Genomic DNA, 130,032 nt, shown 5'->3' on the forward strand with positions numbered 1-130,032 from the left:
GAAAGTTGGCAGCCAGCAGAGAGGGGAGTGGAAAGAATGAGCTCAAACCCAGAAAAATGCAGCCGCGCTGGAGGGCGGGAGGAGAGGCCAAGGGGGGCCACGGCGAGGTGCTGGGAAACGAAGGAAGGAAGGAGGAGGAGGCGCTGGCGGGGGGCCGCCCTGGGGCCATCGTCCCCAGTGCCATCTCCCCCAGTCCCACCTGCTCCCCAGTGCCATCCCACCGGTGCCATCGGTCCCGGCGTGCGCCGCTCTGCCCGCCGCCTCCCCGGGATGCGGGACCTTGCGTGCCGGCCCTGCTCGAAGGGGCTGCGGAGACATGACTGGTTTTTGCTCGATTTCCTCGGTCCACGTACCAGGACATCCCACAGACCAGGACATCCCACGCACTGCGGCAAAACCCACTCCCACCCGGCGGACAGCACCGCACGGAGCCCCGAGCACCGCTGCAGAGCCAGATCCTGGCCCCGGGGCAACGCTGGCGGGTGCCACGGCCGGACCCGGGTACGCGGAGATGGTCGGTGGTCCGACCGCTGCCCTCTCCTCCTCCAGCCCCCTCACCCGTCTCCCACGCGTTCCCGGTCCCCTCGTCTGCTGCCAGCCCCGAGGGCGCAGCGCCTGCAGCCCACGGGGCCGGAGCAGCCGCCCCGGCGCACGGGGCTTCGTCTTCTCGTGGAGACGGGGCTGGTTTGGGTTCTGGTTCAACTGAAAGGCAAGGAGCGGCTCAGCCCCCGCCGGCCTTCGCTCGGGACGATGCTCCCGCCCCGGTTAACCCAGGTTCGGTGCAAAAAGAGCGGACTCGGACGCTTCGGCTCCCTGCCTTGCCGCGACGGCGCCTGGGGCCCCGCTGCCGCCGCCTGCCCGCCGCAGCAGCGTCGGTACGGGGGGCTCACGCGTTCCGGCTTCTTGGGGGCACGGAGGAAAGCAAGCGGAGCCGCTGGCCTGGCTCCTTGGGCAGAAACCAAAGCCAGAGGAGAAGCTTCGGGGGCTCCTGGGGAGGCAGCCCCCGCCCGAGGGGCCTTTGTGGGGGGTCGGTAGCTGTGCCGGGCCGTGCCGGGCCGGACCGTGGCAGGCAGCAGGGCGGGAAGCAGCGGGGCGCGCGTGGGCACGCTGCCTGCTGCTGCCTGCTGCTGCCCTCGGTGCCCGTCCTTCTCCTTTGTGGGAGAATCGGTGGCAGGGAGAGGGCGGCGTCCCGGGCAGGCGGCCAGCCCCGCGGAGGGGCTCCCGGGGGGCCTCTGCATCTGCCCTCCGCCTGAGACACCAAGCTATGAATCACCCCCGCTCCTGAAATAGATCCCTTTTTGTTGTTTGGCTTTTTTTTTTTTTTTTAAAAAAAAAAAAAAAAAACAGGAAAACATTTTAAAAAATTAAAAACTTGCTTTTTAATCCCTGCTGCGCTCCCTTCCCCTGCCCGTGGCTCAGATCGGACCCGGGGGCAGCACCATTTAACCGCCCAGTCTTTATCTTCGCCGGTGTCTTCGCTTCGCAGCCGGCCGCGGCGAGGGGACGCGCGGGAGGAGGATGGTGGCCCAGCGGGGGTCCAGCGGCCGGGGAGGGGAAGGAATATTTGGGAGGAAAGCGCACATTTCGGCCAGTTTCCCAGCAGAGCCCTGGCCCCGGTCCAGCGGCGGGGAGAGTTCGCCGCCGTTGGCGAGGCGCCGGTGCGGAGCGGGGCTCGGCGGCGCAGGAGGGGTCCTCGGGGAGGGCAGAGCCCGGGGCCGGGCGGAGGAGAGGCCCGGGAGCCCCCGGCCCAGGGCCTTCGGGCTGACGGGCGCTGAAGCCGCCGCCGTCCCGCCCGTGGCCGGGGGCCGGGCCCCCCCCGCCCGCAGGAGCCCCCCGCTCTCCCGCCTGCCACTGGCGTCCGCGACCCCGCTGCCCACGCCTAGCACGGCCGGGATAAACGGCCGTGAAGCGGGATACTCGCGGGCCGAGGCGGGCCATCAGCGGGACCGGCGGCGCTGCTCCCTCCCGGCGGCCCGCGGCTGCCCTCACGGCTCCCGGTCCGCCCCGGGGAGGAGCCTCGGGGGTTCCCAGCTGCCGGGGGAAGGCGGCCCGGAGACCGGACCGGACCGGGGCCGGGGGGCGGGGGGGGAACCGGGGCCCGGCCGGGATCGGGCCCCGCTGCCGGTCTCCTAGCAACGCGGCGCGGGCTTGGCGGGGAGGGGGCGTGGTTAACGCCGGCGGCGTCGCCGCGTGACGCACTTCCGGTCGGTAAGAGGACGTGTCCCTGGGCGCGCGCGGGCCGGAAGCGGACCGCGGTGGGAGCAGCCGCCATGGAGGAGGCCGCGGCGCACAACGGCAGCGCCGCCGGGGCCGGGAGCGGGGCCGGGAGCGGGGCCCCCGCGGCCGCCCGCCCGCCCGCCACCCCCGAGGGCATGGCGCTGGCCTACGGCAGCCTCGTCCTCATGGCGCTGCTGCCCATCTTCTTCGGGGCGCTGCGCTCCGTCAGCTGCGCCAAGAGCAAGGTACCGCCGCGGCTCCGGGGCAGCCCGGCCTCCCCCCGCCCCCCCGCCCCTGCCCCGGGACGGCCGCCCCCTCCGGGCCTCCCGCGGCCGGCAGCGGGGGCCGCCCCCCGCCCCTCCCGGGAGACCCTGCGGGGGCTCCAGGCCTCGTCCCCCCGGGTGCCCCGGCCCGGCAGCGGCGTGGCCCCGCCGCCCCGCGCTGCCCGGCCCCGCCATGGAAGGGCGGAGAGCCCCGCGCCCCGGTGGAGGCAGCGGAGAGACCTGGCTTCCCCGGGGGTCTTCTCCAGCCCCGTCCCCGCTGTCACGATAAATTCTAGGGCCGCAGCATCGTGGCCCCCACAAGCGAGGCTGTGTCGGGGGGACTCGGGGTGGCTTTGCCTCTCCGCCCCGCAGCACCGGGGCTGCTCCCCGGGGGGCTGCCCGCACTCTCCTGCCTGCACGCCTCTGCCCGCATGCCCCGTGCTGTCCCTGCAGCCCGTCGTGCTGCTCTGTGCATCTCGGGTAGCAGCCGGGGCTTAAATCCCAACGCCTTGGCTCCTGAAGCGCAGGGGAAGGGACTGTTTTACGCAGTCTGAGTTACTACTGTTTTTTAAAGCTCCTTGTCCGCCCTTAAGTCTTACATCAGGGGTTTCAGCTGATTTTAGTGGCAGCCCAGGCAGCCGAGGTCTGCGAGCAGGGCCTGGCCGTGGTTCTGGGGGGAGCCGCAGGGAGCCAGCGGCTCTTTGGGCACTCGCTTCTGTGCCGCCGAGCTCTGCGGGGCAGCTGCCGTGCCCGGGATAAGCTGCTGTTCCTTCGCAGGGTTGCTTTTCGTAAGGGCTTCCGCTGGCATGCACTCTGTCCGGCGCTGGCCGCAGGTGTTTGCCTGTGCGAGATTAGGTGTCTGGGCAGGCAGCAGGCAGGGCAGCAGGCAGCTCTGCCTCTCCTCTGAAAGCTGAAGGTCTCTCATGGGAAATGGCTTGAAAGGGGGCTGGTTCAGCTGGTGCAAAGGTGCCTGAGAAGGCGAAAGGGGTTTATAAATCTGGGGCTTTTGAGCACAAGGAGTGTCCCCGGAGCGAGGTGAGGGATAAAAAGGTGATTGGAGAGCAGCGTCATTCCGAGGGCGATCGACATATGGTGCGCACAGATGGGGAGGCTGACGGGGCGTGAGCGGCGAGGGAGCTCGGCTTCCCTCTGGGCAGGGGGAGAAAGGAACAACGCCAGCGCAGTGGGCAGCGGTTTTTTTTTTCCCTTCTCCAAGAGGAAAAAAAGCAGTAAATTGTGGCAGCCTTTGGAAGGACGAGTGCAAGGTTTGTTTTTTCCATCTCAGGCTCTGCCTGTGACACAGCCCCACCTCCGGGAACCACGAGGGGCCAGCGGGTGCCCTGCCCCTCTCAAAGCCGGCACGGAGTCCTGCTCGTTGCGTCTGTTCACCTCCTGCTCAGGTAGGATGCCAGAGCGTGGCCTGATCCGCTCCTGTCCTCTCCTTCCCTCCCCAGAACTCCTCAGAGATGCCGGAGACCATTACCAGCCGAGATGCTGCTCGTTTTCCCATTGTTGCCAGTTGCACCCTTCTGGGGCTCTACCTCTTCTTTAAAGTAAGTGAACAGCGGTGGCAGGGGCTGGAGCCGGTGCCTGCCGTCCTCCCCGCCTGGTCAGGAGCTCCCGAAGCGGGACTGATGCGATTTTTGGCTTACCCTAGCTGGGAGCCCTTAGTGTTGGGACAGAAAGCGTGGAAGGCTGCAGGGCTCGAGCTCTTCCGTGTTGCCACGCAGGAGGACGTCAGTTTTCACCTGAATTGGAACAGCTTGGGGGAAATCAGAGCCTGTTTGTGCACGGGGTGGTTCTGGAGAGCTGCCGAGGGGCGAGTTCACCCCCTGAGCTCCGCCTGCCTCCGTGGGCTGACCTGAGGGTGCACGGTCTGAAACCGGAGGGTGCCAGGGACTGCTGATGTGCAAATGCTGCTGTCTCTGTGTTGTGCTCCGTGCTGCGCTTCCAGAGCCGTCTCGGCTGCAGGCCCAGGGGATCGCTAGCTCATGGGTGAGCCCCTCTGTGTTCAGGTGAAGTCTTTTAGACGCGCAGAGCCAACAAGCAGAGTAAGATGACCATTCCTGAGTCACAGATAGGTCCCAGCAGCAGGTGCTTTCGGCTGTGCGGAGAAGGGGTCTTGGCTTAGAGCAGCTTTGGCTGCCCGCGCACGTCTGGTGTGCGGCTGAGCTCCTGACGAGCCACGGGGCCGCCAGCGCAGAGCGGTCCTGTCGGCACAGCGGCTTCCAGCCCTGCTGTCCTGGACTGCCTGCGAGGCAGAAGGGTGCTCCTGGCTGCCCAGCTGAGGTTTAATGTGCAAAATTGGGAATATTTCAGTTTACAGTCCCTTCTCCACCCATCGCAGTTACACGCAGCAGCCGACTGATGCTGCGGGCTCCTACCCTGGGTCGAGCGGCCACGTGGGCCTGGGCATCGGCCTGTGCTGCGGCTGCACCGGGAAGGCAAGTGCGTGCCACAGCCTGTGCAGCCACAGAGGTCAGCTCCACAGCAGCGGACGGGATCAGGCCTCCCTAGCAACATGCCCTGCTGTCCCGGCGGCGAGGTTTGGCCTGTGCGCTCACCGGGGCTGCAGCTCCCCTTGCAGGTCACCGGCAGTAAAGCCCAGCATCTGCTGAGCCTCTCCTGATGGTGGGGCATGGAGCGGCCACCAGACCCTGCCACCGGGCCCCTCTGGCCGCTGAAAGGACCCCCTGCAGCCCACCCCTTCCCTGTGGCCCACGTCTCGGGGTGCTCCTCCACCTCCTCAGCTGCCTTTTCTGCCTCTTGCTCCTGGCTGGGATGGAGGCGCCAGGAAAAGAAGTCCTGAATGCGCAGCGTGACCCCGCTGAAGTCGCTGCGTGATCGGTGGCTCTTCCTTTTAGTATCTGCAACCTGCCGTGAGCTCTCGTATTCCAGCATCCCCCTTCCAGGGAGCACGGAGGACCCCAGGGTCCCCCTGCGCTGGGCCGTACGGGTGTGATTCGGCAGTAAGGCAGCGTGTGCGTTGGAGCGCAGGAGTTCTAATAATACCCCAGTTAATTAGGGCAGGACGCGCTCGACCCGCTGCATTAGCGAGGCGGGGGTGCTGCTGCTCCCCTCTGCCGGGGCAGCCCCCGGGAGCAGCGCGGTGCCTCGCTCCCTGCTCCGGCTCGCTCTGCAGGGACGCGCAGGGGAAGCTCTGTCCTCCTTTCTGCAGTGCAGGAGTTATTTTTTTTTGACCTGAGCGCTTTGTAGATGCGCGGCAACTCGCAGACCCATTGTGCTTGTTCTGCAAGCATGCGGCTATTCCCAACGTATTTCACATCAGCAGTGCAAGAATTTGGGTTATTCCGGCTGTTCTTCTCGTCTCCCCGGAGCACTGACACAGCAGCTGCCAATCGCAACGTGAAGCGCTCAGCTGTAGATGGGGAGGACGCTGCGGTAACTGACCCCTCTCTGGATTTGTCTTGCAGATATTCTCTCAAGAGTACATCAATCTTCTGCTTTCCATGTATTTCTTTGTGCTGGGGATCTTAGCCCTGTCCCACACCATCAGGTACAGCAGAGGGAAGGGTGCGACTGGGGTGGGGGTGCCCGAGGCTGCCCGCTCTGCAAGGCAGCGGGGCGTCGAGGTTATTGGGGGATTTCTGGGGCACCATTGCCATGCTGAGAGCCAAGTCCCAGCTCGCAGGGTGTTTTCCCTCAGCGGTGTGAAGGGCTCTCCGGGGAGGCAGGCCCAGAGCGTGCTGTGAACTCTTCCTCACGGGGCAGCCAAGGGCAGAACCAAAGTCTTGGGGTCCCGGCGGTCTGGTACCCCATGCAGCATCGCTGGGAGAGCCTGTGAGGTGGGGGTGGCCGCTGTCATAGGAGCCGCTGGGGACCGGCACAGTCCTCGCTGCCCTGTGGAGCGGAGAGCTCCTCAGCACCCGTCTTCCTCTTGTTGGGACGGCTGAAACAGGCAGCTGGAGCTCACAGTAACGGCCCCAGCCTCTCGTGGCGATGCTCGGTGCGAGGTGTTGAAAGCTCAGGCTGTTCAGTAACTGAAAAAGTAAAACTGATTTCCTGTTTCCTGAGCTCTAGGGCATTGGGGACCAGATGCTTTCCCTAGACTGGCACTGTGGCAAGGGCTTCGCCCCCGCTCCCGGCTCTGCAGGAGGGCCGTTCGGTGGTGGCACAGCCGGTTCTGGGTGACCAGGCCCGTACGGTGCCGGGGGGCTGCTGGGGGGCACAGGGAACCCGCTGGGGTCTGGGGTGGGTCCTGACTTCTTGCGGGTGATGCTCTGTGCCTGTTGGCGTAGAGCATTTTGGGGGCTGTCACCCAGGGGCAGTTCAGACCTCTGGGGAGAACGAGGTCCCATGTCTGCGGCTTGGTGACTGAAGCCGGGGCTCCTGCCGGTCCCTGACGTGGGGAAACCCGGCGTTTCCCTGTCTCCGGAGGGGGTGTGGGCCGATGTCCATGCTGCGACGCCGTCACGCAGAGGTGCTGGGCAGTGCGTCCTGCGGGGTGTCTGTCGAACTGCCCCTCTCTGCGCCTCTCGTTTCAGCCCCACGATGAACAGATTCTTCCCTGCAAATTTCCCCAACAAACAGTACCAGCTCCTCTTCACCCAGGGCTCTGGGGAGAGCAAGGAGGGTATGTCGGCTCGCCGGTCTCTCTGGGGGCCTGAATGTTTTTTGCCTTTACCGTTCTGTTTCTTGCTCACTTGGTGTTTTGACTTTCAGCCCACTGAAACAACCTTCTCAAAGACTTGCAAGAGGCAAGTCTGTGCTTCCGTAGCCAGCGTGAGCCCCGTGTGTCCCTGCAGAGCTGGGGCTGCTGCATGCATCTTCTTGCACCACTGGCGCTCTCCCTCCGTGCCGCCTCTGGCTGGCAGCGAAACCCCAGAAACAGATCCCAGAGCGCTACAGGAATCGAGCTCTGGCTGCTGTGAAATGCACTGCCTTTATTTAAGCTCCTTGGGTAGCACAGTGTTGACTTTTTTGTGCTGTCTTAACTGATCTGATCCAAATCTTTGTACTGGTAGAAGATGCTTTGATAAGTATCTTGCCCTTACTGGTACGGGAATACTTTTAGTGATACCACCAGGAATGAACTGGTGCGGGAAGAGGGAGATTTACCTCTCCCCGCCTTAGACAGTGCCTGAATCCAATTTCCTTATTGACAGAAGGATCGCAGATGCTGTCCATGTGGCAGAGTCTGGCTGAAGGAGAAGGTCCGGGCTTGCCGGGGCCGGCTGCTCGCTCGCATGCAGTTTGCACGTGTTTGCCCTGGGCACGGCCGTTTCTGTGGGTACAGTCCCCTCGTTTGGGATGTGAGCGCTGTGGTCTGTGTCACTCCCCAGCTGTAAAGTCACTCATCTCTGCCCTGCGCGGCAAGGGGAGCTGCCTGGGCTGCCCAAAATCTGACTTCTCTGTTTTATTGCAGAAATAGTGAATTACGAGTTTGACACCAAGGATCTCGTATGCCTGGCCCTGAGCAGTGTTGTGGGGGTCTGGTACCTGCTGAGAAAGGTAAGTGAGCCGCAGCCCTGTTGCGGGGAGGCCAGGGACCAGGCTGGATCGGACCCGGGCCCCTTTCCACGCAAGGCCCCGGCAGGCTGAGGCCGTGGCTCGGCACGTCCAGTGGGACCCAAATCTCCTTCTCCTGTCGTTCTCAGCACTGGATTGCCAACAATCTCTTTGGGCTGGCGTTCTCCCTCAACGGGGTGGAGCTGCTGCACTTGAACAACGTCAGCACCGGCTGCATCTTGCTTGGGGGCCTCTTCATCTACGACGTCTTCTGGGTAAACGGGAGCGTTCCCCGGGGTGGACGCGAGTTGCAGCCGTTGGCGGAAGGCATGTGCGTGGCGTTATGCCTCTTTGGAGGCAGCACGCTGGCTGGACACGCGTTTGCAGTCAGGATTTCCACTTTCTCAGCCCAGAGGGGTGTGGCGGGGATGATGACAGGATCAGAGTGGCAGAACGTGGCTCAGCAAATGCATTTTCTTCTAATCGCTGGCTTAGAGAGCCCAGGGCTGGCAGGGATCTCATCGGGGCTGTTGTGGGGTACCTGGGTGTGTGGCATATCCAGTTCTGGTGGCCAGTATTCCCAACTAAGGTCTTCCCAATGCCTGATAGAGCTGCTGGGTGGGCTGGAGGACGAGGCTGCTCTGGGGTATGCTGATCCTGCTTGTATGGGCTGTGCCTCAGCTCTGGCATCTGCTGGCTTCGTTAGCGTCCTTCTGCCCTCTTGCACAGAGGACCAGATACCAGAATGCCTCCAGTCTCTCTCCCTCAGCCAGTGCAGTGCCCTAACATCTTCATTTTGAGGTTTTCCTCATCTCTGCAATGGGCCTGGACCCCTTTTTCTCCTCGTAGTGTCCGTATTCCCCAGTCCTTCCTGCTGCCTCCACCCTCTGAATTACTGGGTTTCCAAATGGCTGAGAGCCTTGTGTACCTTGAGGTCTGTCCAGCAGCTCTGCAGCTGCCTGAGGAACCCTTCCCTATTTAAGCCTGGCTACTGTGTGCTATTTTGTGCTTGGCTGATGTGCCCCTGTTTCATAGGCTCGTTAACAGTCTCAGCTCTGTGGTTTGTTAGCCTGTGTGCCACTTCCTCCACTGCTCTCAGCTGGAGAGGATCCAGCCTCCTGGCTCAGCACACCCGGTGCCTCGCGCCCTGCTCGGGGTGCGCGTGTCTTCCCGGTGCTTCGGAGACAGCGAGAGTGCAGCCGTCGCTGGTCTCCGCTTGCCGCCTGTCTCCTGCCTCGGCTTCCCCGGCAGCTCGGTGTATTGCCGGAGCCTCATGGAAGCCATCCTGAAGTGGGGGCGCTCCTACTGTGCCCCTCTGCAGGGACTGGTTGCTTGGATCTTAGTGTGGATTTAATCACAGTGAGACCCAAGGAGGGTTTCAAGGAGGAAGGAGAAGGGCTGAGTGGATCGATGATCTGGCCCCCTGCGTAGGCTTGGGGTGAATTTGCATGTGACGCTTTTCCCCGGTCCCAGCGTGAAGTCCTGTCGCTCCGTGGTGATGCCCAGAGCTTGCTGCGCCTTATGGGAGTTACCTGATGCCCAGTCCTTGCTTTAAGGTTTCTCTTTAATCCCTGGCTCTAGGATCTTGCTCCCGCGGTGCTACTCAGCACCTGGTTTATGTGCCTGCTGCTGGTATAGCCAGGACGGGAGGCTTGGAGATAAAAAGGAACAGAAATAAGGCTGTTTGACCTATGTGTTTACAGTCCCTCTCCCAAACGATGCTGGTACTTAAAGCTGATAGTGCAGTACAAATAAATGACCTCAGAGCAAACGCAGCTGATCTGACAATTGCTCCAGTCCCCGCTGGAAGCTCACGGCCAGCGGCCTGGCGCTGACTGGGACTCTCACTGGGAGCTCCTGCCCTCAGAGAACATCCCGCGCGGTGGTCGGGCTTCCCACTGAGCTGACTAATTCGAGCTGAACCGACGCGCAGGGGTAGGTGCTGGGGAAGGCCGGGCGGCGGGCAGCACCGCAGCTCTGCGATGTCAGTGGTCTCCCCGGCGCTGCTCTGAAAGCAGGATGGCCGTGACGTGCTCACCCCTCGAGCGCTGTCCTGTGCTTCTCCCCTGGGTGCTGGGCTCACCTGCAGGACTCCTCTGCCCGCGGTTTGGCGGCTCTTTGGCTGTTTTCTGCCACTGAGGCCACTCCGGGCCCTGAGGTGAGGCTGTAGCTGAGCACGCGCATGTCCCGGTGCAGCCATGGTCACCCCAGACTCCTCTGTTTGCCCCTAGGTCTTTGGCACCAACGTGATGGTGACAGTTGCCAAATCATTTGAGGCCCCAATAAAACGTGAGTAGATCTTCCCCGTGTGCTGGAGGAGGGGCTGTCTGTTCTGCGCCCGCTGCCCCGTGCACCCTCTGCCTTCTGGGGGTGGCTCAGAAGGTGGGATCCGTGCAGGAGGGTTTCCCGCTAGTGACCCTGTAGACGGCTGAGTGGTGCCACCGAGCTGCAGGGAGCCGGGCCGGGTCTCTGGAGAGGGATGGTTTGCAGAGCCCTGAGCTGGCTGGGTTAGTCTGCACCCCCAGAGCGGGCAATTTCACCTGCTTATAAAAAAAAGAAAAACCCCCAAATCAAAACCTCCAAAAAACCAGCAGGAGGGGTGAATTTCTGCTCTTGTGGAGCACGTGGTGGTTTGGGTCCTAGGAGCTGGGGCTGACACCTGCACACGGGGCTGGCCCCAAACCCCTCCGTGTCCCGTCCCAGAGTTGTCCCAGGAAGGAGAAGGGGGGAGCTGGAGGAGAGGAGGGGCCCGAGGGCAGGAGCAGGGGTCTTGCCCTGCCCTAGTCCCTTTTTGCCAGGCACAGCGGTGCTGAGGTCTGCTCAGCACAGACAGTTCCCCCTCACCGTTCCTCTCTCTACTCCTCGCAGTGGTTTTCCCTCAGGACCTGCTGGAGAAGGGGCTGGAGGCCGACAACTTTGCCATGCTGGGTCTGGGAGACATCGTCATTCCAGGTGAGGACAGAAGAGGGGGTACGTGACCGGGATCGCCTGTCCGAAGGGGCTGCGGGGGGCTGAGTGGGTGCCTGCCTCTGCCTTTGGCCATGCCGGAGCCCTGCGGGCCTCCTGCCGGGGCTGGGGGCTGCGTGGGCTGGGGGCTGCGTGGGCTGGGGGTCTCCCACCAGGTCCAGGTGCCGTCCCGGTGCCTTGTGCCGCGAGAGGGCACTGTCAGCCCAGGCACGGCACCCGGAGCCGCCGCGGGTCCTGCCCTGCCTCCCTCAGTCTTCCCTGCCACCTCCGTCCCCTCACTGTCCCCTTCTTCCCGCAGGGATCTTCATTGCCTTGCTGCTGCGGTTTGACATCAGGTGAGTGGGCGGCAGGGAAGGCTCTCTGGCAGGTTGGATCTTGCAGCATATTTGAGCTGCTTTCATGGAGGAAAAAGGGGAAGGGGAAGCCAGGAGCGCAGTCGTGCGCTCCCCTCCAGGGCTTGGCCTGGGGACCCGGGAGAGCGGCTGGGACGGGGGGGGATGAGGGGAAGCTCTTGGAAGAGCAGACCTGAGCAGGGCTGGCTTTGTGGGTAAGTCCTGAGCGCCGGGGGTGAGTTGTTTGAGCTCATGGGCATTGCTGTACATGCGGCAGGGCGGGCAGGGCAGGCAGCACAGGGGAAGGGGCCAGGGCAGCAGCACGTAATGGCCCCCCAGAGCCTCAGCAGCTCCCTGGCACCGAGGAGAGGGCAGTGCTGCGGCAGCAAGGGGAAGCGGCGATGGCATGGGAAAGAGCCGGGGGTGCTGGCACCTGGGAAGTGCTTGCGTGGACGCAAATTGGTGCCCGGCAGTGCTGGCTGCCTCTGGGTTGCCGCTGACGTTTGGGGAAGCAGCTCCTTCCCACGCAGGGAGGCTGCACCTACCGCCGGGGTGTAGCTTTCAGCAGTTGCTCCACGCCGAAAGTCTCTGGCTGGGGAGCTGCCAGGCATGGGCCGCTTCGTGCGACTGCGGTGGTGTGGTCCTGCTCCCGCTGCTGTTGCAGATCCTTTGGTCTCTGCCAGCTCTTCCAGGTGTTTCCACCCACGTCCTGCCTGCACCTGCTGGGAATCCCAGTTCCCGCAGCCTGCCCTGCAATAAAACAGTGTGTGCTGAGAGCGGGGTGCCAGGGGCCGGCCGTGCCTCCCCCGAGAAGGTGGGACCCTCTCCCTGGGTCCCAGCACCGATTCCTCCCCTCCCAGCAGTCGTCCAGCAGCAGGATCGCGTGCCTCCTTCCCTTCCCCAGCCCCTCGCCTGGGCGTCACCCCGTCCGGTCCCTGCACCGCTCCCACGGGGCCCGGGGCTGTGCTGGTGGCAGTCTCTGCGCTGGCCCGAGAGCACAGGCCGGGCACGGCTCCCCGCGCTGGGGGGGAGATGGCTGAGAAGGTTGGGCCAGCTCCGTTTCGGCCACTGGCACCCCAGACCCGTGGTCACTGGGCTCTGCTCCCTTTCCCTACAGCTTGAAGAAGAACACGCACACGTATTTCTACACCAGCTTTGTGGCCTACATCTTCGGGCTGGGCCTGACCATATTCATCATGCACATCTTCAAGCACGCCCAGGTGAGCTGTGCCGTGCTGCTTCCCGCAGATGCACGTCCCAAGCGGGACACGCCAGCTTGGCCACGAGGCTCCTGCGTCGTGCCAGGAAAAAGCAGATGTATTCCTTCTCTTGGCTTTGCTTTTCCAGTGCCTGCCTGTACTTTTCCCTGCCCAAAGCTTGTGTGCCTGGCTGGAGCAGAGATCTCTTTGGGGCAAGGCTGGTTCAGGCACCTGCGTTTCCAACAAAAGCACCTCAGCCGGGCTGCCCTGTGGTTTTGTGGCTCTTTGCAACCACGCTGCCCCTGAAGACCCACCTGCTGCGCTGCAGAGGGGCCCTGGGAGCCCACGTGCCGTGGGTGCTGTCTGTGGTCTGCACAGGAGCCCTTAGTATGCTCGTGGCCCGCTGGGACCTCACGGCGAGGGTTTTGCGCTGCTGCAGCTGTAACCTGGCTCTCGAAGCCGCTTTCTGTGGCGTTAACCCTCAGCGCAGCGCTGTGACGGACGCCGTGAGTGCAGAGGGGACAGGGCCAGCTCACCTCGTGCTCCTCCCGAGGGGTGATTTGTGGTTTGGTTTAACAGTTGTTTTTCTTCCCAACAGCCTGCTCTTCTGTACCTGGTCCCCGCGTGCATCGGATTCCCGCTTCTTGTGGCCTTGGCAAAGGGAGAAGTAACTGAAATGTTCAGGTGAGCGTCAGCTGGGGACGGAGCTGTTTCGCCCGCGGCGCTGGAGTGCACGAAGCGTGCAGATGTTCCCACGCCTGGGCACAGCTGGAGGGACGGGTTCATCTGGGCACGCTCTGGGTGTGCGTGTGCACGTGCGTGGGTGGAGGGAGCGGGTCTGTGTTCGTACACGCTGGCCCTGGCTCCAGCCACCTCCTCGTAGCTGGGTGGGAGCTTTGGTGCGGTACCAACAGGCAGGCAGCATCTGGTCCTGCTTTATGCCCCGGTGACAAACTCTTCCCGTGCGCTGGCAGGCAGGGGAGGGTGGGACCGCACACCTGGTGCCGAGATACTTGGTCATTGTGTCCCAGGGCCGGTGGGTGGGGAGGAACGGAGCCGGATCCGGCTGCGAGGGCTGGTTTGAGCACATCCCAGCCTCCCCGCTTGGGCGAAGTATCCTGGTTTGCAGCAGTCTCCCTGCCCCGGGGACGGTAGGTGCAGAGGAAGGGGGCTGTGCTGTGCCGTTGTGTTCCGGCCCCGCTCTCGGCCTGCCACGCTCCAGGCATTTGCCTGTTCACTGGCAGCGGGCAGCTTTGGTCTCCTGCCCGGACTGTCCCCTCCGAGCCGCACGGAGCTGTTCTCCGCTGTGCTTGTCCAGTTGTGCTCAAGGCTCAGTGGTGCCCAGTGCAGTTGCTGGTTTGAGGACGGCTGAAGCAGAGGAGGGAAGGGAACACCCATCCCGAAGCAGGGCCGTGCACCCCGCAGCCTCCCCGCTCCGGGGGTGCCCCTGCCCATGGGGGCCTGCCTGAGCCCCACGCCTGCTCAGAGGGAAACCAGCACCCGACTGGGGCGCAGCGGGGAGCCGGCTGCCCTCGCCTCCTTCCCCTCCCCTGGGAGACGCAGGTATGCGTGTTCCCACCGGGCTGTCAGCCGGGCCGGCTCCCCAGCCCTGCCGGCTCCCCAGCCCTGCCGCACCTGCCTGTCCTTTGATGTTTGCTTCTGACGATCGCTGCTGCAGGCGCTGAGTGTCCTGGGATCGTCCTTCCTGTGCACCTGGGATCCGGCAGCCGCTCTCCCCGCTGCCGTGACTCACCAGCTGACAGCAGCATCGCCTCCCGCGCCAAGAAACCGGGGAGAGACGAGCTGCGAGTCCGGCCTGCCTGGCAGCGAGGCGCCCGGGGAGCCTGGCAGCTGGGCACCGGGGGCTAGTGCCCCACAGAGCATTAGCCCAAGCTGCTCCAGCAGCAAAACGCTGCCTGCTGTTGTTTGCCGAGCGCTGCCAGGGCAAGCGCAGGAGGCCAGGGGGTTGCAACTGTGACAGGCCCTGGGGTCGGACCCCCCTGAAGTCGCTCTAGTTGCAGGCAGGGGAAGTAGGACGCGGCGGGACTCGTGCCTGGAGGGCAGCGGCTCCCACCGCAGGAATCCCACCAGGTGCAGCTCCCCTGCGCGGCTTTGGTGCGTCCTGCTCCTCCCGGCGCTGACGGCAGCCCGGAGCTGGCAGCTCCCCGGTGGTCTCTGGTGGCCAGCTGCCTGCACGCAGCGAGCTGCCTGCACATGGGAGAGGGCAGCGAGGGTCTGATGCAGCGGCGAGCACAGGCAGCGCTGCAGGCAGGGTGGGAGCGAGCAGATCTGTGCTGCAGGCCTGGGGAAGGGGCGCCAATGGAGCAGAGGTGGGCGATGCCAGGATCAGTTTTGCGGCTCCCAGCCTTGCCGAGCCTCCGTAGGCAGGCAGTAACCTTCGCTCTGCCTCCATCAGCTGTCGGCAGCGGGAAGCCCGTCCCGCTGCTCACACCAGCTGCAGACGCGCTGGCCTCGAGTGGCAGGAAAGGGTCTGCTGTGTCGGTCTGCTGCCTGCACAGCCCCTGCGCCGCTCTGCTGCTGCCTTCCCAGTGCCCAGGCTTGCTCTCCCGTGGGCTCCGGCCGCTTGACTCTACCCGTGCCAGCGGGAGCTGCCTTCTCGCTGGGTCCCAGCCCTCGCTCTTCCATGTTGCAGCCCTGCCCTGGGGCCTGCAGGCAAGGGGAGCGCGGGCAGGAGGCTGCCAGCACGGCCCCAGGACCTCCCCAGCCTGGGCTAGTGGGTGCTGGCAGCCGGAGGGGACAGCGGGCTGCCTGCGCAGGGCGGTGGGTTTGCAGCAGTCTCGCTCCAAAACTCTTCTGCTTTTTCTCTCTCTCCTCCCCTCTCCTTTCTGTCCTCGTCTTCCCCCTGTCCCCTCCTGCTTCCTCTCTCTCCTGCAGCTACGAATCCTCTGCTGAAATCTTGCCACACACACCAAGACTTACCCACTTCCCCACCGTGTCCGGCTCGCCGGCCAGCCTTGCTGATTCCATGCAGCAGAAACTGTCCTGTCCCCGCCGACGCCGGCAGCAAAGCCCTAGTGCCATGTAGCAATCGCACGCGGTGCCCTTTCTCTGTCTGTCGTTCTGGCCAGGTAGGGGCTGGTCCCGGCTCCCCCCTTTTCCCGGGCAGAGGCGGTAGCTGTCGCCTCGCTGCTGCGGGCCGGCTTCTCTCCCCGTCTTTGAGGAGAGACTGCGAAGGGGGAGAGGATTTGACATCTCTGCCGTCGTGCGTCCTGCTGGAAGGCAGCGCTCCCAGGTTTCCTTTGCCAGGGCCCCGGGGACGGTGCCGGCGGGGTCTGCAGCCGGAGGAGCGCGTCCCTGGGGGAGTCACCGCTGTCGGTCTTGCTGCAGGTCCCCCCGCTCACCGGCCTCGCTGGCACCAGCGCTCGGCACGGCAGCGTGGGGGGAAGCGTGGTGCGATCCGGGATATCCGAGGGTGCTCGCGGGTGCTGACAGGCGGATGGACCCACGGGCACGGAGCTGGCCTGAGGGCTTGGCGGGGGAAGCCCCCGCCCCTGGCTGGGTGCACCCCATCCCTGGAGGTGTCCGGGGGCGTCGCAGCGCTGGTATCCCCGCCTGGGCTCTGCCCCGTTGGGTTTTCTACGGTGGGGGGCTGATGGCTGGAGCCCACCCCCTTCTCGGCACGGCCTGGCCGCTGCAGCGGGGCAGACCCCACGCCTGCGGCCCCGGGCTGGGCCGTCGCTGCCTGGCACAGGTCTCTGTCCCCAGAGAAGGTCTGGCCCCACTCACTCCTCCCTCTTGTCCCTCTCGTCCCCAGCTACGAGGAGAGCTCTACCCCCAAGGAGGTGCCGGGGGCCTCCAAGGAAGAGACGACAGAAGCCGCCAAGAAGGAGAAGTGACCTTGCCCGCGGGCGGTGCCCGGTGCCGCTGGGCTGGGGCCCTTCCAGACCCTCTGCAAGTGACAGACGACGAACCAATTGTGCAAGAGCATCGTGTTGTGTGTGTGGGAGCAGCCACCCAGGTGGGGTATCGATGTACGCCGCATAGCCACCCCCCGCCGGCCCCCGGGGCCGCGCCGCCTCCCCCCCGCCTCTTTATCTCCTACGGGGGTACAGGGCGGGCGGGGGGCAAACCACAGGCCGGTTTTTAAATTTTGTATTGTGCATTTGCTTTCTCTCATATTAAACCATGTCGAAGGAAGGAGTGCTGGTCTGGCAGCGCCGGGGCCGTGCCGGCAGCCCTTGTCTTAGCTGCTGCTCCGGTTGTAGCCCCTGCTCAGCCGCCGGGCCGGCACCGGGATCAGTGTCCCGGCTCTCCGGCAGCCTTGTTCTCCCTGTGGGGCCCGTGGCCGTTGTCTGGCTGTTTCCAAGTGACCGTCCCCTTCCCCCTCCTGCTCCTCCGGTGCTCGGCCTTCTCTCGGCCGGCCTCAGCCTGCAACACCCAGATGTAGGGCCGCGGCTGCTGACCCCCAGCCTGTCCCCAGGCGGGTTTGAGCTGGGGTCTGGCCCTGGATCAGGGTGCGGGAACGCGACGGGACGGGGATGTGCTCTGCCTCGGCTGCTGGGGCGCTCAGCGAGCTGGGGCTGAGCCCCTGCGGCCTGGGGGAGCGGGCACGGGAGGGAAAGAGCTGGGTGACCCCAAACGCAGCCCCAGAGCGGGGTGCAGAGAGCGCGGGCTGTCCCCTCTCTTTGCAGGGGGCCAGGCGCCAGCCCGCACCCCCTGGGGCTGGGATGGGCAGCGGGGCTGGGGCGGCTGCAGGCAGGGGCCAGCTGCCGCATGTCCCGCAGCACCGCGGTGTCCTCCCTGCCCGCCCCCGGGGCAGGCGTGCGGAGGATCCTGCATCCCTCCGGCCATGCCCACTGCCAGAATAAATAGAAAGTGTTTGCCGGCTTGGCAGCCCCTCCACAAAAGCCGTATTGAACCATTATTCCCCGCGTCGGCTGCGAGCACTAAAAGTGGCGCCTCGCGTTCTGCCATCTAATGACCCTTCACAGTCTCCTACAGATGTTTTCTATGACTTACAGCTCCTTTTCCAACAGCCCTGTCCGCAAAAACAAGAGGGGCCACTTTAATTCCAATTAAATACCTCCAGCTAAGCAAACAGTGTGCAGCAGGGCCCGGGCACAGCACTGCCGCCAGGCCCGGCCCACGGAGTCACCGAGTCTAGACTCCAGATGTGATTTCACCAGCCTCCAGTGTCCCGTGGAAAACGATGCTGGCTCTGCCGCAGGGCGCAGCACCCTGCTCCGAGCCGGGGCCTCGCTCGCCGCCGCGGCGTGACGGCGCATGCCCCCAGCGCAGGTCTGGCACCGCGTCCTGCCAGGCGCTGCATCCTCCCCGGCTTCGGGCGGCGGGAGCCTGATGCCGCTGTGGCTTTGCACCCGTCCCCATGCCGCCTCCGGAGCCCCCCGAGCGTGCGGGAACGGGCTGGGGGTTGCACATGGTACCCCCAGCCCTGGCATCGCCCTCCTGCTCCCTGCTGCCCCGCGGAGCTGGGCGATGCTCGTGCCAGCCGTACGTGCGGCGGGAGCGCGGCAGCGAGCCAGGCGCTTTCCCAGGGCTGCGGGGAGCGGAAGGCCTGGGGAGAGGAGAGCGGGGTCGCCCCTCGCCCTGCCCGGCCGATAAGCCGGGGCCGGCCGGGAGGAAGGAAGCACACCAGGCCCTGCAAGGAGCCGCCAGCGGAGCCGGCGCCTCGGCGGCCCCGGGCTCGCTCGCCCGCTGCACCTGGTCCCCGCGGCACCTCCGCTCCCGGCGCTGCCATGGCCGCGTGGCTCCGCTCTGTCTGGGCTGCTGCTGGGCCACCTTCCCCTCGCCGCGGGGTCCCTCCGGCTCGGGGGGGGGCTGCGGAAACACGAACGCACCGGCTCCGTCAGGAAACCTTCATCCATAGAGCTGCGCCCAGCCGGAGCAGGGGCCGGAGCTGGCGTCAGCCTGCCCCGCTGCTGGCAGCCGCGGTGTTTGGGGCGATCCCCCCACCCATGGCCCCTCGGGGCAGGCGCCCGCTGGTGGGGGAGGCCCTGGGTGCCCTCTCCTCATGCCAGGCTGCTGCCAGGGATTGCAGCGGGGCAGGATGGGCTGAGCTGGGGGTGCACCGGGGGCACCCCTGGGTGCGAATGCCAGGCAGTGGGATGGTGGTTTCATGGGTGGGGAGTGCTGGTGCCTGCGATGGGGTTGGTCACACCAGGGCCGCTTGTCCCCAAGGCTCCGCAGAGCCTCCCCACCGCGGCCAGGAGTGCGGTTGGTGGGATGGGTGCTGAGTGCTGCGGTCCTCCCGGTGCAGCCCCTGCTGTGCAGGGCCGGGGATGCCCAGCCGCAGCGGGGGTGCCAGCGGTGAGAACCGGGGTCCTGCGGGGTGGCGGGTGCCGGCAGTGAGAACCGGGGTCCTGCGGGGTGGCGGGTGCCGGCGGTGAGAACCGGGGTCCTGCGGGGTGGTGGGTGCCGGCGGTGGCGCCCGGCCGGCGGCCGTGAGCAGGGGGAGGAAGCAGCCGAGAGCAGCCCCAGCCCCGGCCGGCGAGGAGGGGCAGGAAGCTGGAATAAATCCCAGGAAGGGCCGCCTGGCTCCAGCTGGTCTGGGCTGCAGCGGATGGAGCCGGGGACGGGAAGGGAGAAGGCGGGAGGGGAACGCGCAGGGGCTTTCTCAGGCCTCGGCCCCGCTCCAGCTGTGCAGCGGGTGCCGGCGGCCCCGGCTCAGCACCATCCCGCGGGCACGGGGGGCTGGAGGCTCCGCGCAGCCCCAGGGCCCACCCGTGGATGGGGACCTGGAGGGAGCCCGGCCCGCAGCCAGGGCAGGAGCAGCCCGGGTTTGGGGGTCCCATTCTCTGGGGGGCCCCCGCCTGACCCGTGGTGTGACCGGGTGCTGCCAGGGCTTGGGTGCCGGCTGCCCCCGTCCCCATCGGCACCGCGGCACAGGCAGCCCTCGGCGGCCCCTCGCCGGCCTGGCGTGGCCGTGCCCTGTGTGGTCCCGGCGGGGCGGGGGGCGGCCAGGGGGCTTTGATGTGCTCGGCTGCTGGGCAACCCCTGCTCCGCGCGAAGCAGCCGCCCCCCCGGCCGGGCCGAGCCCCGCCAGCACCATATGGCCGAGGCCGCTGTTACCGCGCCGCGCGCCCCGTTCCCAGAATTGACATGGAAATGAAGCTATCTGTCTTGCCGGACAACACCGGCCGCGCTGGCCGGCATGCCACGCCAGGACCCCGCGCCCAGCTGCGGCCAGGGCAGCGTCCCCGTGCCGCGCTGGCAGCCCCAACCCCAGCACCCAGCCCCAGCCCCAGCACCCTGACACGTCGAGGGCATCCTGCAGCTGGGGGCATCCCAGGAACCGGGGCTGCCAGCAGCTGGGGCAGCCACGCCATGCGTGCCACGACACCCACCATGGCGATGGCAGTGAAGCCCGTCCCGGTCCCCACGCCGCCCGGGGTGGCCGGTGCTCGGGGCTGCGGGCAGGGCGCCCGCCGGGGTGCGGGGGCCGGTTCGTCCCGGCCGTGGCGCATTGTTGGCGGCGCAGCTGGCGTCGCTGGGCCGGCCGGCGGCACTGAAAGGCATTCCTGCGCACAATGTCCCCGGCCTCCCCGCCGCGGCCCGGCCACCGCCGCCAGATGGGGGCTAATTAGCAGCTTTGAGAGCCGCGGTGGGAACCGGGCAGCACCAGGCCCTCCGCCGAGCCCTGAATGGAGGGGGCGACCCCGGCGCCGTGCCCACCCTGGGAACCACCGCCGCACCGGGATGGGGGACACAGGGAGGAGGGACAGAGGGAGGGACGGAGGGACGGAGGGACAGAGGGATGCAGCTCCCCCCAGCCAGGCTGGCAGGGTTAAAGTCCATCCATGCTCTCCACGACGGCCGCCTCCCCAGAGGAGGAAGAGGAGGGGAGGCCTTCGCCTCCCCACACGCCTGGGGCTGCTGTGGTGGCTCTGAGCACGGCCGGGTCTGGCCCCAGCCCACCCCCCCAAACCGCAGGGCACCGCGGCCCTCTGTGCCCACACCGGGGCTGGCTGGGAAGGGCACGAGGTGTCCGGGCTGTCCCCACGGCTGTGCCACCGTGACCTGCTGTCGCAGCAGTGCCACCGCAGCGGTGCGGCCCCGGCCCCTGGCGAGTGGGGGGCAGCCGAGCACGGCGTGAGGTCGGGGTGCCCCGGTCCTGCGCCGGCTTTGCTCGCGGCGGAGCCCGGTGCAGCTTCGTGCCGCCGCCAACACTGCGGCGGCGCAGCCAGGCCCCGCGGCGAGGCGGGGGCTGCTCCGCACCCGGGCACACGCGTCGGTGTGCAAGGCGGGGTGTGCGCGTGCCTGCCCCGGTGTGCACACGTGTGTGCATCCGTACGTGCGTTCATCCACACGTGCCTCTGCGGGCACGCGTGTACCCATGGGCGCGCTTGCACGCGCGCGTGCATCCACGGGTCTGCGTGCCCCTTCCCATGCACGCGTGTTCGTGTGCGCCCGTGCATCTGTGTGCGCGCCTCTGCGTGTGCACACACGCGCTCGCGGCCATGTGTCCATGTGTCTGTGTGTCCGTGTGTCCGTACGCGCGTGCGGCGAGGCCAAAGGCCGCGGCTCTGCCCGCTGCTGCCCTGCGGGGCCGGGGTCCTGCTCGGGGCCCCCCCGGGCTCCCGGCCCCGCCGCTGCCGCCGGGACCCCCCGGGTGCGGGGCGAGGAGCGGCAGCGCTGATCCCTGCAGCCCCCTCCCGCGCCCCCCCCCCCGGTGGGCCCAAACCCGGGGACCCCCCGCCCCGCCGCCGCCGCGGAGGTTTCAGCCCCGGGCCGGGGGCCGAGCGGGGAGGCCCCGGGCGGGGGAGGCCGCCCCGGGGCTGCCCGCGGTGGGGATACCGGTACCCCCGTCTCCCCGCGGGGGTCCCTGTGCCCCCCGCCCCGCCCCCGTCGCCATGGGCACCGCCCGCGAGGCGCCGCGCTGACAGCGCGCGGGGTTTTATGAATGGGTGACGTCACGGCCCTGGCGTCTAACGGTCTGAGCCGCCGGGGAGGCGGGGGGGCGGCGGGGGGCCCGGGGCGGGCAGCGGGGCTGGGCGCCTGGAGGGGCAGCGGGAGGCCGGGGGGGGCTGCGGGGAGCCCGGTACCGGGAGCCCGCGGGGCGGTTGCCCACGTTGATGGCGGGGAAGGGGGCGGGGCGAGGCGGACCCCGCACCCCGGTACCCCCCGCACCCCCCGGTGACCCCCGCGCCGCAGCCCGAGCCCCCGCCGCGCCCTCCCCGCCGCTGCCCCTTTAAGGCGCTGCCCTTCGGGGGCGTATGAATGGAGTGGGCGGGGCCGTCCCCGCCCCCGCTGCGCCTCCATTGGCCGCGGCTCTCCCCGCGGCCCCGCCCTCCAAGCGGCGGCGCTCTATAATTGGCGCGGCGGGGCGCGCGCTGCGCTGTCCGCCCGCAGGGTCCCGCCGCCGCCGGTCGCCCCCCGCCTTCCCCTCGTCGCCCCTCGCCATGAAGGTCGCCGCCGCCGCCCCCTCGCCGCTGCCCGCCGGCGCCGGTGGCTCAATGAAGGCGATGCGGCCCGGGGAGGCCGCTCGCTGCGGGCCGGGCCCGGGGGTGTCCCCGGGGGCGGCGGAGCAGGCGGCCGCCGCGCTGCTGTACGACATGAAGGGCTGCTACTCGCGGCTGCGGGCGCTGGTGCCCACCCTGCCGCGGCACCGGCGGGTCTCCAAGGTGGAGCTGCTGCAGCACGTTATCGACTACATCTGGGACCTGCAGCTGGCGCTGCAGCGCGGGCCCCCCCGCCCCGCCGCCGCCGGGGACCCCCCCGAGGTGAGTGCGGACCCCGCCGGGCCCCGCGGCACCGGCCCGGGCCCGCTCTCCCGCCGGGCTGCACCGGCCCCGCCGGGTTCCCCGGGGCTGCTCCTTCCTCCCGCCCCCTTCCATCCCCGGGACCCCCCCGGACCAGCACTGACCGGCTGCTTCGCCCCCCTTTTCCCGCAGGCTCCGTGCATCCCCGCTGCCGACCGGATCCTGTGCCGCTGAGACCGCGCCGGACCCGCGCCGCACCCCGGGGGTCCCCCCCCGGCTCGCCCGCACCCCGGGCCCCCGGGGGTCCCCCGCGGCCTGGGCAGGGGGAGCTGCCCGGCGGTGGGACGTATCCTTCTCAGATTGCTGAGAGCATTCCCCGTATTGTATATTACAATGATGCTGGAGAATATTGTTCTACAATAGCTGGAGTTTTGTTATTAAACAAGCCCTGATGAGCAGGCACGCCTCTGCCTCCTGCCCCCGCCGGGGTCCCGGGGGACTGGGGGGAGCCCCTCTGGACCAGTACGGGCTGGGTGGGTGTGCTGTGGGGTACTGGGGCTGGGTCCCTATGGTGGTGCTGGGGGGGGGGGACACGACTCCCATGGGCTGGTCCCACTTTCCTCCCAGTGTGCTGCTGTGGTGGGCCCAGGTGTGCTGGGGTCGGCGGGTGGCCTGTCCCCCGTCCCGGCACTGTCCCCCGTCCCGGCACTGTCCCCCCCCAGACGCAGCGGCTCCCGTGGGGCCCGTGTCCCGCTCCCTCCTCTCCCTCCCCGGGCTCAGGCATGGGGTGTCGGGGCAGGCATGTGAGGGAAGATGGTTTGCACCCCAATTTCTGCGGTGGGGAGATGCAGCAGCACTGGGAGGTGTCCACCCTGGGCAGGCGCCTTGATGGGACAATGATGGGGAGGAGATGGTGCTGGGAGCCGGCTGCGGGGCTCCGTGCCTGGTGGGGGAGCGTGGGGTCCCGCTCTCCCTGGGCAGCCGGGAGTTTGCAGCGGGGCCCTGCCCTTGCCCCCTTCCTAGCAGGGCCGCCGGCACCCCGCAGCCTTCCTGTGACTCCCGCAGCGTCGGAGCTGGGGCCGGGGTGCAGGCGGCTGCGGGGTGCGAGGCCGTGGGAGGGGGATGCTGTGGGGACGGTCCCATCGCGCTGCCCCAGGAGGGAGCGGGTGCGAGCCCTGGGGTGCCGCTCGCTGCGGTCCTGTCCCTGCGGTTCCAGCTCGCCCTGGTGCAGCTCCCGTGAGCGGGGGCGAGCCCTGCGGTGCTGTCCCTGCGGTGCTGTCCCTGCAGTCCTCTCCCCGCGGTTCCGGCTCACCCTGGTGCAGCTCCCGTGAGCGGGGGCGAGCCCTGCGGTGCTGTCCCTGCGGTGCTGTCCCTGCAGTCCTCTCCCCGCGGTTCCGGCTCGCCCTGGTGCAGCTCCCGTGAGCGGGGCTGAGGCCATATGGGCTTTTGGGAGAAGGAAATTGCATCAGGGGTTGTGCAAGCCCGCGGGCCGGGGGTGCCCCGGGCAGCGGCGCTGACCTGACCTGAGCTGGGCCCTGACTCACCAAGGCCTCGGGGGACCCGCTGCCTCCTGCCGCAGCTGGGTGCGGACCTGGCGGGGGCAAATTGGGGGCCCTGGGGGGGCTGCTGCTGCCCCAGCCGCCCCCGGGGCAGGCAGCCAGGCCGGGGCTGCCCTGGCAGGGCCCCTCCTGCAGCCGGGGGTCTCTGGGGCTGCCAGGGCTTGACCGGCCCTGGCTGCAGGCGCGTGCACGCGTGCGCCTTTGCACGAGCGTTCACGTGTGTTTGTGTTCGCAGGCACGGGCGCAGCCCCGTGGGTGCACAGCCGCGGTCCCCCAGCCCGGCAGCTCCCCTGGCAGGGGGTGAGGGGGCGGGTGGCTTGGGGAGCCTTGTCCTGGCTGGGACACGGCAGCAGGGGCCACCCCGGGGGGCCCTGTGGATGAACCCGTCCATCAGCGTCCCCTCTGTCACTAGACGTGTCCCTTCCATCGCTTCCCCGGGTCCCCTCCGTCACCCCCCAGGTCGCCTCCATCGTCCCCACCGGTGCCCCCCCCATCACTCCCTGGGACCCCTCCATCGCCGCGGCAGCCGCCGGCTCCCGGTCCCGGAGCGCTGGGTCCCTCTCCCGGTGCCCGCCCGCACTGCACGGCCCGGGCGAGGAGCCCGGAGGGTCCCGGGGCCGGGAGAGCCGGGGCAGCCGGGGCCGGGGGGCTCTGCCGGGGTCGGTGGGCTCTGCCAGGGCCGGGGCGGTGCGGGGGTGCCGGGGCTCATCCCCACGCCACGGGACGGCGGCCGCATCCCTGCCGCGCTCCCCGGTGCCGTCCCTGACCGTTCGCTGCCGGCAGACGTGGAAGCTCCGGCTTGAGCCGTGGGGAGAGGGGCTGCGTGCGTGCCGATGTGTCCCCACATCTCTGCCCCCGCTCCCTGCCCAAGCCCCGTGTGCCCCACGGCCGAGCCCTCGCGATGCAGCCCTGGCCATCGTCCCCGCCTCGGGGCATGGGGACGCAGCGTGGCACTGCCACAGGGCTGCCACGACCGGGGGGCCTGGCACCCCCGGGACAGCCGGGGAGCAGGGGAAGGGGCTGCGCGGAGCTGGCCCAGGCTCGGAGCGGGGCTGGCAGCGCTGAGCCGCCTGCCATGTGCCGGGATGCCGAGTGCGGCCACGCCAGGATACGCTGGAGAGCCCCAGGGAGGGCCCAGCCCTGCGGGCACCTGCGCCCCAACCGATCCCTCACTGTTTTCATGGGACCTGATTCATCCCGGAAGGGATTAGGGACCGGGGAACCGGGTGACGTTCTGGTCCGACCAGCCCAGCCGCCCCGGGATGGACATCGGCGTCAGAGCCGGTCCCTGCTGCTCGCTGCCACGTACGGCCCCGGGGACATGGCGGAGCTGGGAGCCACGGCCCCCGCGGTGCGGGGCACCACGACCGCCTGCCACGGTGAGGCTTGGTGCAGGGCAGGGGCACCCGGGGATAGAGGGGCCGGGGTGGGCGCGGGGCCGGGGGCCAGGGGCATCATTGGCCTTTGGGACACTGCTGGGGGCTATGGCCATCGCTGCGGCTGTGGTTGGTGGCACTGGGGGGCCCGGGCCAGCGGGCAGCTGCTCTCGAGGGGTGCGTAAGGTGCACTGCACAGGGCTGCGGTCCCTCTGGTGAGGTCGGCTGGGGGCCCTACGTCCCCCCATGGTGCTGGGATGGGGCCCCGGCCCCTCCGGAGGGATCCCTGGGACCCTGGTGCTGGCCCCAGGCTGGGCCCAGGCAGGCAGCTGGGCTCCTGGCAGCCATAGCCCATGGCACTGTCCAGCCGGAGGGGCTCACCCCGGCTCGGGGACGGTCCCGCCGCCGGCGGGTTTGGGAGTGCGGACAGCTTCTTCCCTGTGGCCGGGGCTTTTTGGAGGGGATTGCACAGTTCTGCTCTCGCTCTGACTGTCCTGACCTTCCCGTCACACTGCGGCCCTGCAGGCTGTCGCTGCACCCTGGCCACCCTGACCCCCACTGAGGCTCGGGTGTCCCCACGCAGGGTCCCCAGAGCCCTTCCCAAAGCAGGAACAGCCGCCGCTCCCTGGCACAAGCGGGCTGAGCCCCGTCCCCCGGTGCAGCCCCCCTGCCCCAGGACCAACTCACTGGGTCCCCCTGCTCCTCCATCGCCCTGGGCTGGGCACAGCTGAAGCCCCTTGGGACCCTGGCTCAGCCGGGTCCCTGCGTGTCCCCACATGCCGGCCACGTGCCCCCCATGGGGAGCCCTGGCCGGTGCCCCCAGCTCCCATGCGCCCCCAGGGCGGGGGGCCGGCAGCGGTGTGGCGTGGGACCCTGCCTTCCTCCGCTCCCACGACAGGCACGAGTGGGGAACCACGGGGGAACCGGCTTCCCCTCTGAGTCACGCGTTGGGCAAGGCCGGGCTTTCGGTGGCCGGAGTGCGGCGGTGGCCCCTGCGTCTGTGCAGGAGGCTGATGTCACCCCAGGCTCTCTGTCCCCAGTATAAGTCCTGGCCGGGCTGGTGCACGGGGACGGGGTCTCCGCAGCCGTTGGGTGTCCCACAGCCATGTCCTCTGCTCCAGCCTCCAGGTCCCGGCACCATCCCCAGGGCACACCAGGGCCGGCGTGGCTCTGTCTCCTGCTCCTGCTGACTGCCTGCGTGCCCGCGGCCGGCACCAGCCCCGGCATCAAGGCCTGGCTGACCCGGAGGGCACTGGAATTCGGTGAGTCTCGCGCCCCTGGCCACTCATGGGGGAACTGGGCAGGGGGTGGAGGGGGACCATGCCCAGACCGCCTGGGATGGGGGGTGGAGGGGTGTCCTGGACCCGGCTGCTTGCCCCACCGGCACCCCAGCCCCTTCCCCGGCGCCCTCCCCCAAATCCCTGCTCTGCCCCAGGCCGGCAGCTTGGGCTGGAGCTGCTCCAGTCGCGGCTGCAGAAGGAGCATGAGCTGAACCTGAACGGCTCCTACCACAGCCCGCTGCTGGGGACACTCACCTACGCCGTGCCCCGGTAAGAGCCGCCCGCAGGGTCCCCGTCCCTGTCCCCATCCCTGTCCCCGTCCCCATCCTGGGGACAGCCGCGAGCCCAGGCTGCCCTTGTCGCGCAGGATCCATATCCACGAGCTGCAGATAAACGACTCTGCCGTGGACTTCGCCGAGGACGTGGGGGTGAGGCTGACGGTGCAGCGCGCCCGCATCCGGCTCAGCGCCGAGTGGGAAGCCCAGCTGGGCGCCATGTGAGTGCTCACCTGCCCGGGGATGCGGACGGGGTCCTGGGCGGCTCAGGGCGGCTCGGGGCCACCGCTGTCCCCATGCTCACCCGCTCTGTCCCCAGCAAGGACAGGGGCTTCATCGAGCTCCGTATGAACGACCTGGCCGTGGCGGCGGTGCTGGGGGTGAGCGTGGATGGCAGTGGCCGCCCCGTGGTGTGGAGCGCCAGCTGCGACGCCCGCGGCACCGACCTGCACATGGAGTTTCACCGCGGACACAGGTGATGCCAGGGCCCCTGTTCCCCTCCCGGCCCCGGCACACGGGGACTCCCCGGTGCCCCCGGCTGGGGCGTTGGGCTGGGGGAGACTGGGGCGCCCCGGGGTGATCTGAGGACCCCGCTCTGCCCCACAGCTGGCTCTACAACCTGCTGGCACCGCTGGCCCAGAGAGTCCTGCGGCAGGAGCTGAACAAGCAGGTGGGTGCCCAGCCCCTGCGCCGCGGGGAGCTGGGGTCCCTGTCCCCCCAAGCGAGCAGCCTGGGGACCCCGTCCCTGGGCTCCCTGATGCCTTTTTCTGCTTCCAGCTCTGCCTCGAGCTCCGCAGGGGCGTCTACAGGCTGGAGGCTGCCCTGAAGCACACGAGAGGTGGGTGAGGGGACCCCGGGGACCGGGCAGGGCGGCCCAGGTGATGCTGGGGGGGGGCTGGTGCCCAGTGGGGTCTGTGGGACTGGGGGCTGCAGGAGGGGGTGGCTGGGTCGGCCCCCCCCAACCGCCCCCGTGTCCCCGCAGTCTCCACCCAGCTGGACTCCTTCGCTGCCATCGACCACTCCCTGCTGGGGCCACCGGCCATCACGGCGGAGCACGGGGACGTCACCCTCAAGGTAACATCATCCGGGGTGTCCCTGGGCTGGCTCCGGGAACGGGGCGCGGGGGGAGCTGGGCTGAGCCTTGCATCCATCTGTCCGTCTGTCTGCGCAGGGGGAGTTCTTCAGGGTGGGCAAGTGCCAGCAGAGACCCTGTCCGGCGCTGCCCGTGGCGCTGCCCGTGGCATTGCCTGCAGCTCTGCCCACGGCACTGCCTGCGGCACACGAGCCCATGCTGCTGCTGGCCGTCACCGAGTTCGTTGCCAACTCGGCTGCCTTCACCTACTTCACGGCCGGGGCCCTGCGCAGGAACATCTCCAGCAACATGGTAGGGACGGCTCCGGCCGTGGCTGCGGGGCAGGGCTGCCACCTCGGGGTCCCACCGGGGTGTCCCCACGCCCGCCCGTGCCTTGTGGCACCGGCGTCCTGACCCCTCTGCCGCCTTCCAGCTCCCGCGGCGGTTCCCGCTCCAGCTGAGGACCAAGAGCCTGGGGGTCTTCTCCCCTCAGGTGGGCGCAGGGCGGGGAGCGGTCCCCAGCACTGGGCAGGGTGGGATGGGACAGGGGAGAATGGGACACAGGTGGGATAGACCACGGGATGGGACAGGGTGCGGGCGGAACGGGAGATGGGCTGGGATGCAGGAGGGGTGGGATGCAGGAGGGATGGGATGCAGGAGGGATGGGACATGGGATGGGATGGAAGTGGGATGGGATATGGTATGGGATGCAGGAAGGATGGGATGCAGTCGGGATGGGACACAGGCAGGACGGGACAGGACGCGTTGCCCACCCTGCCTGCACTGAGCCCAGGGCAGGGCGGTGATGGGGCCCACTGGCCGTGGGTGGTGGTGGGGGCCAGCTGGGAGCCTGGGCTGGTGCCCGCGGTGCCAGTGGTGCCCACGTAGCTCCGTGCCAGCCCGGCCCTCGTCCCCCGCAGCTGCAGGAGCGCTACCCAGACCAGCCCATGGAGCTGCACCTCTCGGCCCGCCGGCAGCCCCTGCTCTCCTGCCGCCCCGACGCCCTGCACGGGGCCCTCTTCAGCTCCGCCGAGGCCTTCGTGGTGCTGCCCAATGCCACCCGCGTCCCCGCTTTTCTGCTGAACATCGTGAGTGGCTGGTGCTGCCATGGTACAGGGTCTGCTGCCTGTGCTCCAGGCTGGGGCAATGCAGGGCGATGCTGGGGCGATGCTGGGGCGATGCTGGGGCGATGCTGGGGCGATGCTGGGGTGATGCTGGGGTGATGCTGGGGTGATGCAGGGTTGCAGGCACTGCCCTCATCTTTCTGACATCTCTTCTTGCTGCAGGATGCCAACGTGACGGGGAAGCCGACCATCACGGGGAACAGGCTCGGGGGCACCGTGAGCCTGACGGGGTGAGTCCCCAGCCTCGTGCTGGGTCCGGCCTCCCCATGGATGTCCCCGGGGAGCTCCCCCCATTTGCCACCTCTGGCCTTTTGCCTTCCCGGGTCCCCTATCGCCTGCTCGCACCCCATCCTGCCCCCGGCCCTTGGCCATGCCTGCTGCCCTGGCACTCGTACCCTGGCTAGGTCCTCAGCTGGGCCCGCTCTGCCAGGCTCCCAGCCCTGCCGTGGGGCTCAGCCCGTCCCTGCCCTGGGAGGGGACAGTCCCCGTCCCCGTCCCCGTGCCTGGCTCTCACCCTGCTCTCGCCCTCCAGGCTCAGCGTGGCGCAGGTGACGTCGCATGTGGGCCCCGTGGAGGTAAGCGGCCATGCCGGGGCACGACGGGGCAGCCAAGGGGAGCCTCGGGCTCCGCACCCGCCTGGGAGCAGGGCTGGGGGCCTGGGGGGGTTCGGGGGTGCTGTGGCAGGGGAGCTGAGCCCTGCCTGCGCCGCGGCCCCCTCTGCCTGCCCCGTGCCGGGCTCAGGGCGCTGCCTGTCCCGCAGGTGAAGAGGCTGGAGACCCTGCTGAAGTTCGGGCTGTGGCTTTTCGGGGTGCCCTGGGCAAACAGTGAGTGCTGTCCCCATCCTGTCCCTGTCCCTGTCCCCCCCCGGCTGCCCCAGGGCCCCCCCTCACGTCTCTGCTCTCCCCGCAGAGCGGCTCCGGGCCGGCGTCCCCCTGCCCACCCCGCACGGCCTCAGCCTGCTCAGCCCCCGGCTCTCGCTGCAGGAGGTGGGTGCCGCCGCTGTCCCCTCGCCCCCGCGCCCCCCGCGCCCCCCGCGTCCCCCCTCTCACCCTGACTCCCCGCAGGGCTTCGTGCTCATCGCCACGGACCTGCAGTACCAGTCCTGAGACCAGCCGCTGCCCGGGACCCTACGGGCCCCCCGCGAGCCGTGTCCCCGTCACCGTCACCGCTGGCGGCCAGCGGGGAGCCAGTGCCATCGTGGCCCCGTGGCCAGCAGGGCCACCCCGCTGTCGGACCCGCTGACCCCCCACTTGCCGGGGGCTCCTCGGCAGGGATTAAAGCCGGGAGCGTGGCTCAGCCTGGCGTCGTGCTGTGGTGTTTTGGGGAGCCCCCGCCGCCGCGTCCCCCCGGCAGGGTCCCACTCCCGCGGGGGGCATGGCCGCGTCCCGTGGGGGGCGTGGGGGTCTCAGAGGGGCCGGGGCCGGGGCTGGTGGCTCTCGGGGACCGGGGGGGGGTCACCCACGACCCTCACGCCCGTGCTGGCCCTGCGGTCGCCCGTCGCCCCCAGCTCGCCGGCAGCTTCCCCCGTTGCCCACGGGATGGAGCTCGTGTCCGTGGCCTCCCACGGCGGCGGCGGCTCCGGCCAGGGCCCCCCCGGCTCCGGCCAGGACCCCCCGGCCCCGGCCAGGACCCCCCGGCTCCGGCCGGCCCCTGCGCACCCCGAAGGGGACGGGGGCGGGCGTGGGGCAGGATCAGCCCCAAGCAGGCAGCGCCCGGGTGCCCCCCGCGTTTGGGGCATCCCGAAGGAGCCCCAGTGTTTGTGGGATCGGGCCCACAGGCGTGGGGTTCAAACCGTGCCGAGATGAGCCCCCCCCAAAGGGGAGGTGGTGCTGGAGGGGGGGGTTCCCCTTCGTGGCAGAGCCGGGGTGAGGGGGGGCTGTGGGCCCCAGCAGGGCACCCACTGGGACGCGGGGCTGCGAGGCCCCTGCCCAAGGGGGCTGCGGGCGCTCCCTCTGCCCGGCTCCCCGCCGGTGCTGAGCCCACAGCCCCCCCTAAATCAGCCCCCCAGCCCAGCCAAGAGCCTGGACTGGGCTCTCCCACCCAACCGACGAGGACACAGGTCCCGGTGAGACGTGGCAGGGGTCTCCGCGACGGAGACGGGCAGCACCTTGCCACGCCACCCCCCCCTCCCAGAGCACCCCAACCCTCCCCAGGCAGGGCGAGGACCCGTTCCCCTCCCTCCATCCCACCCAAAGTTGCCCAAATTCCCCCCCCCACCATCGTGCTCACAAAAACCACAGCACCATCAGCAGCTCCAATGACAAGAGTTTATTAGTGGCCTCACCTCCACCTGCAAAACGAAGCATTCGACGGGCTAACGCTAATCCTCGCGCTCGCCGCGTAGGAGCCGCTCACGGCGCCATAGGCGCCGTGAGCGGCTCCTACGCGGCGAGCGCGAGTCCGTGCTCGGTGGCCAGTTGGGAGCCTCCGGTTGCCCCCCCCCAAACCTCCATCCCACCTTGGCCTCTGCAGGGAGCACGGCCCCACACATAAATACAGACAGACAAGATAACAAAAATAGCATTAAGAGTATTCACAAATGAATTAAAAACTACTCGGATATGTACAGCAGAGCACGGGCGGTATGTACACAGGCAAGCCCGCGAGTGTCGGTGGTGGGCTCCGAAGGACGAGGGGTTCTTTGTGAAGCTTAAGTTCAGCTCCGGGCCCGGAGGTTGGGTGCCCCAGCGGCAGCAGGAGCAGCGCGGTGGGGGGAGCCGGGCACCTCTGCCACTGCACGCACCCGTCACAGCCACGCCACGGGGACAGGGATCTGCATGCGCTACGGGGACCGGGAGCAACCGGGGCAGCACGGGAGAGGCCAGCGGCTCCCGCTGTCCCCAAAGAGGCTTCCCGGCGGTGGGGACGGCCCTCAGCCGGTGCCAGCCCTCGCCCTCACCTCCCCTGGGCTCGCATCCCCATGGATCAGCCACGCTGGGGCTGCTCCCAGGGCTCTGCCTTCCCCTGCGGCCACCCCCGGGCAGGAGCATCGCTCCCCCTGCCCCTTCCAGCCCCGGCTCTGTGTTCCTGCGCTTGCTGGGGGCCGCGGCCCCGGCTCTCCGGAGAGCCCCTTGTGCCAGGGCCAAGCGCTCTCCCTCCTCGCCTGCCTCCCTCCTTTGCCACCCAGGGGAGCGGGCGTGGGGAGGGACGCTGCCCCACAGCAATCTACATTCAGAGGGAGGGGGAGGAAGAGGAGGAGGATCCCTTCAAAGCGGGCACGGCCCTGAGCCTGACACACCACCCTCGCCCCAGACCGGCCTCGGCTCCCAGCAGCTGACGGCCCGGGAGAAAGGGGCTCAGGGGCTGACCCGAGGGCAGAGCTCGTAGCCCCCGGCCTCTGCCTCTTCCTCCCGGCTCCCCTCCACCACGGGGACGAGCTCTGCCCCGAGGAAGCCGGGACGGGACAGGGATGCTGCAGGGAAGCTCCGTCCCGTCCGGCAGCCTGCCTCTCCCCGGGGCCTGAGCATGCCGGAGACGGGGGCACGGAGCCTCGACCCTTGCTCTGGCTGGGGAACCTTACATTAGTGACACATCTACACACACGCACGCACTCACACATGCAAAAATAAGTCTGTTTATTCTCTTCAAAGTGATCTAGAGGACCCTGCAGGGCTGGGACACCTTCTAGCCAGTACTCCCCCCGGCTGCCTGGATCTCCCCAGCACTGGGAGCTGTTGGCTGAAGTGCTGCATTGGTCTCAGCGCCTTTAAAACACAACGGCACGGTAAATAAGAGGGACTACGATAAAAGGAGCTGGCGGCACGAGGGAGAAAGCTCCGCGGAGCGGGGCGCTCGCCCGGGAGGCGGAGGGGCTGCCCCCCCGCGCCGGTGACAGTGCTCGGGAGCGGAGTGTAGTGGATGTGGCGGTGAAGGCGCAGCCGTCCTGGCGACGGGGGGACTCGGCGGCGGCGGGTCACTTGCGGCTCAGCAGGGATCCCAGCAGAAGCACTCCTGCCACCGTCGCCCCGGTCAGGAGCCATTTGTTGAAGGTCTCCTGGCCCTTCCTCACCTCGGCAGCAGCATTGTTCCCGTAGAGGTCCACAAACCGCTCCTGTGGGAAGAGAGGGGCAGTGAGCAGAGGGGCGGGAGCGGAGCAGAGACCCTCTCTGCCGCTTTCTGGGGCTCCTTCCTCCTCCGGAGCCGTCCGGAGGGGAGGACGCAGCGGGAAGGGGCAGGAAGGCTGCCGGGCCCCCGCTGGCAGGAAAGCGGTGGTGGGGAGCGGGCGGATGACAGGCGCCTTGTGCTTCCTCGCTCTGAATCACGCACAGAGGGCGATGGGGGAAGCACAGGACCAGTCATGAGAGAAGTGGATGCCAGAAAGGATTTGCAAGGAGAATACCATGCGGGCAGGGCAGGAGATGCATCACGTGCTCTAGGCTCTCTAAAATTAGCATCGAAGTGTGATAGAAATCATTGCAGCAGGAAAACGCTGGGCTTTATTCCAGGGCCGAGGCCTGGGGGAGCAGCAGCAGGGGTGGTGCCCACGGTTGCGGCAGAAGCCCGCACCGTGCGTCCCCCTGCCGCTTTTGCATCCGAAGCAGAGCCTCCCTCCTCCCTCTCCCCACTGCCGCACCCCGGCGAGACAAGCACTCCCGCGTCCTGGCCCTCGCAGGTTGCTCTGCAGCACGATCTGGATTTTGCGAATCCCTGCGGTGAAGGCAGACGCTCTGGGTCGCAAAACTCCTGCCTTCCCCCGGGGTTCGGGAGAACGGGCCAAGCAGGAGGCCTGGCCAGGAATGCAGTCACTCCGGCCCGGCTCGTCCGAGCCGGCTGCCTCCAGTCCTTCGTCTCCAGCATCAGCAAGAGCCGGGCAGATTTCAACAGAGCCCCAGCACAGCAAACGGCCACGGCCCCTCTCCGAGGGAGGAGTGTGATGGGGCTGGGGACAGATGGCCATGGCCTGGCCTGGGGGAGATGGAGGGCAGAGAGAGAAGACCACCAGAGCTGAACTGCTCCCAAAACCAGGCTCTCAGAGACCACCTCTGCCCCCTGCGCCCATGCAGCACCCCCATGGCACGATGCCACCCCTCCTGGGCACCCAGGGACCCCCGACCACCGTGAGGATAGCTGCGCGGGTCCCCAGGCCAAGGTGCTGCAGGGAAGGAGGGGTCCACGGGTAGGCTGCGTGAAGCAGGGAACTTTGCACCCCAGCAGCTCCCAGGTTTATCGGGGCCAAGCAGGAGCACCAGGGCTTGAGGGAGCGGGAGCTGCGAGCTCCTGGCTCAGGGATCGCCGGCAGCTCGGAGCACCGGGGAGCTCAGCGTCAGCAGGGGCTCGATGCTGTTGCACCTCGAGCCCATCTTCCCGGTAAGGTCCCCTGTTCCCTGATAAGTGAATGCAGTTCCAGTAACCCGGCTGCTCTGGGAAAGCAGAGATAAGCCCAGCTGACGCTGTCCTTGTGTCACGCCTTACCACGGCCTCCCCGGAGGCAGGGGCAGCATCCCTGCCTGCCAGGGTCTGGCAGCTCTGCCTGCAAGCTGCCTCCCACGCCTGCCCACAGCCTGTGATGAGCTGCAACCGCTGCCACAGGACCTGCGGGGGGTTTGGTGCCCAGACCACGGCTGGGATCAAGAGGCTTTTTAGGCAGGTGCCTCCTCACCGCTCATGGAAACATGGTGCCAGTCCCCTGGCTCCCCCAGAACAGCCCCAGCACGGTCACAGCTTGTGGGGTGTCTCCTCACCTGGCCACACGCACACGATCAAGCTCACGCACTGCTTTCCACAGCCAGGCGTGCAGCAGGCATGCAGGCTCGCTCCCACGGAGCCTGCGTCCCTCTCCTCGGCCACAGGCCTCCCCCCACGGGGGATCAGGTACTTGAACAACCGCCCAGGTGAGCTGCGCACCTCAGCACCCGCCTCCGCCCCACCAAAGCTCTTCTCTGCCCTCCACTGAACACCATCTCCAGCACCTCGTGACTCCCTCCGCTGCCTTTCACACCCCCTCGACCACGAGGAGGTATCAGGGACAACAGGGGCTTTGCTAACTCACCCCAGAACCAGTCACTGCTGCTGCCTCACGCAGAGTCCTCTTCAGGGACGGGACAACCGTCCCCATGGCTCCCGCCACCTACGCAGAGCGGCAGAAGGCAGCTCGCTTCCCACCGGGCCTGCCAGCTGGCGCGGGCTCCGCGGAGGTGTTGTGTTGCATCCCGGCCCCGCAGGGACGGGCAGGACGGCGGCTCACACGCAGGTGCCATCCAGGGAGAAAGGTGAGGGCTGCTGCTCGCCGCCAGCCCCTCTGCCCGGCCGCTCGCCCAGGAGAAAGGGCACAGAAACAGCCAGTGAAGTGCTGCAGGAGAGGGACGGGAGGAGAGCCCAAACCCAAGGAGGGGATATTTCTAATTACGGCACAGGAAATCCCTCTGCTGATAGGTGGTGACGAGCAGCGGAGCGGTGACAGAGCATGGCAAGCGGCAGCAAACCCGAGAGCAGGCTGGCGGGGACCGAGGGCACAGGGGAACCGGGGCAGAAGGCACGGGCTTGTCCAAAAACACCGGCTGTGGAGTGCCTCCATCGCCCCTACAACATCCCTCTGTACCAGGGCCCTCGCCCCCCGGGAAGGTCCTTTCCTCAGACACACATCCCTGCTGCACACGCACAGCACCCGATGCTGCAGGAGCACCCAGGGGGAGGAAGGGGGCTGCTTCCCTCGTGAGGTATTCCCCAGAAAAAGCCACTTTGCTCGGGGATTCAGTAAGGCCTGCTCCACCGAGCCCCACGCGTCCCCACAGGCTCCTCCTGACCCACGGGAGGGGACGTCCCCACCGTCCCCAGGAGGGCTGCGGAGTGGAAGGGGCCGCGCAGTCAGCCAGCCCCTCCGCAGGGCCGGGAGCGGGGCAGGCACCAGGAGAGGGCCCTGACAGCCAGGGCAGGCAGCCGGGGAGGGCTGGCGGCCGGGGAGGGCTGGCGGCCGAGCCTCCGCGCTGCCTTCTCGATGGTATGTGCCACCGAGCTTGGGGAAAGGCAGTTCCAAGAAGCGTGTTTTGAAGCCCTTACTTCTAAGAAAAGGAAGTGTTTGCTGAACAAGAGATAAATGGCATACGGTGAACCGAGAGCTATCGGGTGCTACAGACGGAGAAGAGCACGACAAGAGCCCCGCGCGGCAGGGAGGGGACGTGAGCCCCTCTCCTTGCCCCGGGAACGGAGCAGCAACTGCTGGAGACGCAGCTGGGGGCCACAGGGGACTCGGGAGCAGAGCGCCTTGCCCTTCCTCGGGGAAACCGTCCCCAGGAGCTGCGAGAGCTCAGCCCCTGCACAACTGCGATCCCAGATGTGTCCCCTGGGGGAGTGGGAGAACAGGCAGGACCGTCCTCCCTCCCTGTCCTGGGGTCGGGCTGAAGGTTAGGGAAAGGCAGCTTGTTCAGTTCCCACACTGCCCTGGGCCTCGGCCGCTCTGCACCTGAAGCCCAGCACTCCCAGTACCGATTCTGACCTCTCTGGCCTGGTGTTTGGGATCTCAGGCTTGTCCGGACACGTCCAGATATTTCTGGCCTCCCCCAGTCACCTTTATCTGAGAGGAAATATTTGGAATTCCTGAGTCACTCACAAGAACTATGGTAGCAACAGCACGTCAGCGCCTCAACTGCCTTTTCCACGTGCCCGTGGGCCTCTTCCACCCCAGAGAGGACAGGCTGTTCCACAGCTGAACACCCATCACATCCCCTTCCCCACCCCGGGTGACGGACGTGTCCGAGAGGAGGATGCTCTGGGGCAGGCAATGAGGAAGCAGCGAGAGGTCATGCCTACGCAACAGGCAATCCCCCGGCTTTGCCTCTCTTCCCCCAGCGCTGGGGAAGGACACAATGTCTTCTTGCTGGAGCCTAAACCAGCACTTGCTGGGGGGAGGCTTCCCTCCGGCTGCACATGCTGCTTGCAGGAGACAGAGGACCTGGAGATCCAGACTGCACCGGTGCCCACCACCCCGCAGAGCCGGGGCAGGGAGGTTCTGCAGTGCCAAAGGCTCTCGAGACACCTGCAGTGCCCCAAACCACAACCCACCGTCAGGGGGGGCGCAGCAGCCACTTAAACACTGCTCAGTGAGGATACACGACACTGTGGCAGAGAGAAAAGAGGAGCAGGTCTGACCTAAAGTGGTCTGTCTCGGGCAGGAGAGCAGGTTAATGAGGCATGAGGTCTGACTGAGACAGCGTTCACATCCTGGCCTGGAAACGGGAAGGGGAAGACCCGAAGTTTCAGCCTTTGCTGGTGTCCAGCCGCAGAGGTTCATTCAGCTGGTTTCATTCACCAGCACTGCCCGAAGCAGCTCCCCCGGCCGAGCGGGAGGGAGAACGGTTGCTGGATCCCATTCAGGGTGAGCAGAGCAGAGCGGGTTCCTCTTTCAAGATAAGCCCCAGCACTGGGGGAAAGAGGATTCAGTAAGCGACACCGAACCATGAGGGCAGGTGGAGGAAGCAGATGCGGGCAATGAATCCCCATCTGGTCTCTTTGAGCCGGGGCAGAGCGGGAAGGCGAGGGTGGCGGCTGCTGGGGAGGGCAGAGTTTGGGTGCTCAAAGCTTCCCTTGCACGGGGAGGTGAAGGGTCTGGAGGCCACCGAGACACCGGCACGAAGCACTGAAAACCAGCAGAGAAGAGACAGGCTCTACTGGGACTATTCATGGTGGCACTTGGTCCGACTTTGACTCGGAGGCTCTGCGACACCCCCGATACCCAGCCAGCCTGCCTTTGAGAGAGACACCCACAGCGACCAGCTCCGCGCATACAAAAGCCTTTCCCACCCAAGGATCTTAATGTGTTTCATCAAAAATTAGTTGGTTCTCCAAAACCTCCTGCGGGATAAGTCAGCGTTGTTCCCAGACAGATCAACAGAGGTGCGGAGAGGTTAAGTGCTTTCCCTAGAGCTGCGTACAAGCCAGCAGCGTGAGCCACAGCATCTGACTCCCCATCCAGGCATTCTCATCACGAGGCAATGTTTCACTTGAAAACAAGGCTGTTTCTGTTTTACCTTCGCCGTAACTACAGCTGTGTTACTGCTAAGAGGTCTAACACCAATCACCGGCCAGGAGCGGAGTCATCTGGATGACCAGACATTTGTTAATGAGATGCTGGGAACAGTTTTGTGCTGAGCAGCGAGACGAGCATGGAAAAAGAAAGGCAGCAGCTCAGCGCAGACCACAACAAAGCCCTGCATCGACAGCAACCTGCTCCCAGAGCCCCTTCGGGCTGCCAGCTCACCACATGGGACCGGCATGTGTGAACCTGGAGGTGAAGCACAGGGGGAAAAAGCAGCTGAGATCTTTCAGAAAAAACCGAACACATAAGTATTCCCAAAGGCTGCCGCTAGGATCCTGTAAACACAGCTCGGCCGGTCCCTACGCACTATGAAAGTGGAAGAGACATCCTGGAGGTCTTCCCTCGCCCTGCTCCCCCAGACGCTGCATCAGTGGGTGGCCTTGGCCACCCCCAGCCCTGTCTGAAAGCCCAGGCCCTACAGGAGGGCAGCAGGGCCAGCGAGCGTGCCTGCGCCAGTCACACAGCCCTGCCTGCAGTATCGGGACTGGAGGCCAACGTCAGCCCCCGACTCGGGCGCATCACGCCAAGGAAAGCTGCCATCCAAGGCAGCGGTCTCAGAGCTTCACCCCTCTGGTCCCCGTCAGCACCCTGGGCAGGCTCGGGATGGGGTGGGGAAGGGGCTCCAGGGACTCGGGGAGGGGAAGGGGCTGTGGGGACAGCACTCGCAGGTGCAAATGCTCCAGAGACCCAGCTCTAACTGTTATGCAAATGGTGACCTCCAGGGAAGCAGCTGCTGATCTCCATGACAATGGCAGGGAATGCCACCAGCCTGCTGCCTCTCCCTCTCTCCTGCCCTGGGAGCGGGCGCTGGGGTGCTGCGGGTGCTGGGGTGCTGCCCCTGCCCAAGCTCCAGGGCCCTGCATGCAGAGAAACCTGAGGGATGCAGCCATAAATTCAAAAGGGTTAATTAAATAAGCACATCTCCACCTGGCTCTGCTCTCCTCGCCGACCGACCTGGCCACACACCGAGCCGCCGGGCCGCAGCCTGCGGTGGGACCGGCCGGGGGGCTGCCCCTGGGGTCTCAGCCTGAAGCCCAACAAACCCGTGGGGCTTCAGCCTCGGCAGGGCCAGAGCCAGCTCTTTTCTAACCAGAACCAAACCCTCGCTAGCACATTCCAGCCCTAATCCTCGCCGCGGCAGCCTCCTGTCAAACTGGTTTCATCACCAGCTCCAGGGAACCTGCAATAACCCCACACCATTCAGCGCAATTTCAGCATTATCCAAATACATGAAAGGGGCTATGGTGACAGCTGTAACCCCCGTCCCTGCCCCGGGAGACTGCTGCGCACAGCACGAGATGGAGAGCAGGGAATTGCGCTCTCCATTGCAGAAATCTGCTGAAACATTCATGTGTATTAAAGCAGGAGACTGTGCGGATGACTAATCTACTTGCACGCATCTTTCATCAGTGTTTCTCCCAGAACTAACCGGGCCGAGGACTCCCAAAGGTGCTGAAGCCCCGGCCGGCATCGGGCGCGCTCGGCAGCGGGACGGCTGGCAGGCGACAAGGCTCCGGTACAAAGGCACAGCAAAGAACACATTGGCTGAGCCGGATCCACTCAAGAGATTAGCACCTGCTGGGAATGGGATTGTTTTCCAAAGGGCATTAAGTGGAATAGTCCGAGGAAAGACGGTCTCTCTGATGCTTCTCCCCACCGGACAGATGGTGTCTGAGCCCCGGCAGGCAGAGCAGCCTGCCCGCCCGCCTGCCCGCCTTTTGTGCGAGGGGCGCGCTCGGGGGGCAGGGGAAGACTCCTGCTTTAATTTCACGGCTATCTGCCGCCTGCGGTGCCGGGGAGCCCGGACAAGCGCCTCGGCAGGGTCCTCCGCACCAGGGGAGCGAAGCTCAATTTTCACCTTGTCATTGCCCTTCCCAGACGTCACGGCTCCTGTGCAATCGTGCCCTTGTGCAACTGTGGGGAAACCTGTGCCCAGCAGACGTGCCGCACTCACAAGCGCCCAGCTGCGGAGCCACGTTCCCTCCTATCCAGCGGCTGAGTCGTGCGATGCCGACGGCTTTCCCCGGCCCTCAACTGCACCACAAGCCTTGGCCCAAACCCACCCTGCAGGGAACGGCAGCATCACCAGAGCCTGAGGAGCGAGGCTGGGTGCAGGGACAGCCCCCAGGGGAGACGGGTCCTGGGGAAGGGCCACCTGGTTCTCCCGCCTCAAGCCACGTGTCCTCCAGCATCCCGGAGGAACGCCGGCCAAGCCTCACCACTTCCCACTTCAGCCCCAGCACCTCACGAGGCTGCTGTAATTCTTACATGCCACTTGAATGAAAAAGGGGAAAGGGTGGAGGTGCAGGAAGGGGAGGAAGATGTGCTCATTCTGTTTTCACTTCCTGTTAGTCCACATGAAATCTCAAATAATTCAGGCCACGAAGTCCCTTTTAGCAAAATCCTTGCTGACTTGAGGGCAGGAAGCAGAGTAGGCAGCTGATGCAGCAAACGCGGGAGAGAGCGGTGCAGCGCGAGAAGGAGACTTTGTGCTCTGCCCTGGGCTCCTCCATACGTGTTGTTGCATGAAATAATCACTGGCTGGTGCACTGGAAGCTTCTAAATGAGGTCAGTTGCTTTAATAAAGGATATTAGCTCTCTGGCAAGTTTAATACGCTGGTGAGCCACACCATTACAGGATGGAAGCACTCGCAACGCTGCTATGATGGCTGATTTACAGGTAGCAACACCTCATTTTCTCCATATGTAAGTCATATGTCACCCAGGCACCACCCAGGGCCACGTCCACGCCCAGCTCCCACATCCCAGCCCAAACCCCGAGCCAGCTCACCACGAGTCACACACACGGAGTAACGTCACGTACTGCTGCCAGCCGCGCTCCCTGCACAGCGCTCGCAGCGTCCCCAGCCTTCCTCGGCCTCAGCGATGGCAAAACCCAGAGAGCCGGGCGAACGGGACTAGTATCGTTTGGAGAACTACTGAAGTGATGCGGACGGCTGTCCCGCTCCACCTGAGCGTGGCGTTAGCTGCATTCAAACCAAAGCAGCTCCGTGCCAGCCTAGGCCTCTTCTCTGAGCTTCCCACGGAGCCTTTCACCCTCCAGCAGAGGAGAAAACCCTTCCATGCTCCTTCGGGAAGCAGCCAGCTCCAGCAGCTCCCTCCCCTGGGGCGCACAGTCCTACCCCCAACAGACAGGTCCCTGCACGGCGCTGCCCGTCGGCCCCTCGCACACCTCCCGGCATGAGCAGCTCCCGCTCAAAGCCCTGCCTGCTGCCAAGTTGTCATGTTTTGGAGTATTTGATTTCAGTCTTAAGAGCACCTGGCTGGCAGCGGTACAGGCAAGGAGAACCTGCCTGCTCTTTGTTCTTGGCCAGGCGGAGTACGGAGGGAGGGACACCTGCCTCGGTTTCCCCAGAGCTCAGGAGCGGGGCTGCGAGCCGGGGAGCTCCAGGTCCATCCTAGATCAGGGGCGGGGGCAGAAAGGCTGAGCCCAGGCCTGCTCCCACTGGAGGCTCCTCACCTCCAGGGCTCATCTCCCCGAGCAGGATATTGATGCCAGAAGCTAGCTACTAATTGGATCTACTTAAATCAGAAGCTATGTCTGCAGACACAGCTGAAACACAAGCTTGAGCAGGAAGGAGGATAATGCAATAAATTCAAGCAGCTCTCCCCAAGGGAATCGCACAGACCCCTGAAACTTCCCTCTCCGCAGATACAGCCTATTACCCTTCCTTGGGCACGCTGTGTAAATGCAGGGGCAAGCGGCGGTCGAGAGAGTAACCAGCCCAAAGCCTGCTGAAACATCATGCTCACCCAGCTCCCTGCTCCCAGCAGCAGAGGGAAAACAGACCAGTTACGGCACAAGGTTCAGACAGTCCCAGTGGCCACGGGAGCCTCTCTGCTTAATGCTCCGAATCCCGCTCCTCCCTCCCTCGCTACGCCGGAGGCAGGCACAGCAGCGCCGAGTGCACTGGGTTTCCCATTAAAGAGATCCTGAGAGACAGCACTGGGCTGGTACACGTGAGCACGTGTCCGAGAGAAGACACGGGCGGCTGGAGAGATGCTGGCTGCACGGAGGAGCTGCAGCAGGCGTTCCCGCCCGCAGGCAGTCCTTCCCAGCACTGCTCAGCCCTCGGATTCTTTTTCTTTTTTTGCTAACTAAATTAAACATGAGGATAAAATAAGCAAAAATACCTAAAAATAAAAAAATAAACCGAGCATTTCTACAGCACAACTAGGTCACAGCTCCCCAGCATGCAAGTCATGGCAGCCATGGCTCAGCCCCTTGAGCCTCCCGGGTTCAAAACTGACATGTCTCTTAAAAGGCTGCCTCCCGAAACCCACACCTGCTCCCCGGTAAACCCAGCTGGAGCCATCTGCTAACGGCTCTGCCTCCCGGCAGCCCTCTGCCCCCTCGCTCCGCCGGGCTGTTCTGCTTCTGTGGCAAAGAGTAACCCAGCTCCCCAGCTGAACGCGGCGAGGGCCAGCCCGCACCGCGACGCTGCCCCGGCGCAGCCGAGCCCTCGCGTCCCCCTCCGCGGGCGAGCTCTCGCACGTCTCTCGAAGGCACGTCCCCCAACTGAAGCCCTTGGCATCCCAAGGCCGATGGGGAGCGGGACTTCAGAGAGATCTCGCACCAAACACCCCTCTGCACATCCTTCCAGGTGGGGGGCAGGGAGGAGGACTGGTTTCCCCATCCAAGGCCAGGGCAGCAAACCAAGGAGTGCCCTGGCACGGAGGGACACGGCTTCTCTTTCATGCCTCCATTATCTGTGTTAATCTTTAGTTGCTCAGAACAATAGCGTTTAAGGGTAACATCCCTCTCGGGAGGGTGGAGGAGGAGAGCGTAGCTCCTTTCCTGCCAGCGAAGGCAGAGCCACGCCGCAGAGCATACCTTCGCACTGAATCAGCCGGCAGGTAGGCCAACAGCCCGACTGCTATGGGGTCACTGGAGGGGAGAGAGCAGCTGCCCCCAGCCCCCTTCTGCTCCCACGGCAGAAGCCACCATTAATCCCTCGCCTCTCGGTTCAGCAGGTCTGCAACACTTTTACAACTGATATCCATCCCTTCCCTTCCCCCAGCTCCTCCTGGGAATACTCCGGCTTCACAGTTAGTGGGGAAAGAGCTGCTAGAGGAACACTCCTAACATCAAGATGGGTCTGTGCTTACAGCCGTCAGCAGCTTGGTAAAAATCAAAGGAGAGAAGCTTAAGCAAAGGCCTCGAAGCATCGCGCCGCCGTTCAGCCTGTAGGCGCTGCGGGCCGCAGGCGTATCGCCACTCCCGGGGGTTATCCACGTACACAAACCGTACAGGAGCTCCATGGAAATCAGGTGCAGCAGCCCAGACACGTACAGAAAGCTGCAGCTTCCACAGGGGGAAAGAGAGCGCTTTGCTCCCTCCCACCCCTTCTGCTGCGGTGGGACACCCCGTTGCTGCTGGAACGGGGAGAGACCCCGGGCAGCGCTCAGGGGGACCCAGCTCCAGTTTCAGAGAGCAGCAGGATGATCAGGAAGACTGACATTACCCAGAGCAGCTGTGAACACAGAGCAGCAAGAAAGAGTTTGTTAATTATTTCACAGGTCTTTTTTTTAAATGACACTCCGTTCTTCGGATTAAAGAACCTCAGAGTGCTTTACGAATCTGAGTTCCCAGCGGCTCCCCTGGGAGGGAAGGAAACGCTATCCCTTTTGCTGAAAGACTGCAGAGTTAAGTGGGCTGCTCTGAGCCACAGCCAGCGATGGGCAGGAGCTTTTACTTCCAGGCGCCTGCTCTAATCACAGATCTAAGGAACTTAATCAAACCGAGAGGCAGTAAGAAAACAGGCAGGGCCCCAAGGAAGGAGAACAGAGTAAACGGGGTGAAGAGCAAAGCTCTGAAAACTCGCCTCTGCATCGTTCTGGGTCTAGCGGCAGGAATGCTGCTGCGGGCCGGGCAGGAAGCTGCAGTGGAAGTCATTCCAATGGCATTTCCTGGAGAGCGCTGCAGAAAAGCCTCCCAGGTCGCAGGCAGGGCGAGAAGCTGCCAGGGCTCAGCACGCTGAGCCCAGATCTCCAGCAGCCAGCAAGGATACAGCTACCTGGGACGGCCGTGCCAGGCAGGACAGCCTGAGCCAAGACCCTGCCGGCGGCGACCGGCAGGCAGGCAAAGAGTATTTTTGTCATCCCAAGCAGGTGATGACAATGGGGGCATCGTCTCAGCTGCAAGGGATCCAGACTGTAAAATAATTAGGGAGGACAAAGTGGAAAGCGATAGCCCAGCTGAGCTTTGCAGACCACTGGTTGGGACTCATCTCTAAGACAGCAAAGCGCGGCCTCGGCTGTCCACAGTCACCTCCTACAGCCGGCTCTGCTGCCTGTTGGCCAGCAAGGGAAACCGATGGCTGCGATCTCAAATGGGATTAGCATCACCGGGGCATCCCCAAAAGCCAGCGTGTTAACTCTCAGCACGGCAGAGCTTTGGCACACAGCGCTCACCCCGGAGGGAGCTGCGATCCCCATACGGTGCGAGGCGCAGGCGTGCCCCTGCCACGCGTGCCGTGCACACCTAGCACACCGCTCCTCTGAGTCTCGGGGCACAACAGCAGCAGAATTCAAACCTGCACTTATCTCACGCTGCCCAAAAAGCTCGGTCTGAGACAGCAGGAGGCCCCTGGGGCACGCAGGATCAGCTAGGTAACGCGGTGGCTGCGGGAAGGCTGTGCGGGATACCTGGGCAATGGCACAGGGCCAAGAAGCATTTCTGAAGAGCTGAGAATCGAAGTCCAGCTCTCAAACTGAAACCATTGAGGAGGCTGGAGCAAGAAGACAGGGCGAAATCCCAGCTGCGCTCTGTCATATGACACAGGCTGAGTCATTTCCTATCATTCAAGACAAAAATTAAAAGGACAGAAAATGAGTTTGCTATATTGACATCTTCTAAGGGTTTTCCCCAAACAGAACCACAAGCTTCCAGTCCACCGCAAAGCAACACAACACATACATCCCGGTACACCGAGCCCTGCGTGGCCAGGGCCGGCCGAGAGCCCGGGACGCACAGAGCCAACACGGGAAGCAGTCCGTCCTCCTTCAGCCCAGCCCAGCTTGTTGGGATTCAGATGTCACAGACTGGTGACAAAGACACTGTTTGCTTTCAGTCCTGGCCTGGCACAGACCCTTCACGCTGGTCCCCACCACACACCCTGCAAACAGGGAACCCCTCGCCTCTGGGTCCACAGATCTACCGCCAAGCCCCCGCAGAACACCCTCTTTAAACCTCACTCCGAACGAAGATTTAACTTGAATGAAAAGCTGTCATCCGCGGGAGGGTCACAGCCAGGCAGGAACTACTGCTCACTTTCCTTTCTCAAACAGATTAAGCACGGTCAGCACCCCTCTGCCTGCCAGGCTCTCTCCCGCTCCCCCTGCGCTTCCCCCTCCTGCGGTCCCACTCACCAGATTTCTCCCCCCGCAACTCCCGATCCCCACTGGGATCACTGAACTTCACAGCTAGTGAAATCTGGTCCTGACCAAAGCAACTGCCTCAGGAAAGCCTCCCCCTTGGTTTTGATGGCTGACCAAGGCAGTAGCTCTCTTCTGGCTGGTTATTAAATGCCCCCCTTGTGTTGTTCTTGTTTGTTTTCTGAGCCAGACTGGGGAGAGGAGGGCAAACCAAGGCAGGGCCAGTAAATGTGACAGAATACACCCACGTTAGCGCTACCTAGCGAGATTTGCCATTTCCCCCTCGCCTCAAAAATGGTTTCTCAGGAAAACTGCTACAGCCCAGCACACAGCAGCCTTTAGAGGCCCCTCCAAAGGCAAACCTGCGCCCCGCGGCCATCCTACGCTTGCCTTTGTTCCACTGGTGGGGAATGAAAGAGAGCTTCCTACGCAACCGGGCTGTGCGACACTTGTGATGGAGCCGCGCTCCTTCTCTCTTTCAGAGGGGCTTTCCAGGAAGAGACGTGCTGCAGCGCTCCAAAACGCAAACCACCTGGTCCCTGCCCAGCAGGCCTGCCAGAACTTGCATCCCTCTCACCGGGACCTGCCTGCTGCACCTCTCGGGAGAGTTTTGTTTGCATGGGACAGGCTCTAACAGCTCAAATGCACCGAGCAGGCTCCCTGTGCAAACAGGGTGGCAGGAGAGCGACTGCTCTGTCACAGCAAGTGCAGGCTGGCACTCTCTTCTTGCAGGGAGAGCTGGCAGCAGCCCAGCAGCTTTCTCCCTGCAGCTGGAGTCACGCGAGAGCGAAGCAGAGCATCCCCACGCACGCCCCATGCGTGAGGCCCTCAGGAGCTCTTACGGCCCCTGTGCTACCGCTGCACCGGCCCTTCGCCTGGGGCGGCACGGCTGCCCCCCAAGAAGGGACACGGTGAAAGCTGAGCACAGAGGAAAGCTACAGCTGAGACGTCAAACAAGCACCGGCCGGGGTTGCAGCAGGCCAGCAGCAGCCACACTGCCCAGCCCTTTTTTTTTTTTGGTGGCTGGTGGGGCGGGATCCCCCCCCACTACGGCCTTCACCACCCTGCCCGGCTCCCTTCAGCTACCGGCACGGCCCGGGCAGTGGCACAGCCCGAGCGGTGAAGTTAGAAGCCCCGTTCAAGGTTAGAGGAAGAGAGCAAGGCTGCTCCCTGGGTGGAAACACGGCTAACGGCAATCTTCAAAGCAAGAGCCGGTGGGCAGGTCAGATAGAGAGGAGTCCTGACCCTTCTGCAATCTGTTGAGCAAATATTTGTTCCAAACAATGAATTTACAGACAGACACAAAAAAAATTGAAGAGTCTTAACCGTGATGGTTGGGGGTGGGGAAGAGAGGGAGGAGGTATTTCATTCCCCGCAAGCAGGGACCAGTGATTTTCCACCAGTGATTTAATCTAAATCCCCCAGAGAGTTCATTTACAAAAAATCAGATTGCATTATCGCCTAGGTCTCCAGGATACAGCCCAATCCGTCACTAACAGCAACAGCCACACTAGCTTGGAAACCTCAATTTGATCACTCAATTCCAAGACTAATCTGTGGCTTTAAAAGCCAAAGCCAGAGGGAGGGGGAAGGAACTCAACATTTGGCCAGGGCTGTCTGCAGGATGAGAGAGCTAATGGGCCAGATAGAGCCTGATGAAATGGCTAGCAGATCCCGGGTTATTAATCGAAACCAAGCTCCTCTGCCTGAGCAGCCCCACCCAGGCAGTGCCCCAGAGCGGCCACATTCCTGGAATTCCTGCACCCTAGGTGCACCCAGTCCCCCTCTTCTCTGGGGTCCCCAGCATCGCGGGCCAGGCGCGAGGAGCTGGGGGGCTCTGGGGGGCTCCCGTGCCTCTCCTCTGTCAGGAGGGTGCAGAGCGCAGCGCTGGGCTCAACGGTTCCTGCCCTCTCCCCGAGACGCGGGGGCTATGCGAGGAAGAGCGCTGAAAGGCCTTAGCTCACCAGCAAGGCAATTCCCCGCCGTTCAGATGCTAACGCCTGACAGCATGAACTCTTTCCACTGGGCACCAGTAAAGGTTACACCAGCAGGGAATCACCGAGACGCAGAAGCAAAAAGAAAACTCAGACATCTGTAGGTCATATACCTCCCGCTGGCAGTCCCAGGCAGCGCCGCACAGCCGGACCCGGCATCTCAGGAATGCTTCCTGAAGAAATGCTTATTCATGTTAATACCTCACCACTGAAAGCGTACTGGGGTTTGCTGCTGGGGCAGCTGGGAGCGTTGCTCCCTGCCAAGGAAGAAGCAGCTGCAGGTTTAGCAGCTCCCCAGCGCAGAGGTTGCCCCCACCTCAGCCCTGTCTCCCACTGCGCCAGCTCAGCCCACCCACCGGGATCTGCTGTGGGATTCGCTTCACCGTGAGCACGGCAGAAGGCAAAGTCCCGTCTCCAGAATGAAGAAGTAGCTGTTACCCCGGCAGACCGCAGGCCGGCCCACCGGAGCACTGTGCGCTCGGAGAGGAGGAAGCTCCACTCCCTGCTGTTACACGACACCAGGAACATGCCCGAGAGCAAGGGCTCCCACTTGAAGAACAAGCTTGGATGACATTAGATTTCCAAAGGCTCTTGGAAAACAGGACTTTTATGTAACATCCAGGGAGAAGAAGAAACAGGGATGGAAAAGGACACGTCTGAGTATAAACTGTGTCATTGTGGTGGACAGAGAGTTAAGAGGGAAAGACCACACGCCCCTTTATCTCCCTGCAAGGTCTAGGACAAGCATAAGCACTGCAGGGAGCCGCGCTCCGGTTTGACCGGCACCGCTGCCGGCCTGGAGCGAGGGAGGACGCGGGCAGCCATCCCACCGGGGAGAGGAGTTCTTACCCATCCGCCATTCTCCTGGATCCAGGGATCTAGGTGGTCGGTCAAATACGTGGTCATCCAAGATACAATGCGTCCCACCAATACCCGCATCTCCTTGTCAACGCTCTCCACACACAAGGCTCCTCCGAAGGAGAAGAAAGCCACGATGCGACCCCAGTTCACTCCATCGCGGAAGAGTTCGTTCACTACCTGCTCAAAGCTCTGGTACGCCGTGCCGGGGGTGATGTGGAGCTGGGAGGTGAGGTCGCTGAAAGCCCGCCGGTACCTCAACTCAAACTCATCCCCCGCCTCTCTCAGCGCCTGCCTCACATCGGCTGCTTGAACGATTTCATGGACCTCGAGGCTGCTCCGGTGCACGGCGGCTCCGTTCACTACGTGGCTGGCGGGCGGATGCCAGGAGGGGCTCCCGTTGAGGACGCCGTCCATCTCGGCCTCCTCCGCTGCGAAGTCAGTCCTGTTCTCATCCTCCTCCTCCAGCTGACTCCAGCTGTATCCCTTCTGCGAGAGCTTGTAGGAAACAAAGTCAATCACTAACTCCCGGTTACTGTTGGACATTTTCACACCTGGGACGCCCTCAATGAGTCCATGGTCCAGAGCAGAAGCAGATCAGCGCTTAGCAGGTCCTGGCTCCGCTCTTCTTCACGGCCGATGGGAACATCTGACCTTTGCACGGGCAAACGCCAGGAGAGGAGAGAGGCAAAGAAACGGTTAACGCTACGGCTCGGTAATGCAGCCCTGCCATTAACAGCGATAGCTTATCGCTAGACTGAGATCATCCCGCAGCTTTATGCCGAGACTCGGAGTCACCGGATTGAAGCCACACGGAGAACCGACTGCAAACCGCCCCCCCCCCCCGCCCCCCCCCCCGGGAAACCAACCCCGAGCCCCGGGGGACCCCCCAGGCTGGCTCCGAGCAGCCCCCGGTTCTCACCGGCTGCGGGCACCGCCTGGCAGGGCCGGCTGCGGGCCGGGCCGGGGCGGAGACGCCTCTCGTTCTGCCGGAGCTGCGGGCGGCCCGGCCGCGCTCCGCCAGTCCCGGAGCGCCGCGGAGGCGGAGGCAGCACCGCCCCCGCCCGCCCCGGCCCCGCCCGTTAAAGGGCACGGCTGCCCCCGCCCCCCGCTCTGACGGTAACCGCGGCGCGGCCCCCGCCGCCCCGGGGCTGAGCTCGGCCGGCCGCGCCGCCGTGCCCCGCCCTCCCGAAGCCCCCCGCTTCCCCGCAGACGGAGGGGAGCCGAGGGGATAAAAGGCTGAAAACCGGCGGAGTCCTCGCCACCGGGGCCGGGGCTCACGGCCTTGCCCGGGGCTGCCGCCACCCGCCCCTCCGTTCTTACGGGAGCGATTGCGGTCGCTCGCTGCCGTTAGCAAGGCGCTGCCGCCGGGGCCGGGCCGCGGGAGGGCCGCAGGGGCCGGGCTGCCCCCCCCCTCCCGGCCACCGTACCGGGGCGGGGCGGGGCGGCGAGCACGAGGGCCGACACGGCGGCCGCGAGGACGGCGCCCACGCCGCCCGCCCCTCACTCTCCAGCCAATCACCGGCCGGGAGAGCCCCGCGGGGCGGAGCCCGGAAACGGGCTCTCTCATTGGTTGAACCGCGCATCGCTCACCGGCCTACCCCACTCCGCCCCTCACCTCAGCGGCCGGTGGAGCGTCCGGGTCCTTCCCGCCCCTGCCCCGCGGGCCCGGCTGGCAGCGACGCTGGGGGTCGCCGGGAGCCCCGCCGGGCCTCGGCCCGCTCAGCAACGGCCGGGCTCCTTCCGCATCGCCCGCCGAGCGGCCGCCGCGCTGCTGGGCCGCGCCGGGGGGGTGCGGTAGGGTGGGAGGGGGCGGGAGGGGGCGGCGCGCATGCGCGGAGCCGTTGGTGCCGTGCGCAGGCGCGGGGGCGCCGGGCGGGGCTCTGGCGCCCCCTGTCGGCGGCGGCGGGGCTTCGGAGGCTCCGCCAGGTCCGCGGGCGGCTCCGGTGCCCCGGGAGCTCCGGCCCCCGCCCTGGCGGGACAGCAGAGGCTGCTGTTCCCGAAGCCGCCTTCCGTGGGTCAGGCGGGCAGAGGAGCCGATCTGGTGATGGGGAGCCGGCAGCAGGATAAGGCAGGCAGGGCGCGGGATGGAGGACGCCTGCGGGAGGGAGGCACGGCTGCTACGTGCTTACTCAAAGCCGCAAGGTAGCTGCTATCAGCGACCACGTAAGGGACAGCCGTGATACCAGGGCCCGGCTCCGGTGGGCGCCTGCCCGGGCGGGGCCGCCTCCCCGGCTGCCGCCGCTCCCGGGCGCGGCGGGGTGCGGGCACCGGCCCTGCCCGCGGGTCCCGCCTACCGGCAGCTGATAGGCCGCCTCCGAACAGCACTCAAAGCGCCGCTTCCTCTGATTGGCCGGGCGAGCCGCGCGCGGTGCCTCGTGGGAGTTGTGGTTTGCTGCTGGCCCGGTGCTGTGGTGCTGTGCGCGCGGGCACTACGTTTCCCGTCAGCCTTTGATGGACGCCGTCGACTGCGCGGGGCGGGGTTTGCTCATCCGGGTCTCGTGGCGGCCCGCCCAATCGGCACGCACCGAGGGCGTGCCCTAGGCGTTGATTGGTTGGTTCGGATCGACGAGCTCTGTTTGAAATCCGTTAACGGCGGCGGGCGGAGGCGCTGAGCAGGGCGGCTGCGGCGCCGAGGTGAGTGGTACGGGGCGGCGGCTACCGGGCCGCCTCACCTTTCCCCCTTCCGTGGCAGACGCCGTCCGGTAACGGCAGCCTAGGCCGTAGCCCTCCCCCGTGATCCGGTCCGGTCTCTCCGGCTGTGGGGGCTGTGGCTGCACCGTGGGCCCGCTCCGGGCCCGGGTATCGGTAACCCGGTCCCTCGCAGCACCGTGAGGCCGCGACTGGGAAACGGAGGCGGAAAGCGGCTCCAGGCGCCTTATCCCGGGTCCGGGGCCGCTTTTACTGTGGGCTGGCACGGTGGCGGGAGGGCAGGATCGCGCCCCGAGCCCCGCGGCGCCGGCCTAAACCCCCGAGGGCTAATTGCAGACCCGTGGGGCCTGACCCCGGTCGGGCGGCGGGAGGCCGGCGGCGGGCGAAGCCGCCGTGGCGGGGGCTCCCTCCCTCCAGAGGGGCCGGCGGTGCCGGTGAGATGGGGACGCTGCCTCCTGAGCGCAGTGAAGGCGCGTGTTGAGATGCGAGTGTGTCCTGGTTCCGGCTGGGGTAGGGTTAGGTTTCTTCCTAGTAGCCGGCACAGGGCTGTGGTTTGGGTTTAGCGTGAGGACAACGCTGCTAACACACCGATGGTTTGGGTGCTGCTCAGTAGGGCTTACGCTGGTCAAGGGCTTCCCAGCTGCCCATGCTGCCCGCGCACAAGGAGCTGGGGGGGGCACGGCCAGCACAGCTGACCCCGACTGGCCCAAGGGCTATTCCATACCGTGTGACGTCGTGTCCAGTATAGAAACTGGGGGAGTTGGCTGGGGGGCAGCGATCGCTGCTCAGGGACAGGCTGGGCATCGGTGAGCGGCTGCATCACTTGTTTTTCCTGGGTTTTGTTTCTCTCTTTTATTTTCCTTTTCATTATAATTTATTATTTTTACAATATTTCAATTATTAAACTATTCTTATCTCAACCCATGAGTTTTCTCACTTTTACTCTTCCGATTCTCTCCCCATCCAACCAGGATGAGCAAGCGGCTGGGTGGTGCTTAGTTGCCAGCTGGGGTTAAACCACGACAGAGAGTCCAAACAATCACAAAATCTGACGGGAGGTCTGCCCCTTTCGCGATGAATTATAACCCAGAGCGCCGAGCCGTGCCAATGCCAGCACGGGCCAGGCCGCCCGCTGTGCTGTGGCATTCACTGTTCATTCACACCAACTGCTCAAAACCCGAAGCGTGCATCTTAATTTTGGAACTAAGAAAAACTATGTTACTTCTTCTCAAACCAAATCCTGCTTCCTAGGAAAAGGAGGGAATAAAACAAGATGAAACTTGGCTTAAGTAACAGAAAAGGTATTAAGTTAGCTATTTTTGTACAGCGCTTTTCTTAAACTAGAGGAGATTCAATTTATCTAACAATAAGTTGAGGTTGTACTGGCTAAAAATAATTTCCTTTTCCTTGAACCGCTATTCTTAGAATGTCCCATCTTCATGTCTTCTAGAACTTGCGGGATCTCATTTATGGAGCATGCGATGTCAGGGCTGTTTATTTTGGGCTGTTGGAAGGGAGGCGGCTCTGGGCCGCTTTGAGCAGAGCAAAGGCTGCTCGGGAGAAAAGCTGCTGCTCCTCCTTTTGCTGTAGGCTAACGATGGCAGGCCGGGGTGGTCTGCAGAGCTCTCTGCGTGCTCATCTCCTGCCTGCGCAGAGTTAAAAGCTTTGTCTCCCAATTTGAGTATTACATGATGGAACAGCAGCGTTGCCTCTGTTCTGTACCCGGGATGATGAATTCAGGGTTGATTCTGTGCTGAGCTTTGGCACTTGAGCTTTGAGGGAGGAGCACCAGCGAGGAAGGAGAAGCTGTCGATCCAGAATTTGTTAAAAGCGTTCACTTAACCCCGCTCAGGGAAAAGCAAGGATGACTTCTGTTAGTGGCTGCTGGCATCGCGCTGAAGGAGTTCCTGGGGCGGCTTTGTGGTGGGATAGCTCCCTATGCGGCTCCGGTGGCAGGGCTGTATCTCGAGAGCAGTTTCCAGCCCCTTGTAATGGTCCAATTTACATATTAGCCCATGAAAAGCATCTGGGAACTTTGTCTGAATTATCGTCCCTATAAAAGGGACGGAAAGCTTTGGGTTGCAGGGCAATAAAGAAGCTGCCAGGCTGAATTAAGCAAGTTGCCTGGTTAGTGCAGCGTCCTGTGATTAAACAGCAGTCGGTGTTGAATGCCCAGCAGAAGGCACTGGAATGACTGCGACAAATTGCCGTGCAACGTCCTTCGTCTTGAGGAAGCTTCTCGTGCTTATTCCCGATTGCCCGTCTTGGGTTTTGAGGCACGTGGATCAGCTGGCTTCAGGTTTATCTGCTAATGTAACTCAGAATATCCTTTTTGTGTATCTCGTACTATTTTTTTCCCCTTTCCAATCCCGTTAGGGTTTAGAGTAAGTAACGCCTGTAGCTTATGAAGCTCCAGTGGTGTCTTGTGATAAGGTGTTGTCTCAAGTTGACGAAGGGCTTATCTAATTACATTGCAAGGCGGCAAGAAAGAGCAGATCTTCTCTGCACCCTCCTTCCATCCGTCCCTTGCTGCTTCCCCAAACCCAAACTCCCCATTCTCTCTCCTTCTGATCTCTAATTTCTCATCTTCGTCCGACGCAGAGGCTCATACGGCTGGGAGGGTCCTTTGTCCCAGGCAGTGGGTGCTGCTGTTGTATCGCCTGATGACCATCAGTCTGTGCTGGGCTGCTGCTCTGAAAACGAGAGGCTCTTTTGGTTAGGTCGTAACTGTGAAGCGGTCCCTTACGACGCGCTCGGTGCCGAGTTTCACATGCTGCAGCTAGGCCAGTACTGCGTAGGTCTTCTTGGAGTTACTCCTCTTCAACCTTGTCTGGCCTGAATGTTTTTGGCAAGAAATGAACAGCTACGTTGAGAAAAAGACGCTGAGCACATCTGTGGCGGAATCGTGTCAGCATTTTAAAGCTAATTTGGATTAGAGCGAGGTGTGAAGTTATTCCGAAATACCTATTGCGCTTGCTGTTGGATCAGTCTTATTCTGGGATAGGAATGCTTGTTCCAATTTAGCTTAATCCTTTTTCAAAGCTAACTAATCTAAACCAGGCCAAGGCACTCTCCTGGAACGTGCCAAAGTGTAGTTACTCAAAAGAAACCTGATGTGCAGAGAAACTCGTTGTCTGTTCGTCTTTGTGGATACGGGTGTGCTGCTCTGTACAGAAACTGTACGGGGCCATGGCTGTGTGGCACGTTTCGGTCAGTGAGGGGAGCAGACCTAGACTGAGAATTAAGGTTTTAGTTAAGCAATTGCTTTTATCAAAGGAATTTGGGCTGTTTTTGAAAGCGAGAGGACCAGATCCTCCTCCTTTCTTGCACCGGTGTGAGCAGCTCTCTGCGACCCAGGTGAAAGCTGATCCTGCAGAACGGGGGTGAGGGTTCCCCGGCTGGCTCACTGCGAAGCTCTGCGAGCGCTAGTGTCGACACAGAAGGTGATGGATGTGGGGGAGAGCAGGGTTACGCTTTAAATCCACACTGTAGTTATGTAGGATTACAGTGTGCCTGCAACCGCGGTCTGGTAAATGCACGCAGTGCCTGCTAATGAGGTAACGTCCCTATTAATGAGAAGAAATTTCTGCACCTCACTTCTGGTGGAAGAGTGCCACGGTGGAGAGAAAGAATTTTACCTCCGGTCTTTAAAGAAAAGATTGAGATAATGGTGGTTCTGCCATCAAAATCATCTTAAAATGCCTCAAGGGAGTGGGCAGCGGGCTTCAGGCTGTGCTTGGCCGAGCCCGTTTCGATTGCAGGAGCATCGCAGTGGGCATATCGGAGTGATAAATCACTGTAACGTTCCCAGCTGACAGGAGCTCAGTCCCAAGCCGAGTCAATGGGTGGAGGAGCGAGATGCCTTTCGGTGAACTGCTGCTTCGCAGTAAATCCTATTCTGCGCAGGGCTCGGAGGATACGTAGGAGTTTGGAAAGCGAATGCCGTGAGTTCCTCTGACTGAAACGAACCCTCTAGCGTTCAGTCACGATAACTTTTACCTCCCCACCGGCTCTTTCAAGAAACTTGGCGTACGAAACGTTGGCGTTGATGCGCTCCGTTTCTTTTCATGGCTATTGGCTTCCATCTGGGAGGGAGAGAGAGAGAAGGGGGTCGGCGGTGAGGGTGCTGACGCTATGACAGAATATGGACTTTGCACAGTAAAAAGCTGGAAACTGCAGCAGCGTAGCAGCGGACGCAAGTAGCTGTGAAACACGATGCCCGGAGCTCCGACTCGGTGGACCGAGTGGGGAGGGCGAGGGAGGAATGCAGATGACGCACTTGATTTTTAAAAAAAGTAGATAGCGTTGACAGAAACTCTATCTTGATTAAGAGCGGTAGGAAAGCATTCAATTCCAGCCGTGTCTTGAGCTCGGTTACAGTTGGTTTTGGCTCTGATTCTTCTGTTTGCCTTCTTTGGGTCCTACCCTGACATCTTCACAGTCATGTAGCTGATGCTTCTCTACTGACATTCCTCCCCTTAACTATCGCGATTCTGTGCCGGGGAACTGAAGGCTTCTGGGTGCAGCCATCTTCGGGAAGGAGGGCCGATGATTTACTCTTGAACATCTCCTTATTTCTGGAGCCTACCATCTGGATTGAGCTATGTGTGGTCTGCCTAGACAGATGGTTTAGGTCTGAGACTTCGTGGATTAAGAATACGCTGCTTTACAGTTGGTTGGACTCATAAAAGCAAAGTTCAGGTGGTTTCCTTAGGGAGTGTTTTATAACACATCCTCGTGGGCTTTGCCTTGCAGCTGCGCGAGGCATCACGAAAGCATGAAAACACCTTTGCAAGAAGTTTTGTTACAATTTAAGGGTTTATAGCTTTGTCACTGGCTTTATTCCTGTTCCGTTGAGTTTAATATCACCTGTTGACACAGGGACTCCTCCTGCTGTCAGTGCTCCACTAATTAACTGCAGGGACCGCTCCTCACGCGGTCATGGTGCTCGGTTTGTTTACAGCCTGGCCAGCATCGGGGTAGTGCCCCGGACCATGGCAAGGACCCTACGCTGCCTTTCTTCCTGCTTTTTGCCCGGTAACAATACTCTACAGAACGCTCTTGCTGCTTTGGAAATCAATTTACTCCGTAGAAGAGCGTATTTGTGTCGGTAGTTCTTGTTTGTAGCCCTTCAGAGGGAGGAAGGCTGCGCTTTGCGGTGCTCTGGAGCCAGCCTCGTCGTCAGGCTCCCGCTTCGTAAATCTGTGCCTTGGCAAGGGTAAGAACTCTGCCGAGGGAGGGAGGGGAGGGCAAATCCGTCACTCTTTGGAAAAGCTTTGTACTTTACTTCCTTTTAAAAAAATACAATTCTAGTGCCTATGGGTACAAAGAAAACCTTCAAAATTTGATCTTTTTAATAGCTGCGTAAGTCAACACTGGTAAAACTTCCTTAGCTTTCCCAGTCAGCAGTAGAATAAAAAAACTGCGTTGCTTATGAGGCGTTCTGTCGGAAGGCTGTGATCACAAGGCAGGAACACGTACCAAAGTCTGTCCCGGCGTCTACCTCTAGAAACTGCGCCGAGGAAGAGAGGCAGAGAATGATTTAGCTGACGCCCGTGTTGGGGTTGGTGTAACAGGCGGCCGATGCTTGTTGTCTAAAGGACTGCAGGGGTGCAAGCGGAGGACTCGCGGGGACAGCGTGAAGGTGAAGATGTCTCACCCAGAATCTCGCTATTCCTTTGATGTCCCAAACCCTTGCATCAACTTTGCGGCTCTGAGCGATGATGACGTGCTTGACGCAGACTCCTGGTTCGGTAAGTTGCTTCCAGCTCCTTTTCCCTTTGGATGAGGGCTTGACGTGATGCTCGTTTTGGGCCTGGCTTCTGTGCCAGTGGGTTACTCACGTTGTTAACTGCATCACTCATCGTGCATGGGTGTTTTGTTTTGGTTTTGTATTTAAACTTTGATTGTCATCTGTAACTTGTCAGGTGACTTTGTTAACATCATAATGGTATTCTGAGGTATTGTTAAAAATTCCTAACGTAGTATGTATAGTGAAAGTCTCTCTTTCCTCACAGACCAGAAAGCCAATCTGGAGAATGTCTCTCCTGAAGAAAATCTGGCAAAGGCCTCGCAGAACAGCCCTGCTTTTTCAAAGCCTGATGTTATTCCGTCTTCTGTCGCATCGCCAGGAATAACAATGAGTAAGCTGGCATGGTGGGGGGGGAGAGAATAAATTTTACCCGCTTTTCACTGGCAAAATGAAAAGGCCTCAGTCTGGCTTTTGTGGGACCATCTTCATATATTGCTGTCTAGCAAGGTCTCGCGTGGTTTCACTTTAGCATTCCTCTGTGCGTGCGTATACGTATGTATATGTATATATGTATATGTGTATGAGCTGACATTTGTCACTGTTCTCAGGTGAAAGCCACGGTGAAGCAGAATGTGCGCAGGCCAGCGCGGTTCCTCAGAATATCGTTGGATCCCTGTCAAGCTGGAGAGCTGCTGCTCCTGCAGAGGCCTCTCAAAGGTGAAATACTTGTATTCAGCTTGTGTGAAGCTTGGTGACGGTGTAACTACGCGGGTCCTTGCTCTCAGGATCTGCAGTTCTAGCTGTTCTTGGGCCATCCTCTGGGTCTGAGGTTCTCCAGCAGGGAGATCGTGTATTGGGACAGCTGATCTGCTTGCTAAGCTGGAGGGACAATCTCTAGGGGTGGAAATGTAATGCAGCGTCTCGCATGCTTGTCAAGCGAGACTCGGTAGCACTGGGAGCTTCTGGAATGTGAGGATATCTGAAACTGAAGTGGCTTATAAAGTTTCTTTGTTTATATCTGCCTGAGCTGGGCAGAACTCGTTGTTGATATGAATGCAAGGGGGCCTGCATGCTCATATATACCAAAGAATATTAAGTTTATGGATTGTTAAACTTAAATAATTCATGCTGTATTTGGATTGTTGTGTTAAACACACCACTTGCATAGGGGGCACGTTGGAGTTAGGTGATGCGCTGACGTAAAAAGCGTTATGCAGATCGTGTGTCTTCTCAGACCCGTGGGAAAACTAACCTCCGTTTTCTGTTCCACTCTAGAGCGGGTAGAAGACAGGCTACAAAGCAGAGAAAAACCCAGCAACGCAAACAGCCAGCTAGAATCAAAGCCGAGAGAAATGCTAATGCCTTGGTTAATAAGGAAGAGGTTCCACCCCTGAAAAAAATGAGAATGTACGTCATCAAAGCTCTTCTGTTTGGGGCTGGGAAGGGGGCTACAACTGTGTCTTTGGAAAGGATTTCCACATGACTGAGAGGGTTTCACAGGAAGGTTAGGGGGAGGTGACCGAAACCTGATTCCTGATATTGGTTTCATAACAAGAAGAAATAGCTGTAAGACCCGAAGGAAACGCTCTATTTGGAGGCAGAGAAGTGAATGAAATAAGCTTGGGTTTCTTAAGCTCCTTACTCCATACTCGGCGCCTGTCAGCTAGCTTTAAATTTGGCTTAACTTATCCGTCAGGAAGTCATCAGGCAGTCATAAGCTATGAAAGAGTCACAGCTAAAATATTTCTCAAATTAGCTTAACCACTAAGATACCATAGGGTGATAAGCTTGAGGTCAGGAAATTGAAGTGCAATGCTGCTGTACCTAGATAAACGACAGTATGCCTACCTCCTCAAGAAAAGCCTAAGTTCCAAAAACTCAGTAATTCATCTTCCCTCTTACAGCCTTAGGGTACCAGGGAAAACTAGACGATCTGTACCTGGGCTCGTGGTGCGGTAAGGCCGGTCTGGCATGCCCTAGAACTCACCAGGTGTTGGGCTGTTATGCATGGTGGTGAGAGCTGCAGGTGATCGGTCACTTAGAGCACAGTTAATTGGAGTGGTTTGCTGTAACGACTTGTTACCTTAGTTCTAGCGGCAAAGAGAATCTGACAGAAGTATCCACAGAGAGCGAGCCCCTGCAGAATCCCGACCTCTCCCAAGGGAGAGGGAAAAGCAAGCTGACCATGCCCTCCACGCCAACAGTGTTAAAGTACGTAGCTTTCTTGTGACTTGTCTTTGCTAATCACTGTTGATTTAGGTGACAGCCCTGGCTAGAGTGTTTTCAGCTTCAACTTAGCATGTGATGGTATCACATTTAGTAAACACCGGGTCAAGGCAACAATATTAGGTTGAAATGTACTTCACCGCCTGAACCCGTGCAAAGGAAAGCTTTTGCTTTTAATTTGAGGGAAAAATTGTTCTTGCTGATGGATGAAGCGTGCATACAGCAAATGTGTATGCAGGATAGCAGTTAGCTGTAAGCTTTCTTGAGCAAACAAAACCCAAATAGATCTTTTTTTAAAGAGTATACTTTTGTCATGAGTGATGCTTCTGCAACAAAGTCGGAGATAAGCTTGTTACTTTACACTAATGTCGTGCTAATAACCAGCGAAGCAGGAAGGCATATCTCAGCCTTTAACGTGCTTCTGCAGGAGGACCAATCTTTCTGGCAAGCTGAAGAGCACGGAGGAGCAGGAGCTGGAAAAGATGCAGCAGTTGCAGCGGGAGGTTATGGAGCTGCGGAAGAAGAACGAGGAGTCTCTGAAAGCAGCTATTGCTGGAGCAGGTGGGCTCTAGCTGAACTGCAAATCGAAGCTGTACTGGGCTCAGCTGGGGAGTGCTGCATGGAGCTGAACAAGTACCTGTAAAAACAAACATTCCAGATCTTGTAATGAGTATTAGGATTAGGTGGCTTTTAATGTAGATCAGCCCCTAAACTGCCTGGAAACAGGTTTGTTTGGGTTTTGTGTTTTGAAATATTACAGAAGAGTTCTCCAAAACCTGTTCAAGTTATTAGAAAGTAAATGCCCCCCAAAGGCTTCCAGACCTTATGTGCTCCTTTTCTTTAGGACAACCCATGAAGAGAACTGTTGGTCAAGTAACAAAGCCAATTGACTTCCACTTCTGCACGGAGAACAGAATTAAACAACACGTGGAAAGCCAGCCTGGGAACGAGTACAAGGAACTGGATTTTGCAGCGGTACTGAGAAAGCATCATCCTTCCCCGGTGAGAACCAGAATCTTGCCAGCAGTCAGCTGACTAATTCATCACCTTCTTTCTGCTTTTGCAACACACGTGCTGCTGGTAATCCGCAAAGGGGGTTACCACAGGAGAGGCAAGCGTTGTGCAAACGTAACTGTTAGCTCACTGCGTATCTGCATTGCCACAAGACTCTGAAGGACCCTTTTGAAAAGGGCCCGTTAATGTCACATCTTCTGGTCGTTAGACTTCATGCTTTAATCTCCCACTTGATACTGTTTCCCAATATAACTAGCTTGTGCATGTTCAGACACTTAACATTAGGCATAAGTCTTATTTTCTTTTCAATAAGGGGAAGGGACAGATACTGTGAATCGGTGGGGAAAGGAAATGTCATCGAAGCATCCTGTGTTAAATGGCCATAATGACTGTGTGTTTTTTGTCTCCAGGGGCGAATGCCGAAGGGACCCACTGTCCCCAAACCTTTCAATCTGTCCCAGGGAAACAAAAGAAAACTCGAAGAAGCCACATCAGAATACGTCTCCCTTGCTGAGCAGGTAGAAGCATTCCAAAAACGCACGCCCTCTCGCTACCATTTGAGGAGCAGGAAATCTGATGAAGGTGAGCAGTCCTGGCTGCGCCCAGCCAGGAGCCCGTCCACAGAGACGGCGGCAGAGCCAGAACGATGCTTTGACTGCTGCTGCTGAGCAAACAGGCTGTGCCTATTGCAGGCCTTGCCATTAATGGCTGGTCTCTGACCCGAATTTACAGGCCCAGTTCCAGGAAAGTCGGTGAAGGCTCGGCTTACAGCCCCTAAAACGCCAATGCTTCTAACAAAGCAGCGCTTCAGACCTGTCACCTGCAAAACTACAGCAGAGTTAGAAGCAGAGGAAATAGAGAAAATTCAACAGTAAGTAAAGGTTTACTCTAGTCCTCCGAGAGAATTGTACCAACACTGGAAATACCTTTCAGATGCCGAAATATCACTTCTCAGGAATACCCTTTTTGCGTAAAAGAATGAGTAGTATAAAAACATGGAGATTCTTTTAGCTTGTGCGTAATCCTATGGCTCTGATTGTAGGGATGTGAAAAGTAGCCAATTCATGTTGAAGAAGGTGCTCTGAGGAGAGGTGATCTTGGGTTGAGTACAGCTTATGATCAGTAAAGCAAACCCAGTACACAGCCTGCATACACTTCGAAACTCTGCTGCAGTCAGAGTTTGGGATTTCCAAGAAAGCAATCCGTAAGGTTTTCCTTAAAGTCTTGCTGTTTCAAAAGCAAAGGAGACGTTGCTAACTGGAGCCGCGCACTATGCAACGTGTGTGTGTGGCACAACTGCTTCTGTACCTGACTATTGCTCTTTTGTGCTGTGAGAGAAGCCGTTTGCTAGAAGCTGCATCTTGCCACGTACGACACATCGGTGACTATCTCTGTCTTTCCTCTGTAGGTATAAATTCAAAGCACGAGAACTCGATCACAGAATCTTTGAGGGCGGACCACTCCTGCCCAAGAAACCCTCTGTGAAGGAGCTCACGCAACCCATTGGCTTTGAGTTGGAAATCGAAAAAAGGATTCAGGAGCGTGAGAGTAAGAAGCAGCAGGAGGAAGAGCACTTTGAATTCCATTCCAGGCCATGTCCCACGAAAATCCTGGAGGACGTTGTGGTAAGAAGTTTAGTAATACCCTGGAAATTAGGAATGAGGTGGCAATTAGCTTCAGAATGTCCGTGGCTATGTTGCAATATGCATTTAATAATCTTCAGTAAACGCTGTCTGTCATTAGGCAAGAACTGCAGTGGGTATGTACTGTGCTATGTCAGGTTGTTTCTCCGTAGCTCTTTTTCTTGGCACTTTGGCTTGGGTAACTCCCTGCTGGCTCTTCTGAACAGGGTGTTCCAGAGAAGAAAGTGCTTCCCGTTACCGTCCCCAAGTCTCCAGTCTTCACCTTGAAAAGCAGAACCCGAATGTCTGGCAGAGACGAAGAAAAGGTAACTGTTGGGAATGGGCTGTAGTCGAGCCTGCTGGTCCCACCACGGTGTCTGCCTTGGCCGGCCTGCCGTGCATCTGCCGGTTGGGTGTGATGGTCTGGCTCGGTTAGACCCTTCCCTCCTGTTAGGCAGCTCCTCCAGCGGTCATCTTTCTCTGTGCCGTTCCCTTCTAACGATCTAGTTGCTGCTACTCATTTTGCAGAAACTGAATTCTCGCACAAAATGAGATAACTCAATTTAAGCACTGACTAGGGCTTCTGAGGTGTTGCTGCTGTGAAGGAGGAAAGCAAACTGCTTTAGATTTCTGAAGGACGTTGCCCTTCCCTATTCTCTCGTTGAGAAGGGCAGATATTGCATGTGGCCTTTCTTCTCCCTGCAGTCACTCTAGATCCCGGGAGGTGGGGAGCAGGATTCAGAATGCATCGTGTCCTTCCTCCTTTCCCTCTTGTGAAGAGGATGTAAAGAATTACAGTCTAATTTGCACGAGTACTAGAATGATAGTGGTTTGGAAAGAGGCAGAACTTACCTGCGGTTCAGGATGCCTGTAAACTGGTACTTTGGGGATGACTAATTTTTGCAGTGTCCAGAGGGTTTGCTTGACGCTGTTGTGACCCTTATTAAAGGAACTTGAGTACTCGTGGCTTTGTTTGGCAGGAGTTGTAGTCTTTCTATGAAAATCAAAAATCCGGTGCTGTGTCAGATCCTAACGCTCGTATCCCTTTAGGAAAAAGAAGCGGTCCCTGTGATCAAAGCTAACCCTATGCCACATTACGGAGTGCCCTTCAAACCGAAAATGCCGGAGCAGAGGCATGTGGAAGTTTGCCCCTTCTCTTTTGATGCCCGTGACAGAGAGCGGCAAATACAAAAAGAGAAAAAAATAGAAGAATTGCAGAAGGAAGAGGTGAGAACTAAAAGCTACCTTGGGTTCCACTCCTTAAGTAAAAACTGTGTGGCAGGACTTGCCTCTTGCTGTTGGCTGTTCAACTTCCAAAGCTTCCTGCCTTTGAGGAAAGGGCAAGAAATATTGCAGGTTGTTTCTTTCAGGTGCCAAAGTTCAAAGCGCTACCTCTGCCTTACTTTGACCACGTTAAGCTGCCAGAAAAGAAGGTCAAAAACCCAACGCAGCCCGAACCATTCAATCTGCAGATTGATGAACGGGGAGCTGCCAAGCTACAGAGCTGGAAGCAGCAGGTAGGACGGAAAGGATAACAGGTATGGCCAGACTGAAAGCAAGCAGCTAGAGGAGTTGTGATCGACTTCAGAAAGTGTCCTGCTTGAGTGGAATCAGGGTCTGCGTATTAGCAATGAATTATTCTGTCCTTGGCGTGAGACTTGTGCTATGGGTTAAGGATTGGTGGGTTGGGGTTTTTTTTTTTTCTCCCTTTATGGTAAGTGATGGGATTTACCACAACGGCCTGAACGGCTGTGGGGTATTTTCTGAGGAGCAGCTATGTGCAGCTGGATGCCTTTGCTGACCATCTCTGTGCTTGGGGATTTATTGACATATAAATAATATACTGCTTTTCTCATGTGAAATCTGCTGTGGACACCTGAAATTTTCTTCAGGCTATTTTTGGCAAAAGTAACTGGCAGGCAAGAAGCGACACGACTTTTTTGGCTTTAATATAGTTTTCTGTGCAAATGCCTAGATCTAAGCCAAGCTGGCTTTACCAGTGTTGGCAATGCTGAAGACTGGGGGGCAGGGAGATGATCTTTTCGTTATGCCTGGCGCTTGATGGGCTCCTCTTCTCTTGCAGTGTGAAGAAGACCTGAAAAAGCAGAAAGAGGCGGCATGTTTTAAAGCTCGTCCCAACACAGTGATGTACCAGGAGCCTTTTGTGCCTAAAAAGGAAAATAAGCTGTTATCAGGTAGAGTTACAAGCACTTGCTACACAGGCTTGGCTGATAACTCAGAACTGATGCAATTAAATGATGTTTAGACTGGCTGTTGCCTCTTCTTTATCAGCACAGCCAATAGTGCCGTGCACTTAATCAACTAATTCCCTAACAGCTCGTGTCCCCAGGGAGCGGGGAGTTTCCTTGCCTGTCCTGCACTAACACGGCAGCTGTATTTAACAGCTATGCTGCAATTGGCAGATGATTGATGCGTGCCAGCTTGGGATAAGGGTAAATGGTGTGCGAGGAGCTCCTGTGGAGACAGCTGGCATTTCTGCAGCGGCTGTCAGTCTCTTCCTCCCACTTCTAATGAGATGAAGGCATCTACGGCTTAGGCTAGACTAAACTTTGTGGGGTATAGAACCAGCCCAAAACTTGTACTAACAGTTGTGTGCTTGCTCCCTCCTATGAGAACGCCCGTGACAGGGTGACGTCTGCGTTAACGCTGCTCGCGTTTGGGCGTAAGGTTTTCTCTTTTCCTGAACCCGGAGGTATCCACTAACTACCCCTGCAAGGTGACGCGCTCCAGAGGGAGGCTTCCGTTTGGTGCTAGTGCTGCTCTGCTTTACCTGACTGTCTTTGCACCAATGTTATCTCCTCTGTTTCTAAACTTAGAGAGCCTTTCTGCTTCCGTAGTTCCTGAAAGCTTTGAGCTGGCAACAGAAAAAAGAGCTAAAGAGCGGCAAGAATTTGAAAAACGATTGGCAGATACAGAAGCCATAAGGGAGAGGTATCAAGAGCAGGTCAGACAGCAACAAGAGGAGCGTGAAAAGGAAGAAGTTGCTAAGCTAAGGCAGGAACTGGTAAGTGAGCTAGTTCTGAACAGGGGTTGTGAAGTAACCCAAAGGGATGTGTGAATATACTATAAATGAGCCAATGTCAACGTTGAGCTGCATTAAGACTGTCTTTTCAAGTTTCCCTGTTGCAAACCGACTCCTCATTAACTTTACAACTGGTCTTAAAAAACCAAAAAAAGGCACCTCTGCTGGGATGGCTGATTTTCAGAGCTGTACGCATGTAGTCATCGGAGCAGAATGATCTTTGTAAAATCCACAGCCCCAAAGCATGCCTTGCGTGCTCCCGGTGGCTCGTTCCGGTGCCCTAGGCAGTGTGGTAGCCTTGTAGACAGACGCCTGCCTTCATCCCACCGATGGCTCGCCTGCAAGCTTCAGCTTCGTCATAACTGCAACCATTTGCTTCAATTTGTCCTTGTTTGGTGTTTTTTTTCCACCCCACAGGTTCACAAGGCAAACCCAATACGCAAGTACCGCAGCGTAGAAGTGAAGCCCAGTGATCAGCCGCTGACTATGCCCAAGTCTCCCAACTTCTCGGATCGATTCCGGTGCTGATACGCAACCACGCGATAGCAGGAGGGAGATCCCATCCCTCCCCACTCTCTTGATAGGCAGAGAGGGAACAGTTGTTTTTACGTGACTGCTCAGTCTCAACTCCTACGCTTGGTTCCATTATCGTTATATTGAGTAGTTTTAACTCCACCTGAGGCAGGTGGCTGAGGCACGGCATCCAGGCAGTGCCGTATGGTCTCCATGGCCTCGCTTCACGTCTAGACATCTTGTTCTCTAAAGACTAAACCAGGTTTTGATATTGTATACAAATATTGTGTATTTGAACTAAATAAAAACCCCTAATCTGATCGCTGTCTCTTGCTAGTGGGCTGAATCCCTCTCCTGCAGAAGAGCTTTCGGTAAAGGGTACTCGATGAACGCGCAGGGATGTGCGCACCTGGAGGAGCTGCCTTGGCTTTGTGCACCTCGGTATTGGTTTCGGGTGTCTGTTTCCTAGGCTTTTAGTCTGTATTAAACTTGAATTAAGTAACGTGAGGCTCCTGCGAGCCAGCATATTGCAGGTCTGGCCTTCCTTGTTGAATGCTAATATGAATCTTGCCCATGCTTTTTAAAGTAGTTCCCTGTGTATATTAGAGCATTAAACCTGCTGCTGTTTTACAGCTGAAGTCATTCTATTTGGGGAACCACTTAACTGGCAAATGACTCGCTGTAGGCTGCCTCCCTGGCTCCTGCCAGCGCGGTTATCTCGGCTAAAACCGTGTCGTCTCCTAGCCAGTCTAGCGCAGCTCGCGGGGCTAAATATAGAGCCAGTGCCCTGATGTGCTGGAGGACAAAACTTCCAGTGTTGCAAAGAGGTGATCAAATTTAGATTAACGTTTACTAAGAATAATTTCTTACCTTAGCACCGTGATACGATTTCTTACCTGGTAAGACTGCGTTTTAGGCCTTTCCTTGGACTTGCCTTAACGAGAAAGATGACTCCAAATGGCTGTGTGAGGGCACGAAGGGCTTAGGGATGCAACTACTCCAAACGATGCTCTCGGACACCGCTGCTGCCCGCTGACGTGCCTGCGTTGCTGTTACCAGTTCTGCCAACTGCGGGGATCCTGTGCTGCTGCTTCCCGAGCCCAAAAGGGACTCGCAAAATAAAGAAGCCGGGTCTGGCGGTCACGGGAGCCGGGCTCGGAGCCGCTGGCAGAAGGAAGGAGAGCAAGCCCTCCCGGTCAGGCTGGGAAACGCATAAAGCTCTTCGGGCTGGCTTGGCTTCTCGTGGCTGTAACGACACGGAGGCTTTGCCTCTCCCGCGTTTGCGGGCCTCCTGCCTTCATCGCGTGCTGGGACCCCGTGCGCCGGGCTGCTCGCTGCCGCCGCCGCGCTGTTTGCAGCAGAGGAAAACATGGGAAACGGAACTGGTGCGTCCAGGGAGGACAAACTGTTTCTTGTTTGGGGGTTACGGCAAACATTCGCTCCCGTTTCCTCTGAATTTGGATACCACTGGAGAAGTATTCTCAGCGTGTGGCCTTTTATTCAGGTTTTCATTTGGGTGGAGAAGAGAGGGAGTTCAAACTTATTAGATGTCAGACTCCAGCCACGGGGCATGGTAGGAGGCACCGTCTCATTATCCTTGCCAAAGCGTATCAAGCAATTGCTGGCGTTTTATGCTTAATCTGAGAGAGAGAAGAGGGGCAGAAAGTCCTCAGAGAGCTAAGTTCAAAGATGAACATTTATTGTACCCGAGGATGATGTTTCTGCGGGAATTCTCCTAAAAAGCGCGATGCTCAAGGGATATCACTGCAGAAGAGCAGCCGGCAGCGAGCAAGCGGTTTTGCGTGGATGTACTGAACCGCAGCGCTTCAAAGAGCACCAGCCTCGGACTTCTCCTCCGCTTGGATTACAAGAGAGGGAAAGTCACCCCCGCTGAAACACAGCGGTTCTTTGAGGGAATGGAAATAGAGGTATTGTGCAGTTAATAACTGAGGAGCTGGAGAACGAGCTATTTTGAGGAAGCACGTTGGTACCGGAGGATGAATGACCCTGTGACAGCAGGGCGAGCTGAGACGGGGCTCCTTTTTGCCAGCGTTTCAGCTCTTCCTTCCTTGCTCTCGACCTCTACATGGCTGCGCCAGTCGTACGGGATGGCTTCAGCCGCGTTTTGCTGACTTTGCCGATAGCCTCGCATCACGGAGGGGGACGCAGCAGCCTGGCTGAGAGGCCGGTTGTCACCGGTAAGCGCAACAGCCCCGCTGACGTACAAATTACGGCAGTGACTGGAGCAAGAGGATCTCGTACGCATCCTCTTCCTGCAAACCACGCAGATCGGCGTGGGTCTGGCCAAAGGCCTCGCGGATTTTCCCTCGGTCTCCCTTAACCTTCTTTCTGCCGCAGGGGAGCCGCTCCGTGTGCTCCGCTGATGGGGAGGTGGCAGGACCTCGAGCGTGGAGCCAAGGAAGCTTCTGCTGCAGCCCCGAGCGCTGGAGCCAGCAGTGGGAGCAGCAAATATTTACGGCGGGTCAGAGGAAAGCCTGAGCAATGACGATGAGCTGCGGAAGAATGTAAAGGCAAGCAAGATAACGAGGCTGCTGAGCTGGAGCAGACACTGATCCCTGAAGGATGGCGCAACTGGATTTCTGGGACGGCCCTACATGGCCTCTGCTTCAGACCGGAGGAAGGGTTCGTATGCCTGACAGCTCGCCAGATTTCCCCAGCGGTATCGTCGGGTCTAATAAAAGGTATTACCTCTTCCCGCAAACACGGCCTCTTCTATTCCTCGTACGCTGCAAACTGAGCGAAAGGGAGCCTCGGGCTGCCGTGTCCTGCAGGGCCGCCGGGGCTTTGGCGGGGCTCTCCGGAGTCACAGCGGATTCGCGGCGGGCGGTTAGCACAACCTGCCCCCTAAACAGGGAAAGCGTGAAATGCTGGAAAAACGGCTCCAGTGTGGAAAACGTGCAAGCGATGGGGGTCCTGGAGGAGCTGACCGTCGCTGAGGACGGGGTTCAGTTAAGGCTTCAGCAGGGAACGGTGGCAGGTGGTTTTCCCAGTCCCAGTGGAGTAGAAATGGGAGAATAAAGTTAGAGGACTGGAGCAGGAGACTGGGATTCAACCGAGCGCTGTCTCGGCACCCGCCTTTGGAGTCGGGGTAGGCTGACGAGCTGAGGTACAGTCTGCGCTCTTGCTGTGCGGATTTTGCAAAAACGTTCTTGCATTCAAGAACTCAGAGCTCCTCGCCTTTGTGAGCGGGGCGGGGAGGAGGGGGGATGAAGGGGAGCTGGAGCTGGGTACCGGTTCTTCCTCCGAGGCGTTCCTAGTCCAGTTGTTACCAAAGTAATTTGCTGAGCTCAGACTAGAGCTGGAACTAAAAGGCAGCCAATGTTTTTCCGGACATTTACGTTGAAGGGTAGCTGCGAATTGCAAGATCTTATTAGCGGGTGAAGGAGATTCTTACGAAAAGGCTTGATGCTGATCTCAAAAGCACAGCTTTGGTTCTCGGCCTCTCTGGGCTACCTTCTTGGCTGCCAGCGTGGCCTGGCACGGGGCTGGCAAGGACAGCCTGCGGGTGGGCAGGTCCCAGTGATTCGGATCCGTGCTCGCTGCTGGCAGCCACATTGCTGTCCTCGAGCTGCCGCATAGCTCTGGAAGCTCTTTTGATGATGTTGGGATTTTTCCTTGTCTCTCCCCATCACCTTGACGGGACTTGTCACGACACGGTGGCAGCTGGTCCAGGGAAGTCCTGGGTGCTGATGGAAGCAGTTAAGCTGCCGACCGCCTGCCCAGTTGGTCCCCACCGGGACAGGCAGACCGGCTGGCTTGTGTTACAGCGGGATGGCCGGGATTCAGGTGGGATGTTGTTCTCGCCCGCCCGGCTGCTCGATTTAGACAGGGTGTAGGGTTTCCTGGAGGCCGGGCCGGGCTTGGCTGGGCAGGCAGCCTCCCTTACCCGTGAAAAGCAGAAAGGTTAAAGTGTGCTGCCGAAGTTGTGACAACCGCGTAGCTAGGGAACTGGCGTGCTTGGTGCTTTGCCAGCTAGCCCCAGGACAGGCTGTTTTCCAGCTGCAGCCAATGTAGACTCTGGCTTAAGTTCCTGAATGGGGAGGGGAAAAAAAAGAAAACCCAGCCTGAGAAGCCTTGGTGGTGGTTGGTTTGCTCCCACGCTCTGCAGAGACCCGGAGCACCGTGCTGCTCGCTGGGGCAGGGGTTTTTGGACCAAGACATCTGAAATCCTGGTGTACGACAGCTAGTGCCCTTCAATACTACAAATTTTTCTTGTGAGGGGACCGTTTTCAGCTTATTTCCCTTTGCCCACCAATGAATTGTCTCTTGTGACAGTGCCAAACCGTGGGACGCTCACCCTTCGCACACGTCTCCTTTGGAGAACCATTCCTAGGGCTCCCCGGCGCGGCAGCGCCTGCTCCCAGGGCTTTGCATCCCCGCCTTGTCCCAAGGCTTCGTGCCCGGACGCCTCCCTGGCTCTCGGTGAGCGCGCAAGGTTGTGGTGCCCCGGGAAGGCTGGCCGGCTTCCAGGCGGGAGCTCCTGCTCTCCTTGGAGAATTTTATCCCAGCTTCCACCGCACCAAGCGGGCCACGGCTGTGGCGCGTGGCGAGTGGATGTGCTCCTTCCACCCAGGGCTTGCCAGGAGGGTGCAGGGCCGAAGGCTGGTGGACCGGTGGCAGCACATGCCTCGAGCGACATCGGTGGCCTCCAGGTGCCTGGCAGCCCTCGGCCGCAGGAGGGGAGAGGCAATTCCAAACTGTACGTTGGCGATGACAGTCAGTGGGCAGAGTCCCCGCTGCCCAAGGCACGACGTCTCAGCGGTTATTGCTGCCAGCGTGCCCTGCGGAGGCCGAGCTGGGGGGGCTCCCGCTCACCGCGGGAGTGGGGGCTGTGCCGGGAACGGGCGACGCAGGTGCCATGGTCCCCAAGAGCCGCAGATGCCAGCGATGCTTCAACCTCTGCACGTCTATGACTGCATCGGCGCTGCCCGTTGGAGCCGTGTGCCCGCTCCTGCATGATCCCTCTTGGTTCTCATCGCATTCCAGGTCCTGTCTCTGATCTTGGGAAGAGGGAGGCTCTCCAGCACGGAGCCGGGCTCGCTGAAGCCATGAGTCCGAGCTGTGAGGGCTGGAGCAGGAGAGCCTGGTGCCTGCTCAGGAGCCCCGGCTGCATCCTGCGTGGACCACAGCTCCCCTGGCAAAGCCCGGCCCCAGCCCCTGCTCCGCAGAAGCCAGTGGCTCGCTGGGAGCCGGGCTTTGGCGAGGGGGAGCAGCACTGTCCCTCCCCTGCCCCGACAGCGTTGCAGCCTCCTGGGAGGTGCTGCAGGCGAGGCTATTGCCCTCCTGGGCTGCCGCCGCCGCCGGTGTTGGTGGCCTTGGCTCAGCTCAGCCCTGCGCCAGTCCCATGTGGGAGCCGCCAGGCTCAGTCTGGCAGGACCCGAGCTCCACGTGGCTGCGGGCCGGAGAGCTCCAGAGGAGAGACCTGGCTGGCAGCTGGCAGGGGCTGAGGCTGGGGGAGCCCACGGTAATCTCAGCCTCACTGGGGAGAGCCCAGTTTCCCCAGCAAGTACCAGTGCTTGGCCCTTCGCTGCTGTGTCCTGCCCGGCCGCCGGCAGCGCCCTGCGGAGGAGCGGGGTACCCCTGCCCGCACCCGGCTGGGGCAGCGGGGAGCACTGGGGAGCAGGGCCGGGAGGGTGCCCGGTGCGGGGCAGCTGCCTGACCCCCCCAGCCTCTGCCATCTCTTTTTTTTTTCCTTGCTGGGAGTTGCTCTCGCTGCTTTATCACCCGTCCCCGAGCCCCGGCCTCCCCCGGCCCCCACAAAGGAGCACCAGCGGTGGCTGAGGAGCCGAGCCCTTCCTCCTCCACCCCGCGCTGGCATTCCTCCTGCCCCGATATGATAAATGGATGTCCTGGGTTTTTAATAGTTGGTATTATTGGAGTGCTTTTGCCTGGCGGCGCTGGCCGGGGAGGGCTGGCTCCGGTTACCGGGGGTTCCTCCTGCAAACCCCCCGCCCAGCAGCGGGCAGCTGCCTGCGCGCCCTTGGTGAGCGAGGCTTTCCTCACCTTCAGGCTCAAGGATTTAAAGTAAACTGGGTTCTGCTGGGTGGGGGAACCAGGTGGAAACCTGGCGTAGCCCTTGGGAATCCGCCGGCTTCAGGACCCTGCGTGGCCGTGCCGTGGCTGTGCCATGCCCTCGCCCCGTGCTCCTGGCCTCTGCGGCCCCTGGCGCGGCGCAGCCCGCCGTGCCCCCCTCTCCCCGGGGTTTCCCACGCCGGGTTCAGCCCTGCGCAGTCCCCGAGGCCGTGCCCTTGGCTGCAGCACCCCAGCAGCACGCACTGCACCTTCGGCAGGCGCTGGCCATGCCCACGCAGCTCCCGCGCGTAGCCTGACCCCTCCGTGAGCCCCCGGCTCCTTTGTTTCTTTCCCTGAGCCCCAAAATGCTTTGTTTTGCAGGAAATGAGTCTTTCAGCTGGTTCCCGGAGGAGGCTGCAGCCACCGGCTGGTGCCCGGTTCCCAGTTCTGCGTCGGGGACCAGCAGCAGTGGCCGGAGCCAGCGGTGGCCTTGGGTGCCACGGGCTGGCATCGGTGGGCAGAGCCGGCCCCAGCTCAGCGGCACAGGGGGCACTGGCTCTGCCTGCTCCCGGCCACCATCCCCACAGAGTGGCCAGTGGCCGCCTCGCATCACCTGTGGGCGCCTTGGAAGCACTTGGCCACTTGTGTGGTGTCCGGCTCGGCCAGGCCCCCCCCGTGGGATGGTTTTGGGGTGCTGCTGTGGCGGGTGCCGGCCCTCCCTGCGGTGCCATGCCGGGGCAGGAGGCGGCTCTGTCCCTGTCCCCTGCGCCGCGTCTGCGCGTCCCTGGCCCGCGGGGGACAGGGAAGAGTGGCGTGTCCTTTGAACGGGCTCCAGCAGTGACAGGTGCTGGGAAAGGCGAAGCGGGATGGCTCCCGCTGCTGTAAAGGATCCTCCTCTGCCCGCACTAATCCGGCTCCATTACACCCGGGATAGAAGAGGCTGCTCCCTCTGGGCGCTGCCACAGTGCGGATGCTGCCCTCCTGACTGCCTCCTGCACCGCCGCCCAGGTAAAGGGGCCGGGGGGTCCCCGCGGCTGCCGGCTCGGGCCACGGCAGCGGGGGGTCCTGGGGAGAGCAGAGGAACCCCTCTGTCCCTGCATCTCCCCGTGCTGAGCTGCAGGACTGCTCGGCTGGGAACCAGCTACTTATAGCTCCTGTCCCAGTGAGACCAGCAAGTGACTCTCCGGTTACTGGGATGGTTACTGGTGGGTTTATTCCAGGGCTGGGCTGTCCCGGCCTCTGGACGGTTGCGCAGGCTGCGCAGGGGGGGTGTTTTGGGACAGGGTGAGGGGAGGTGGCCGGGCAGGGAGGGCAGCGGAGCCCGGGGGAGAGAGGGGATTTAGGGAATGGGAGCTGGGCTGGAGGGGACGGGCTGGCAGGAGCTGTGGTCACCGCCGGGCAGGGGGACGGGCAGTGCCGGCGGCTGCTGGGGCCGGGGGTCCGCATGGCTCCCCAGCAGACAGGGCTCTGCCTGCGTGGCTGGACCTGCCTGGGCGGTTCGGGGTGGGCAGCGGCGGGGTCGTCCCGGGGGATGCTTACCTCGCGTGATCCCCACCCCGCCAGCCTGGGGCCGGAGCCGTCGTCTCCTGCCCCACCATGGGGGGACGTGGCCTTAAATTGGCACCCTGGCCGCGCTGTTTGCACGCCGGAGGCCCCGTGGCAGCGACAGGTGCCGGCGTCAGGCCATCGATCAGTCACTGCCCAGCGGGTACCGGGGCACAGCGGGATGGCGCAGGGACCCGCGCCCGCATGGGGCCCCCGGCTCGGTGCTGCTGGCTGGGCGGCGGGGGCACGGCTCCCGGCTGGGTGGCAGCAGCTCGCCCCTCTTCTGCAGGAGCAGAGCTGCTGCCCGCGTCCCGCCGTGCCCCTCTGCGGGGCGTCGGGTCTGGGGAGCCCTCAACTCCGGTCTTCTCTCCTGCAGGAGCCTTGTTGAACCAGGAGCACCGCGGGGCAGCCGCCTCCTGCCCGGAGAGTCCTCATGGAGCAGGGCAGCGGCGCTGGGGGGACTGGTGGCACGGCACCCCCCGAAGCAGGCGGCGGCACAACCCCACTGGTCTCAGCAGCTCCGCAGGCTGCCCAGCCCCAAGGGGGGAAGGCAGCACCCATGGAGGGGACGGTGCCGGCTGCCGGCGGGGCGCAGGGCGAAGGGAAGGATGAGCCCGGGCAGGAGAAGGCTGCGGCTGTGGCTCGGGATGGCGGACAGGCAGAGCCTGGGAAGGAGAAGGCTGCAGGAGAGGCCGGAGGAGGGAAGGCAGAGCCGGCCGGGGAGATGGCCCCGACCGCTCCAGAGCCCGGGGATGGACGGAAGGCAGCGCCGGCAGAGGAGGCTTCGGCTGCGCAGCATGATGGAGGGCAGGCGGCATCTGCGGAGGAGAAGGTGCCGGCTGCTGCCGAGGCTCGGGATGGAGGCAAGGATGAGCCCGGGAAGGAGAAGGCTCCGGCTGCGGGAGAGCCCCAAGGAGGGCAGGCAGTGCCCGCGGAGGGGAAGGGCCCGGCTGTAGCAGGGGCGCGGGATGGAGGCAAGGACGAGCCCACGAAGGAGCAAGCCCCTGGTGGGTTAGAGGCTGAGGGTGGTGGGAAAGCAGAGCCCACGGGGGAGAAGGCTCCAGCTGCAGCGGAGGCTGAAGGAGGGAAGGCAAAACCCGTGGAGGAGACGGCCTTGGCTGCAGCACAGGCTCGGGGTGGCAAAGAAGAGCCTGCAAAGGAGAAAACCACGGCTGCTGCAAAGGAGAAGGCCCCGGCTCCTGAAAAAGCTCAGGATGGAGGGAAGAAAGCTGCAAAGGCAGAGAAAACCCCAGCTGATAAAAAGCCTGCAAAAGAGAAGGCTCCAGCTACTGTAAAGGCTCAGGATGGAGAGAATAAAGCGGCAAAGGCAGAAAAAGCCCCAGCTGTAAAAAAGGCTCAAGATGGAGGCAAAGAGGAGCCTGCAAAGGAGAAAGCCGCAGCTCCTGCAAAGGAGAAAGCCGCAGCTCCTGCAAAGGAGAAGGCCCCAGCCGCTGCCAAGGCTCAGGATGGAGCGAAAGCAGCAGCAAAGGCAGGGAAAACCCCAGTTGCAAAGCCTCAAGATGGAAGCAAAGAAGAGCCTGCAAAGGAGAAAGCCCCAGCTGCTGCAAAGGTGCAGGATGGAGGGAAGAAAGCTGCAAAGATGGAAAAAAACACAGTTGCAAAAAAGGCTGAGGATGGAGGCAAAGAAGAACCTGCAAAGGACAAGGTCCCAGCAGCTGCCAAGGCTCAGGATGGAGAGAAGGCAGCAGCAAAGGTGGAGAAAACCCCAGCTGCAAAAAAGGCTCAAGATGGAGGCAAAGAGGAGCCTGCAAAGGCAAAATCCACAGCTCCTGCAAAGGAGAAGGTCCCAGCAGCTGCCAAGGCTCAGGATGGAGGGAAGGCAGAGAAAACCCCAGCTGCAAAGAAGCCTCAAGATGGAAGCAAAGAAGAGCCTGCAAAGGAGAAAGCCCCAGCTGCTGCAAAGGTGCAGGATGGAGGGAAGAACGCTGCAAAGGTGGAAGCCCCCCCAGCTGCAGCAGAGGCTGGGGATGGAGGCGAGGAGCCCACAGAGGCAGCAGCCATGGCTGCTGCGAAGGCTCAGGGCGAAGGGGAGAAAGAGGCAAAGGTGGAGGAGACAGAGAAGCAGCAGCAGCCGAGGGGCCCCGAGCCCCCGCGCCCGGCTCTGCTGCAGAGCCTGAGCTGCCCAGCCGCCTGCCAAAGGTACCCGCGCCCTCCTGGGATGGGGTCCCATCCCCTCCTGGGATGGGGTCCCTCTGGGGAGAGGTGGGCGCTGGGCCCGGGGGGCTGCTGGCTGGGCTCTGCTCATCTCCTGCTCCTGCTTCCAGGGAGGAGCAGCCCTCGGCGGAGGCGGCAGCGATGGAGATGATACCGGAGGAGACCACGGCGGCGGAACCGAGAGAGGGTCCGACAGCGCCCGGCCCGGCCCCGCCAGCCCTGGGGGGCCTGCAGCCCCCGGAGCCCCCCGTCCCCGCGGGGAGCCCCGGTGCCCCGCAGGAGAGGACGTTGCCCGGTGCCGCGGGGCAGCCCCCCGATCCTACCGGGGCCGCAGAGCAGCCTGGCCCCGGGGGCCAACCCTCCTCGACGGAGGCAGAGCCGCCCCCCAGCCCCTACCTCACCCCCGATTTTGGGAAGGAAGACCCTTTCGAGATTCTGGGTAAGGCTGCGCGCTCCTGCCCTGTCCTCGCACCCCGGGAGCCCCTGCGGGGCGGCAGCCCGGGGTCCCCCGGCCCTGCCTGCGCTGCCCGCTCCTGCCCTCGGCTCCTCGCCTGCCCGGTGGCCTTCGGGCTCCTGTTTCACCGTCAACAGGGCTAAATGCGTCGCGTCCCCCCCGCAGGCTGCTCCGGCCGCAGCCTGGCACCGTCCCCGCGGCCGGGGCTGCCCCGGGGGAAGAGGAGCCCGGGGAGCCGCAGCCAGCGCCCGGCCCGTGGCGGGGGACAGCGCGTCCCCGCGGCCGGCGCCGCGGTCCCGGCGGGGGTGGCAGGGCCGGGGGGCTGCGCCCAGCCCGGGGGCTCCCGGGGCTCCCTGCGAGCCCGGCCCCTGCGCTCGCCGGGGCAAGGGTGGCCCAGGACCGGGTGCGTGGGCTCTGTCCTGGGAGGGCGAGAGGGACCTGGGGGCGTGGTGGCCCGGAGAGGGTGACACGCAGCAGCGTGGCCTGGAGAGGGCGAGCGTGACACGCGGGATGGTGGGGAGTGGGCGAGCCGCGGGGTGGGTGCCACGCCGCGGGGTGGGTGCCGCGCAGGGCGATGCTGCGGGCAGTGGCGAGGGACCCTTCGGGGGACACTGCGTCCCCCGGTGCAGCAGGCAGCCAGGAGACCCTGATCTGCAGCCAGGCACTCAGTACCTGGCCGCATCCTGCACCCACGGGCTTGGCTGGGCTGGGCTGCGCCGCTGGGTGCCTGCCTTCGCCCTGCGCTGGGGCACCCTGGGGTGCCCGGCAGTGGGGTCTCCCGGCCAGGCAGCTCCCCTTCTCACCCCAGCCCTCCTCTCTGTGCAGACGACGTCCCTCCGCCTCCGGCGCCCTTCGCCCACCGCATCGTCACCCTGCGGTCCGCCAGCGTCAGCTCCCAGTTCAACCTCAGCTCCAAGGAGATCCTGGGAGGGTAAGGAGAGGCCCTGGGAGGGCGCGGGGCGCCCGGCTTTCCCTCGGCACTGCCCTGAGCTGCCATCCAGCCTTGGGCAATGGTCCTGCGTCAACGGGACTCCTCTGGCCATGATGGGTTGGTGCCTCGGGCAGGATGGGTGTGGAGAGGAGCACGGGGCAGCACCCCGGAGCAGCGTGGGGGTCCCCAGCAGCCTGGGCGGCTGATGGAGTTGGCATCTCTCCCTCTCCGCCTCCCCAGGGGCAAGTTTGGCGAAGTCCACATATGCACGGAGAAGCAGACGGGGCTCAAGCTGGCGGCCAAAGTGATCCGGAAGCAGGGCGCCAAGGACAAGGTCTGGCCGCTGCCGGGGCGGGGGGCTCCGCCTGGCCACGGTGCCACCAGCAAGTGGGGTGGCCAAGGTGGTGGGGGGCAGCACTGTGCCCAGCGTGCCCCCGGTGCTGTGACACGGCCTGTCCCCGTGCCGGTGGCTCGGCCAGGGCTGACGCCGCTGCTCATTCTGCAGGAGATGGTGCTGCTGGAGATCGACGTGATGAACCAGCTGAACCACCGCAACCTCATCCAGCTCTACGATGCCATCGAGACGCCCCGGGAGATCATCCTCTTCATGGAGTTGTGAGTGCTGGGATAGTGCCGCGTGGGGCCGATGCCCGGGTGAGGGGCACCGTCGCAGGGGATGCCGTAGCGATGGAGCAGATGTGCCAGCCCCTCGCCAAGCAGAAGGGGTTGGCCCCAGGGAACGTCCGTCACCTCGCCCATCCTCATCCCACGCTGGCCTCGGAGGCAGCCTCGGGCTCTGCCTGGCCGGGACAGCATCTCCTTCCATCGCAGCGGCGTTGAGGGTGGAGATGGCCCAAGTCCTTCCCACACAGCTCCTTTTCCCCCTGCCCACTTGCTCCAGGGAGGCTGGGGCTGTGCTGGGGCTGTTCTGCTCTACAAACCCCAGGGAAGCTGAGGTGTTTTGGGGTAACCCCCCCTTCCCCATGCCTGCCTTGAGGGGGGTGTCTAATCCCAGCACACATGCATCCCACCCTGGCTCTGCTCAGCTTCTACACCAGCACCTCCATGGTGGGGCTGGGCTGGGGGTCCCCGCGGTGGGCAGGGAGCCCCAGGTGACCCCATGGCCCGTCCCCACGCAGCGTGGAGGGAGGCGAGCTCTTCGAGCGGATCATCGACGACGACTACCACCTGACGGAGGTGGACTGCATGGTGTTCGTCCGGCAGATCTGCGAGGGCATCCGCTTCATGCACCACATGCGCGTCCTCCACCTCGACCTCAAGGTGCGGGGCCGGGGAAGGCCGGGGGGCAGCGGGTCTTTGCGGCCACCGAAGCGGGGAGCGCTGCCGTGCTCACGAGGGCAGCGCGTCCCCGACGCCGGCCAGCCACGGGAGGGATGCCTGCAAGTCGGTATCACTCTGGCGTGGGCCAGCCACAGGACCGGTGGGCTGCCAGGCCCGCGCGCTGCCAGACCCACACGCTGGGGACGTCCCCTCTTGGCGGTGGGGCAATGGTCTCCTGTCCCCACAGCCTGAGAACATCCTCTGCGTCGCTGCCACCGGGCACATGGTGAAGATCATCGACTTTGGGCTGGCTCGAAGGTGCCATCTTTCCCCCTCAACTCCATCCTTTCTCCCTGTCCCCCTCCCACCCTTCGGCCCTGCACACCCTTGGGGTGCTGGGAGCCCTGGGACCCCCTCCTCACTCGCCCCCCCTGGCTGCAGGTACAACCCCCAGGAGAAGCTGAAGGTGAACTTCGGCACCCCTGAATTCCTCTCTCCCGAAGTGGTCAACTACGAGCAGGTCTCCTACTCCACGGACATGTGGAGCATGGGCGTCATCACCTACATGCTGTACGTCGGGGCTGCGCGGGGGTGCTGCCAGCGCCGTGCCGGGGCAGGACCCCCCCGGGCACCGAGCTGTCCCCAAGCCACACGTGTGCCCCAGGCACCCAGATGCTTGGTGGGCTGGCGGAGGGTGCTGGACGGGGAGATGGGCAGGTGGGGCCGGGGGGCAGCACGCAGGGCCGGGGAGCGTCTGTGCCCATGCGTGCAGGCAGGAATCGGCTCAGCCCCGCTGCAGGCAGGAGCGCAGCGTGGTCCCAGCAGCCGCACGCTGCCTCTCTTCTCTGGGCTGCCCTGCCTCGCTCCCCAGGGCAGCCCCAGCCAGATCGGCTCCATTCTGGGGGGGTTTCGGAGGTGCCACAGCCCGAGGGCACCCAACTCCTCACCCCCTTGCACCCTCAGGCTCAGCGGCCTCTCCCCCTTCTTGGGTGACAACGACACCGAGACGCTCAACAACGTCCTGGCTGCCAACTGGTACTTCGACGAGGAGACCTTTGAGAGCGTCTCTGACGAGGCCAAGGACTTTGTCTCAAACCTCATCATCAAGGAGAAGAGGTGCGAGGCCGGCAGCGGCCATGGGGGTCCTGGGGTGGGCACCCCCAGAGCTGCCTGCCCAGCCCCTGGGTACCACGCGCTGCCCTCTGCACTGGGACCAGCAGCATCCCCTGATGTCCCGTGCCCAATGAGCCTCGCAGGGCCCTGCCCTGGCCGCTGGCTGTCCCCGGCAGAGCCCCGTGTCCCTCCGGGGTCTCCTGCCCCAAGCAGGATCTGCTGGACCGCTCGGGGTCCTGCCCCACTGGTCCCTGGGCACATCCCTCCGGCGGGCTCCTCCCCGGCAGGTTTCTGGGGTTTTGGGGCTCTTGGGCGGCTGGAGAAGGGGGTGGCTGGGGCAGAGGGGCTCGAGCAGGGGTGACGCAGGCTCCTCTCACCCCCAGCGGCCGGATGAGCGCCGGCCAGTGCCTGCAGCATCCCTGGCTCAACAACTTGGCAGAAAAGGCCAAGCGCTGCAACCGCCGGCTCAAGTCCCAGGTGCTGCTGAAGAAATACGTCATGCGGCGGCGCTGGAAGGTGCGGAGGGCGTGGGACTGGCACGGGGAGGAGGGACAGCACTGTCTGGGGGAGCTGGCGGCCTCTGCCCGTCCTGGCGGATGGCATCTGGGACACGGAGGATGGCTCTGTCCCACTGTGCTGCTGGCAGCCGGGACACAAGGGCTGGGGACCCCTGAGCCTGGAGGAAGGGCTCCCCAGCACCAGGGTCCTTGCGTGGGTGCCCCCAAGGTGGGACCCCTGTCAAGCATAGGTGGTCTTCCCTGAGCCGATCCCAAGAGCCCATTTTAGGGGCAGGAGTGGCGTCAGGGCAGTGTAGGGGATGATCCCCAGCGCCAGCCCTGCGCCTCCCCCTGCCCTGCGCTCCCCCCCCACGCAGCCCAGCTGAGCGGGTGCCCGGGAGCGGGGCCTGGCTCAGCCTCCGGAGCCGCAGCCCTCGCAGTAGGATGAGCATCTCTCCTCTTCCCCTTTACAGAAAAACTTCATCGGCGTGTGTGCCGCCAACCGCTTCAAGAAGATCACCAGCTCGGGGTCGCTGACGGCACTGGGCGTCTGAGCGGGGGCTCCCGCGGGGAGCCTGAGCCATGTGTCAGTCGAGGCCAGAGAGAAACCGCTTGCGAGGGTCCCACGTCAGTCTTGCTTCTGGACGGCAGCAGGACCTCGCTGGGGTCGGCCCCTGCCCGCTTTCCACTGCGGGGGCCAGGGGCTGGAGCTGCACAGCCCCCTCCCTGCCCATGCTGCTGCCAGATGGCTGCTCTGGACCCCGTGCCGCTGCGGCGCGCGCTGCACCCCTGCTCCGTGCCCCACGCCGCCACCACCGCCGGTGCTGCTCTGCTGCATCCCCTGGGGCTGCACCCTGCCTTGGCACCCAGCGGCTGCCGGACTGCTCAGGGGCCAGGGCCCGGCCGGGCTCCTCGCCTGCACCCGCTGCTGCGGAGCCACTCTGCTGAGCTCGTTCCACCCTGGGTGGCATTGCTGGGCCGGGGACCCGCTGCTGGGAATGCCGGCAGCGCCCTCCGGGGCTCCGGCCCTCCCCATTCCCACTGAGCCAATGCTCCTGTCTGGATTTCCTTGGACTGTGAGGCTGCTCCTGAACAGTGGTTTCCGATCTCATCCCTGGCCCGGCTGCGCGGTGCCTGACCCGCAGCATCTCCGCTCCACTCGCGCTTCCTTCCCATGGCCTCGGAGGAGAAAGGCCAGCCCGGCGTGAGCCGCGCTGCCTGGGCCGCCCCGCGCGCTTGCCGCTACCTTGGACCCAAGACTTGCGCGCTCTGCCTGTAAATGCTGCAGCCCTGCCCTGTCTTCGCTGTCGCTGGACCCCGAGCTGCCCGACCTCCCTTCCCAGCGCTGTGGCTCGGCATGGGGATGCCGGAGGGCAGGTGTGGACCTGCAGCCCTGGTGCTTTGGCATCGGAGCCAGGGCCGAAGCGCCGCCTCCTTGGCTGGCCGGGTGTGCGGGAGCGGAGCTGGCCCCGAGCTGCTGCTCGCACAGGAAGGGAGGAAGCGGCGAGCATGCTTCCAGCAGCATCCCCAGCTGGGAGCCAGCGAGGGAAGAAGGAGGCTTTGTGTTCCTCCTGCCCTCCCTGCCCTTCAGCTCTGCCAGCGGGGGGAAAAACACAACCTCTGCTTCACCCGTCCCCGCCAGATCAAGATGAGCGAGGCGTCCTAATGAAGAGCAGCTGGACCGCGCTCCCCCGCTCCCGCGAGCATCGCTCCAGCCCTGACCACCAACACACAGGAACTGCCGGTCGGCGGCTGCGGCCGCCAGCTCCCCCCACCCCGTGCAGGGGCTCCCCGGGACCTGCCGGGCTGTGGGAGGCGGGTGCTGCCCCCGCTCCTCCGCCTCGCCCCGAGCCCCTTCCCCTCTGCCTGCGCCCCTCGGGGCTCCCTGGTGCTGCCGGAGGATGGGTGACCCCGGGCTTTGCAGCTTCCCCCCTTGCCTGCTGCGGGAGGGGATGGGGGGCTGGCGGGGGGTCCCGGGCTCCCCCTGCCCTCCGCTTTGGCTTTCGCCATGGCCGAGCCGCCCCAAGCCAGGGCTGTGTGTTTGCTCCGGGGCTGCCTGTGCCCTCTGCGCCTGCTGGAACAGCTCGGGGGAGAGACAGGGGGAGGCACTGGCCCCCCAGCCCCACCGGCTGCCGCAGGTGAGGGGGCTTCGGCCTCGTCCCCACCAGGCAGGGGACACCGCTTGTGGGGCCCTGCCTGATGCCGCAGTCCTGCCTGGCTCTCGCCTTCTTGTAAATAAATGTACAGGTCTGCCCGCAGCCCGCGCCTGCCCTGCTTCCCCGGGGCTCTGGGGGGCTGCTCCGGCCCCCTCCCTGGGCCGTGCAGCCGCAGCCCGAGGGCTGCAGAAAAGCGAGGAGGGGATGGGAAGCAGCATCTTGTTCCCCAGGGTAGCGGGGACAGAGAGGGGCCCCGGCGGTGCCGGGGATGGGGACCCCCTGGTGCCTCCCAGGCAGGGCTGCGCAGCCCGCAGTGCCGAGGGGTTCTGGTCTCTGCACCCCGTGGCTGTGCAGCAGCAATGGGCTCTGAGCACCCCAGGGTGCTGAGGGAAAGGGGGGAGGGAGGGAGGGAGGGAGGGATGGATGGATGGATGGATGGATGGATGGATGGTCAGAGGTGTCCTCACGGCTTCAGCATCCGCCCAAGTGGGGTGGGATGCCCGGGCAAGGGCTGGTGGGGGGCCGGTGCCCCTCTGCCCGGTGGGGCAGCAGCCGGCCCCGAAGCGGTTAAGGCTGCCCGGGCCCAGACGCCGGCTCCCGCCGCGCGCGTCCCTCCCAGCCGCTTCCTGCCGGCAGCCTTTGACCGGTTCCTGTCGGTGACCACCCTGCGGGCCTGGAAGCCAGCGCGGCCCCATCTGGTTTGAGTTACGCTCCGCGGCGGTGACGTCTCCTTCCTGTCTGGCCCCAGGAGCTGCCCGGCGGGCCACGGGGGCTGCAGGGCCCCGCTGCGGGGTGGCCCATGGGACTCCTGGCCGGGCCATCGCCCCCAGACACCCCTGGCACCCCAAGCCGCTCCGGGGGGATCAGTTCATGGACACAGCTCTGCGTGTGCACGGCTGTGGCACAGGGATGCACAGGCACCGGCACATCCCAGTGCCCCAAGCCCAGGGTGGGGGGCTCCCACCCCACAGCCTGGCTTGGCTTCTCCAGCCCCTTCCTTTCCCACCCCAGGACCCTACGGGGCACCCATCATGCCTCCACTGGGGCCGGAGGAGAAGGGCCATGGAGCTGGCACCCATGGGAGCAGCCATGGCCCCATCCCGCGCTCCCGGCTGAGGGGCAGGACAGGGCTCGGGAGCCCCCGAAGCCCCGGGGAGGGGACTGGTCCTGCCAGGGCTGATGGGCGTGGTGATAGGGCTGGTCCTGGTCCAGCACAGGCCACGGCAGCCGGAGCCATCCCTCGTGTAGGGGGTCCTCGTCACCCCCACGGACGCGTGGCACAGTCTGGGGTGCCCACAGCATCCCTCCCCAGAGCCCTGAGCACTCACACAGAGCAGCACCCTTTCCTCATCCCTGCCTGCACCCCATCCCTGTGGCACCCACTGCGTGCACAAGCAAGGGGTCTGGCAGGGAGCACAGGGAAGGGGAGCGGGCAGACCTCCTGCACCGGCACCCGGCAGCACCGCCGGCAGCGGCAGCAGGTTCGCCCTGTGACTGCGTACAGCCCAGTCCCCGGCCGTGGCACGGCCCATGCTGGGAGCGGGCGAGCGGGCTGGGGGCCAGGCCACCCACCGCGAGCCGGGAGTGAGCTGGGGAGGAGGCAGGACAGGGAGAGCAGCGGGCCCACGGCTGGGAGCCGGGGCGGGTGTGGAGAAGGGGAGCACTGGGAGAGCACGTGGCCACGGCGGCACAGGCAGCCGGCTCTGCCGGACGGGGGTCCCCATCCCCGGGGGCTGCAGCTCGGGCGGGCAATGGGATGCACCACGCGATGCCACGCTGCTCCCATGGCAGGGACCCCACGCGGGGCCGGGGCCGCGCGTTCCCAGGCGGCGGCGGGAGCCGGGGCGGGCGATGGGCCCAGCCGTGCTGCGTGGGAACCAGACGGCCCCTGGGCACGGCTGCGGCGCTCGCTTCCTCCCGCGCCCCCGGGGACCGCGCAAAGGAGGGGGCTGAGGTCAGCCGCGCTCGCTGCCGGCCGCTCCAGAGACGCCAGCATGATGTAGGCGCTCAAATATTGTTTTTCACAGGGGAGGGGAGCAAAAAAAGGGAGAAAAGAGAGGCCCAGGGCTGAGCGGCTGTCCCTGATGACGAAGGGCAGCCTCCCCCCGCCCTGCCCGGGGCTGGGATGTGGCCATGGCCCAGCAGCGGCCGTCTGGGGGCTGATAACAGGGCTGACATGGCCACAGTGCTCCCAGTCTCCAAGTGACGCCAGCACCGTCCCTCGGTGTCAGCATCGCCCCTGCAGAGACCCCCAGGACTGGCCAAGCTGGCGTCCCGCTGGCCTTGGGGCGCCGGGGGGCTCTGCCACAAACCCGCTTCCCCCAGCATTGTGGGGAGCCCCCGCCAGCCCAGCGTCCTCCCCCTGTGCCCGCCCTGGGGCTGGCTGAGCCGTGGGGTCCGGGCATTGCTGCTCCTGGGGTCCCCCCTCTCCCAGCCTGGGGTGAGCCGGACAGGGGCACGGGCACAGCCCTCCGCTTTGCCAGCATCGCTCTGGCCCCACTCCAGCGCTGCGGAGACGCTGGCCCAGGTGTCCTGGCGGTGCGTGGGAAGGGGCTGGTGGCCAGGTCCCCGCCCAGGGCTGCGTGGGGACCCCCACCGCCCCGGTGCCCCCAGCCCGGCCGGCTGGGGCAGGCCCCCATGCCCAGCCCGGTGCCAGCAGCGGTGACTCAGCCGGTGCCTCCTCACCAGTAGCCGCCCGGTGTGATTCAGGTCGGAGGAATCCGCTTTTCCCAGCCGTTCCCATCGCAGCCGCAGCCCCTGGCACAGCCCGGCTCTGGGGGGTGCCGTGGCCTCGGGGTGTCTTCAGGGACCTGGTGGGACCCCGGCCAGGCACCGGCACAACCCTGAGCAGGGACAGAGAGGGGAGGGAGCCCTGTCCCCCCCAGAGCAGAGCCCCCCACACCGTGCCACCGTCCCCCACTCCTCCCCGGCATCCCTCTGTGGCCACGCGGGTGCATGAGCGGGGCCATGTGCTGAGGCTGGTGCCAGTTGTGCCATGTGTGGCACCTGGGGCGAAGCCGGGCACTTTGAGCGGTCCCAGGCGCAGGAGGTGGCAGCGGGGCTCCGTGGGGGCTCTCTCCTGCTGCAGCGTGTCCCCCTGCCCCTCATGGACGAGGTTCCCTCCTGCTATCCCAGGACGGGGCTTCGGGGGCTCGTGGCTCTGCGTTGCGGCAGGACCTTGTCCCCAGCATCTCCCAGGGACACAGGACCTGGATGCAGGTGCCCTGACCCAGGCCATGCCCCGTACCCCTGCGGCCTCACCGTCCAGCCGGTGATCGCCAACGGAGGGGCCGGAGGGGCCGAGGGCTGCGCCAGGTGGCCTCGGGGACGCGTGTCCCCCAGCCAGCACCCAGGCTGGGGCAGAGGGTCCCCAGCTCGCCCCTGCCCGCTGCCCACCCCGAGCGGGGCGCAGAGATCACAGAGGCAGCATTGGGGAATGTGCTTTATTCGGTGCCGGGGCCGGGGGTGTCCCGGGGTGGGCCAGTCCCTCACTCGAAGAAGAACATGCCGGGTGTCCGGTAGAGGCAGGGGGGCAGCCCCAGGGGGTAGCCATTGCCCCCCTGCAGCGGGATCGCGCCCCCCGGCCCCCACGGCTCCTTCTGCTCGCCCGCCCGCGGCCCCGTGGCCCCGAAGGGCGGCTGGCGGGGGGCGGCGGGGGCCGGGGGGGCCGCGGCCAGGAGATGCTCCAGCGCCGCGCCGCATGGCCGCTCCTTCACGCAGAAGCTCAGCGCCTGCACCCGGCACTGGTAGCTGCCACCCAGCGCCTCGGGCCCTGACCGGCCGAAGGAGCCGAAAACGGGCAGCGGGGGCTGCGCGTAGCCCTCCCCCTCCAGGAAGCAGGACGGGGGGGGCTTGCCCGTGCCCAGGAGGGTGCCAGGGAACGCGGGGGGCACCTGCCCAAAGGTCTGGCCTGGCCCCAGCCCGGGGGCGGCCGGCTCCTCGCCCTCCAGCTGCCCCGGGGGGGTGCCTGGGGGGGCCGGGGAGTCTTGCGGGGGGTCCCTGGGCTGGGCGGGCAGCAGGGTGGGCAGCAGGGCAGGGTGCGGCACCGGGCGCTCGCCGGGCAGCGGGTACTGACCTGGCCGGGGCAGCTGCAGCGCCGCCGGGAGCCCCCCGAAGACAGTCTCCTTGGGCGGGCGGCTCTCCGGAGGGGCAAAGAACGGCCCCTTGGGCTGCGGCACGTCCGGCAGGTACAGGCAGGGCTGCCTGGCCTTGGGCGGCTGCCGCCGGGTGCAGGGCTCGGCGCACCCCGGCACCCCAGAACCCTCGGGCGGCGTGGCAGGGCTTGGCAGGCGCCCCGTGGCCGCTGGCGAGGCGTAGCCCCCCTCCGCCTTCCCCTCCTCAGGCAGCGGGGCGGCCGGCGGCCCCCGTGCCCGGTGCCTGGTGGGCTTCCCGCGCCCCTCGTCCCCCTCGCCGCCCGGCACGTCCCGGAGACCCCTCTTCCTGGTGAAGCGCCGGCGGCGCCGCAAGAAGCTGCCGTTCTCGAACATGTTGTAGCAGTCGGGGTCAAGTGTCCAGTAGTTGCCCTTGCCCGGCTTCTTGTCGTCTCGGGGCACCTTGACGAAGCACTCGTTAAGGGAGAGGTTGTGGCGGATGCTGTTCTGCCAACCCTGCTTGTTCTCGCGGTAGAAGGTGAAGCGGCCCATGATGTAGCGGTAGATGCCGCTGAGCGTGATGCGCTTCTCGGGCGCACTCTGGATGGCCATGGTGATGAGGGCGATGTAGCTGTAAGGTGGCTTGGTGGCCTCCGGGCCGGTGGGTGGCGGGGGGCCGGGGAAGAGGCCGCCAGCCGGCTCGGGGGCCGGTGGGCTCCGCAGTGCCGCGTCGCCGACGGGGAGGTCCGGCTGCATCCTCCTGGCCAGCCGCAGCCCTCCCGCTCTGCCGCACGGCCTCGGCACGGCCCGTTAAAACCCGCCGGCGGCCCAGCCTCCCGCGCCTGGCCGGCGAGGGGGCGGCGGGCCCCTCCTCTCCGGGGCCGCCCAGGGCGGAGCGGGGCTCCGTCGTCCAGCGCTGGTCCCTGCGGACGGACGGACGGACGCGCCGCCAAGGCCTGCGGCCAGCAGCCAGCGGCCCCGGGGCTGGCACGGCCGCGGCCTCCCCGGGGCAGAGGCGGCAGCGCTGGCCTCGGCCAAGCCCTGGGCACGGCCCCCGCCTCCCCCAGCCCCTCTTCCCACGGGAGGTTCCCACGACCCGGGTCTCATCCTGCCCTGCCCACGGTGCACAGCTGGGCCCCGGCCAGGGATGGCAGGGGGCCGAGCGGGGTGCTGCTGGCGGGGCTGGGGCTGCTGCCAGCCCTCGGCTCCCCACCCGCCCCTGCCCACCCCGGTGCCTCGGCACCCGCCCCCAGCCTGGGCTTGTGCCGGATCCCGTGCACCGTGCCAGACCTCTGCTCCGTGCCACGTCCCCGCACCGTGCCCAGCCAGGTCATTGCCTCCAGGGTGCAGCACAGCCCCCACCTCCCCGGAGCCCCCTCACTCCCCTCACCAGGGGAAACTGAGGCACGGGCAGCGAGTGCCTTTGGGGCAGGCTCCCGCACTGCCAGGTCAGCAGAGCAGCCAACGGGCACCTCGCCACTGCCTGCACCCCTGCCAAGGGGCCAGGAGCCGGGGCAGGACAGGTCTTGAGCCAGCGCAGGGGCTGGGGGGGCGGCTCACGCTGTCCCCCAGGCCTGGGGCTGAGCTTGCTTTGCCCACAGCATGAGGCTCTGCCTGGGCTCGGCTCCCCCAGCCGCCTGTGCCCCCCCAGACCGGCACCAGCCCTCCACACCGGAGCCAGCGGTACCGAAACACAACCTTTATTTCTAAGGTTTGTGAATGGCGAGTCCTGGCGGTGCAAGGTGCAAGGACGGAGCTGGCTCTGCCCTGGCTCACCAAACAAATACACAGCAAATCCCACCCAGGCAGGCTCCTGGCAGCTGCCGGGGAATAAATACAGCGATCTGCAGGGGGGTGGCTGCCGTCCGCCGACCCCGGCCAGCGCCCACCCGCCGCCAGCCCCGCAGCGCTGAGTGCCCCGTCCACGCCAGCTCAGGGAACGTGGCCGGAGTGGGGCTGTGGGGTGGCAGAGCATCCCGCTCCGAGGCTTTGTCGCGACTGGGCTCTCCTCCCGCCCACCCGGGCTCAGGGCTGGCAGAGCTGTTTGAGGACACGGATGATGTGGCTGGAGGCTCCGGGGGTGCAGGGCTGCGGGGAGTCGCGGAGCAGCGTCGGCCCCATGCGCTGGGCGTGATGGAAGAGCTCCCGCGCGAACACCGGCTCCACCTGCGGAGGCACAGAGCTGACGGAGGACGGGCACAGGTCCGTGTGCCCCCGAGACCGCGATGGCCCCAGCGCCCAGCTCGGGGGTGCCGTGAGCGCCAGCCGCGGTGCGTACTCACGTGGGCCATGATGAGCTTCTGGAAGTGGTGCCCGGCGCTGGTGGGGTACTCCTCCCCGAAGCACAGGTGGATCTGGTACTGCGGCGTGGGCTGCCCGTGGCTCAGGTACCCCCGCAGCTCTGCAAGACACCGGCCCTCTCAGGGGACACGGGGTCCCCACGGCCCCACAGCCCACAGCAGCCGCACCAGGGCAGGACCTGTCCCCGTTCCCGAGGGGATCGGGGTCTCCCGGGGCGGTGGCCGGCAGAGCCGTGTGCCCGGAGCGGCGGGCGGGCACTTACGCTGCAGGAACTGCTGCGTGTCCAGCAGCTTGTAGGTCTTCTCCCTCTCCAGCTTGTTGGGCCAGTCCCTGTGCGGGGCCAGTGGCCCATTCCAGTACACCCTGCCCTGGCACTGGCGCTTCATGAAGACCCCCTCGGGCGCTACCCACAGCAGCACGCCGCGCTCCAGGTGGGGCAGGAGCCGGTCCAGCACGTCGGTCATGCCGGCCACCCGGCCACTGCTGCCGAGCGCCCGTGGCGGGGGGAACTCAATCTGCTCCATGCAGGAGGGGCCGTAGAGGCGCTCGCTGTCGGCCGGCACGGCGCGGGAGGTGATGCGGCAGCCCTCGGCCGTGCGGGTGGTGACCTCCTTCACCAGCACGTCGCAGTAGTAGAGGCGGACGTGGAGCCAGCAGTCTGGGGCGAGGCGAGGGTCAGCTTGTGGGCAGCCCGGGCCAGGGGGGCCCAGGGCACTGCCCAGCCAGCGCGGCTCCTACCTGAGTGGTTGACGTCCTCCACGGGCAGGTAGGACGGGGGTCCGGGCAGGAGGTGGCCATGGGTCGGGTTCCAGCCGTAGAAGACTCCCCTCATGTGGTACCCTGGGCCAGGGCAGAGACGAGGTGGCAAAGGGACGTGGGCAGCTGTCCCCAAGGGCTCCCGGGTGCTGTCCCAGCCCCAGCCCCTGGGCCAGGCGGGCAGCAGGGTCCTTCCCACCGCTGCTGCTCATCACTGGGCCTCGTTAAAGCCCCTAAGTGCATGATCAAGTGGCTTCGCTGGGGCAGGGAGGGAGCCCCCAGCCCCGGTCTCCATCCCCACGGGCATCGCCTGCACAAGGGACGGGGTGCGGGGCTGCGGAGATCGGGGTCGCTCCTGCCGGGCAGCACGTGCTCCCTGCCCCCAGCCCCATCCCGCTGCCGGGGACCCTCCTCACCTCGCTCGGCCGGGTGGGCAGAGAGCAGGGGCAGCGGAGACACGTGGCACGTCTCCATCGTGCCCTTCTGGCTTTCCTCCTCCAGACTCCCCGCGGCACTGCCCTGGGGAGGGGAATGCTGTGGTGAGGGCTGAGCTGGCAGCGGGGGGCCCTGAGCTGGCTCCTGCCTCTGCCATGGACCCTGTGTGCCGGCAGGTCCTCTGCCTGAGTCTGGCAGCTGCGTGGCACAGGGGACCCTCAGCAATGCTCAGGGGAGCCAGCTGCCCGGCGGGACAGACGCAGGCAGCGTGCAGGCAGGGGAGCAGCCGGCGGACAAGGGGGGATTTGGGGCGCCCACCTTCTCCAGCCCGCAGGCAGCTCCTGCGGTGGATGGCACGGGGCAGGGGGCTGGCTCACCTGCTGATCCTCGCCGGCTGGGGACCGCGTGTCACCGTCCTTCTCTGCGGAGAGCAAGAAAAACCCTCTGAGACCCAGCCAACGGCAGGAACAGCAGCTGGGAAGGCACCCGGCTGCCCAGGACACCCAGAGAGGAAGAGGAGTGGGAAGGAAGGGTGATGTCTGCGGGACACAGGGCTCAGCACAGCATCAGCCCCAAGTCTGGCGCAGGAGGAGGGACGGCAGGGACGTACCTGTGTCCCGGGCACCATCGGACACGATCTGATACACCTTGTAGGGCTCGGAGATGTCCAGCTGGCTCCGCTCCGGCACCTCCTGGAAGTCGGTGCTCTTGTTGAGGGCGCAGCGGAGACGTGTTTTCCAGGTGGAGGGGTCAGCCTTGTCCGTCCCCTCGTGGTACTTCCCCTTGTAGACGGCCCAAGCCTGCCGGGCAGAGGGGCCCTGTGCTGCCTGGCTGCCCGTGCCCCGGTCCCCCGCGCCGCTGTCCAGGGGGGTCCACGGGGTGAGTGCATTGGGGGGGCTATGGGGGGGCAGCGGGGAGCTGGGGCTGTGCGCCCCAGGGGCTGCGGGGAGCTGGGTGGTGGGAGGTCCCGGGAGAGCGCACGGAGCTGGGCGATGGGGAGCTCTGGGGGTGCGCACGGAGCCGGGTGGGGGATCCTAGGGGTGCTCATGGAGCCAGGCAGGGGGTTCCAGGGGAGAGCCCAGGGCTGGGCATGGGGAGCCCCGGGGGTGTGCACGGAGCTGGGCAATGGGGAGCCCCGGGGGTGTGCACGGAGCTGGGTGGGGGGTCCCGGGGATGCTCCCAGAGCCGGGCAGGGGTCCTGGGGAGCCTGGGGTACCTTGAAGAGCGCGGCGTCCTGCTGCTGTCGGTAGTCCTGCTTAGCCGCATGCTTCCAGGGGATGCGGAAGAGCGTCCGGTGCCGGTTCTCCCAGCGCAGCCCCGGGTACCGGCCGCTGTCGATCTGCGCGATCAGCCACTCCTTCAGCCGCATGGGAGCCCCCGGCTCCGCCATTGCAGCCCCGTGCCCAGCCAACCCCGCCGCCCCGAGGGAACGTGTTGGGGCGTTGAAAGCGAAAGCGTGGCTCCCGCTTTCACTTTCCCTTTCCCGCCTGACTCCACTGGCTCTGGCTGCGCTGCCAGCCCGGCAAGGGGAGGGACGGGGCAGCCCACGGGAGAGGGGACAGGGCCACCCCCAGGAGAGGGGACAGGGCAATCCACAGGAGAGGGGACAGGCACCTTGCACCCACGGGAGAGCGGACAAGGCAGCCCATGGCAGTGGGGACAGGGAAACCCACAGGAGAGGGGTCAGGGCTACCCATGGGAGAGGGGACAAGGCAGCCCATGGGAGAGGGGACAGGGCACCAGAAAGCACAGGGGACTCCTCTGGACCCCTGCACCCCCCAAGTGCCTCCCTTCAGACTTTCAGGACTCCCGCACACTCCCCGCAGTGGGCAAGGGACTCTGCTCCCCTGTCCTCCTGCTTTGGGGACCAGGATACCTCCCTGCCCGGGAGGCCGTGTCCTCCCGCGGGACCAGCATCTCAGCCCGCGGGTGTGGGGACCTGCGGGAACAGGCATGGGGTTTCCAGGCTGGTGAGAGCAGCGATGTTGCCCCGTCTCTCAAATCTCTCTGCTCTAACACTCGCATCTGCCTCGCAGGGCTCCGGGTGCTGAGTCGAATGGGAACCAGGTGGGAAGGGCCAAGATGAGCTGTGGCAAGGGCTGCCGGGGGCCGGCAAGGGAGCTTGACTCATCCCGCGCCCACACTGGCTTCCCGCTGGCCCCGGGGTTCCTGGCAGAAGCCGTCCCTGCAGAGGAGATGCGGTGCCCGTGGTCACGGTGCTTCTGGGCACCGGCCTTCCCACGCTTTGGGAAACGGCTTCCCGCGCCTGCGCTGCTCGGCGGGGAGGTGGGTGCGCGTGGTGGTGCACACGTGGGTGAGACGGGCGTCAGCGCCAGGAGAGGGTCGGGCTCAGCACAGGGTCCCAGACAGCCCCTCCGCTCCCGGCTGGCTCCCGAGCATCCTTCCTCAATGCCGCTGCTGCCAGGAGGGTCTGGCCCTCCCTTCAGCGAGGAGCCCGGCTCAGCCGCCCTTTCAGGAGGAAGAGGGCTTTCCCCTCGTGCCGGGCAGGGATGGAGCCGGCTGGCACCAAGCACCGCCTGACTGCCCTTGAAAGGGCCGTGCCGGAGCAGGGCTGGCAGCGTCCCCTGCACACCCCCGCAGCAGGGCATGGGCCGGGTGGGCTTTGCCCTCTGGGCTCACTGGGCCACCGTGCCGTGACACTGGTGTCAGCTCCTCCATCACCGCTGCGGAGCCGCGCGTCGTTGTGCGGGGAAACCCGGCTCCTCGGCCGGGCCCGCAGCCCGCTGGCTCTCCTGTCGCAGCCCCCTGGGTTTCCTTTCCCGCTCTGAGTCAGAGAAAGTCACCTCTTGCAGGGAGGAGAGACGGCTCCCGAGAGCTGGCGGGCTGCTCGGGGCTGCAAAGCCTCGAAATGAATAAGCAGCGATGCAGCGCCCAGCCCCGGGCTTTCCCACAGAGCGTGGGGACGGGGCACGGCTGCGTGGCACAGAGCGCACACGGGGCCACACAGGCGTGTACGAGCCGGCCACGCTGGCAGGGGTTTGCTCTCCTTACTGAGCCCGTCCGTGGCCCCTTTGCCGCAGAGCAAAGCCTGCCTGCCCTGCCTGCGCCTGCTCGGGCACGGGGCCATGGCTAACCCCGGCTCTGCCTGCAGCGTGGCTCTCCCTGCCCGGGAGGAGGAGGAGGAGGTGGTGATGCCAGCACTGCGGCTCTGGGTGCCAGGAGCTGGGGAGTCCCAGTTTGGGGAGAGGGAGAGTGGTGGCAGGTAGGACCCCCCTGGCCTAGCCAGCATTGGGCCGTGCTCGCCCTCACCCTGGCAGCCCGCGGCCACCCCGCTCGGTGCTGCCGTGGCCAGGCTGGCACCCCGCTGCGCTCGGGGCGGCGCAGGAAGCCGCTCTGCTCTCTGCACCGTGCCAGCGAGGAGGGGATTTCCAGCCGGCTGTGCCTCTGCCGGGGCAGCGCCCTGGCTCCCCCTGCACCCCTCTCCGAGCAGGTCAGGGGCCGTGATCCGGGGAAGGGGCCCGGGACTGAGCAATGGGGGATCCGCGTCTCCCCTTTCTGCCTTGGGAAGCGGGGCGATGGCAAGGGGTCATTGCACAGCCTCTCGATGGCTTACACAGATTACATCCAAGGCTGGGAGATAATCATAGCCACCAGCTCGTTAGCCAGCCCTGGCCCGACCGGATAAGCCTTTATCAGCCAGGGATTTCATCTCCTGTGACAGCCACGCAGTGAGGCGCGACCCGTGGCATCAATTACCCCCTCATCAGCAGAGATGCTCAGGAGCGGGTTTCCCCACCATGCTGCTCCCTGCACAGGGAAGGCAAAGGTAGTTAACCCTTAAACTTTTCATGCTGAAATGGGCTTCAAAAGGAGTAAGACATTAACTCGCAGCTAACCCTGCCCTTGCCTGGGTTTTTCCAGTTGTGCAAACCGGACCTCCCAAAATAAATACATTTGGCTGTGCTGCGGAGCTGGGCTGGAGCAGCCGTTGCTCAGTGTTTGGCCTCACCGTGGGTTTACAGGGGAAACCCTGGCTGTAAATGCCTCTGCCCAGCGCGCCCCGGCGTGGGCTGACAGGAGGGCGCAGCCACGCACGAGGCACACGGCCATCCCAGGCGCGTGGTCCTGGGGCACGGGGCCACCGCCCTGCTGGGTGCTGGGGGACCAAAGGGTGCCGGAGTGCCCTGGCCTGGGGGCGAGGGAGCAAGGAGAGCAGCTTGGCAGGAGCTGGGAGGAGAGGGGGACCCCACGGCGGAGGGTGCAGGAGCAGCGGAGGATGATGCACCCCCGGTTACTCCGTGGGCTCAGTGTGCATCCAGTGAGGCGGGAGTGGGGCTCCCAGCCTGCCTGGGTCACCCCAAGGCAGCACCCGGCCTGGCAGGCAGGTGCTGGCAGCAGGGAGGAACCCTGGCCCCGCAGCTCTGCGGAGGTGACACGGGAGCGGGTGTGCGGGTCCTGCCAAGGGGCTGCTTACACAGGAGCCTCCGGGCTCCCAGGAGCTGCGGCTGCTGCAGCACCCTCCTAAATTACCCTCATGCAAACAAAAGGGGAGGCTTAGGGTGCCAAAGGGTGGAGCACGGCACGGCACACCAGCCAGGATGGCAGGTACAATGCCACCTCAGCCACCAGTACTGCCTGCCCCTGCCGCTCCGTGCACCCCTTGCAGCACCCACGGCGCGCGGGGCCCCGCACTGCTCGAGGACCGGCGCGGTGGGCACCGAGACCCTTGGGACGCCCAGCCAGCTGCTCACCTTCAGCCACAGCTGCCTCGCAGGGGTAAACGAGCCATTATTAATTACTGATGGGCATTCCCTGTCCCATGCTGATGTCTCCTGGAAGCAGCCAGGGCAGAGGCAGTCCCAGCTTCCTGGGAAGTTCCTTCAGTTTGGCACCCCATGCCTGGCACCCCATCACACGCAGAGCTGGAAACCTCCCTGCAGGAGGAGGCTGTCCTGTCCCTGTCCCTGTCCAGCTCGTGGGGACACCCTCCCCCATGGGAGAGGGGTGGCAGGGATGAGGGGGACCCCAGAAACCGGCTCTGGCTCCCAGCAGGGGAGATGCTGATGACCCAGCTGGGCGTTCCCAGCATCTTCCCCACCTGGGACTCTGCCCCAGGGAAAGGTGTAAATAGGACAGGTCTGGGCTTGTGATGCTCAGCTGGTGCCAGGCTCCCAGTGCTCCCAGCAGTCAGCACCAGCAGGCTCCTGGACCCAGTGCTCCCGTCCTGGTGAGTGGAGAGGCTGCAGTGAAACCAGCTCCACGTGAGTGCCCGCCTGCTGCTGCCCAGCCCCTCCTGGGGCAAGCTCTGTCCCCACAGAGAGCCCAAATGGCACCCGGGTCTCTGGCCTCTCTTGTAACCTTCCCACAAGGCAGCAGGGGGGTCCCCTGCTCAGGCACAGGGGGGTCCCCTGCCCAGGCGTGCCGGTGTCCCCAGCCCGCTCCTTCCCCGCTCCTCCCTGGGCTGCGGAGAGTGGCCAGCAGCAGCCTCCAGACCTCCCCACGCTGCGACCGTCCCCCTCGGCATCCCCCTTCTGTCCGGCCGTCGCAGGGGAGTCCGACTGCGCTCCAGGCAGACCGCGGAGAATAGGTGTTTATTACTGGGGGGGCATAGAAAGTCTTTAAGCAAAATGGCTTAAGGCTCTGCTTTAGTGAGGTCTGGCCAGGTTAAACGCTTAGTTCCCACCTCTTAAAGATCATGCCCTGGGATGGGTGGGAATGGGGTGCAATGGACTCCGAAAGCTACAGCGCTCGCTCGGGGCTTGTGCTTGGCCGGGCTGGGGCTGGACCCTTGCCTGGGAGCCGGTGCGGTGGCATGACCGGCTGATGCACCCACGTGGCCCTGCTCCGCAGCCTCCTCGGCTCTGGGAGCTTGTGCTGCTGGTGGGAAAACCGCCCCGAGGGGAGCGCCGGCTCTCCCGCACCCTGTGCACCCCGAGGCCCGTGCAGCTGGTACCCAAGTGCTAAAGCTGCTGCCGGCATCGCCTGGGTGCTGGCCCCGCGGCAGGAGAGGCCCCCTCTGTTGCTCTGCCCCGAGCAGGAGCCCGCGGTGACCTGGGGGCAGAGCCCTGCGCCTTTCACTAGGCGTCCCCAACACGCCGGAGGCGAAGAGGCTGAGCCCACCGAGCGCTGCAGAGCCTGGCAGTGCAGACGAATCCCTCCCCGACAGCTGAGAGCCAGGACGGAGGATGGCACGCTCACACCCCAGAAGAGAAGAAGGAGCTGGGCTTGGCGTGGCCGCCCTGCACAGCGCTCCCCCGGCCCGCTGTGCTGCAGCTCCTTCGTCTCTCCCAGGCTGCTGGGTGATTCTCGCCGCTCTCCCTTGGCTGGGGTCACTTCAGACAAGCTGGGATGCAGGAGAACGTCCTCTTCACCCGCAGCAGGAAGGGAGTCGTGCTCCTGATGTCTCTGGCTCTTGGGACGAGTCCTTGCAGAGCTCCCTCCGTCCTGGACGGTCCTCCTCTCCCTGCCGGCAGCAAGGCCTTTATTTCTTCCTCGTCGTTGAAAGGGGACGTCCCATACCTCTGCTTCAGGTACCTGCGGACCTGGGGAAGGAGGGAGAAGGAAACTAAGGTGCCTGTTTCCAAGGGCAGGCCCAAGCCTGCCAGCAAGGGGAGCGGGGAAGCGACCTGGTCCCTGCGGGAACCCTGAGACCTCTGAGCAGGCTCAGCCGCGGAGCAGAGCATGGGTGGCCGAGGCTGGTCCCACCTTGCGGGCTGCGCCGCCGCCGAACTCAGCCAACTGCTGCCTGAAGCCGGGGTTGGGGTTGGCGACGGGCCGGACGGTTCGGACGGCCTCCAGCACCTCCTGGGAGCTCAGCTCCGTGACGGCCATGACGTAGGCAACGACCACGGTGGTGCTGCGGGAGATGCCGGCGAGGCTGGCAAGGGAAAGGGCAGAAAGGCTGCTGCCGGTGGCACACCCTGACCCCACGCTCGCCCCTTCCTCCACCCTTGTGCTTCAGCTATTTTGGTTCCTCTTCTCCGAGAACTTGCTCTCTGGGAGGCCTGAGCCCTTCCAAGGCCCTCTCCATCAGTGCCTATAAATACCCGCTCCTCCCCGGGGAAGCGACAGCAGCGGCCGCTGCCTGGCTGCCTGCCCCAAACCCCGCTCTTCCCACTCGCTCAGCCGCAGCGAAAAGCTGCCCCTTCTCCAGGGCTGTCTGGATCCCGCTGGGTTTGAGGCAAAAGCCACATTCGAGGGTGGATCCTGGGTGGATCCGTGGGCCCGGAGCCCTCTGGCACAGGCCAGCTTTGGTTAGGGGTCTGCAGCCAAAGCGGGGCACTGGGGGGACATGGTATCGGGCACGGGGAAAGAAGCGTTACCAGTGGACGAGGCAGTTCCCTCCGTGCAGACGACACTGGTGGATAAAACTGATGCATTCCTTGAAGTGCCTCTTGCTAGCAGGAAAAATAAACCAGACAGAATAAGGAGTTCAGGGGTGGAACGGGAATTTTAGGCTGCAGGCAGAGCAGCCCTGCACGTCTGAGGATGAAGCACTAACATAAACTGCCCGTTGCTTTCCTGGTCCTGCCAGCAGCTGCTGAGACCTGAGCAGCTCAGCGCTGTTGTTGCCTAAGGGAAGGCCAGCTCGCGCCGTGCTGGGGACGGGAGCGGGTGCCGCCGCGCTGGGGATGCGCGGGGCTGCCCTGGGGCTCCTGTGACTTGCGCTGGGGCAGCGGGAGCTTGGCCGCTCGCGCCTCCAGCCACGCCAGCGCCCTTGGCCCCGGCTCCACACCCTTTACCCGCTCTCCCCCCTCCAGGCACCTCCCCGGGGGGACGCTCGCTGCTCTTCTCCATCGGTGCTGCAGCGGGGCTGCCCCTCGCCTCGCCCCAGGGCTGGGACCCGCTCCCCGGCCGTTACCGAGCCGGGATGGTGTCGGGATCCCGCGGTGGTCCCCAGCACCGGGGCATCGTGCCTCCAGCCTGCGGGTGACTGTGCTTGAGGAGCTGGAGGCAGCACCCCGAGGGCTTGGGGTGCCGTGAGCCCTCCCCTCGATCGCCCTGCAGAGCCCAGCCCTCCCGCGTGCCCTGAGCCGGCCCCGGCCTCCCCGGGGTACTCACATGTTGGCCTCGGGGGTGTCGGGCAGGGGGATGCGGAGGTAGGTAATGTCCTGGAAGACAGAAAAGGAGGAGGAGAAACTCGGGCTGTGGTCAGGGTGCCGCGTGTGCTTGCAGCCGGCCCGGCAGCGCCTTTGCTCCTCGCCCCAGTGCTGCCCACGGGGCTTCGCTCCCCCAGCACAGCATCCCCCTGCGGGGGGACGGGGACGCTCTCTCCCTTGGCCGGGGGACAGGCAGCTCGTGGGAGGCGGTGGGAAACAAGATGAGGCTGGAGAGCTGGAAATAGTTTCCCATTAGCGTTCAAGGCCAGGTTATAGTCACAAGATGGCCAGTTTCCCATGCCGGGGGAGCTGCCCAGCTCCTCTGGGACCAGTGACCAGGGAGAGGCGAGAGGTGTAAGTGCCGCGGGATGCTCAGAGCGGGAAGGAAGATGCTGCAGCATGGAAGGAGCTGCAGAGATCGACGCTGAGGCGTCGGGCACGGGACCCTACCTGCAGCAGGGGCTGGGGAGATTCATGGATCGAAACGATGTGGGTGATCTTGTTCCGGCTTAGCTGTTCCAGGTCTTTGGCATCTAAAGGATAAAACTAGATATTAGCATGTATTTGTTTCTTATCCTTTTCTTCCCACAAGCACGGCCGCCGCGCTCCCGCAGACAGCCCAGCACGCAAAGCCTTGCTCCCGAGGATCGGCTGCATCACACCCGCCGCGTGCAGCGGCACAGACACGGGCAAATACGCAAACCCCGTGATACCAAACCGGAGACCTCCTCCCTCCGAAGGCACGCGACCTTGCTGCTCACGCTGGGGTGAGAATCCACATCTGCACGGAAAAACTCCCTCCTTTGCGAGCAGGCAGCTCCCCGCCTGCCTGTGCTTGTCCCCAGCTTGGGGAGGGGACGCGCTCTCTGCCTGCGCCTCCCCTGCGCACACACGCACGCAACGGGACTTGCTGCAGCCCGAGGGCTCCGCTTTATCTTGAGCGCTATGGAAGTGGAGCTGCGGCAATTCATATCAACCCTGACTTTGGCTCGGTCTGTCCGAGCTCCCCTTTAGCACCTGAGAGATCTGCAGAAAACACCTGAAGAGCGACTTGCAGCACTCTGCGTGTATCCTCTGCAGTTGCATGCACAGAAATTGGGAATCCTCAGCTGCCTGGGGCAACGACCTGCTTCTCACTAATGCTTCAGCATCCCTGGCTGTGATCCTGGGCCCTGGTCCAGCACCGCGGTTCTATGCTGGGAGGGGAGCGTGCTCATCTTGCAGGCTGAGCAGCTTCAGAGCCGTCTCCCTTTCGTGCCACGACCAGCAGATGCTGCGCAAGCTGCCGGAGAGGACGAACGTTTTCCCATCTCATCGCTTTGGGTTTCTAAAACTTTCACGTGGTGTAAAACCTTGGCTCGGGAATCCAGACCGCGATGTGCTAACGGCATGATGTGAATTTTAATAGGAGTGAGTCTCGAGAGAGACGCTCCGTGGGCAAGCCATGCCGCGAGCGTGTGGGGAGGGAGGTGGGGACCCTCGTGGGGACTCGCGCAGCACCCGCCGCCTTCCCGCCCGCCTCGGGCAGGCAGAGTGACAGCGATTAGTGACACCAGCGTCAAGGCTTACAGCGGCTGGAAAAGCTTTCAGCTGGAGGAAATGTCTCTGTGAGCTGTTAGAGCTTAATTCAGCAGGCCCACGGTCTCTGTCGTCGCCCCAGACCTTTCGGTAGAGCCACGCTGGGGTGGCATCGGGCCAAGACCCCGTGTCAGTGGTTACTCGCAGGAACCCCCGTGACGAACCCGGGAGCCCTGGCTGCTCTGCACCCCCAGCCCACCCCCGGGTGCTCCCCGAGGCCGTCCTGGCCAGGGCTGCTGCGCTGCTTCCAAGGACATTTTCTTAGCAGTTCACACCGGTGTTTTTAAACCTTCTACAGCAGGAATCAAGCTGCCAAACAAGCCGTTAGGGAGGCAGGAGCACTAATAAATGCTGTTTTTTTCACGGCAGGTGCCAGTACTTGCTCATGAATTGTCCCGACACCGAAAACCCCTTAAAATAGTGAATTGGTGTGGCACCACCAGGAGAAACTCCCTCCAGAGGGTGGGCAGCACCCTCCTGCATCTGGTACAGCTGTGAAACTGGGGTGCATCACCCCAAGCCGCCCCGGTCCTGTTCCCTTGTGCTGGTGCGGCACCACCAGCTCCTCTGCTCCTGGCACGGGGTCCGTGCCGGCTCGGGTGCGTGGCACAGCCCACCGCGACAGGTGAACTCCCACAGGACTCTCTTAAAGCAAAGCCCGGCTTGCCCTGGTGCCCCCGTACGTGCCCCCATCCCCTCCCAGCCCGCCCAGCTCCCTGCCTCGCGCAGGGGAGGCGGGATGGCTGCGAGGGCTGCCCGGGCCTGGCCGACAGCGTGGCCTCGGGGACAGGCTGCCGGGACCCTTCCTGGTGAGGCTACGGCCCTGCTCGGCCCCTTCCCCCCGTGTGCCCCCAGAGCTCAGGGCAGCCGTTAAATAAGGAACCCAAAGTGACGGCAGGGGGTTTCTGCCTTGCCTTTCCCCCTGGTGCCTCCACTCTCGCTGCTGCCAACACAAACCAAGCGGCAGAGCGGTGCACGTGGCGGGCGCCGGCAGGGCATCGGGCAGCGTTTGCAGGCAGGGAGGCACGAATGCGGTGCAAGCATGCGTGCTGCGGATTTTGCACCGTGGTGTGAGAGGTTTGCGCAGGAAAACCGCTCGCTGCAGCTGAGGAAAGCTTGGCACGGGAGGATGCAGCCTGAGTTAGCCCCGGTCTTCGCCATCTCTGCTCACGCTACCCAGCTGGAAGGCTCAGCACCTGCAGCCACTCGGGCCTGAGCTCCCCACGCTCCCCCCTCCCCAGGGGCAGCAGGGGACAGGCAGGGGAAGGGGCTCTGCCAGCCGAGGGGTGTCCTGAGCTGAGCTCAAGCAAACTGAGATGATGGGGAGCAGGAGGGGCTGGAGAGCAGCTCTCATCCACCAGCTAGAAGATGAGGCATCATGTGCTCACGCCAGGAGAGCCCCCAAGCCCTCCGCTGCGGCTGGACAAGCTCTGGAGAAGCTGAGCGCCCATTGCTGACCCCTGCCACAGCCCACCCCAGGGCAGCACCAGCAGAAGGCACCGCGAGGGCGCGTGGGCAGGGAGCTCCCTCCCGGCACCAAACCGTGGCCCTGGGCAAGCCCAGCTCCCCCACTGAAGGACGCCTCTGCGGCGGCGGGGCTCCGCTTACCGATGAAGTTCCCAAGGTAGAGGCCGGGGAGGATCTGTGGGACACAAGGAGAAGTGGCAGCGTGAGCAGCGACACCATGCCGTGGTACCCACCGCGCCGGGACCCCCCACGGGAAGCAGCGACCTCGGTGGGAAAGGCAAAAGTTGTGCCGTTAAGGTGCCTGTCAGCAGCCCCGGGGCAGGAGGCGCGGACCTCCTGGCTGGATCAGGGACACAGCACGGACCGAGCCGCCCGTGGGCACTGCCGGGGCTGCCGCTGCTCTGGCAGCCAGCGCGCGGGGCTGGATGCAGCCCTGGCACCCCAGCCCGCCCAACCGCCCGGCGCTGCACCCTCACGGGAGCTGGGGGTCGGCCACAGCTCTTCTATTGCTCCTCTTGCTTATTATCAATAAATTCTTTGTCGGGGCTTTTTATCTGAGCTCAGCAGGCTGCCTATGCCCCCATAGAGCCTTGGACTATGCCCCTGGCTGCGGAGGTCCTGCTGCCCGAGGGACGGGGAGCCAAAGGCACGGAGAAGCCTGGGGGGACACAGTGGCCCCCCCCAGCCCCAAGCTCTGCTCCCCTCGCTCTGCGCTGCAGGGAGCCTGTTCCTAACAGCCCAGGAACAGATCGCTCTGGACACGGTGTCTTCATCCTATTTTCCTTGTGAAATTCCACTTTTCAAGATAATTACTTGACAACGCCTCTGTTAATTGCACTGCGGATGCAGAAGCGGGATACCTTGCATCTGCTCTTACCCAGAGTGATTTTCTATTTTCCCTTTCTCCCAGCCTGGGCAGCGAGGCTCCGGGGGCTGTTCACCCCCGCGTCCAGCCGGTTCCCCTCCGGCTTCTCCCTGCTGCAATGTCTGGCACCCAGGACCTGGGCAAGCAGAGGTGATTTCTACCAGCACGGCTGGGCTCACGCTTGTCTCACCGCCCACGTTTGGAAACATTTCTCTTGGTCAAACAGCTTAAAGAGGATTTTTTTAATGATTCCTAAGATTTTAGATCCATTTTCTATCGACAGGGCACCTTTAACTTGCAGCTGCGGCACTGAAATGAGCTGGTGGGAGAGTGGCGGTTAGCAAGGGCAGCTCCCAAGGGCAGGACGCCGAGCCACGAATAACAGCACGTTCCCGTGCCCAGCGCCCTTCCGACCCACTCCTCGCTGGAGCAAACACGGCAGCACAGCCCCGTCTGCAGCACCGGGCGCTTCCCCAGATAATGAGCGGTTCTGGGGCTGGGGAGGGGCGTTTAAAGCTGATCCTTGCAGGAAGAAGCTGTCTCTGTTCACCTGTGACAAGGGGAAGCTCAAACGACCACCAAATAGCGCCCGTCCCCTCCGCCCAGTGATGCTGAGCCCCACGCACCGCCGACCCCACCGAGCTGGGGGTCGCACAGGCCTCCCGGTGCGTGCTCGGGAGCGGTGCCTTGGTTTTAAAGGCGTCGGGAAAGGTTCCCCGCTCCCTCGGAGGGGCTCGCTGTCACCCCTGCCCTCCACACCCCCGGACGAGCCACGGCTGCGGGCTGGCACAGCGTCCCTGCCTGCTTCTCCTCCGATTTCTCTGCCTGGCAGCCGAGCCCTGTGCCGGAGCTGGTGCCGGCAGGTGAAACGCCGCTTGGCACGGCCAAGCGAGCGGCCAGGCCAGCGTCTGCCACCTCCAGCGCCGGGACGAGGCCGGCCGGCCCTGCTGAGCAGCCACCCCAGCGCTCCCCGTTACCTGGCTCATGCCGTTTCCCATGGCCGGCAACGGGCGCGACGCGGGTGGACGGGACGCGGGTGTCCTTGTCCCCACTGCTGCCGTCCTCCCCGTCCCCAAGCGCAGCCGCCGTCCCCGCTCCGGTCGCTCCCCGTTCGGCTTCCCCTCATGAAGAGCTGGGCTCCCGGGGGATCGCTGCTCCCGGCCCCGCCGAGCCGCTGGCGGCTGCGCCGGGGCAGCGGGGACCTCGGCCGCCGTCCTCCCGGGCCTTTCCCCGGCCGCTCCGGCGCTGCCGCCCCCCCGCTGCCGCCGCGGCCCGGAGCGGACAAAGGCGAGGCTCCGCCGCCGCGCCGTGCGGGGCGTGGGAGCGCGGGGGCCGCCGCCCGCCGCCGCCCGCCGGGGCCGCACAAGGCCGCAGTGTTGGGAGAAGAACAAAACCTTTGTCCCGCTCCATCAAGGAAGGTCTGTGCGGCCGGGCGGCCCGGCGGGATGCCCGCCCCTGCCTGCGCCATGCCCGCCCCTGCCTGCACCGTGCCCGCCCCTGCCTGCGCCCGCCGCGCGGGGGGTGCGGGACCCCGGCCCCGCACGCCTGGGGGCTGCCCTGCCCGCCCTGCCTGCCTGCCTGCCTGCCCGCCCTGCCCGCCCTGCCCGGGGCGGCTGCGGGGGTCCCCCGGGGGCTCGGCAGCGCGGCCGGTCCCGGCAGCCCCGCACGGGGACCGGCGGCTGAGGGGCTCGGCGCTGCCGGTCCCCCGCTCCCCCCGCCCCGAGCAACGTCCTTGGGCGGATTTTAGAGGGTTTTGGACCTGCTGCCGCCCCCCTCTGCCGCCGCGGCTTGGGGGGCTCACGGGGACCGCGGCCGGCAGCGGGGACAGAGCCGGGGCCTGGGGACCCCCCCAGCCCCCGGCCTCGCTGCAGCCCCGGCCTGGCGGGATGAGAGGGGACGGGGGGCGCGGGGGGCACGGGGGGGAGCTGGGGTGGCCGGGGGAGGGGGGCACCGGGGGGGGGCACCGGGAGGGGGGGGCACCGGGGGGGGGGCACCGGGAGGGGCGGTCCCGGGGCTCCGGTGCCGCGAGCGCCCCCTGCTGCGCAGCGGCGCGGTTGCCATGGGGACGGGCGCGGCCTGGCGGGCCCAGGCGCAGGCGCAGGCTTAGGCCCTGGCGCAGGCTTAAGCCCAGGCGCAGGCTTAGGCCCAGGCTTAGGCCCAGGCCGGCTGCCCGCAGCCGAAGGCCGGCGGGGGGTAACGGCCCGGAGCTCTCGCAGGCCCCCGCGCAGGGGAGGGGGGCGCGGGCCGGCGGCCGGGAGCCGGGAGCGGTGCCCCGCTGCCCAGCAGCGCCTTCAGGCCGCCTGCGGGCGGTGCGTTGCAACAGGGCCTCGGGCTGCGTTTTGGGGAGTCTCGTTTGCGTCCGTGGGCGGCTTTAGTTGCAGCAGGTCAAACTCCTGCAGCCCCGGAGCCCTGCCCCGGGGTCCTGCTTCCACCGCAGCGGAGCAGGACGCGTCCCTGCCCGGAGCCCTCGCGCCCGCCGGTGCAGGCGGTTTGTGACGCCGGGCCGTGCCCCGCGGCCGTTCGGCAGCGGTGGAGCTGGGCTGCCGCGGCCCCGGGGTCAGCTTGCCCGCAGAGGCACCGATGGCCATCGGCGTGGGCAGCGCCAGCCCGTCCTGGCGAGGAGTGAGCCGACTGCGCGGGGAGGCCCCGCTAGAAATGGCAGAACTGGTGAGGCTTGCTCCGTTCTCGCTTCCCCTGTTCGTGCAGACACAGAAAGTCAAACCCGAGCCTTCTCCCCCACAAAGAAAAAGCAGCGCTCAATGGTATCCGTATTTATTTATTTTTCTCCTCAGAGTACGCGGTGCAGTCGATCCCCAGATGTCACCAGAAACTTCTCAAGGGCAATTACAGTGAGTTGGGCTGCGGGAGCATTTGTTGAGCTGAGCCTTACATTTCTCTTTCTACCCAGCTGAGTCAGAAGAACTGCTTAGTGAAGAATCTGAAGAGGTTTCGGAAGCAGTCAGAAGCAGGAAAGCTTGAGGCAACAAAACGTGCCTTTATTCCGAAGACCTTCAAAATGCCTTCAGAGTGCTATTTGTTTGTGGAAGAATTTCGCAAGAATCCTGGCATCGCTTGGATTCTGAAACCAGTAAGTGTGTGCTCTCCCAAGGAAAGTGAGACAGAGGTGACTGGATGCCTTCGTTTTGCGGAGGGAGAGGCAAATGTGCAGGAAATCCACGGGAGGAATGGGGCACAGCCAGGTGCTGTTTCCTGGCCAGCACGTCCTACCAAAACGCTCCTTGTGCAACAGTTTATTTCAGCAGTCACAACTGAGCTGAGTTTATTTGTAGGCCAAGGTTAACTCAATGGTGAAGGTATAAAGTGCGGAGTTCTTGCGTGGAGGAACAGATCGTGCTCCCAGGGGTTCTCGCTGGGGGGTTATGGCCAAGTTCATGCTCTGAAATCATTCAGTTCAGCTGCAGGTGTGCAAGAGGGTGTGGGTGTGTGGGGCAGCCGTCTAGTTGGGCTTCTGGTTAAGCAGTGTTGTAGGGCAGCCCCTAAAGCTGGAGCTATGAAAGCATCTGTTTGGTTTTAGGGAAATCCCACCACATTAGATGTCAGCCCATGTAAGTCCAGCCACCTTACTGAGCAGGCTTCCGTCCTGAGAATGTGACGAGATTATGGGAGACTCCACCTGCGGCCTGGAGCTCAAGTTGGGGTGGGTTTGGGTGGCGTTAGCTTCTCTCTGCGCTGCAGTTAGAGACCTGAAGGGTAGCCTCGTGCTCTGAATCCCGTTTGTCCCCCCAAACCTACAGCTACCCAGAGCCGTGCTGAACGCAGCAACTTCCACTTCAGCCAGTGCCCTGGGGACCAAGGAAAAATGGTGTTTCCTTTAGAAATTACGACAATTCGCCGTGACGCTGAGAAACGCCTTGCTTCTGCCAGATGATTCAAGCCATTTAACATCATGAGCATCGTGCCGTGGTGCATAATTAAAAATCCACCCGTCTGTGAGACCTGCGAGCGAGCAGCCGCTCTGCGCAGCGGGTCTGGCGAGGAGGCTGGGACGGGAGGATTCGCCTTGCCCTGCGAGGCAGGCCCGTCGGCAAGGGCACGCTTGCGAGGAGTGAATGGGAGGTAATTATGCAAACTAACATGTGAATTACAGCCAGGAGGGTAGCAGCTAGTGATTATCTAACTCTACAAATGGGAACGTGTTAATTGGCAACCAAAAACCTTATATTAAGCTGCTTTTATGCCCACAGCCTGAATTAACATGGTAAATAACCAGAACACAGTAAACAAGGATGTATGAAAAACCTGTGATTACTGAGATTATACCAACAACTTAAATGAAATAGTTTGTGGCTGACCTCAAAACTCACAGACAAGTGAAAATAATCTCCACGTTACTCCTTCTGTCGGGCCGTGCTCCTGAGCGGCCCCGTGTTGCGACGTCTCGGGTTGCCCGCTCCCGCGCGCGGGGCGCAGCGGTAGGTCAGGACGGGCACAGTGCCGCGTCCTGGGGCTGCAGGAGCCTGGACCTCCTCTGGAAGGTGCCCTGGGGAGCCTGGCTTCTCGGGTGGCTTCTCTGGGCCACTCGTCACCCGCTCGTAATACCTCGTGCAGCCTCGGCTGCCTTCAGGATTGTTCTGCTCCTGCTTGCCGTAGGTCGCTGGCATCTTTCGTGACTTTCCTGTTTAAGTTCTTCTATAATGTACAGAAATTTAAAATGTGACTTAAAATTCCTGACAACATATGTTGCGTTACTTATGTTTCTGCAAGCATGTGACAGAGTTTGTTTATTCGGTCCTGTGGAACTTCCCCGTAGGCTGCCTGCCTGCTCTGCCCTTTCCTCCGGGAATCCTCCTAACACTTACGGATCTGAGCTTTTTGCACTAGAGAGCGGTCGTTGGATCTCCCTGCCCCCTAACCTCAAATAAATGTGCTTGCATACGAACAGACGATGAATCAGGTTGTGCAGGGCTCCTGCAGGGAAGTTCTGGGAAGGAGCAGGACACGCTAACGTCGGAGCCGGTAACTTCCATCTGTATCGTGACAGGTCACAAGGTGAAGGAATTTTCCTGTTTGAACACTGAAGGATATCATTGATTGAAGAAGGTGAGAACGACTCTCTGTCTTCTCCTTGGGGAATACCCAACAGGCATTTGGGGGTGGTTTTGCTCTTATTTCATCCTCTCCTCCTGCCGGTGACTTGTTCTGTTCTCCTGGGCCTGTCTGTTGTAATACTCCTTCACCCTTCCCCAGGGCAACAACAAAGTTTCTTACCATGGCTTTTCCCACATGGTCAGATGCTTTATCCGGGATCTGACTTCTTGCACTTTGTGTGCATATTTGTACGTAAACTTCTGATCTTGGGTAGGTCTAACGCTAGGCAGCAACATCAGCAACTGGGTTATGTTACACATTTCTCTGCACTTCACAGGGTGAAGGTTTGACGTGAGGGTTTATGTAAGTGCAAACCACCGTTATTACGCCAGAAATGGTTTTCCTTGCCTCAGCGCCCAGCTGCTCCTTTCCTCTTCTCCCCGTACGTCCCACTGAAGGCCTGGTTCTACAGAGGTGGATTTGCTTGCTTTTCTAATACACGGTTTACTCTGAATAGCAGAGATGATCGCTGTGTCCTACCCGTCTGCGTGTGCCATAAAGAAGGGTAAGAAAAGGATTGTGCAATTTTACTGCTTGGTATTGCATGCATCGGATGAACCTCGTCACCTCCGACTCCTGCGAACACCTACAGGATTCGGCTGTCCTGTGGCTGCTGCTGGCACCCTGTCTCTCTCCTTTCTTTTCATCGCAGAACTGGTGTCACCAGGTCACTGGAAATGTCGGTTTGACAAATCAGCTAGGACCGAAGCTGAAATGTCAGTCCTGGTTTTATTGTTCGTGGTTAAATGTTGGCAGCCTTTCTTCTTCCTCAGCTTCACAGAACGTAAGGACGGGCTGATTCATGGGAGAGAGCTATTTGATTTCCTGCATGTCATGCTTGCTACTGGATTGAGTTTGATAGCTTTCATTCGATTAACACATCTTCCCAAAAGGTATCCCACCTCAATTTGATGGCTTAGGAGACGGGAAAATCCATCACGTCTCTCCGTGAAAGTTCAGCAGAGTTTGTGCTTGCTCTGAATGATCAAAAGCCTTTCCGGAGCGAGGGTGCAGCAAGCTGCCTTGGGTGAAGGCGCCTTGAGGTTTGGAGACCTGGTGGCCTGAAGAGCTTCGCGCCAGCCGTGAGGTGCAGTACTAGCTCAGGCCAGTTGCTCTTTCATTTTCCAGATACCGCTCTTGATCACTTCTGATTTTTAATTTTTTCCTGCAATTTTTAGTAAGATATCATCGGGCAGTGTTGGATTTAAGCTCAGGTGGCTGAAGCCTGTGATTACAGACAGGGAAGGTAATTAATTGGCACTGGGGCAGAAGAGGACTGCTTAGAGTGAGAATTCCGTATTTGCTTGTTCAGTGTCCGTTTGTCTTTGGTCCGTATCTCTACTTCATTCCAGATGCCCATCTCGCAAACGTGGCGGTGCAAAAGGCTGCACCTGATTACGGTCCCGGGAAGGCGAGGGGCCCGCCGTGCCGGCAGCCTGCGCCCCGGCTCCTGCCGGGGGGGCTCCTCTGGCCGACGCGGGCGGGCCGGCCTCATCCTGCCGCCTGCTGCAGCCACTGAACGCTGCTGCCTCGTCTCCTGGTGCCGGCAATGAGAGCTCAGCTTTAGAAAGAGGCTGGGCAAGCCTTCTGCTTTCATGTTGCTATGCAGCTGCCTGCACATCTATAAGGCTGATCTTTTTGTCTTTAAACCCAATAACCTTCTGGTTAGCGCTCTTCCGAGGTGTAGATATCTTACAGCTTAGCCCTTCGCTTCTAAGACCTCAGCGGTACAACGGGGTTGACGTTGCTGCACACAACTGTCGCTGTTAAGCTTCCTCTCTCGAGAGGTGGCAGCTGAGAGAAGGAGAGAGAGAAGGGAAAAAAAATGTAAATGGGATGTCAGATTCCTCATGAATCTGAGATGAGGGTCAATGTTTGAGAGTAATGGAGGATGGTGCTGAACTTCCCATTTTATGGGCTGCTCCCATAGCTTTTTTTTTTTTAAATACAGCTTTTCTCACTGGCTAAGTGAAAAATATGTATCATAAGATTCTGAGAATTTCAGCTGAACTTTAATCTGCTAGGTACGCAACCCAAGTATTGCAACAGCAGGAACCTGAGAGCGTAACTGACTTGTCATTACAGGAGTTGAAAAAACCAGAAACAGCAAATAGCACTTCAGAAATGACGAGCAGATAGGATTACTGTTCTTTCAGCCTTAATCATGTGAAGTGCAAGCAGTACCGTAGGTAAGGAAATTTCCCTTAGATATGATTTACGTTGACGGTGCTCTCCTACCAAATGTCTTCTCTAATTTATACTTTTTTAACTCTTCCCTCTAACAAGACGTGGTAGCTGCTATACCTGTTACAGCCCTGTGTCCTGTCAGCACCAGTCCAATATTTCACGTGGTGCCACTGGGGACAGCTTTATTTCGAATGAGCAAATAAGTGCAGCCCAGCTGTGGTCCTGGATAGCTCTAATTTGCACAATCTACTCTGTTCGTAGCCTCAAACCAAATTACCGCTTGGGCAGCCTGCACGTAAAGAGCTGGAGTCCCTTCAGTTGGTCAGGAAACAAATGAATCGGAGTGAAAGCCCTCGATGCGGTCACGGCGCTCAGATAGTGCTGCTGCGCTCCTCCGAGAGCCGTTTGAGCACTGTGGTGTGCTAGGAAACTGCTCCCAGGAGACGTCCGTGTCCTGCCACTAAAAAAGGGTTAATGCTCATTCTGTGAATTCTCCTCAGCATGTACTGCTTCAGCTAGACTTTGGGTTTCACTTATATGTCTTTCTGGAAGCTAGAGGGATTTTTTTTTTTTCTTTCGTACCACCGAGAACAGGAATAGAAACTTTGCAATAAGCTCAGAATGTTCTTTGGCTCGGTGCATGGGAAAGAGATTTAGGGTTGGATTTCCTATTGCTTCACACTTACTCCTGCCTGCTAGCAGGGTAATGATTTTGTGGACAGGCGTTTCTCTCAGATGAACCGTTGGCAAAACTGCCCGTTTCTCCCTAATTTACTGTTGTTGTATCTCCGCAGCTGGCTTCTGGAGGTGGATGCTTCACCTTCCCTCGCTGCCAGTAGCCAGGAAAACTGAACTCAAGTGTCAGCTACTCAAAGACACACTTCACGTTGTGGACAGGGAGGGCAGGCAGGCAAAAAGATGTTTATTACTTTCTAAGGGTTCTTATTAAAATGATTGGAATGGATGGTGTGGTTCCATGTCTGTCTTGGCAACCAATTATAATACCCTAACCTTTTATAGTGATTAAATGGTGAATTTCCAGAAACAGAGCAAAGTAAGCAATGACAGTGCCGCTTCAGAGTGGGAAAACAAAGCAGGACGGGGCTGCAGGGGGAACGGTCTGTGTTGGAGCTGGGCCTTGCACAAGAGCTCTCTGTCAGAGGCCCCTCTGCATTGTGCCTCCCACGCTCACCGCTCCGGAGCGCTCTGTTCCGAGCAGCTTGTCTTGCAGCGTTTTGTGATTGACTTTACAACTGCGCTAACCTCCGATATTAATAGTAGAAAGATGTCCGCTGCTTTCAGCTGTTCAGCTTTGTCTCCGATTGTCTGGGAGTTCATTCCTGGGTGCAGACAGCTAATTGTCATTGCTCAGGTACTTCGGTGCACATATGTGATGTTGTAGGCTGACGGGGAGGGAGAAGCGCGTTGGAGGCTTTGACCTGCTGGGGAACGACGGGCCTGTCAGCAGAGGGGGGGACCCGCGGCCGCCGGTGAAGGAGAACATCATGGCAAACACACATTTAGGTGCTGGCAGGGCGCCCTGCTCGCGCCCCTAAGCTATCCGCACATCAGCGAGAGGAGAGCACGCACCTTTCACCCGAGAATAAAAGAACAAGAACGGGCTTGTGGGCTTTTACAGGATTAAGAGACCAAAGGGAACAAACGCTTTCCAAAAGCAGATGTAAGCGCCCAGGCTGCGGGAGCACTGTTGAAAACAAGCGTGTAAATGCAGCGGGAACAGTTTTGTTCCTAGTCCTGCTTTTCACACCTTAAGTCACAGCAGTTCTTCGTACACCAGCTTTGCTGCAAAAACCGCGCTGCAGCCGCTGTGGTGACCGTGCGCTGGGCGCTCTCCTGCAGCTAGTTGTGTATTGTACTGTCGGGAAGTACTGCTCGGATTCTGAAGTCGTGCTTCCTAGAGGCTGACGTGTATTGTAACTTTATTTTGCAGTATGGAGCTCGGTGTGCGTACAATCGGCTCTGGCTGTAGTTTCTAACTAACAAAACCCGAGTACAGCTTCACCTGACAGCGGGACATTGCGTTGCCTCTCTGGGAGGAGTAAGGTGACGCGTAACTCCCCTGTTAATGTCTTCATTGCAGGCCGCTACGATGGCAGCAAGAAAGAACTGAAGCGGCTTTTCAGGAACCTTCCTGCCCAGCAGAAAGTGTAGTGCTGATCCCAAGCTTGGGATGGGAGAGATCCTTGTGGATGAAGTTCACCCTCTCTCCCTCGTATGGGGCAGCAGCAGTTCCCACTTCTCGCAGCGCAAGACGCCGGCCTCCTTGCTTCGTAAGGTTTCCCAGCTTGGAAGCTGCGGTAAGCTTGGTAACGCAGTATTTCATAATGGCTGACACAAGACACAGGGGATGCTGGCGTCTCGGCTGCCCCTCCGCACTCGCAGAGCTTCATTCTCTGCCGTGTAAGAAAATAAAGGGGCTAAACACCGGCAAAACAAATCTTTTGGGAAAGGCAGGCACCTGATCCTCCTACTGCTACTACTGCGGGAACATGTCAGAGCAGAAAACCTGTTGCCATGATACTGTAAAAATAACCTCGCCATCACACGTTACGGGGACGGGCTGTGCGACGCGGGTTATGCAAGAGCGCGGCTGACATGGGGGCTTGGCACAGCGTGCTGCCACTCGCTCCCAGAAGAGATGCAATTTTCTGAAAAAGCCACAGGCAAGACAGTTCAGGCAATAAGTTGGTGTTATTTTTAATCTGTGTACCTGAAACTTAAGCCTGAAGCGGACGGCCTCGCTTCTTGCCGTTGTACATTTAGAGTATGGAATTGTAAAGCTTAGATCGAGCAACAGTAGTTGGCTTTTTAGATTTCAAGAAATCGCACCTCAGTTTGAAGGAGAGTGAAACAGGGTATTTTCAGAACTCTGCATACTTTGAAGAGCGTGTGGAAGCGGGCGAAGCAGCGCCGGGCTGGCCGGAGGCGGCCGCTCCGACCCGTCAGGCTGGGAGGCGGTGGGGGAGCCGGGGGAGCGGCGGTGCTGCGGGCGCAGCGCTGCGGGGCTGCGCCAGAGCTGCGGACGGGAAGAGCGCGAGGGAGCGGGCCCAGCGCTGCGCCAGGCACGCGAGGTTTGACAGAACAGACGAGCTCCCCCGAGAGCCAGGGAAACAAGGACAACGGCCGCGTTTGGAGTTTTTAAATTCTATCCAGAAATATCTTTGCAGAAGTTCAAAAAAAGAAAGGGCTTGGCAGCACCCAGACACTTTCCTGTACGCAGGAAAGGAGAAAAAAAAAAAAATATCAAACTCACTGTTTTCTATTCCTAATTGTGATTAATTTTTTAAAAATCTTCTTATGGTCTTAACCAAGTTGTGTGGGGGTAGCACGTTCAGACTAGGGAAGACAATAAATGTTAAAACCTTGGAAGAAACCATTACTGGTTAAATCAATTGTCCTTCACTACAGGACAGGCTCAGTCACTACTCCTGCTCAGCGACTATTCCGGCTCAGCCCTCCTCGGGATCCTTTTTTTAAATATACGTACGTTTTATCCCTTCATCTAGTCCCGAAGGCCTCGTTTCTCTGGTCTCTTGCCTTCCAGTAGCACGTTTTCCCAGCGAGGCAAAAAGGATGCTGCCTCCCCCTGTCCCTCCCTGCACATCTTAAAGATTCCTGACGTGCTTCAGCTGCGTAGTTTGGCGTTGTTCTAATACCACAGGCGTGCACAACTCCTCGTCTGTGCTTCGGCCACGCTGTGCATTCCCAGTTCCTCCTACTCCTGTTCCCGACACGACAACGAGCCAGCTCCGAAGCCAAACGCCAGGACTGCTCGCATAAAAACCCAACAAGGAACACAGACACGTGGAGTGAGCAATGCCCCGCTGCTCTCATTTTAATAATCCCATTCCACCCCGGCCACAGGCGTTCGCCCAGGGCCGTGTCCCAGCCCGAGCCTCCGCCGCCCGGGCCGCAGCAAGGAGCGGGAAGGGTTCGTGATCCAAGGACACTGCGTCGGCGTAGCTGAGGAGCCAAACGCTTCCCGGCGCCCGCCACAGGCCTCACCCGAGGCGGGCTCCGGGCACGCCGCTGTCCTGCAAACCCCGAGGGCTGCGGCTGCGTGAGCTCCGCGGGTGACAGCCCCAATACGCGCCGTGACGATGGCGCGGCCACCTCAGCCCTCCAGGATGCGATTGATTAACTTCATTTCCTCAGCGGTCATGGGGTTCAGGTTAAATCCCTTCAGCTCAGCTTTACCTGAGAGAACAGATGGAAAAATCAGGATTTTGCTAGACAATAAGCGGAGTGGTCCATGTGCAACTTGAGGGGCTGCGGGGAGGGCAGGGACGGCCCTGGGAGCTGAGGCGGGCGACGCGGGAGCCCCTTCAGCGTGCCGGTGGGTGACGGCTCCGCACCAGCAGCCGTGCAGAGCTGCTGGAGCAGGGAGGGAATTGCGGAGCCAGCGGGAGAGCGGCGGCGGGAACACACAGAGCTCAGGAGCTGCTGGACCCTCCTGACACGCGACGTCTGCTCCGGGATACCGAGAAGGTTCCAGAACAGGAGCGTTTACCTTGGGCCTCGAAGAGGCGGTTGACCTTCACCCGCAGCTCCTTCCGGAGATTGTTTATCTCCTCATCCAGATGTTCCTGGTCTGAGACAAGCGGGACAGGCGTGAGGGGGCCCGTGGGCTCTGGGGCGCGGGCAGAGCCTCCCGCGGGACGCTCAGCGTGGCAGCCCGGGCCCGGGCGCAGGCGAGGGCTCTTCCCCCGCCTCGGGGTCCCCCCTGCCCGCGGCTGCTCCGTGCCCGAAGGCGCTTCCCAGGGCCCTGCCCCGCGCGACGGCGACGGCCAGATCCTGCCCGGGGGAGGTTTTGGGCGCTTCCAAGCCCGGACTGGGCGCAACCTTGTTTATTTTTCTAAAACCTTGTCGCGGCCTTGCCACGCGTGCGGCGGGGGCCGCCTGCCTTACCCTTCCGCAGCATCTCCCTGGTCTGGGCTTTTGGGAGCTCGATGAACATGTCCCCGAAGCAGACCATGGCCTTGCCTGGGGGAGAGGAGGGCAAGGCAAGGGCTGGGTCAGGGCCGCGCTCCCCCCGCCGCGCAGCCGGGGCCCACGGGGGACGCCGCCGGCCGGGCCCGCGCCTCACCGTCGGGCTCCGGGTCCTTCTGCAGCGCCCGCAGGGCCTCGCGGTTCCGGTTCCGCTTCACGTCCAGGTCCACGATCTGCAGCGGGAGATGAGAGGCAGCCGGGGCGCGGGGCTACCGGGGGGGGAGGCCCGCCGGGGCTACCGGCGGCGGAGGGGAGGTGGCCGGCGGCCGGGCCGGGCCGTACCTGCTGCCGCGCCGCCAGCACGTCCTCGGCCAGCTCCTCCACCTCGGTCAGGTAGCGCAGGACGAAGGCCGGGTCCCGCGCCATGGCGCTGCCGGCTCCGCTCCGGGACCGGCTCCGGTGCGGCTCGGCCCCGGGTCCGCCGCGGGTCGGGTCCGGGTCCGGCTCCGCTCCGGGTCCGGCTCCGCTCCCCGCCGGTCGGCAGCCGCAGCCGCGCAGGCGGGTTCCGCCGCGGGAGGAGCGGGGGGGAGAGGGCGCCCCCTCGCGGCCGTCCCCCCGTGGCGGACCCACGCGTGGCGGCGGGCCCGCGGGTGGCGAGGGTCTGGGGAAGCCGGGCGGTGGGGACGGAGCCGGGGCGCGGGGCCGGCTATGGCGGGCCGCGCGTCCGAAAACACGCGTGGCCGGGCCCGCGGGAAGGGGGGGCGAGAGCGGGCGTGGGCAGGGAGGGAGGCGCCGGCCCGCGGCCGCGGCGGCACAGCGGGAGCGCGGGACCTCGTCCGCGGGTGTGGGCCGGCGGTCGCTGGCTCCGTGCCCCAGGGCGGCCCCGGCCCCACGGGAGACGCCCGAGCCCCGGCCCCGCTCCCCGGCCGCGAGCCCCCCGCCGGCAGCCGCCTGGGCTCCCCGGGGCACCGCGTCGCCCTCCTCTCCCTTTTTCTCCCCGGAGCGCTGCGAGCGCGGGGCGACGAGCGCGGGTTTCGTTTCGCGCGGCCGGGTGGCTCGCCCGGAGCTCGGCGGCCGAGGGCCTGCTGTCCCCGGGGACGGGAGCCGGCCGTGGCGACGGCGGCTGGGCTCGCCCGCAGCCAGCCCCGGTGCCCCCGGTCTGCGCCAGGCCCCGGGGACGCTCGGAGCAGCCGCGAGGCTCTGCCAGGGCGCCGCGTCCGTCTTCTGCCCTGCACGACGCTGCCTACGGGAAGGGGGAAACGTCGCCCCTCAAAATGGCTTTTATCCCCTTCTTTCCACCCCCGCCAGCCCACGCGCAAGAGGAGGCGGAGAAATGGGGTGTCGGGGATGCGGGGCGAGCCAGCGCTGCTGGCAAGGACGGGCAGAGCCTCGCCGCGCGGGCTCTGCGGCGGGAGAGGGGCCCCGGGAGGCCGCCCGGGGCTGGCGGGTAACGGGGGACGCGGGTTTTCTTGTCCCGTGTCCCTGCTCCTCCCTGGTGAAACGGTGCCATTCCCGGCTCAGCACCACCGGCCCGGCTTCCCCTCCAGCCCGGGCACCGCGCGGGCGCTGGTCCCACTCCTGTTTCTTGCTGGTCGCGATGAGCTACACGCTTGCCCGGGGTTCTGCACTCTGATTGCCCAGAAAGCCTTGACCGGCCTTCGGCGTGGCAGCGCCCGGCCGGGGCTCCTGCCTGGCCGTAACCTCCGGCCGGTGCTGCCGGGTCCCTGCCAGCGGCAGAGCTGGCCGCGCCGTTACCGCCTCCCTGGCAATGCCGCTCAGCGTCGCGCGATGACGGCACCGCCGTTGCTTCCCCACGGATGGTGGAAGGACCTCCGGTCTGTCTTGGATCGGTGCTTTTACGGGAGGGAGCCCCGGTGACACCGAGGCACTGAGCGTGGGTGGGGGAGAGGAGAAGCGGCGGCGGCGGGGGGAACCGGGCCCGTTGGCTCGTGGCCTTTGCGGGACTCATCTCAGCGAGAAGCTCCCCGGAGGGTGCGCGGTGACCCCCAGCGCTGCGGCACCTCCGGGCCGCCGGAGATGGCAGTGGCCGTGTGGGGACCGCAGGGGACAGGGATGGAGGGAGCGAGGCGGCGGCTGGCCGGTGGTCACCACACCTCCGTGGGCAAATAATCCCTTAAGGGAGATTACCCAGATCGGGAGATTACTGGCCCTAATCCCATAAAGTCGTTTGTTATCGTTAGCTGGGGAGAGCTGCTCCGTCTGTGGCAGCCTGCGCTAAAATAAGGCGGCTTCCCGGGGAGCGGTGGGAGCGAGCGCTCGGGCACAGCGTCCTGGCCGGGCTGGGAGTGATTCACGCTCGGGCTGGATTTTTTCCTGACATCAACCAAGAGGCAGCGGGATTGGGGCTGGATGCCAGCGCTGGAGAATGCTCCTTTTTTCGTTGGGGGCGGCTGGCTGGAGAGCTACAGACGGGATCGGGGGCTGCCTGCTTCCTCTCCACCGCCGCAGGGCTGGCTCCCACGGAGTCCCGGCGGGACACGGGCACCGGGGTCGGCTGCAGAGTGGGCTGCAGGACGTGGGACGGGACATGGGGCGCAGGACGTGGGCCTGCTGTTCTCCTGCAGCCTCACAGCGCAGCGCCCACCGCGGGGTGATGGGCTTCCGCGTTCTGCCGGGCACGGAGGCAGATTTGGTCCTCGTTGCTTTGATGGGATCCTCCCGATCTCCTGATGCCTGCTGGGGCCCTGGCTAGAGCTGGAGCTACATTTACCTCCCGGGGGCACATGTTTTTCAGACCGGTGACAAAAAGCTCTGTGGGCAGTGAAAGCCCCGTCCGTCTGTCCTGCCACACACGCACGGACACGGCCTCCTGAGACGGGGGTTTGGCTGCGGAGGTCGGGGCTGGGGGTGGTGCTGGGGAAGCGTGGCCTGGCTGGGTGGTGACCGGGACGGGCGGGAAACCTCCCACCGCCTCCAGCAGCCCTCACGCTGCCCGGCGAGGCGAGGGGGGGAGCGCTGGCAAAGCCTGCGTGGGAGCGCTGGGGATGGGAGTGGGAATGGGGACAGGGATAGGGATGGGGATGGGGATGGGAGTGGGAATGGGGATGGGGATGGGGATGGGGATGGGGATAGGGATGGGGATGAGGCTGCAGATGGGGATGGAGATGCAGCTGGGGACGGGGATGGGTTGGGGCTCAGCTGGGACTGAGACAGGGATGGGAATGGGGATGGGGATGGGGATAGGGATAGGGATGAGGCTACGGATCGGGATGGGTTGGGGCTCAGCTGGGGCTGAGATGGGGATGGGGATAGGGATAGGGATAGGGATAGGGATGAGGCTGCAGATGGGGATGGGGATAGGGATGGGGATGGGGATGGGATGGGATGAGGATGGGAATGGGGATGGGGACAGGGACCAGGACAAGGACAGGGATAGGGATGGGGACAGGGATGAGCTGCCCGTGTGCTGGCGACAGCGGAGGGAAGCGCAGTGGCCGTCTGGAGCTGTCAATGACACCCAGGGCAGTGAAGGCAGGGTTTTGCCAGGGACCTTGGGCCGCAGGGAGGGGCAGGGGCCGCTCTCCCCGGGAAGGGGGGGCCCAGCCCGGCACGGGCGCGGGGGAAGCTGCGGCGGAGTCTGCTGCGGCAGGAGGGGTCGCAAAGCCAGGGGCACCTGGAAAACGTCCACAGGGCAGTGAGCGGTGGCTGGTGCTGCACTCCGCGGGCCTCTCCCCAGCCAAGCTCTGAGCCAGCCGCAGATCAGCCTGGATTTCTCCTCCTGGAGCTGGCGCCGGGGGCAGGCCCTTTGCTTGGCAGCTGGAGTCAGCTCGGGGGCCCGTTTGGACCAGTTGCACGTTTACGTGCCCCCTGGGAACCGGGCTGTCGGAGGGACCGGCCGCCCGCCTGCTGCCGAGGGCTGCTTCTCTTTGCTGTGTGTTTTGTCGTGGAAAGAGCAGGGTTTGCTTTCAGCATGTTCCTTTTTCTTCCTTGCAGCGCTTTTATGTATGCAGCTAGAAACCCTCCCTGCCTGCTGACAGCTGCACGGGAAGGCTTCGGGGATGTTTATAGGGTTTTTTTCTCTCTCGTTTTTTCCTGTGGCTGCTGGGGCCTGTTGTTGAGATAAAGCAGACTTCCAACCAGGCTTCCCATGTTCTCAGGCTGTGGATGTTTAACTGCTGTTTCGGAGGGGGTGTTTCAGTGTCTGTGAAGGAAGGTGGGTCCGTCTCTCCCTGGTTTCCAGGTCCCCTCTCCCTGGTGCTGTGCCCACCGTCGTGGCAGCACCGGCTCTGCTCCAATCCCAGCCGGGCCAGAGACCCCCCAGGAACGAGCCCAAACAGGGCTGGGGCTGGCCAGGCATCGGCGGGGGCTCTGGCCAGCGGAGCCGGTCCTCCGAAGGGACCCTGGCCCCGACCGGCGATGGATGAAAGGCTGCTTTCTTCGGGCTCTGGGATGCTGGGAGCGTCCCCTCCCCCAGGCAGGCATTTGTCGAGGGGATCTGCGCGGAGCATCTCAAGGTTAGGTATTTAAGTCGCATTACCCATGCTAATACATGCAGCATGGAGTGAGCCTCGCCCAGGGCCTGACGGGGCTCCCTCGTGCTGCAACGTCCCTCCGTTCGTGCACCAGGAACCCAGACTGGCCCCGGCTTTGCGCTTATCCCCCTCGCTGCTCTGCAAGGCGGATTTTGGAAGTTGGCCGCGTTTTCTGGGATAAAAGACGCTCCCCCTCGCCGTGTGCCGCCTGGGCCAGGCTCCGGCCGCGCGCGGGGCTCCTCGGCGGGCAGACACGCGGGGCTGAGCCGTGGGGGCTGAAATGCAGCGAGCAAGCAGGAGGCTGTCCCTCTGGGCTGGAGGCTGAAGCTGCCTTCGTGAGGCAGCTGCCTGCATGCGATCACCCTCCCGGGAGACGCGCTGCAAAGGAGCAAAAAGCCTCTTCCCTCCCAGCGGCACCGGGGATGCCGGTGCAGTGCTGCTCCTCGTGCGAGCATGTGTCCCGTGGTGGTACCGGCCCCCCGCACCGCCAGCGGCCCGGGCAGCCTGGCTCTGCCGGCCACGCTGCATCCGAACTCCGATGGGCAACAAAAGGAAGAGAGATGTCGGGGCAGAGCCGAGGAGCGGGGCAGCCTCTGGGCACACGTGCGCCCAGACCCCAGGTCCACCCGGAGACCTCGGTGCTTCGCCCGGTTGCGTGGCTCCTCAGGGATGTCCCCAGGGCTGGGACTCTTTCTCCAAAGCGGGGCTCAGGTCCCTGCCGGGGCTCCCTCGGGCGGTCTCGCCTGCGGCCCTGCCCGGGCGCTGGGCGAGCAGAGGCACCCGCAGCATCGCCCTGCGCCCAGGCCCTGGGGGGCTCGCACCGCCTCGGCCCGCTCCCGGGCCCGAGAGGGGGCTCGCCGGGGCTGGGGGCCGCGGCTCGGGGCCGGGGGGGCCCGAGGCCGCCCAGCAGCTGCCCAGGGAGCTCCGGTCGCGGCCGGGCGGCGTGGCCGCTGCCCCGGGGGGTTCCGCCGGGCGCGGGGCGGGGTGCGGGGAGCCCGGGACCGACCCGGGGCGGGGGGAACCGGTTGCCCTTCCCGGCGCGGGGAGGCGCCCCCCGGCACCGTGCGCTGCCCCCCCCCCCCCCGGGGCCCCGCGGGGCGGGGCCGGGGCGGGGCGGGGTCCCGGGGCCCCGGGGCCGGGCCGGGGGCGCTGCCGGGGCCGGGCCGGGCCGGGCCGGGCGGCGGGGGCGGGCGCTGCCGGGGCGGGCTCGCCGGCGCCGTCCTCCCTCCGGAAGTCTCTCCCGCTCCCTCCTTTCTCCTCCTCTCCCCCGACAACATGGCCGCGAAGTCGGACGGCGGCGGCGGCGGCCCGGCCGTGAGCCTGGAGAGCCCGGGGAGCGGCGGGGGGAGGCGGGCGGGCGGCGCGGCCCCCCCGGCTCGGCGGTACCGGTTGCGGGACGGGTGCTGGGTGCTCTGCGCCCTCCTGGTCTGCTTCGCGGACGGCGCCTCGGACCTGTGGCTGGCGGCCCACTACTACGTGCGGGGGCAGCGGTGGTGGTTCGGGCTGACGCTGCTCTTCGTGCTGCTGCCCTCGCTGGTGGTGCAGCTGCTCAGCTTCAGGTGGTTCGTCTACGACTTCGCCGCCGGCACCAAGGACAGCGGCGGCGGCACCAAGGACAGCGCCCGCGGCCCCCGCGGCTGCTGCCGCCTCTGCGTCTGGCTGCTGCAGGGCCTGATCCACCTGCTGCAGCTGGGGCAGGTCTGGAGGTACGGGGGGACGGCGGGTATGGGGGTACGGGGGGCTGGGATGGGGCTGCTGCAGGGCCTGATCCCCCCGCTGCAGCTGGGGCAGGTCTGGAGGTACGGGGGGACGGCGGGTATGGGGGTACGGGGGGCTGGGATGGGGCTGCTGCAGGGCCTGATCCCCCTGCTGCAGCTGGGGCAGGTCTGGAGGTACGGGGGGACGGCGGGTATGGGGGTACGGGGGGCTGGGATGGGGCTGCTGCAGGGCCTGATCCCCCCGCTGCAGCTGGGGCAGGTCTGGAGGTACGGGGGGCATGGGGACAGGGGGGACAGGGGGGACAGGGGGCTGGGATGGGGCTGCTGCAGGGCCTGATCCCCCTGCTGCAGCTGGGGCAGGTCCGGAGGTACAGGGGGCATGGGGGCAGGGGGGACAGGGGGGACAGGGGGCTGGGATGGGGCTGCTGCAGGGCCTGATCCCCCTGCTGCAGCTGGGACAGGTCTGGAGGCACGGGGGGGTCACAAGGGACACAGAGACAGGATGGGGATGGGGAGCACAGGGAGCCAGGATGGGGCTGAGGGGGCTGCTGTGGGGTCTTGTCCCACTGCTGAAGCTGGGGCAGGTCTGGAGGTACGGGGGGTATGGGGGGACGGGGGGCATGAGGGGACAGGGGGCTGGGATGGGGCTGCTGTGGGGTCTTGTCCCTCTGCTGCAGCTGGGGCAGGTCTGGAGGCACGGGGGGACGGGGCTATGGGGTACCAGGGGGCCGAGATGGAGCTGAGGGGGCTGCAGTGGGACCTCACGCCCCTGCTGCAGCTGGGGCAGGTCTGGAGGCACGGGGGTCACGGAGCCGGGCTGGGGCTGGAGGCAGCGGCAGGGTGCAGCAAGACCTGGGTGGGGATAGCAGGGTGCAGCACGGGGGACATAGGTGGGGACGGCAGGGCACGGGGGGGAAGCGGGTGGGGACGGCGAGGTGCAGCAGGGGTCTCGGCGGCGGGGGGACCCGGGGATCCATCCCTCTGCAGCCACAGCAGGATGGGCGGCGGGGGAGAGCCCCCGGCAGAGCCCAGCTGTGGGTGCGGGTGGGTGTGGGCAGGAGCTGTGGGTGCGGGCAGGAGCCGGTGTGAGGAGCCTGCGGCTCAGCTGGGCGGCACAGGCCTGCCGTCCCCGTGGCCGGCGGTGCTGGGCCTGCCGGGGGGCCTGCCTGGCCACGGCAGCCGGGTCTGGGGGGGCAGGGAGTGCTTCTGCCAGGCCCCGAACGCCTCAGGCTCGGATCCTGCTGCTCAGAGCTCGCCGTAGTCCGTGGGGTCGCGGGTGGGGAGGTGCCGGCCCTCCCCAGCCTGGTGGCTTCCCCACCGGGGCTGCGTTTCTGCTGCCTGGGAAAGGCAGGCTGTGCAGCAGGGCGAGCGGCAGCTGGGCAGACTGGAGCGGGCTCAAGGCCCTTTGCCTGCGTCTCTGCAGACCCTCCAGAAGCCCGAGCTGATGGTTTATTGGCACCTTCCTCCCCTGTGCCGTGGAGCCGGCACCGCTCCCTCCCAGCTCCGCTGAGCTCCATCCTCGGGCGCCGGGAAGAGCCGTGGCTCTGGCACCCAGCTGCTTCCCGGGGAGGCTGGCGCTGGGAGGGGAGCGGACAATGGCCAATTCCCGGAACAGTGCACCGGGCAGGCAGCGCTCCCGGCTCCGGTTTCCCTCCCGCTTCTCCTCCCGTAGTCCAGAGGCTCCTCCACTCCCTCTTGTTGTCTGCGTGCGTGCGTTTGTCTGCTGCCTTTCCTGGGCTGCTCCCGGGCTGTCTGGCTTGGTCTCACGCTGCAGCGCGCACCGTGCTGGAGGGGCTCCTGCCCCTTCCCTCCCCACCACAGCCACCGCCTGTCCGTCCCGACCCCGCTCCGTCCCGTGGCAGCTCTCGGGGTACACTGGCTGCAGGATGGGTGCGAACCCTGCCTAACGTGCTGGGGAGCGGGTGAGGGAGAGGCCAGGAGCTCCCTGGCCCGCCGGCCGCTGAGCCTGCCTGCAGCCGGCCTTGGCCCCAGCGCCCTGCGGGCAATTGCCTGAGCCTGGCCTGAGCTGGGGCCGGGCTGCGGCCGGGGGCTTCGCTCCCGCTGGTGTCAGCCGCGCTCTCCTGGTCTGCCGCACCACGGAGGCTCTTAAGCCAATTAAAGCGATAACTCTCAGCACTGACCCTCCAGGACATGTTGGTCTTGAGCTGCAGTTGAGGCTCTTTCTAATCTTGGGATTTGGGATTAGCTCAGGTGGCCAGTTAAATGCAGTTCGCTAAACCCATTAGCGAGGCTGGATCCGGCGCAGGTGGATGTGGCAGTTTAAGAAGTGTTGAATAAATGCTGCATGTGAAGGGAAGGCTTCTCCCTGGTCGGGGCACCGTGCCCCTCGCCGAACATCTCCCCCTTCCCCGATTCACTGCCTCCTCCCTGCCTTGCGATCACCTCGGCGGGTCTCACCCCCACCAAACCCATCGCTGCGCAGCCCCGAGCCCCAGCTGCGCCAAAGACCCCCACATCCCAGAAACACCGGGAGCAAAGGCACGCCAGCTCCGAGCGCTAACCCTGAGATTATCCCAAATGAAAGCTGCTGCCAGAAGCTGCTGAAGTTAGTTGTCATCGGCGCGTTCATGATGCAAATACTCCGCCACGGATGCTCCCCAGAGACGGTGCCGGTTGCATGACCATGTGCTCGTGTACGCAGCAGCGGCACGGGCCCGGCTGGGGGACCCCACGCGCGGGGGCTGCTTCTTGCATGTTTTTGCAGCTCAGGAATTGTTACCCGCTCTGCTCGCAAAAAGTCACCAGCTGTTTCACCAGAGAAACGCCGAAGGGAAGGGGTGCTGTGCACGCCATGCCTGCCTCCCCCCGGCAGCGTGCCGGGGTCCCCTGCCACCGCCGAGGGCTGGCAGCTGGCTGGTGCCTCTCTGCGGGCCCCGTTGGGCTGGGGACAGCCCTGGCTGTGCCCGTCGTCCCCCCGGGTCTGCTTCAGCCCAGGGTCACACCTGGTTTGGCTGCCTGGGGCTCACCGGGGCCAGACCCGGGGTGCCCTCTCCACCCACAGTTCCTCCCCGAAAGCCCCCCATCAGCCCATGTCCCCCCATCCTTTGCTGGCTTGGGGACCCAGTGCCACCCCTTGGTCCTGACGCCAGGCCGGTGGCAGCCCCGCGGGGCATGGATGCCCTCAGCAGCTCCCTGGGTGGGCTCGCGAGGGGTGGCAGAGCTGGGACCCGCAGGTGCCCCCCAAAACCCCCGGGGCTTTGCTCTGCCTGCTCAGGAGCCCCCTCAGCCCTGGGAGCACCCAGCTTTGGGGTGCCCCCTCGTCCCGCTGCAGGACTCAGTGCTGGGGTCAGTCGCTTGCTGGGGGTCCCTGCCTGGCCCCAGTGCGCAGGACAAGGGGCTGAGCCTTTCCCGGAGCACCCCGGGGACCCCGGGGACAGCGGGACGCAGGGGCTTTCGTCGGTGCGGTGACGTGCCAGCCGGGCGCACGTGCGGCTCTCCCTGGTGACCTGACTTGGCGGGATGTGCAAGGGATTAAAATGGCTGCAACAGGGAAGCAAATTTCTCCTCGTTTAAATAAAGGATTAAGGGATGATATCGCAAATTACCTTCTAGGAAAATCACACTCTGTATCGCTCGCTATTAGACCGGGGGGTCCCTCATCTTCTTCCATGTAAGAATGGCAATTAGTGGATTTGGTTATAACCAGGGCTGGGCTTTTCTCCTAGCACTTCTTTTCTTCCAACACTTGAAAACCAAGGTCAGGAGCTGGGAGCTGGGGGCAACCGGTGCTGCCGGCAGCAAACCCGGCCATGGTGGGGCTCCGGCAAACCAGGCCGTAGCGGGGCTCTGGCAAACCCGGTGCCCACCCGAGCCCACCACCTTCCCGCTGCGGGGGTTTCGTTGGATTACTGGATTACTCTTTGTAATACAAAGGAGGGAGCAATTAGCCCTGAGAGCTCTCGCCGTCGGTTTCTGCCTCATCATCAGTTTTTTGAAAATTAAATGATTTTTTTTCAAGTGATTGATTCTGTATTTCCCATGCAGCGGCTGCGGCGCTGGGTTGGTAAGCGCTCGCCCTGCGCTGTCAGCGCTCAGGGATGTTTCTTTGGGCTGAAACACCACGGAATGATCAAATGCATAACAAATAAGAATCAACATTTCATTCTGGCAAGTTGATGGGAGATGAAATCTCATTTTAATGAGATCTGTGGAGCTGACGGGAAGACGGGAGGATAATTGTGCCCCCGCCGAAAGCTGGGGGAGGTCGCGGGTCACTTGTTGAGCGGCTGAGGAGCCGGGGACGGCGCGGCTCTGGGGTCTGCGCGGGGGGCTGCTGTGCGCCGCAGGCGGCGGGATCAGGGTGCTGAGGAGCCCGGTTCGCGAGGCTGATTACAGGGAGAGGGTGAGGGCGCCGGTGCCCAGGCCTCGTCCGTGCCTGAGCGCCCTGGGACCAGCAGCGATGCCCTGCGGCATCCCGGGCTCTGCACTGCTTCTCCCGTGGCTTTCCCCCACGCCGTGCCCTCCGTCCCCAGGCTGTGCCCTGGTTCGCACCCTGCCAGCAAGGGGGGGTCTGGCCCCGGGCCCTTCTGCGGGTCTGGGAGCAGCGGCTGGTGGGGAGAGGGGCTGGGGGCAGCGGCCGCGGCAGTGCCGCGATGGCAGCGCTGGCCTGGCTGCCCACGAGCAAGTGGCACCGGGGTGCAAATCTGTGCCGGGAGCCAGGAGCCGGGTGGCTGCAGCCTCTCCCCCCGAGCAGCAAGGGATGGGCTGCAGCAAAGGCTAAAATTAGCTGCTCCCCCCGAGATGGACGTTAAAGCATCATTTTGACACCAACGCAAAGGAGGCGGCGGGGGCCGGGAGCTGGGCTGGCCGCGGGGCTGTGGGCTGGCCCCTGCAGCCATTGGCACCCGCTGAAACTGGGGCAGAACTACTCAAAGCGCGTTATTTGCTGACAGCAGCGTCTTGCCCGGCCACCGGCTCTCGGGGAGGCTTTTTGGGGCTCCCGGCAGGGCGGTGGGAGCGGATGGGGCAGGCGGTGACAGGGCTGCCAGGGCCTCGTCGGCCTCGCTGGGGAGGACCACGGGAGCCCCGTGGGACCGGTGTGGCCACCCTGCCCTCCTGCACGCCGCGGGAGCCGGCGGGGCTGCCCGGGGTGGCAGCAGATGGCAGTGGGGTGGCACGGGGGCCTCGGTGGCCCCAGCTGATGGCCCCCGTGGTCTCGGGGCTGTGCAGTCCGGGGGTGGGAGCACCCGGCCGTCCCTGCAGCGGGAGCAGGGCCGGCCCCTGCCTCCTCCCGCTGACGGCTGAGCCGAAAGTGCTGGGATCAGGGTTTCTCGCGCGCTCTGGGCTAATGGAGTCGGCTGGCAGCGCTTTCTGGAGCTGATGGAGAGGCCGTCGCTCTGCATGACGGTTTTACTCGGCTGGGAGGAAGCTTTATGGCCCGACATCCTCCCGCTTCATCTTTCTGTTTCCTCTCTCATCCGGCTCCCTCCTTCCCCGAGGCAGCGGAGCCGCCGGCCCGTGCTGCAGGCAGGGCTGCCCGGGGATGCCCTGTCCGTCCGGCCCTGTGGTGCCCGGATCTGGCCCCGTGCTGCGGGGAGGGGTCCCTGGTGGCAGTGACTCAGCCGGTGTGTGCGTCGGTGCCACGCACACCTCCGCTGACCCCCGGCCGACGACCAGATGGCCGGGGCCGGCGCGTGCCCGCGCTCACAGCCCTGCCAAGAGCCAAGGCAGCGCCGGCACGAGCACCCGTGAGCTTCCCGTGGGCACCGCGGCACGACCAGCTGGTGCCTCCGTCCTGGCCGGGGCAGGGGGAGGCAGGGTGGGCTCCGTGCCAGCCGGGACCAAAATAGCCCCTTTGAGAAGGAGCCGGACGTGGTGCTGGGCTGGGGCCAGGGCACCCCAAATCCATGGGTGGCTGGAGAGTGGGGCTGCGGGTGGGATCCCCGGCTGGGGAGGGGAGCCAGACCCTGTGCGGGGGGAGAGGGCGCAGGGGCAGCACCGCGGGGCGGAGGAGTGGGGCAACGGCTGGGTGGGCACCGTGGTGGCTGGGTGGGCGGCAGGGTGATGGCCAGGTGAGCCCCAGGGCAGCAGGGTGCTGAGCCGGCTTTGCACAAGCTGCCCCTTCCTGGCATCTCGGGGCCCCCCTCGGCGTGGGGGGCTTCCCATGGCCCCAGATCGGGGGGGAAGTGCTCACTGGAGCGGGTTGGCAGCGGGCACGGGGTATGCCCGGCAGGGGCAGGGGAGGTGAGCTCGGCTGCCCGGGCGGCGGGGGCTCCTCTCACCCTCCTGCCCTCCCTCGCGCAGGTACCTCCGCACGCTGTACCTGGGGCTGCAGAGCCGGTGGCAGGCCGAGCATCGCCGCCGCCACTTCTACTGGCGGATGATGTTCGAGAGCGCGGACATCAGCATGCTGCGGCTGCTGGAGACCTTCCTGAAGAGCGCGCCCCAGCTCGTGCTGCAGCTCAGCATCATGGTGCAGCAGAACAGCATCGAGCCGCTGCAGGGTAAGGGACACGGCCCCCGCGGCGGGGGATGGGGGCGGCTGGAGGGGGACGCCCGGCTGCCGCGGGCTCTCACCACCTCTCCCTGCTTTGCCCCCGCAGGGCTCTCGGCCTCGGCCTCGCTGGTCTCCCTGGCGTGGATGATCGCCTCCTACCAGAAGGTGCTGCGGGACTCGCGGGAGGACAAGATGCCCATGTCCTACAAGGGGGCCGTGGTGCAGATCCTGTGGCACCTCTTCACCATTGCCGCCCGCGCCATCGCCTTCGCCCTCTTCGCCTCCGTGTTCCAGCTCTACTTCGGCATCTTCATCGTCACCCACTGGTGCATCATGACCTTCTGGATCATCCAGGGTGAGACGGACTTCTGCATGTCCAAGTGGGAGGAGATCATCTACAACATGGTGGTGGGCATCATCTACATCTTCTGCTGGTTCAACGTCAAGGAGGGACGGAGCCGCTACCGCATGTGCATCTACTACGTCATCACGCTGTCGGAGAACGCCGCCCTCACCGTCCTCTGGTTCCTCTACTACGACCGCAAGACCACCTCCGACTTCGACGCCTTAATCCTCGTCTGCGTGGTCAGCTCCAGCTTCGCCCTCGGCATCTTCTTCATGTTCATCTACTACTGCCTCTTGCACCCCAACGGCCCCATGTTCAGCCCCCGTGGCGGGGGCTGCATTTTCCGGCAGCGGCCGGCCCCGGCGCCGGGGTCGCCCACGGAGGCCGTCACCAGCCCCCCCCGCTCGCTGCCGCGGACTACAGGGGGGGAGCGGGATGGGGCGCCGGGGGAGCGGGACAGCTGCGTGCCCGTCTTCCAGGTGAGACCCTGCGCCCCGCCGGCGCCGGCCGCCCGCGCCCCGCGGACAGAGAGGCCCGTCATCCGCATTGACCTGCCCAGGAAGAAGTACCCGGCCTGGGACGCCCACTTCATCGACCGGCGTCTGCGGAAGACCATCCTGGCGCTGGAGTACGCATCGCCCACCACCCCGCGCCTGCAGTACCGCACCCCCGGTATCCCCCAGGAGGTGCTGGAGTACGAGACCACCGTGTAGGGCGAGGGGTGCGGGGCCGCGGTGGGGCCCTCCCGGTGCCATCCTGGCCGCCCTGCGTCTTCGCAGCCGTTTGCCTTTCCGTTGGGTTTGCCGGTGCTGCCGTGCCGCCACGCTGAGTGCCCCGCGGGTGGGGGCCGGGGAGGTCTCTTGGTGCTATCCCCCCCCGCGCCGCCCTCCTGCAGCCGAGACCCCCGGTCCCACCCCGTGGCGGCCGCCCCAGCTCCCCCCGGGGCTCGTCCTTGCCAAAATACCTCACCGGTGCCTGAGCCCAAGGCGGTGGGTGCTGCGGCCCCACGCAGGACGGGGACCGGGGGCACCCCCCGGCTGGGGGCTGGCAGCTGCGAGGGGCTCGGGGCGCGGTGGGGCACGGCACGGCCCAGGTGGGCAGCACGCGGGGACACGGCAGCCGGGGCTGCCCCGTGCCTGTGCTGCGGCTGGGCCGCGGGGCTGGAGCGCAGCCGTAGTGGGGTGTGTGTGGGGCTCCTGTCACCCCCAGGGAGCCGGGGCAGGGGACAGCCGGGGTCCGGCCAGCCCCCCCAAGTCTCCTGCCTCCCCCTGCCCTGTAGTGCCAGCCATGGGGGAGCCCCTTCATCTCCATCCTGGGTCCCCCTGCCTCGAGGTCAGCCCGGTCCCCACTCCACAGGGTCCCCGCTGCCCTGTGGGGCACAGACCCTGGCCCGGGGAGCCCCTCACGGGTGGGCACCGACCCTGCTCCCCCTGGCACTGAGCTCGGCCCCCAGATCCAGCTGGGGCGGCAGGGGATGGCTGTGCCCCATCGTCCCCCCCGACCCCACGGGAACCGCTTCATCTCATCGGGTTTGTTTTCACCTGAACGGTGACATTTTGTGTGACATTTTCTACCTCCGCTGAGGCCGGGGGAGGCAGGGCCTGGCTGGCACTGCTGGGGGGGCCTGTGGGGCTGCCGGCATTCCCGGGGCTCCCCAAAGCTGGATTCACCCCCCAGCCATTCTCCCCTCCCGGGTTTGGCATCGCTTCCCACCCGGGAATGTTTCCATCCATCTCCCCATTGGCATCAGCCCCCTCCAGCTCCCCAGTACAAACGTGAGCCGGGATCCTGCCTGTCCCTGCCTGTCCCTGCCTGCCCCTGCCTGCCCCTGCCTGTCCCTGCCTGCCCAGAGGAGCGGGGCTGCCCCAGGCTCCGGGTTTGAATGTGTCCCCTGGTCCTGCCCGGATCCGCCGGCGTGCCCCCCCGAAGGGCTGTGCTGAATGTACCCCGTGCCCCCCGGCCAGGCGTGTGCGTGTGAGTGTGTGTGCGTGTGCGTGTGCGTGTGCGTGTGCGTGTGCGTGCGTGCAGGGCGCTGGCAGGGGTTTGCAGGGCAGGGCAGCTGCCGGACCCCACGGCTGTGCACCGCCTGGGCCCCTCGCCCCCCGCACCCACGGCCCCTGTGCCTTCCCCGCATCCCCACGCCCCCCGTGCCAACCCTGCAGGGTCCCGGCCGCCGGCTGCCCCGTGCCGCGGTGCCAAGCCCTGCCCTGGGCAGGGGAGCGTGGGCAGCCCCGCACCGGCCCCGCCATGCCACGGGGCACCGCGCCGGCCACGGGGAGGGCTGGCGTGGGGCAGCTGCCCCTGGGAACGGCTCTGGCTGCCGCCCACCGGGCCAGGGCATGGGGTCCCCGAGGGACGGCGTGGGTGCCGGCCCGTGGGTGCCAGCCCCGTGGCACGGCCGGGGAGGGTGTATGCACTGTGTCGGTGGCTTCACGTTACTTTCGTTTCCCATTTCTCTGTAGCTGGAAGGCTGGGGTGACAGCAGGCTGGGGCGGGCCATCGCTGGGGTCACTGGTGCTAACTGGTGCTAACTGGAAGCCTCGGAAATCCTTTTGGAGGAGGGTGCAGAGCATGGCAGGGGCTGGGCCAGGCCCCCCACGACCTGCAGCCCTCCTTCACCGCCAGTAATGGGCGGACCCCGGCGGTGGGTGCTGAGCTGCGCCGGGGGCAGCGCCGGGCGCGGGGCGGCTCTGCGGGGGGGTCTCTTTTCCTCAGGGAAGGTCGGGGGCAGCGGCCGGGGGAGCCGGGCTGGGGCGGGGGCTCGCCCCTGCAGGCGTCGAGCAGCGTCGACGCAGCCCCACGTGGTGCCCAGGCGGTGGTGGCTCCTCACCGGGTCCCACTCACGGAGCCGGGACGCCACCGGGGTGGGCCACATGGGGACCGGGGACCAGTGCAGGTCCCCCCAAGGGCAGAGAGGAGCCGCCAGCTGGGGCGATCTGCACCCCCCTCCGTGCTCTTCACCCCCAGGGTTTGCATGGGGACCCCAGGGCCGCGCCAGCAGGACAGAGGGACACTTTTCTATGCACTCAAGCCACGGTACCCTCAGTCCTGGGCTGCTCCGGGCAGGGATCTCGGCAGTGGCAGGCGGCACCGAGCCTCTGACCGCGCGGTGCTGCCTTGCTCGGCGTGGGGGGCCCGGCCGTGCGGGGGGCACAGGGCAGCCATGGGACCCGCTCCCAGCCCCGGGGCTCGGCCGCCCCGCTGCCACCCGCCCAGCCTGTGCCGCAGGGGAAGCCAAAAGCAGCGCCCCGGTGCCGGTGGCAGCACTGGGATGGCGGTGCCTGCCCACCGGGACCGCGGCGAGCGAGGGGGCGCGACCCGGGGCTGAGCCAGGCGCTGTGGGATGGGGGCAGCTCCAGGGGTGCTCGAGCTCCCAGCGGGGTCGGGGGTCCTGGTCCCCGGGGGTGTCACCCCTGGGGGCGGCAGCGGGGCTGTCCGGGCTTCAGGGAGCGGGAAGAGGTTTGGGCTGGGGCCTGGCCCCGTTTGCCCTCAGCTGGGGCCGTTTGTGCCCGGCGGGGGCTGCTGGGGGGTCTTGACCACGTCCCTGGCCCCCCCGGTGCCAGGACCTGGCGGCCGCTGTCACGTACTGTAAATACTCTGTGTGCCACCTTCTTCTCTGGGACCCTCGGCGCGGGCAGGGGGGCGAGTGGGAGGCCGGGGTCCGTACCGAGACTTTTTTGTATACCACAAACTTTTTGTATATTTTTAATTTTGCTGCAACATGAGATATTAAATTCATTTCAATAAGCCCTGCCTGCGGGAACCTGTCCTTGCCAGCAGCTCTGGCTTCACGCCCCGGGCTCCGCAGCGGGGCAGGACGCTGCCCCTCTGTCCCGGGGTGCTCAGGGACGCTGGGGGACGGAGCAGGACGGCTGCAGCGGTGCTGCCTCTCCGGTGTCGGTGGCCCTGGCCGGTGCTGGCCACAGCGTGATGGCCGGCAGGGAAGGGGTGTGCGGGCAGGATGCAGCGTGCCGCGGAGGAAACTGCCGGACATGGCTACTGCCGGGCCAACCTCCTCCCTGCCGGAGGCCCGGATCCCCAGCCAGCCCCCAGACCCATGGGGGGCTCGGGCCCCATGGGCGGCCATGGGGACGGGGTGCTGGGTGCAGCTGCATGGG

At 64.0% G+C, this 130,032-nt stretch overlaps 12 protein-coding genes across 21 annotated transcripts; 7 read left to right on the forward strand and 5 right to left on the reverse strand.

Moving 5' to 3' along the window:
* The first annotated feature begins 2,227 nt into the window (after window positions 1-2,227).
* HM13 (histocompatibility minor 13) lies at window positions 2,228-16,605 on the forward strand. Of its 5 annotated transcripts, XM_082325557.1 has the most exons (13): window positions 2,228-2,462; window positions 3,935-4,033; window positions 5,915-5,997; window positions 6,986-7,074; window positions 7,607-7,765; window positions 7,867-7,952; window positions 8,099-8,224; window positions 10,181-10,238; window positions 10,818-10,901; window positions 11,215-11,251; window positions 12,366-12,468; window positions 13,046-13,131; window positions 16,223-16,605. In XM_082325557.1, the coding sequence occupies exons 1-13, from the start codon at window positions 2,271-2,273 to the stop codon at window positions 16,302-16,304; spliced, it is 1,284 nt and encodes a 427-aa protein (XP_082181683.1). In that variant the 5' UTR covers window positions 2,228-2,270; the 3' UTR covers window positions 16,305-16,605. The 5 variants fall into 5 exon arrangements, with proteins under 5 accessions (XP_082181683.1, XP_082181686.1, XP_082181682.1 ...); XM_082325560.1 differs by lacking the exons at window positions 7,607-7,765; window positions 16,223-16,605 and adding an exon at window positions 15,343-15,675; XM_082325559.1 differs by lacking the exon at window positions 7,607-7,765 and having other exon boundaries at window positions 2,229-2,462.
* A 5,170-nt stretch (window positions 16,606-21,775) lies between these two features.
* ID1 (inhibitor of DNA binding 1) lies at window positions 21,776-22,585 on the forward strand. The gene is made up of 2 exons (XM_082326196.1): window positions 21,776-22,148; window positions 22,320-22,585. Exons 1-2 carry the CDS (start codon window positions 21,828-21,830, stop codon window positions 22,359-22,361), a joined length of 363 nt encoding a protein of 120 aa, XP_082182322.1. The 5' UTR covers window positions 21,776-21,827; the 3' UTR covers window positions 22,362-22,585.
* Window positions 22,586-22,701: 116 nt separating this feature from the next.
* Window positions 22,702-30,055, forward strand: LOC309597133 (bactericidal permeability-increasing protein-like). 2 transcript variants are annotated; one of them, XM_082326194.1, is made up of 16 exons: window positions 22,702-25,065; window positions 26,184-26,324; window positions 26,498-26,612; window positions 26,710-26,838; window positions 26,937-27,092; window positions 27,224-27,287; window positions 27,395-27,455; window positions 27,600-27,691; window positions 27,789-28,001; window positions 28,123-28,182; window positions 28,610-28,777; window positions 28,976-29,043; window positions 29,346-29,388; window positions 29,574-29,637; window positions 29,723-29,799; window positions 29,878-30,055. In XM_082326194.1, the coding sequence occupies exons 1-16, from the start codon at window positions 24,588-24,590 to the stop codon at window positions 29,917-29,919; spliced, it is 1,971 nt and encodes a 656-aa protein (XP_082182320.1). In that variant the 5' UTR covers window positions 22,702-24,587; the 3' UTR covers window positions 29,920-30,055. The 2 variants fall into 2 exon arrangements, with proteins under 2 accessions (XP_082182320.1, XP_082182321.1); XM_082326195.1 differs by lacking the exon at window positions 22,702-25,065 and having other exon boundaries at window positions 25,260-26,324.
* A 1,288-nt stretch (window positions 30,056-31,343) lies between these two features.
* Window positions 31,344-49,861, reverse strand: BCL2L1 (BCL2 like 1). Of its 4 annotated transcripts, none has more exons than XM_082325964.1 (4): window positions 49,713-49,861; window positions 48,086-48,748; window positions 44,514-44,662; window positions 31,344-32,864 (listed from the first exon to the last, which is right to left on the reverse strand). In XM_082325964.1, the coding sequence occupies exons 2-4, from the start codon at window positions 48,638-48,640 to the stop codon at window positions 32,819-32,821; spliced, it is 750 nt and encodes a 249-aa protein (XP_082182090.1). In that variant the 5' UTR covers window positions 48,641-48,748; window positions 49,713-49,861; the 3' UTR covers window positions 31,344-32,818. The 4 variants fall into 4 exon arrangements, with proteins under 4 accessions (XP_082182090.1, XP_082182089.1, XP_082182088.1 ...); XM_082325963.1 differs by lacking the exon at window positions 49,713-49,861 and adding an exon at window positions 49,418-49,539; XM_082325962.1 differs by lacking the exon at window positions 49,713-49,861 and adding an exon at window positions 49,017-49,147.
* Window positions 49,862-49,956: 95 nt separating this feature from the next.
* TPX2 (TPX2 microtubule nucleation factor) lies at window positions 49,957-65,172 on the forward strand. Its single transcript, XM_082325961.1, has 17 exons — window positions 49,957-50,239; window positions 56,347-56,499; window positions 56,764-56,889; window positions 57,107-57,215; window positions 57,774-57,905; window positions 58,587-58,709; window positions 59,152-59,285; window positions 59,569-59,726; window positions 60,149-60,320; window positions 60,471-60,609; window positions 61,147-61,363; window positions 61,588-61,686; window positions 62,411-62,587; window positions 62,731-62,877; window positions 63,444-63,555; window positions 64,219-64,385; window positions 64,821-65,172. Exons 1-17 carry the CDS (start codon window positions 50,182-50,184, stop codon window positions 64,929-64,931), a joined length of 2,334 nt encoding a protein of 777 aa, XP_082182087.1. The 5' UTR covers window positions 49,957-50,181; the 3' UTR covers window positions 64,932-65,172.
* Window positions 65,173-71,881: 6,709 nt separating this feature from the next.
* MYLK2 (myosin light chain kinase 2) lies at window positions 71,882-81,203 on the forward strand. Its single transcript, XM_082325591.1, has 12 exons — window positions 71,882-71,957; window positions 72,871-74,654; window positions 74,780-75,108; window positions 75,949-76,054; window positions 76,295-76,388; window positions 76,560-76,669; window positions 77,194-77,335; window positions 77,583-77,653; window positions 77,777-77,905; window positions 78,299-78,451; window positions 78,832-78,964; window positions 79,419-81,203. The coding sequence occupies exons 2-12, from the start codon at window positions 72,928-72,930 to the stop codon at window positions 79,497-79,499; spliced, it is 3,075 nt and encodes a 1,024-aa protein (XP_082181717.1). The 5' UTR covers window positions 71,882-71,957; window positions 72,871-72,927; the 3' UTR covers window positions 79,500-81,203.
* A 3,362-nt stretch (window positions 81,204-84,565) lies between these two features.
* On the reverse strand, window positions 84,566-85,962 carry FOXS1 (forkhead box S1). Its single transcript, XM_082325571.1, has one exon. The coding sequence runs from the start codon at window positions 85,946-85,948 to the stop codon at window positions 84,590-84,592; it is 1,359 nt and encodes a 452-aa protein (XP_082181697.1). The 5' UTR covers window positions 85,949-85,962; the 3' UTR covers window positions 84,566-84,589.
* A 965-nt stretch (window positions 85,963-86,927) lies between these two features.
* Window positions 86,928-90,104, reverse strand: LOC309596882 (interferon regulatory factor 4-like). The gene is made up of 8 exons (XM_082325636.1): window positions 89,901-90,104; window positions 89,295-89,484; window positions 89,062-89,105; window positions 88,666-88,768; window positions 88,232-88,333; window positions 87,756-88,151; window positions 87,475-87,593; window positions 86,928-87,358 (listed from the first exon to the last, which is right to left on the reverse strand). The coding sequence occupies exons 1-8, from the start codon at window positions 90,072-90,074 to the stop codon at window positions 87,218-87,220; spliced, it is 1,269 nt and encodes a 422-aa protein (XP_082181762.1). The 5' UTR covers window positions 90,075-90,104; the 3' UTR covers window positions 86,928-87,217.
* A 4,125-nt stretch (window positions 90,105-94,229) lies between these two features.
* Window positions 94,230-101,879, reverse strand: DUSP15 (dual specificity phosphatase 15). Its single transcript, XM_082325776.1, has 7 exons — window positions 101,632-101,879; window positions 99,931-99,964; window positions 97,195-97,277; window positions 96,707-96,756; window positions 95,968-96,042; window positions 95,351-95,522; window positions 94,230-95,187 (listed from the first exon to the last, which is right to left on the reverse strand). The coding sequence occupies exons 1-7, from the start codon at window positions 101,650-101,652 to the stop codon at window positions 94,975-94,977; spliced, it is 648 nt and encodes a 215-aa protein (XP_082181902.1). The 5' UTR covers window positions 101,653-101,879; the 3' UTR covers window positions 94,230-94,974.
* Window positions 101,880-103,234: 1,355 nt separating this feature from the next.
* On the forward strand, window positions 103,235-109,601 carry TTLL9 (tubulin tyrosine ligase like 9; the record flags this gene model as incomplete). The annotated part of the gene is given in 7 exon segments (XM_082325706.1): window positions 103,235-103,321; window positions 103,539-103,742; window positions 106,060-106,268; window positions 108,212-108,245; window positions 108,653-108,798; window positions 108,800-108,856; window positions 109,353-109,601. Coding segments are annotated over 7 exon segments (891 nt in total). The 3' UTR covers window positions 109,507-109,601.
* Window positions 109,602-111,776: 2,175 nt separating this feature from the next.
* PDRG1 (p53 and DNA damage regulated 1) lies at window positions 111,777-113,447 on the reverse strand. 2 transcript variants are annotated; one of them, XM_082326226.1, is made up of 5 exons: window positions 113,243-113,447; window positions 113,058-113,133; window positions 112,880-112,954; window positions 112,482-112,562; window positions 111,777-112,168 (listed from the first exon to the last, which is right to left on the reverse strand). In XM_082326226.1, the coding sequence occupies exons 1-5, from the start codon at window positions 113,324-113,326 to the stop codon at window positions 112,086-112,088; spliced, it is 399 nt and encodes a 132-aa protein (XP_082182352.1). In that variant the 5' UTR covers window positions 113,327-113,447; the 3' UTR covers window positions 111,777-112,085. The 2 variants fall into 2 exon arrangements, with proteins under 2 accessions (XP_082182352.1, XP_082182353.1); XM_082326227.1 differs by lacking the exon at window positions 112,880-112,954.
* A 5,221-nt stretch (window positions 113,448-118,668) lies between these two features.
* Window positions 118,669-126,627, forward strand: XKR7 (XK related 7; the record flags this gene model as incomplete). Its single annotated transcript, XM_082325949.1, has 3 exons — window positions 118,669-119,099; window positions 125,376-125,575; window positions 125,675-126,627. 3 exons carry the CDS (start codon window positions 118,669-118,671, stop codon window positions 126,625-126,627), a joined length of 1,584 nt encoding a protein of 527 aa, XP_082182075.1.
* Window positions 126,628-130,032: the final 3,405 nt, after the last annotated feature.

This window comes from Platalea leucorodia (genome assembly GCF_965183815.1).
Source record: "Platalea leucorodia genome assembly, chromosome: 13".
Taxonomy (NCBI): Eukaryota; Metazoa; Chordata; class Aves; order Pelecaniformes; family Threskiornithidae; genus Platalea; species Platalea leucorodia.

What these genes read in the sequence shown, in the direction of transcription:
- HM13 (XM_082325556.1), top strand. Translation starts at nt 2,271, where the DNA reads ATGGAGGAGGCCGCGGCGCACAACGGCAGCGCCGCCGGGGCCGGGAGC. An exon ending in TCAGCTGCGCCAAGAGCAAG is followed by an intron (nt 2,463 to 3,934) that starts GTACCGCCGCGG and finishes TTCCCTCCCCAG; the next exon opens with AACTCCTCAGAGATGCCGGA. An exon ending in TTTGGGATGTGAGCGCTGTG is followed by an intron (nt 7,766 to 7,866) that starts GTCTGTGTCACT and finishes GTTTTATTGCAG; the next exon opens with AAATAGTGAATTACGAGTTT.
- ID1 (XM_082326196.1), top strand. Translation starts at nt 21,828, where the DNA reads ATGAAGGTCGCCGCCGCCGCCCCCTCGCCGCTGCCCGCCGGCGCCGGT. An exon ending in CCGCCGGGGACCCCCCCGAG is followed by an intron (nt 22,149 to 22,319) that starts GTGAGTGCGGAC and finishes CTTTTCCCGCAG; the next exon opens with GCTCCGTGCATCCCCGCTGC.
- LOC309597133 (XM_082326194.1), top strand. Translation starts at nt 24,588, where the DNA reads ATGCAGCCCTGGCCATCGTCCCCGCCTCGGGGCATGGGGACGCAGCGT. An exon ending in GGAACATCTCCAGCAACATG is followed by an intron (nt 28,002 to 28,122) that starts GTAGGGACGGCT and finishes GCCGCCTTCCAG; the next exon opens with CTCCCGCGGCGGTTCCCGCT. An exon ending in CCGCTTTTCTGCTGAACATC is followed by an intron (nt 28,778 to 28,975) that starts GTGAGTGGCTGG and finishes TTCTTGCTGCAG; the next exon opens with GATGCCAACGTGACGGGGAA.
- BCL2L1 (XM_082325964.1), bottom strand. Translation starts at nt 48,640, where the DNA reads ATGTCCAACAGTAACCGGGAGTTAGTGATTGACTTTGTTTCCTACAAG. An exon ending in TCCAGGAGAATGGCGGATGG is followed by an intron (nt 44,663 to 48,085) that starts GTAAGAACTCCT and finishes CTTGAATGATAG; the next exon opens with GAAATGACTCAGCCTGTGTC. An exon ending in GGCCCTGTGCCATTGCCCAG is followed by an intron (nt 32,865 to 44,513) that starts GTATCCCGCACA and finishes CTCTTCCCACAG; the next exon opens with GAGCGGTTTGTGGACCTCTA.
- TPX2 (XM_082325961.1), top strand. Translation starts at nt 50,182, where the DNA reads ATGGAGGACGCCTGCGGGAGGGAGGCACGGCTGCTACGTGCTTACTCA. An exon ending in ATCGCCAGGAATAACAATGA is followed by an intron (nt 56,890 to 57,106) that starts GTAAGCTGGCAT and finishes CACTGTTCTCAG; the next exon opens with GTGAAAGCCACGGTGAAGCA. An exon ending in AGCAGCTATTGCTGGAGCAG is followed by an intron (nt 59,286 to 59,568) that starts GTGGGCTCTAGC and finishes CCTTTTCTTTAG; the next exon opens with GACAACCCATGAAGAGAACT.
- MYLK2 (XM_082325591.1), top strand. Translation starts at nt 72,928, where the DNA reads ATGGAGCAGGGCAGCGGCGCTGGGGGGACTGGTGGCACGGCACCCCCC. An exon ending in TCCAAGGAGATCCTGGGAGG is followed by an intron (nt 76,055 to 76,294) that starts GTAAGGAGAGGC and finishes CCGCCTCCCCAG; the next exon opens with GGGCAAGTTTGGCGAAGTCC. An exon ending in TCCTCCACCTCGACCTCAAG is followed by an intron (nt 77,336 to 77,582) that starts GTGCGGGGCCGG and finishes CTGTCCCCACAG; the next exon opens with CCTGAGAACATCCTCTGCGT.
- FOXS1 (XM_082325571.1), bottom strand. Translation starts at nt 85,948, where the DNA reads ATGCAGCCGGACCTCCCCGTCGGCGACGCGGCACTGCGGAGCCCACCG.
- LOC309596882 (XM_082325636.1), bottom strand. Translation starts at nt 90,074, where the DNA reads ATGGCGGAGCCGGGGGCTCCCATGCGGCTGAAGGAGTGGCTGATCGCG. An exon ending in TGCCCACCCGGCCGAGCGAG is followed by an intron (nt 88,334 to 88,665) that starts GTGAGGAGGGTC and finishes GCCCTGGCCCAG; the next exon opens with GGTACCACATGAGGGGAGTC. An exon ending in CACGCAGCAGTTCCTGCAGC is followed by an intron (nt 87,594 to 87,755) that starts GTAAGTGCCCGC and finishes GGTGTCTTGCAG; the next exon opens with AGCTGCGGGGGTACCTGAGC.
- DUSP15 (XM_082325776.1), bottom strand. Translation starts at nt 101,652, where the DNA reads ATGGGAAACGGCATGAGCCAG. An exon ending in CTACCTTGGGAACTTCATCG is followed by an intron (nt 97,278 to 99,930) that starts GTAAGCGGAGCC and finishes TTTATCCTTTAG; the next exon opens with ATGCCAAAGACCTGGAACAG. An exon ending in GGGAACTGCCTCGTCCACTG is followed by an intron (nt 95,523 to 95,967) that starts GTAACGCTTCTT and finishes TTCCCTTGCCAG; the next exon opens with CCTCGCCGGCATCTCCCGCA.
- PDRG1 (XM_082326226.1), bottom strand. Translation starts at nt 113,326, where the DNA reads ATGGCGCGGGACCCGGCCTTCGTCCTGCGCTACCTGACCGAGGTGGAG. An exon ending in TGCTGGCGGCGCGGCAGCAG is followed by an intron (nt 113,134 to 113,242) that starts GTACGGCCCGGC and finishes CTCCCGCTGCAG; the next exon opens with ATCGTGGACCTGGACGTGAA. An exon ending in CCGCCTCTTCGAGGCCCAAG is followed by an intron (nt 112,169 to 112,481) that starts GTAAACGCTCCT and finishes CTGTTCTCTCAG; the next exon opens with GTAAAGCTGAGCTGAAGGGA.